Source organism: Abramis brama (genome assembly GCF_963993115.1).
Source record: "Abramis brama genome assembly, chromosome: 2".
NCBI lineage: Eukaryota > Metazoa > Chordata > Actinopteri > Cypriniformes > Leuciscidae > Abramis > Abramis brama.
Window position 1 is genome coordinate 7,734,458 of NC_139964.1, and position 144,179 is coordinate 7,878,636.

Here is a 144,179-nt window from a genome sequence, read left to right on the forward strand (position 1 = left end):
TTTAACAGTTGAAATGACAATACGGCCTTAATTTAATGCAGCAAAAATTATTTTACAGTGTAGGCTACTAAGATCTTTTCTTTTCTTTTTTTTTTCTTAGCCTTTTTCTTGGTTGCTTTTAGAAACAGACAACCATTTATTTAACAGTGCCTTTTATAAAAGAGACTATAACTAAAAATTACCATTATGTAGAATATTTTTGTACTTCACTTTTATTTGTTCCCATGTTCTAGTGTGATGACTCTGACATTACAATGCACAAAGTAATTATGCAATTATTAAAATACAAAAATATAGGCTAATAAGTGATAAAAACATCTAACATGGCCACTTCTAACAGATTTAAATTGTCTGCTACTTTTTGCCAGCCCTCTCTCCTGGCTTTTGCAGACTTTGAGGTGTTCCCTGGCGTTTTGATTAAACATTAAAATTCCGAATAAACTTCGACTATTAGTTCTTGCTCTGCTGAGGAGAAAAACTGAGCGCGCTCTTTGGCCACGCTGAGCAGCCAATAGCAGCGTTGCTGATCAATGTTTCTACTATCGATACATATCCCCTTTTAAACCAGCGCATGAATGCGCAATTATCTCAGATAACTCAATCCAGCGATACTAATCATATCCGGCAAGTGTGTTTGAAGAACCTAATTAGCCAGATCATGATTCGCACGATGATATCATCTTGGATGTCTCGTTTGATCTCGGATGTTTTAAGCAACGTACGAAGAACGGACCCCTGGTCATTGCAACTATCTACTGCCCCCACAAAACAAACCCTGCATTCCTCTCTGATCTATCCGAATTTCTATCCCAACTCTGTGCCATATCGCCATCCATTCTTCTGTTAGGTGACTTCAACATCCACATTGACTCCACAAACTCCAAAACAACCTCAGATTTCCTGAACATCTTACACTTTTTCAATATCAGCCAACATATTGATTTCCCCACTCACAAAAAAGGACACACACTTGACCTGGTTTGTTCATCTGGTACCACCATCAACAATATAACCCAAACTGACCTCACCATTTCCGATCACCTGGCTATTACCATTGACATCGACATCCCATCTCCACCCACCAAGCAAAAATGCACAATAACATTCAGGAACCTCAAATCCATCGACACCACATCTTTCTCCTTCATATTGACAACCACCACTGCAAAATCCATTGACCCCCAAAACACGTCCCCAGTTGTCCTCGTCAACGCCTACAATGATGTACTCTCATCCTGTCTCAATACCATCGCCCCCCTTAAAACCAAATCTGTGTCCTTCACACACTCCACCCCTTGGTACACTAACCAACTCCGCCTCCTCAAAGCCAAATGCCGACAACTGGAACGACTCACCAATAAAACTGGTCTTACTGTCCACCTGGAAGCCTACAAACTTCACAGACAACAATACAAAGACGCCCTCAACTCTACCCGCTCCTCTCACTACTCCTCTGTCATCCAATCCAGCTCCAACAGTCCCAAGATCCTCTTCTCAAAAATCAACAAACTTCTGAAACCCATGGACACAATCTCCAACTCATTCACCACCTCTAAGTGTGATTTGTTCCTTTCCTTCTTCAAAACCAAGATCGATAACATCCATAATCAACTAGCCCATAGCACCCCCTACCCAACCCCTGGACCTCCACCACCCTCCCCTCCATCCCACTCTCTCTCTTCATTCACTCCAATCACTGAAACAGAAGTATCTACCATAATCTCCAGCATGAAGCCCTCAACCTCTCCGCTTGATCCTATCCCCACATTTCTTACCAAGGTTTGCGTCCTCTCACTTTCCCCCCTCATCACCAACATAATCAACTCCTCTCTGGCCTCTGGTATTGTCCCCTCACCTCTCAAGCTTGCTGCCATCACCCCCATATTGAAAAAACCTGGTTTGGACCCAGAAATTCCCAACAGTTACCGTCCCATCTCAAACCTCCCATTTCTGTCCAAAATCCTGGAACGCGCTGTTGCTACTCAACTTCAAACACACCTCAACTCCAATAATCTATATGAACCATCCCAATCTGGCTTCCGCTCTAAACACAGCACCGAAACTGCCCTCCTCAAAGTCACCAATGACATTCTGCATGCTGCTGACTCTGGTCTCCTCACCATCCTCATCCTCCTAGACCTCAGTGCAGCCTTTGACACCATCAAACACTCCATCCTCCTTTCACGCCTTCAGCACCAAATTGGAATAACTGGCTCCATCCTAACCTGGTTCACCTCCTATCTTTCTGACAGACACCATTATATCTCTATAAACAACTGCATGTCTTCTACCACTCCAGTCACTCATGGTGTCCCCCACTCAAGCTGACACACTCAAGACCATCAGAACTAAGCGCCGGACCTGGGGAGACAGAGCCTTCTCAGCTGCTGCACCTACCCTCTGGGACGCCCTCCCCGACCACATCAAACAGTCAAGCACCTTAACTTCCTTCAAACAGGCCCTCAAAACTCACCTCTTTGAGCTTGCTTTTTCCTGTTAACAGACTTTCCCAGTTCTTCATCTTCATCCCTTTCATCGCCTCCTCTCTTGCTTTGCCTCTGCTTGTCCTTGTACCTATGTGTTTTTTTATTTCTTGTGCTATCTATGTAACCCTGTCTATATACCTTGTTTGTTTTTTGTTTTTTCAATGTAAACCAATTAACTGTAAAGTGTCTTTAAGTGTCTAGAAAAGCGCTATAAAAAATAAATTTATTATTATTATTATTATTATTATTATTATTATTATTGCAAAGCAAATCTAACATAGGAAGTGAAGGGTCAACAGCCCAACTAAAGCACATATTTTTACCAATAAAACATCAACATCTAAACCTGTTAATTCTCAATAAGAACTTCTGTAGACATCTGACAGAAATAAAGTCAGTCTGGTTAGTAATAAGTGAAGCTGGTAATGCTGTTTGTGGAGTTGTTTAATCCTCCTCTGCTGAGATCTTCACAGATTTAATGTCTTCTTTTCTCTTCAGTTGATTTCATCTAAGACTGTGACTAAAAGTCAGTTGTAGTTCTTGTGTTTCTCTTTCCTTAAGTGATTCTGCTTAACAGCAGGTGTTCATCACTAATGCTCAATCATCACTTAATTAATCACTTAATTATCTCAATAACTTTAACACTCTGTAGTGGAACCAAATGTTCTCTGAGCAGTGTTGATTTAACTCTGGGGATTTTGCTGTGTACAGTTTAAGAAGAGGTACTGCTATAACAGCAGACCAGGGGCCTGTTTCAGAAAGGAGGTTAAGTGAAAACTCTGAGTATGTTAACCCTGAAATGAGGGAAACTCTGAGTTTTCTGTTTCAGAATGGGAGGTATGTTAAACCTGAGAAAGCAGAGTAAGTCAAGCCCATTTCTGAAAGAGAGGTAACTTATACTCAGAGTCAGTTACCATGGTAACTTACTCTGTGAACCTAACCTGGTCAGGAGCAGGTTTTCTTCGGTAAACCCAGAGTTTCTTTCGGTCTCCTCCCATTTTTTAAAGAGGAAGCAGTGTTTAAACACCTCATTCATTCTTTCAGTACCTTTTTATTAATACAATTAATATTTTATTAATAAATAAAAGATTGCTATTTTTACTGCGGTTTTTTTTTTTTTTTTTTTTTAATAAGATGAAGTCTATATAACTCCTTAACTGGCAACTGAAAATACAGTAGTAGATTAGAGTTACATAATGTAGTTCTAAACAAATTCTACAGAATTAAACTGTGGCATTTACTGGAAATCACTGAACTGTGTTAATCTGTGCACCAGAAGTTGATGGACCGTCCTCCTGCTGTTCTTCCACACTCTAGGGGCGCAGGGAGAGATAAGAATACCCGTTTATACTTAGATTTAACCTTAGATTCCATAGGCTACTCCACATAAAAATGTGAAAAAATGTTAATGTGTAGATTGTTTGATGTCTATAGACACATTATATTAACATTACTTCTGTAGGCCTCTCTGTGGCAGCAGAAACTCTTTATCCCCATGTGATGAGCATTTGGTTGAGTACACTTATAACACTATTTGTCATAATTTCTAGTGTATTGAGTAGGCGACTTACAACTGCCTGGGGTTCTGTTGGGACAGGAGGCTCCAGAAGACAGATATTACCATCAGAATCTATTGGAACCAACAAAAATCCTAACCCAAAGTAAAATATATGGAAATATAAAAAATAGCCTATATAAAAAAATAACACATATGTAAACCTCTTACATTTTATGAGGCCCTTGTATCTTCAGGAGTGACTGGCTCTGAAGTCCCTGCAGGAATTCCCTCAGCCGTAAATGCTGATGCACTGCTAGACACTGGATGCTTTAGTTATTTAATATGTCAAATGTTTGTAAAGTCAGGTAGCCTACACCCATACTATGCTCAAGCCTTACTTGACTGAATTATGTGTTTATATTTAATTTTCAGCTACAAGGAGAGACAAGAAACTGCACTTTTAATGCTTTCAGATAAACAATATACAATTGCATGAATTATTCTTGAATTGACCAAAGTGTGTAGAGGGAGAAGGTGACATTAAAAATATACCTTTTAAAAATGAATGTTAAATAGCCTATACAGAATTGTTCTATAGTCTAATGCAATTACAACAGATTTAACTTTACATTACAGAAGAATTAAGAGTAATCCCTTTAATTAAATTACAGTATTTAGATTACTTGGTAATTAATTACACCCATCACTGTATAACAGTAATTAAAATGTAAACGTATAACTTAGAAACGAAATAATGTTGGTACTCTCCATATGCTTGCAGAAGCACATCCAGTTCTGCTGGTGAGAAATATGAAGACCTCTTTTTGTCTGGCGCTGTTGCCATGGTGACTCATAACATCTGCGCTCCATTGATAATGGCTTTTTATAGTTGTGGTGCACGCGCTAAACTCAGAGTCAGTCAACTCAGAGTTGATTGAACTAACTCATTTCAGCTGTTCTGAAACCAAAAACTCAGAGTTTCCCATCTCAGGGTAAGTCAACTCAGAGTTCAAGTTTTAACTCAGAGTTGGTTGAACCTCCTTATTGAAACAGGCCCCAGAGCACTATTATTTTGTCGAACAGACATGGGGAACGACTGATGACGTCACAGGCTCAGATTTGCGTGACCAATCGGGTGAAAGTTTTTGTTTTTGTTTTTTTTGTTTCAAACTGAAAAACAAACTATCAAAAAGTACATGGACCGGTAAAACATAGTATACGCAGAATAATTAACTTGGGTCCGTTGAATTGTTAAAAAATAATAATGCACACCCGCTTCTCGTTGTGGCCACATTACCACCTCAGGTGTGCACTATTTTTCTAATAATTCAACAGCCTGTTGTCAATTATTCCTTACATAAATGTTGATCAATACACATACATAGAGCACATAAAATAGGGTGAACACGAAAGCTTGAACTTGTTGCTTGACACAGCAAAACAAACCTCATTTGGTTCTCGTGCACTGGTTTTGGAGCAACATTAGGGTGTGTAAATGATGACAGAATTTTCATTTTTGGGTGAATTAACATTATGCACATTATGTTTCTCAGTGTCAGTATGTGTTCTAGTCCATGTCTTTTTATTTTTCTCTCAGGTGGCAGATAATATACATGGTATGTTTCACACTCGATACACTCTTCATCGTCAGGCCCTTCAGCACAAGATCGGCTACATCATTGACGTCAAGTGGGTTTTGTGTGCAAAAGCAGATTTATTTGTTCTTTTCATCTTTTTCTGAATGCATCCTGATATCTTTAGATTATACTGTTAAGCAGAGTTGTATAGTCCAGGGGTCAGAAAGTAAAAGTCCTGCCATATGTTTATTCCACCATTAAACTCAGTCAGCTGATTTCACTAATTAGTTCTCTCTCCTGTCTGAATTAGCAAATCCAGGTGATTGGAACAAAATACTGAGGAGGACTTTTACTTTCTGAACCTGGACTTTACAGCTCTGAAGAGAACAGAAAAAGAGACGAGCAGAAACACATGAACTACAACTGACTTCAGCCACAGCCTCAGATGAAATCAACTGAAGAGAAAAGAAGACATTAAATCTGTGAAGATCTCAGCAGAGGAGGATTAAACAACTCCACAAACAGCATTACCAGCTTCACTTATTACTAACCAGACTGACTTTATTTCTGTCAGACGTCTACAGAAGTTCTTATTGAGAATTAACAGCGGTTTAACTCTAATGTGTTTCATTTGAAGTCACCATAACAGTGATTAGTGTTTCCATTAGTTGGGCTCTTAACTCTTATTATATCTTTTGTCTTTTTTGGCTGCTGTGACAGTGTGTGTCAAACACATTTGCAGCAGCAAAGAAAGCTAAAGTGAAATGAGATCAGGTGATGATGGTTACCTGTTGATGGTTTAATAATCGTCATGAAATATCTTGATTCACTGATGTTGTTCCACTAATATATTCACATCACAAACCCTGTGTTACTGCAGCATGAGATCTAGCAATATTATAACAATCAGTTAGAAGACTTTCACAAACATGAGCACAAAAATATAATCTACGCAGACACACACAGATATCAACAATCAGCGTATGAATCGTAACAATGGTGACAATCAAAAGTACCTTGCTGCAATGCATGCTGGGAACCAGCATAGTACAAAACTCCCAGCATGCATTGCAACATGAATAAATTATGCAGCTGAATTGTCCTATTATTTTGTTTAATTCTAAATATTGGCTTTTATTTTTTGCTGTTGTTTTTGTAGTGAATTAATAGCTGTTCAGTGATGTTCAGAGTTGATCTGTTTATCTGAATATTTGTGATTGTCACCATTATTGGGATTCATACGCTGATTGTTGATATCTGTGTGTGTCAGCAAGTTAATTTCCAATCTCATGTTTGTTAAAAGGTTTAAACTGATTGTTATAATATTGCTAGATGTCATGCTGCAGTAACACAGGGTTTGTGATGTGAATATATTAGTGGAACAACATCAGTGAATCAGGATATTTCATGACAATTATTAAACCATCACCAGGAAACCATCATCATCTGATCTCATTTCACTTTAGCTTTCTTTGCTGCTGCCAATGTGTTTGACACACACTGTCACAGCGGCCAAAAAAAGACAAAAGATATAATAAGAGTTGAGAACCCAACTAATGGAAACACTAATCACTGTTATGGTGACTTCAAATGAAACACATTAGAGTTAAACCTCTGTTAATTCTCAATAAGAACTTCTGTAGACGTCTGCCAGAAATAAAGTCAGTCTGGTTAGTAATAAGTGAAGCTGGTAATGCTGTTTGTGGAGTTGTTTAATCCTCCTCTGCTGAGATCTTCACAGATTTAATGTCTTCTTTTCTCTTCAGTTGATTTCATCTGAGGCTGTGGCTGAAGTCAGTTGTAGTTCTTGTGTTTCTGCTCGTCTTTTTTTCTGTTCTCTTCAGAGGTGTAAAGTCCAGGTTCAGAAAGTAAAAGTCCTCCTCAGTATTTTGTTCCAATCACCTGGATTTGCTAATTCAGCAGGAGACAGAACTAATTAGTGAAATCAGCTGCTGAGTTCATGGGTGGAATAAACATATGGCAGGACTTTTACTTTCTGACCCCTGGACTATACACCTCTGCTGTTATTGCTGATGTGTGCTTATTTCTCTTTGTACATTAGGATTAAGGATGCTCTCGTTCTAGCTGATGACAAGCTCATGCGGGGTCGCAAAATCTCAGATGCCATACATGATATGTCAGAGTACACAAAACTCACAGGTCAGCTAAAACATGGGTAGAAATTAGAAGAAATGTTTCTTTAAATTAAATATTCATATATAAATATAGGTGATACTAATCCGAAGTTAAGTTCTTATGGAGCTTATAATATGTCAATATGATTTGAATTTGAATTGTGTAAATTTGAATTATTTACAAGTGTAATCTAACAAATTTGAATTTTATGTGGTATTTTAAATAGTTCTGAATTTGATTTCTTTAAACAAATATTGAACATTTGAAATTTAACGAATTGAAATGTTTTTATGGCTGAATTTTTTAGACATGTATTTTCAAACAGCTAGTTTTTTTGTTCTGAATTCGTATACTGCAAATATTCAGTTTAAAAAAATACAGATTCAAGTTTTCAAGATGAAGAAGAAATTCAGGACTTCAAATTCAGTTTTCTAAAATTCAAACCGTGGAAAATTCGAGAAGGGTCTGGCTGCAGACCTGCACTTGCACTCTCAGACCTGCACGCTCAGACACCAGCGCTTCCTCTGCAAGTGACGTCACTTGCAATCGACGCATAGTGTGGTTCGTGTCAGATTGAGAACAGCTCCCAATGTCATTCAAAAATCGTTTCTGTAAGTATATATAAATAAATGTATATCGTCGCTGTCGGGCGGAAACCTCGTATGTCCAAATTTTGTCAATTTAATATTTTTTCACAAATCGATGCTATATGGTCAGTCCCCACGTGGTTCTGTTATTTTTACAAATTATTAAAGGTATAGCAGAGGATTTTCTTTTTCAGGGTGGATCATCAAGACTATTGGTCCTCCTAGTTGTCAATCTTTCTGGTGATATGTTTACGTAAGGCCGTCGTACGTGCTCGTCCCTAGGTAGTTTTCGCTTTCTGCGCATGCGCACTTTCAGTTGTATATGTGTGGTTAGCAGAGCTACGGTTTCAGCCATTCATTGAAGCTCGCCGTTCTCACCGGGTTTTTTCAAAATGTCTGAGGGTCGCAAGAGAAAAAGTGTCTACGAATTGTATGACAAGAAGAGAAAGGCCTCTGAAGAAAGAAACAAGACCAGAGTGTTTTTGGGAGAATATTTCACACGCTGGCGTGCGCTAAAAGCACAGGTTGGGCTTCCCACTGATGCCTCAGTCGCGCAGTTTCTACTCGACAGGTAAAGTTTGGCATGCTATTTGGAGAAATCCATTTAAAATCACTGCTAGTAAAAGTTAATGTAAGCTATGATTAGCGATGCTAGCCCTGGCACAAGTCACGCAGCAACTTGTAAACAGAGCGTGCACGAGGAGAACTAGGCTCATGCATGCTCTCTCATGCACACGTTTAATAGGTGTTCCCTCTCGGGAGCAGGTAGAGTGTTGCGTATGTGCATTTTTTCAAAAAGTGGAGAGGGCGGTTCTTTTCTAAAATTCTGGAAAATCCTCCACTATCCACGACTTTCCCGAACTCTGACCTTTCCCGTGATCGCTATGGCAACGTAGAACAAGCCGGTAACGAACTTCCGGTTTTACGTTAGCCTGAAGATACCGCTATCAGAGAGCCTCAACAAGCCCAAACAATTTGCTTGGATAATGAGGAGTAGAGCTTAGATCGGGCCCAAAAAATCAAGCCCGACCCTACCTGAGCCCGTTGTGTCCGAGCCCGGCCCGACACATTAACTTTAATTATGAGCCCGAGCCCAATTTAGACCCAATCATTTTTAATACGTGGGCCGTTATAACCAGGGGCGGCGCCAGATAATTTTTTGTGCTGAGGGGGTGCTATATATATATATATATATATATATATATATATATATATATATATATATATATATATATATATATATAAATACTTTTAATAAATGAGCAAAAATTGGCCACTTAATATTTAATATTCAATTAATTTAATGATCACAATTAAAGTATTAATTTTATTAAATTGAACAAGCACAGCATTCGGCATTCAATCAAATTTTATTAAAGATTTATTATTATTATTATTATTAATAGTTATTTCAACACAATATCTCGTTATTTCGACATCATATGTGCCGAGTGTGCGTGCAATAAGCAAGATGTGCATTTGTAAATCCAGTGACACGCGTGCATTGATTTTTATTAATAAACTAGTGTTTTCTATCAGTGTCTGCTGCAAAGATGAAGATGATCATGGTGTTCACTTTTTTTTTATAATCAACATAGATGGAAAAAATTGCATTATAATATTTGAACAAATATGAAACTAAATGCTCTTATTTAATGGCTACAACAAATATAGTAGGCCAACATACTCTCTATTTGTACAAATTGCTGCACATTCAAGTTAATTCTCGAATTAATTTTCAAATTATTGAAAACAATAAACATACCACTTAAAAATATATATACAGTTGTACTGCAGTTTTTTCTAAGTAGCGTTACAAGAAACACTCTTTCTGCGTAGAGGGTCCGTTTATGTTGGAAACAGCTCCCATTCATAAAATCCTTCAGTTTTCGCGTGTTGTTTGTGCACCTGACAATGGTACACGTTGAGCCACAAGGAGCCATTGCTTATCTGTCAGCATTACTACTTGTCAGTAATCAGTTTCACCCGTTTGTACCGCGACGCGAGTATCCCTTGTGTGCAAGCTTCATTAAGCGTTACGCTAAACCGGAACTGAGATACCGGCAACAGGAAGTATCGAGTGTCATGGCGACGCCCATTAAGTCTCGCAGGAAAGTTGTGGATACCTTTAACCAATCTAAAGTGTTGAAAATAGCTAGAGAGCAAATCTCTTAACTCCATTGGACACTTCAACTCTCTGGGAATCCTCGTAAACTCCACCTCTTCTTCACTCGCGGCATTTTGTCTCCTCAGGATTGAAAGTCGCAGCGATTAAGAAATCCTCATCGAGCAACACGTAAAGCAAGCCTTAACTCTGATTTGATCTGTGTTAAACTATGATATCAGTTATTGATGCATTTTAAATGTCTACTTATTACTAGGCTTATTATTACTAGGCTTATATTAGCCTATACGTGTGCATTGAAGTTTTAAAATGTATCTAACATAATACTTTAATTGAATTAAATGTTTTGGATACCAGCGTTAAATTATTGTTTTTATTATTATTTTACTGACTCGAAGTTGGCACTGTGCATGTAAAATACCCCAAGTAGCAGGTTTTATTTATGGGAGAAAAAAGGGCTGTCTAAGTTACGTTACTGACGCCAAGTAAGCCTATCTTTGGATAACTCTGTAACGTTATTTTTTTTAGACAATAACGAGTGAAAATAGTTAGGTTAGATACATTTGAGTAGGCATGTGTTGTTAAAAATCGATAGCTGTAATGCTTCGGTGCAGAATGAAGCCCGTGAGCCACGAAGGTAAGATTAGGCTAATTTCCGCCTATTAGACAGCCTAGACACCTCATCGTTTTTTGTTCTGCTTCACTTATAGCTCTTAAACCTTTAAAATGGAGTTTAGGAAGATGTATGTAACCACAGTCAAATATGCCGTTTTTTTAATTTCCTGAAAAAATAAATAATATAACATTATATTTACTGCTGGAAACATATTTCCGGTTAATTTGTGTCGATTGCAAGTGACGTCACAGGCAAAGGAAGCGCTGGTGTCTTTTACCGTCTATGGTCTGAGCGTGCAGGTCTGAGAGTGCAAGTCTGAGAGTGCAAGTGCAAGTCTGCAGCCAGACTCTATTGGAAAACTCAGTTCTTACAGAAACTAGGTCACAGGTGATCCACAGGGAAGAGTAAAGGATCTCAGAAGTCGAACAGAGCATTTTGGCTACACTGCAGTAGTTTTCTGCCGCAAACGCGGTGATGGTTCAAGAGAATCCGTGTATCTTTCATTCAGTCGTTTTGTTTTATTGAATATTAAGAGTAGAAAAATGAGAAAACAACTTGAGTATTAGATTTCTAATATTCTAGTAATAATAGTCCTCCGCTGCTGCAGTTGCACGGATTCTTAACGCATTCATTGCAACTAGCCTACGTAGTAAAAATGTATAGGCTACATTTAATCAGAGGTGGAAAGTCCAGGGGTCAGAAAGTAAAAGTCCTGCCATATGTTTAATCCACCCATGAACTCACACAGCAAAAACACCAGTGTTAAATGAACTCTCCTGGGAGTTTATTTGGCTCCAGACTCAAGCGTGTTAAAGTTAATGAGATAATTTAGTGATTGATTGAGTGATGATTGAGCATTATTGAAGACACCTGATGTTAACAAGCAGAATCACCAAAGGAGAAAATCTATTTTTTTTAAGACACTGTTATGGTGATCAGTGTTTTCTTTAGTTGGGCTCTTGACCCTTAAACTAATAACGTTAGATTTTGTTTGGCTGTTGTATCTGAGTTATAACTCTCAGATGAACAAAGAGAAAAGTTGATCAGTTGGTGCTGGTTATGTTTTGACAATCATAATTTGACCTGAATCACAAAATTAATTTAGAGAGATAGGTTAACCTTGTTGATTACAGCAGACCTGTGATTCTACAGTATACTATTCTCAGCATTTTCAATATAATCAAAAAGACTTCTTAAAAGTTGTTCTTATCAAAATATTTTATTTGTACACACAGACATCAATAATCAGCCTGTGGTGACAATAATAAATCATGCTGCAGTGCATTCTGGGTGCCACCAATCAAAACTCATTCATGGCTCCCATCATGCATTGTGGTATGAATACATTATGATCTGAATTGTCTTAGTAATTTCCTTTCCCTAATTGAATATTCTTTTTGTCACCATTGTTGAGATTCATACACTGAATCCTGATGTCTGTGTGTGCCTTAAATAAAGATTATATATATATATATATATATATATATATATATATATATATATATATATATATATATATAATATTGAAAAATCTGGATCTTATTCTGTAGAGTCACAGTGATGCTGTAATGACCAATATACATTTAAGTCAGTGATTAAATGGGTTCAGTGAAATGATCAAATGATTACGTAAAAACTTAACCAACACCACCTGTTCACCTTTTCTCTTTGTTCATCTGAGAGTTATAACTAAATTACAACAGTCAAACAAAATCTAAAGTTAAACATTTAAAGGTCAACATCAGGTGTTTTCAATAATGGTCAATCATCACTCAATCAGTCACTTAATTATCTCATTAACTTTAACACTCTTGAGTCTGGAGCCATATAAACTCCCAGGAGAGTTCATTTAACACTGGAGTTTTTGCTGTGCAGCTGATTTCACTAATTAGTTCTCTCTCCTGGCTGAATTAGCAAATCCAGGTGATTGGAACAAAATACTGAGGAGGACTTTTACTTTCTGAACCTCACTGTAAAACCCAACAAATTAAGCTAACTCATTTCATTTGAGGAAACCGATTGCCTCAATTCAATTAAGTTTATAAAAACAATAGTTATGAGTACTCTGAACTTATTTTAATCGAGTCCACTAAAACAATAATATTTCTTAATACACAATTAAACTTTACACTGCATTTAAATACTTTATATAGCTGAAACTTCACTTTATTGAGTAAAAACAGTGAAATGACAAACTTTAAATGAACTCCGAGTACTTGCAGTTACTGTTAGCTCACAATGTCACACACAAAGTCAAATTTAATAAGTTAAGCTAACTTATTACATTTGAGGACACCGATTGCCTTAATTCACTATAAAACCCAAGTTAAGCTAACTCATTTCATTTGAGGAAACCAATTGCCTCAATTCAATTAAGTTTATAAAACCAATAGTTATGAGTACTCTGAACTTATTTCAGTTGAGTTTACTAAAAGTAGATATACACTGCAGTCAAGAAATTAAGTGATTAATTAAGTGATTATTGAGCATTAGTGATTAACACCTGCTGTCAACGAGCAGAATCGATGAAGGAAATAGAAACAACAGAACTACAACTGACTTCTAACCACAGCCTTAGATGAAATCAACTCAAGATAAAAGACGTTTAAATCTCTAAAGATCTCAGCAGAGGAGGATTAAACCACTACACAAACAGCATTACCAGCTTCACTTATTACTAAACAGTTTGACTTTTGTCATGCGTCTAGAGGGTTAGATGCTAATGATTTATTGAGTTTCATTTAAAGACACCATGATAGTGATCAGTGTTTGCTTTAGTTGGGCTCTTGACCCTTGATTTTATCAGTTTATTTGGCTGCTGTAACTGAGTGTTTATAAAACACATTTGTTATGGCACATACTCCAAAAGAAAATATGAGCATGTGGTTGTGTTTAGATGATAAAAATCATAATTTAGTGACTTGATTCTCTGATCTTTTCCAGAGCCTAATCTCTGATTAGACAGGTGATGTATTACTTGTATTATTCATTATAATAGTTTATTACATGGCTTGGTTGAATTCCAATGTAGAATGCGGTCTGTTATTTCTTGATAACAGACCGCTGCGAAGTATAACAGACCGTTGCCATGAAAAACAGAGCGTTGCTATGGACGCAACCGTAGAGACGGAACGGACTATTTTCTTTAGCGGAAGCAATACAATCATTTTTAAATCAATAAACTCCTTTTTAAATCAATATTTTGTGTCAAATTATTGATTTATTTGGTAGGTATCCATGTAATAAGCGGGATAATGTATAGGGAGGCGGTTGTTATAGCGAATAACAACCCCTTCAGGGGTCCCGTTCAGCCTGTCGGGGTTGTTATTCGCTATAACAACTGCCTCCCTATACATTATCCCTTACGTAGCAAATTAGCTCTTTGAAATATTAATAATCCATAATAACTGGTTATAATTGATTATGAATATTTGGATAAGTTAATATAATTAACTTACTGTTGTAAATTAATATTACAATCACTTAACCTGTTTGTCCCGTGAGCGCTCAGGATTAATTGTTTATTAACTCTAAGAAATGTACATTTCCGGGGCATGGGAAATGTCTTTCTTAATTTACAGTACTACTAAGAGCAGTAGCAAAAATCTAAATGATTAGTAACTCCAGTTATGAGCTCGAGACACAGACAACTTTACGTGTGACATGAACAAGATTTTATTAACTAGTCTAAACACTTAAACTACTCTAACATACACACACATACATGCATGCAGTTTACCAAGGGAAAGAGAGCTGAAGCAGAATACAGCAAAGCAAGAAGTTATAGCATTGTTTGAAATTCAGCAGATCAACAGCCTTGAGCAAACCATCAGTTTAGTTCTAACACGCCCTTCTTTAAAAGGGGTAAGGATACTTAATGTATCAAATAATGAGACTAAGTTTGATACTTGCATGTCTCGCCCATTTGAATTAAACTGTCCTGATGCAATCTGTTGAGGCTCCAGTTGATCTTTGCTGATGTGGTCTTGATGAGAGAGAACCAGTGGTTTCCAGAGTATCTTTGGTGAATGGAAAGACAAGGCTGCAGCCTGGCACAAACTTGGAGGGTCCTTAGAAACTTCTAGTTCATCTTCACGTCAGCATTCCAGTACGAGAGTAAGAGAGAGATAAGAGAGCTGATCTTGGGTTTTTAAAGTGTGAAGAAGCCACAACCTCTGGAGGTGTGTGAGCCAATGAGAAGATTTCCCTTTGGAGGGAAATTTTACGACCCATTGTGTTCTAGCAGGGCATTTGAATATGTAATTTCATTGGGTGTTTAAGAAAAGAATCTTTAAGATGCTTATAATACTAATGTGTCACAAAGTTAGCAAAATGTAATGCACATTAACAAATCGGGGACGAAGATTGGAGTTTATAGAGACCAAACATGCCACACATATGATTTTAGTTGACCATAGTATGCAAAGTCTGAAAGATTAACCCAATAGAGTTTACAAGAATACAAACGCCAAACCACCTAAAAGGAAAATCATGAGATGGGAAGATTAGATACATGTTTACACATTTCTCAGGTGGTTATATATAGAATATTAACAGGGTTTATTTCTCTTCCTCTGCAAGAATTAAAGTGAGAGTCGCAGCTCTCTGGAAATTCTTTTGGGTCATAAAACTCTTATCAGAGTTTCTCTCAGTGTGTCCTGTAACAAGACACCGCATTTTGCCAGTGTGTTAGTTTCATTTGTGATGTTAGTTTTTGGGGGAAGTTTCACAGGCATTTGTTGGGAGAGTGAGTTTGCTGGATTATTCATTAAATAAATTAATAATTTGTGTGTGTCTGATTGGTCCAGACGCTACATATAACTGATTCTGCTGCAAGGCCCATTGTTGTGACAATCAGATTTTAAAAAGCTCTATGGTATTATGCTGACTTACACAGTAATCAAGAATCAGCATATGAATCTCAAAAATGGTGACCATTAAAAAATGATTTATGCCGCAATGCATGCTGGGAGCCATGGATAAGTTTTGTATTATGCTAGTACCCAGCATGCATTGCAGCATGAATCATTTTTTAATGGTCACCATTGTTGAGATTCATATGCTGATTCTTGATGTCTGTGTGAGTCTTAGTAATGAAATACCTTCTCTGTGAAACTTTTTGTGCACAACTATTTGTAAAATCCTTCATATTATCTGATGGTCACAACATGGCTAGCTCTTATGCTGTAGAAACACAGTTTTGAGTAAAACTAATATGTTGCCCTTGTAATCAGAGATCAGACTCTGAATGAAATCAGTGAATCAAGTCACTAAATGATTGTCATCATCAGTCCTTCACCATCAACACCCGATCAGACTTTCCCTTGCCTTTTGTGCCATAACAAATGTTTTATAAACACTCAATTATAGCAGCCAAAGAAAATCTTAAGTGCAAAAGTCAAGGGCCAAGAGCCCAACTAATGAAACTTTAAATTAAATTAATTTAATTCATTTAAATTAAATTAAACTCAAATCATCAACTTCTAAACCTTTGTTAATTCTAATAAGAACTTATGTAGACGAATGGCAGTAATGAAGTCAAAGTGGTTAATAATAAGTGAAGCTGGTAATGCTGTTTGTGGAGTTGTTTAATCCTCCTCTGCTGAGATCTTCACAGATTTAATGTCTTCTTTTCTCTTCAGTGGATTTTGCTGTGGTTGGAAGTCAGTTGTAGTTCTTGTGTTTCTATTTCCTTCAGTGATTCTGCTTGTTAACAGCAGGTGCTCATCACCAATGCTCAATCATCACTTAATTAATCACTTAATTATACAATCATCATTCTGGGATCTAGAAATGTTCTATAATTCATTCAGTTTGAGTTCTGTTTCAGTCATTCAAGTTTCTGTAATATTTTAGTGCTGTGAACTCAATTGTATTTAGTACATATTACTGTTAGGTTTTACAGTGCTGGACTTTACAACTCTGTCATTTGTCCCCTTCATTCTCCCTCTTTTTCAACAGACCACATCTTTGATCAGATCCAGTCAGACTCAAACCCTGAACTGGCTGAAGCCCAAGATATTCTAGATAACATTCTCAACAGACGGCTGCCGAAGTTTGTGGGAGAGGCTCGACTGAAGGAAGATATATTAGAGGTACATTACTTTCTGTTCAACTGTCCAAATATAAAAAAAAATTGTATCATTGCGTTATTTAAATTCACCTCCATGTTTTTTTTTTATTTGAAAGAGTTAAGCTTCGTTCATACTACCAGTGACACACAGCGACAAAGCGACACGATCCCATTCATTTTGATAGAGAGCAGAGGTGTATAGTCCAGGGGTCAGAAAGTAAAAGTCCTGCCATATGTTTATTCCACCCATGAACTCAGTCAGCTGATTTCACTAATTAGTTCTCTCTCCTGTCTGAATTAGCAAATCCAGGTGATTGGAACAAAATACTGAGGAGGACTTTTACTTTCTGAACCTGAACTTTACACCTCTGATAGAGAGCTGTGATTTCCGGCAACATGAGCGACAATGACCGTTGGCAACACGATGTAGCGTCCAGCGACGTGACTAAGTTGAGATATTACTTTCGAAAGCGACAACCAATAACAGTGAAGTCAGTGGAGTGCACGTGATCTGTCGCTCTTCAGTGCTGAGACAAGATGAAGGAGAAGCTCATTTTAGCAGTCAGTAACTGTCCTATAATTTATAATATGTCTCTTGTGTGCACTGTTAACCCTTGCTGTAAAAAAAGGCCAAATTCTGACAATATCATACCATTTTCCATTAAAACAGTAACATACCGTAGAAAACAAAAATAGCCTACAGGAATATACTGTGAATTAGCAGCGCTCAAAATCGACACTTAGAGGCGTGTCTCCCAATCACACCCTATACACAGCAAAATCCCCAGTGTTAAATTAACACTCCTCAGTGTACATATGTGTCCACACTACAGGGTGTTAAAAGTTAATGAGATAATTAAGTGATTAATTAAGTGATGATTGGCCATTAGTGGTGACACCTGATGATAATTAAGTGATGATCACACAGAATTTCCCGGCGATTTGCCCGGATCATCGCGCTGTGTGAAAGGGGCTAAAGACACACCCACAAAATGTATTTTAACAGTAATAAACTATAAGTTATAAAACAGGTATATACTGGGAACACTGTTTAGTTTTAGTTTTAGTTTTTGTGGGTCACCATTGTGCTGAAGAGTAGAGCCTGTGCTTCAGTCCAGGAGAAGATCTACAAACATTGATGATATGCTGTCTTTCATCATTTTATGATGCTCACAAACGCTCTATCCTGAGATTCAGTGTTACTGTAATGTAAAAATATTAATATTACATTTTCTTAAATACTTTGTTTTTTTACATTAAAATATTACAATAATAATATTTCTGTTAAAATAATATAATAATAATAATAATAATATAGTTATATATTTTTTAATTTTATTTAGTTATAAAAACAATACAATAATAATAATAAAATAATGTATTATTATTATTGCTATTATTATTATTGTTATTGTTATTATTTAATAGCTATATGTATATAGAACCACAACATTTTGAACAAACATGTGGTCACAACATCAGCATTAACTTCATACAATTTATTATAGTAATGTTTCCACAGCATAACATCCAACCATGTTTAAATAAGAAAATCTGTATTATATATATATATATATATATATATATATAATACTGCTTTACTTAGACACACTCAAACCTCAAGAATCAGCGTGTGAATCTTGCTTCATGCTTCATGCCGCAATGCATTCTGGGTGCATCATACAAAACTCATCAGTGGCTCCCAGAACACATTGCGGAATGAAGCATGTCACCGTTATTGAGATTCACGCACTGATTCTTGAGGTTTGAGTGTGTCATTCAATCACGGCTTTCAGCATTATCATGTTTGTACAGTTTGACAAGTAACTATCATAAAGGACTATTATAAGTCGTACAGTGTGTACCTGACTTTAGATGTGCCCTTGACTGTTTAACGTTTGGTTCTCCCTGGCTGCTGCAACTCTGTGATTATAAATATCATATAATTTTGCAAAATAAGTCAAAATTAAGTATACTTAATGATGATAACATTATCATCATACATTTTATTGATTCAATTATCTCATCCAAAGTTTGCTTTCTGATTATAAGAGTCTTGTGTCATTAATGAATTATGTTGCATTATCAACATTGTGATTCTACAGCAGGATTTTAAAAACATGTAGATGTATTATTTCAATATCATCAAATACATATATTGTCAGTTTGAAGTCAGATCACACAACATATTTTATTGAAGTTAAATAACCTTAAAGATCATTCCTGTCTTTCTTGGTATTTGTTTATATGATGTAATCATTGCTTTTCCAAATTCTTTAGGAAGAGCTACACCTGGTATTCCAAAACACGACCAGAGCGCTCAAGGTTAAAAAGTATCAGGTATCCATTCCTTCTCTTACATTTGTCAAAGTACAAATTACAGCCGTATCACCCTGTAGCCCAAGACTGGTCACCCACTGAAGCTAAGCAGGGCTGAGTCTGGTCAGTAACTGGATGGGAGACCTACTGAGAAAAAACAGGTTTCTGCTGTTAGACGTGTTTGTGAGGCCAGCAGGGGCCGCTCACCCTGTGGTCTGTGTAGGTCCAAACACCCATAGGTGTATAATCCAAGGGTCAGAAAGTAAAAGTCCTGCCATATGTTTATTCCACCCATTAACTCAGTCAGCTGATTTCACTAATTAGTTCTCTCTCCTGCTGAATTAGCAAATCCAGGTGATTGGAACAAAATACTGAGGAGGACTTTTACTTTCTGAACCTGGACTTTACATCTCTGAAGAGAACAGAAAAAGAGACAAGCATTATTTTACCATTTATACACTAATGTGATTCATTTGAAGTCACCATAACAGTGATTAGAGTTAAACCTTCGTTAATTCTCAATAAGAGCTTCTGTAGACGTCTGACAGAAATAAAGTCAGTCTGGTTAGTAATAAGTGAAGCTGGTAATGCTGTTTGTGGAGTTGTTTAATCCTCCTCTGCTGAGATCTTCACAGATTTAATGTCTTCTTTTCTCTTCAGTTGATTTCATCTAAGGCTGTGTCTGAAGTCAGTTGTAGTTCTTGTGTTTCTGCTCGGCTCTTCTTCTGTTCTCTTCTTTCCTTCAGTGAGTCTGCTTGTTAACAGGCTTATTAAGGCTGAGATGACTCCATATTTAACTCCATATTTCATATATAACACAGATTTTGTGGCTCAGATAAGGTCCAGTTCTGGTTTATTTCTTTACTCTTGGCTGACATGTGGCATTGCTATGCAGAGGTGTAAAGAAGGTTCAGAAAGTAAAAGTCCTTCTTGGTACTTTGTTCCAATCACCTGGATTTGCTAATTCAGCAGGAGAGAGAACTAATTAGTGAAATCTAATTAGTGAGATCATGGTTGGAATAAACATATGGCAGGACTTTTACTTTCTGACCCCTGGACTATACACCTCTGCTAACGCCCCAGTAAAGTAATGGGGACACTAAACTGTCAAAATCACCGTCCTTCAGATGAGACTTAATATAGAGGTCCTGACTCTCTGTGGTCATTAAAAATCCCATGGCACTTCTCATAAAGTGTAGGGTAGTATTGCATTGACTTCACCTGTAGCTGGTGTGTGTGTGAGCGCACTGGTGACGTTATACTGTGGCTGCCGTCACATCATCCAAGTGGATGTTGCACCCTGGTGGTGGTTAAGGAGAGATCCCCTGATATGATTGTACAGTAGTACATATAAAAGCGCTATATAAATGCCTCATCCATTCATTCAAATCTCTGAACAATTTGGTTATAAGCCCCAAAAACACACTTTTTTTTCTGGTCTGGCAATAAGGAATCATTGGTATATGTTATCCTATCCATGTATTTGTAATTATTATGTTTAAATATATATTTTTTTTGTTAATATACATCTTTTTAATCTTATTCACAAGTGTCAGTTTTGTAAGATTCATGTTGTATTGTGCATGACATGTTTATGAAGATTGTTTTTTTAAAGTATCTCTTAAATACCTTTTGCTCTTTTTTTCATTTAGGGTAATATTTTACTGATTTACTCTTTCAAAACGTTTAGGAAAAACTGCAGGAAGAATGGAGGGAAAAAATGGTTGACGTGTACAACCAGTGGTACAACCAAGATCTTGAGGCAGAGGACTTTGACATTCATGTATGTTTAAACAATAAAGGGAATCAAGCTTTTTTTTTTTTTTCTATCTCTTATCCTATCTGAAATCTCTTCTCATTCAGGTTATTGAGATGGGATTTGGTGAAGTGGGTAATGAACCCATTGAAAATGTTCATTTCTACAGCAAGAATGACTTAAAGACAGCCTTCAAGATGGAGAAGTACCAGGTATGAAATCTCACTCATCTCAAACATTATCATGCAGAATTATTATTTTAAGTGTCACAGAGAAGGATTTTTTTGTTGTTACTTTTCATAAAACAAAGGGATGTGAACAAAAACCTTTTTAGATTGCTCTAGTATGTTATGTGGACTAAAATGCAAAACTGATATAAAAAGCAAAGCGTTAAACTAACCAACTAAAGCAAATACTTATCACCATAATGGTGACCAAACATTTTCAATAAAACATTGACACCTAAACCTCTGTTAATTCTCAAAAAGAACAGTAGACAGTCTGGTTTGTAATAAGAGAGATTTAATGCATTTTCAGTAAATTTCATCTAAGGCTGTGGCTGGAAGTCAGTTGTAGTTCTTGTGTTTCTTCAATGTTCTAACAATCATCACTCAATTAATTACGTAAGTATCGAATTAACTCTAAAACTGCTTCAGTGTTACTTTTAACAGCCTGCTGTTAGTTCCCATATGAACACCAAGCGGTGTTAAATTTAACACCATGGATTTTACTGTGCATGTTTCCTTGTTTGAGAATAGCTAATAAACAGGTTGTGTTTGGTTTATCTCATCCCTGCAGGTGTCCAGTCTCAAGCCAAAGAAGTTTCATGAATGGCTTGTGAGGGTGTACTACAAAAACACTGATGGTGATTTTCAGAACGTCCAGCAGATTTCTGTTGAATTTCCTGTGTGGTGCAGTAGATGTGCCTTCATTGATCATTCAGGTAATGCCAGTTACTTTATGCGTCTGCATTTATGTGCACTTGTAGCAGTGTATCATCTGTCTCATCTTCTTTGTGTTATTGATTTTTTTTTACATATATTATTATTATTATTATTATTTGTACATATTTAGCAGATGCTTTTGTTTTATCCCAAGTAATTTACATTGTGTCCTAACCAGGCATAGGCTTCAAGACAAATAAATAATTTCCCCTCCTGTTCTGATAATTATCCTTCAGATATTACAACTTTATTTTGTGGCACTAAAGCATCCCCAGTCAACACGTTGATCTCATAGTGATCTCTCCAAATGATCACAATGTGACACAAATGTTTTTAAAAAGTGTTATCCTACCTTTTAGGAGAACATTCTGGTAACATAAATAAAATAAGCTACAGAAAACATTACAAGAACATAACATCTCAAAACATTCATAGAGCAATAACATTTCTAGCTGGGATGAGCTTATATTGTGGTCATAGTTTGAGCACACAGTGAGAGCGCTGTGAGGTTACACTTTTAGATCACTGTGAACTCAGATTGCTTACGGTGTGACCACATGGTGACATCACTGTGAGATCAACGTGTTGACTGGATGGGCAGAGAGAGTGGAACAGAATATCAGAAGTGCTGCTAAATTGATCCAACATTTGTGGTACTTATTTGATGTGTTTGGCAGAGGTGGAAAGTCCAGGGGTCAGAAAGTAAAAGTCCTGCCATATGTTTATTCCACCCATGAACTCACACAGCAAAAACTCCAGTGTTAACCCTCTGAGGTCTGAGCTGTTTTCTGGGCCCTGGAGGTGTTCTGACATGCTCTGACATTTCTGGTTATATCTGTTACTTGTGACATTTTCATGGCTAAAGTCTAATTACACTGTATTAAGCACAAACTCTGATACAATAATATATCAGCAGCATGTATGTAAAAGTTTGTAGTTTTGAGATAATGACATTTATGCGTGGTTTTTGAAAATACAAAAAAAAAATCTCACTGAAATAAGGCCATGAAACCCATACTGATTATTTCTTCACAAGACTTTTGAAAATTGTATGACGTAGCCTAGAATATTTGCTGCAAAACTATGTGAAAATCACCCTGACTGCTCATTCAGATAAGACAATATATTGATTTAAAAATTTTACGACGTGTTTTGTGTGAAAAAGCCTTATGCGAGAGCTCATTAATATGTAAGCTTTTCTCACCTGAGAAAGACAAAGAACCTCCCCTAACGGCCCTATTAGGAGCTATCAGGCCCCTATCATTCTGAGCAACCTTGCACAATACTGTAAATGAGGAGATTTAAAAAAGAATGGCTTTTAAATTGTTTGGATTTATTTACAACACAACATAATCCAAAGATACACGACAAATGCCAAAAAAGCACTTCAAAGACAGAGACCTTTGTGCCATTCCTAAAAACACTGTACATACCTTTCATTTCCAAGATTTTCACTTTACCATGTTCACGTACTGAGACTCATGTGAATGTTGAAGTCCTCAGTGGCATCTGGGCCCTGAAAAAAAAAAGTGAACATACTGATATCAAGAGAAAGGCCTGCACGATTTTGGAAATAAATATTAGATTTTTCTGGTTAAAATTGCTTTTTAAAATTCCTTTTTAAAATTCACAGAATACACACACACACACACACACACACACACACACGTTTCCAACGATATATAATATAATGAACACCAGGTTTGTTGTGCCTTGTAGGCATAAGGTATATGCGCAGTGCGGATAAAATAATAATAACAATAAATAACCTATAGCAGCCTATAAATCTTCCAAAAGATTTCAGTAACAACTAAGCTAGAGAAAAATATATTGATTATCATGTTACTTCAAATGTTTCCATCCGTTAGGATGATATGAAATGAGATAATAATAAAAACATGAAGCCGTTTGGTGCGTTTTGCTTTCATCCAAAATATGATACATTCAAACGCGATCGCTTGCAAAATATGATACATTCAAACGCGATCACGCTCAAATATAAAACATTATGGTTACCATAAACATATCTATGTTTGAGCAGATATCCACAAACACAGTAAACACGGGTCTAAATATTATAATATTCCCCATATATCTAGCAACAGTTCAACTGCAATGTGACATTTATGCAACAATAACAAACTAGGCTATGTAAGAATTTCTTACCTTATCTTTCTTGTCTTCAGATCGCGTTCTTCTTCTTCTGAGGTAGCCTAAATCCAATGTAAGCTCAGGCACGTCTTTCAAACTCGACGAAAAGTGAAGTGAAGTGTTTTGTTGTTGAGGTAACGAGCGCGTTCGCGTTCCATGTGGAGATTTGCATGTGAATATCTTTTGCGCGAGTAGGCGTGGCCAAATTAACTGTAATGAGCAAGCGTTTGAGAAGCTGGACATCTTGTTGGTTTTATACAAATTACGTAAACAGAGAATATTTGTTTTCGTTTTGAATCCGATTATTTAAAAGTACACACTTAAATGTTTATAAAGGTATATGGCTCATAAATGTGTGACAAGTATTCGCTGAGTTTTGTTTCAGTTTATAGACGTGCTCAAGAAAAAAAAGTTCACCGCGACAGAGAGGCAGAACGCACACCCTGTTTATTTTCTTTATTTTACAAAAGCACAATGTTTTGATTTGATTGTAAGTGGACACATACAAAAGGAGAAATATCACCGATTCTTTTTTTATATTTCTTTTTTCTGTATGACCATAAATGATGGAGTAATTTAAGTTTATAGTGCTACAATGTGGAGAAAATCCGGCAAAACGCGCCCGCGCGTTTGCCGACCTCAGAGGGTTAAATGAACTCTCCTGGGAGTTTATTTGGCTCCAGACTCAAGAGTGTTAAAGTTAATGAGATAATTTAGTGATTGATTGAGTGATGATTGAGCATTATTGAAGACACCTGATGTTAACAAGCAGAATCATTGAAGGAGAAAATCTCTCTTTTAAAACAAAATGCCATTATGGTGATCAGTGTTAGCTTTAGTTGGGCTCTTGACCCTTAAACTAATAATGTTAGATTTTGTTTGGCTGTTGTATCTGAGTTATAACTCTCAGATGAACAAAAAGAAAAGTTGATCAGGTAGTATTGGTTATGTTTTGACATAATCATCATTTGACCTGAATCACTGAACTCATTTAGAGAGTTAGGTTTACCTTGTTGATTACAGCAGAATGTGATTCTACAGTATACCACTTTCAGCATTTTCAATATAATCAAAAAGATTTCTTAAAAGTTGTTCTGATCAGAAGACTTTGAAAAAGTATGTGAGGTTACACGTTTAGATCACTGTGAACTCAGATTGCTGACAGTGTGACCACATGGTGACATCACTTAGCCTAGAAATCTAGACGCACCCTAGCGGCAGCAAATGTAATTTGCAGCCAGGGTCATCTAGCAACTCACCGTTTGCTTGTGTAACCAAGGCCCAGTGTGGCCCAGGTAAATTTAGCAAATAGATTTGAGATGATCAAATTAAGGAATAATGCCTGACTACGCCACCTTGGGAATTTCACCCAAAGAATCTAACTGAAAGGCTTTACACAGGTTCCCTACACAGAGGCAAGCAAAACGTGGAGACACGCGTATCAGTCAAATACAAAAGTTTTATTATAATGGCATAAAAGCATAGATTAGACAACCTCACACATCAACTTTAATACAGACTTACATAAGTCATTTCAAATGTCACGGAGCTGCGGCCAAACTACAGGGAAGATGCTCCAATAATAAGGGATCTTCAATTAAAGAACCCCATTGCACGCCACAGACCACAGCACACAATGAAGAAACACCACCACCATCTATAGAGTAATGGTCGCCCTGGTCAATAAGGCCTGCAGCTACTAGACAAAAATAACACACACACACACACACACACACACACACACTCTCTCTCTCTCTCTATTGTACAAATTACACAACTGTAAAGAAAAGCTTAAACACAATACACTTTAACTCAAAATTAACTAAAACAAATTAAACTAAACTCCAAAACAAATGTACAAACAAATGTTTCACAATATTATCAACCAAAATAAATCAATTAAACAAAAACAATAAACTCAATTTAAATTGAGACAGAGAAGGAAAAATTAAATCAGCTTAAATAAATTAAAATAATTTCACATTAATAGGAAAACTAAATCACAATACACAAGAAACAGAATCAATACTAAAGATTTACAAAACAAAACAAAAATTCAAAATAACTGATACACAAAATACAAACTATAAATAAAAATAAAGAAATCCAACAAATTTAATAAAACTAAGTACAACACAAAATAAAGACATTCAAAGCCTTTTGTTGAAACAAAACATGTACACACAAAGACATGTTCGTTGGCACGGGTCAAACACCACCGCGACCCAAAACACACACAGACTCAATGCAAGTCGACCATAGGACGAGACAGCGGTGCTGCAACTGCAAGGATGTTATTCACCCTGCAATCTGCGCAAGAAACATACAATTAACATTCAATAATCTATGGAGAAAACAAGAAAAACTAAGACTTACCGAATGACAGATGTGGGAACCGGGATGTAGCTGTAAGTTTAATTACTCAGCCTATTTGCAACAGCCGTCACCCGTACACAAAACATCAACTGAAATAAAACACAAACTGCAACTCGCACCACTTCCATGGCTGACAAGCGGATATAATAAATTAAACGCATACCTGGAGGAGGACAGATGCAAACTCACAGCCATCAGCCGATTAGAGCAGCTGTGACAAAACGGCAAACGGGGAAGCGACCATAAACACAGCCGCTCTCCTTTACCGAACCGAACCAGAGTCACATTCAATCGCAACAGCGGAAACCACACCATATCCGGGAAATGGCGCTCTGACTCAGGTAAAGAGAGGGGCGGAGCTGTCAACTGATCACCACCTGGTGGTGAGTTGGATCCGATGGCGGGGGAGGAAGCTGGACAGACTCGGCAGACCCAAGCGTACTGTGAGGATCTGCTGGGAACGTTTGGCCAAGTCTTCTGTCAGAGAGATTTTCAACTCCCACCTCCGGCGGAGCTTCGACTGGATCCCGAGGGAGGCTGGAGATATTGAGTCCGAGTGGACCATGTTCTCCACCTCCATTGTCGAAGCGGCTGCTCGGAGCTGTGGCCGTAAGGTTGTAGCTACACCTCATAAGAGTTAGGTTATTTATATTGTGTCCTTATACCGTCATTGTAATGTCTTCATGGGATTTTGATTTTATGTGTATGGGTCTTTAACTCTGTGAGGAACTTCAATGAACAGTGTGAAAATTACTTAGAAATCCGTCCCCTCCCTAGTTTAGAGCTCATTGGGACCCTGAGCACAGTGTTGCGAGGACCTGCTCTGAGCTGGTGGAAAGCTGAGAAAAGGAAGGTCTCCGATTGGCAATCCTTCAAAAACGCGTTCAGGACAGCATTTCTACCTGAGGATTACCTCACTGAGGTGGAAGATAAGCTGAGATCGATGGTTCAACAACCTGGACAACGTTTGAGGGATTTTGCTTATGATTACCGGGCCCTTTGTCTGAAGTGGAAATCAGATATCTCAGAGGATGAAATAGTGAGTCGGGTTCTGAATAACATTAACCCCAGGGTGGCAGGATGTCTCAGAGGCACAGTGAAGACAATTGAACAGTTGGTAAAGGTGGGTTCTATGGTGGAAAAGGACTGCCTGGGGTCTAAAGACTATTGGAAAAAAGTTGACAGCTATAACAGTAAAGAAAAGATTGATAAGAAACAACCTGAATGTAGTACTACAAAACATCTGGATGGATTGAACATAGCACAACCTCATTCAGTGTCATCCCTCTTGTTGATCCCTGTAATGTTAAAGAATAAAGAGATAAAGGCAGTTGCTGACACAGGAAGTACATTTACTTTGATGCAAGAAAGTCTGTGGCGATCCTTAGGAGGAGATGTGTTGTGGTGCTTGGCGGGACATCCACAACGTTTCATATTGGCCGATGGACAAGTGCACCAAGCGATTGATCAAAAAAGCATCAGTTATACGTGGCATAATCAGGTATGTCAATTGAACACGTATATTATGAAAGATGTTCATTTGGCCTTCCCCTTGATAACAGGTCTGGACTTTTTAAGAGCTGCAGAAGCCATCTTGGAGGTTGGCCAAAACAGATATGGCCTGAAAACTGATGAAGGCTATGATTACTATACCTTCTTACCAGATCAGAGTGCTCCAGGGATTTCTAATATTGCTGCTGAGGAAACCTCCATCCAAACTGTCACTACAAACCTTTATTATGCCCTGCCTCCTTCCTGGGAACCTCTATTCAATCCACTGATATTTGAAGATTTACCATTATTGGAATTAAACCAGAGGAGCTGCAGAAGCTGATGGCCGTTTGGCCTCGTACAACCTCGAGTATCTTGGGAAGGACTGCAATGGAGAAACATAAAATCGTGTTATCTGACACAATGCCAGTTAAATCCAGAGCCTATCGGGTATCGCCTTTCAAGAAACATATAATTGAAGACCATGTAGACCAAATGCTCAAAGACAATATCATTGAGCCCTCCTTCTCACCTTGGGCCTCCCCTGTCGTCCTGGTCCCCAAAACTGATAGTTCGTACCGGTTCTGTGTGGATTACAGGAAAATAAACCGTAAAACAGTACCAGATGCTTATCCAATGCCAATCATTCACGACATCCTTGAGTCCTTGGAAGGTGCAACCGTGTTTACTACCTTAGATCTGCAGTCTGGCTATTGGCAGGTAGTGATGGAGGAAGAGAGTAAAGCTAAAACAGCTTTTATTACAACCAAAGGGCTATTTCAGTTCCGGGTTATGCCTTATGGGCTTAAAAATGCAGCTGCTACTTTCCAGAGACTCATGGAAAAGGTTTTGGCAGAGTTGAGAGAACAATTTTGTTTCGTGTACATCGACGATATAATAACTTACTCCAAATCAGTGGAAGAACATATCAATCATCTTAATATAATTCTCCAAAGATTCACGCAAGCCAACCTTACCCTCAACATGAAGAAATGCCATTTCTTCAAAAAACTACTTAAATTCCTGGGACATATCATCTCTGGAAAAGGAGTGGAGGTTGACCGAGAAAAGACAGAAGCCGTCGCTCGGTATTCTCCTCCCACCGACCTGAAGACGCTACAAAGATTTCTTGGACTGGCAGGTTGGTACCATAAATTCATTCCCCACTTTGCAGATATCACAGCTCAACTCAACAATCTAAAGAAAAAAGATGTGAAATGGGACTGGACCCCTGAATGCCAGGCCAGCTTCGATAATCTTAAGCAATCTCTCCAGAATCCACCCATACTAACACAACCTGATCTTACAAAGCCATTTCAAGTACACACTGACGCAAGCGACGTGGGCCTAGGAGCCATACTCAGTCAGATAACCTCTAATGGAGAAAAGGTGATTGCTTATGCGTCACGAACTTTGCGAGGAGCAGAGATCAACTACTCTACTTCTGAAAAGGAATGCTTGGCGGTTGTCTGGGCAGTGGAAAAGTGGAGGCACTACCTGGAAGGTAGGAGGTTTGATGTATACACAGACCATGCTGCACTAGCTTGGGCCTTTAACTGTCCCAAGACCAGCTCACGCCTGACCCGTTGGACCCTACGCCTGCAGCAGTTTGAGTTTCATGTTCATCATAGGAAAGGATGTCTTAACCTAGGCCCGGATGCATTGTCCAGATCGCTTGAACCGGTGAGTGGAGAGGAAGCACAGTGTTTAGCAATAATAACTCCAAAACATCCTTCTGACATACCACACACCATGGACGAAATAGCTCAAGCCCAACAACAAGATGAAACCATTTTGCGTCTGCAATCTGAAACAAAACTGAAAAAGGTAAAAGCCCCACAAATTACTTTCCAAGTCCTCCAAGGGGTTTTATACCGTAAAGTGCCGATGAAGAATAATGGGAAAAAGTTCCAGGTTGTAGTACCTAAAACATTAATTCCTGGATTTCTCCATTACTTTCACGATAACCCTCTGGGTGGACACATGGGTCAACTGAAAACGTTGCTGAGGTTGTTGGAAGTGTCATGGTGGCCAACGGTGCGTAAAGATGTATGGCAGTATGTGAAAGGATGTAATAACTGTCAACAATACAAACATGACAATACTAAACCCAGTGGTCTTCTTCAAACCACTGAAGTGACAGAGCCTGGGCAAATGTTGGGTGTGGACTTGATGGGACCTTTCCCAAGTAGCAAAAAACAAAACACTTACCTGCTTGTCATCGTGGATTATTACTCGAAATGGGTAGAATTATTTCCCCTTCGAGATAGTAAAACTCTTGAGGGATTTTTACTATTGAGGGATGAAATATTTACCCGCTGGGGGGTGCCAAAATACCTGGTGTCCGACCGGGGGGCCCAGTTTACATCCAGTCTGATGTCCGATCTCTGTAAGACATGGGGAAGTATCCAGAAGTTAACCACCAGTTATCATCCACAAACCAATCTTACTGAACGCATAAACTGAACTCTAAAGACCATGATAGCTGCCTATGTGGGACAGGACCATCAGTTATGGGATCAGTGGCTTGTTGAGTTCCGTTTTGCTATTAACTCTGCTTATCAGGAGACAACAGGCAAAACCCCAGCCGAATTGATGATTGGTAGACATCTCCAGGAACCACTAGAAAGACCGATTCATAGGTCCCCCTCACCTAACCAAACTGCTTATGATCTCTTTGAACGTCAGAAGATCATGGCGGAGGAAGTCAAGAGGGGAGTCGAAGTTCAAAAGAACAGACAAGCAAGGTACTACAATTCCCGGAGGAAAGACACGCAGTTTCAGCTGGGGGATTTTGTCTGGGTGAAGACTCATCCCCTTTCGTCTGCTACAAGCAAGTACTCTGCTAAGCTAGCGCCCAAATGGGAGGGTCCCGCTGAGATAATAAAGAAATTGGGGCCAATAAATTATACCATTCAGTGGGGCAATCCTTTAAAAACAGACAATATAAATGTTGTTAATCTTAAACGCTGGTACGGCCGCTCTATCCTGCTGCCGTCAGCTGGGGGTGGGGTCTATGTAGCTACACCTCATAAGGGTTAGGTTATTTATATTGTGTCCTTATACCGTCATTGTAATGTCTTCGTGGGATTTTGATTTTATGTGTATGGGTCTTTAACTCTGTGAGGAACTCTTGCGAGATTCGGAGGGTTACCTCGCTTAGCCCATCAACAAGTCATCCTATAGAAAGGCAGTGGGGGGAAGGTGCAGGGACAGACCGGCATGGTTGCATTTTTTTGTACAAAAGAACCCGGGATTTTTTGAGTGAGCGAGGGGTTGGGGCTGTAATATGTTGTTGATTTGCCTTTGAGGATTTAAAAACGGACTTTACCTGCTTTTACGAGGCTACTCATGGACATTATCTGTTTTCACGAAGTAGTTTGCGGACATTATAAGCCTTATTGAAGTTGCTCACGGATATTATCAGCATTCACGAAGTGTTCGCGGACATTATCTGCCGTCTCAAAGTTGCTCACGGATATTATCAGCATTCAAAAAGTGTTCGCGGACATTATCTGCCGTCTCAAAGTTGCTCACGGATATTATCAGCATTCACAAAGTGTTCACGGACATTATCTGCCGTCTCAAGGCTGCTCACGGACATTCTCTGCAGTCACAAAGTGTTCACAGACATTATCGGCCGTCTCGAAGTTGCTCACGGACATTATCTCCCTTCACGTAACTGCTTGCGGACATTATCTGCTTTCACGGTGAGACTGATTCAACTTTTTATACATTATATGAACTAAGAACTATTATCTTCCCATACATCTGCACTCATATGAAAACATCCATATCCTGTGTTTATTTTGTCTTGGTACGGTGTGTAAATACACTGTGGTATTTGAACAAATGGTGTGTGGGTGTGTAACAATTTTTTACCTCCTTTGATTACTTCCTTAAAAAGATCTATTATTTATCTTGATGTGAAATTCTCAGTATACTACGGGAGTTGTTACAAGGTCTCCGGTGCCTGTCGAGGCAGCAATCCCCGAACCCGGTGGTGGACACCGGAAGTAAGGGATGCTGTCAAGCTGAAGAAGGAGTCCTATCGGGCCTGGTTGGCTTGCGGGACTCCTGAGGCAGCTGACAGGTACCGGCAGGCCAAGCGAACTGCAGCCCGGGTGGTTGTGGAGGCAAAAACTCAGGCCTGGGAGGAGTTCGGTGAGGCCATGGAGAAGGACTATCGGCTGGCCTCGAAGAGATTCTGGCAAACCGTCCAGCGCCTCAGGAGAGGGAAGCAGTGCCCTACCAACGCTGTTTACAGTGGAGGTGGGCAGCTGTTGACCTCAACTGGGGTTGTCATCGGACGGTGGAAGGAATACTTCGAGGATCTCCTCAATCCCGCCGTCACGTCTTCCATTGAGGAAGCAGAGGCTGAGGGCTCAGAGGTGGACTCGTCCATCACCCAAGCTGAAGTCACTGAGGTAGTCAAGAAACTCCTCGGTGGCAAGGCACCGGGGGTGGATGAGATCCGCCCTGAGTACCTCAAGTCTCTGGATGTTGTGGGGCTGTCTTGGCTGACATGCCTCTGCAGCATCACGTGGCGGTCGGGGACAGTGCCTCTGGGATGGCAGACCGGGGTGGTGGTCCCTCTTTTTAAGAAGGGGGGCCGGAGGGTGTGTTCCAACTACAGGGGGATCACACTTCTCAGCCTCCCTGGGAAAGTCTATGCCAGGGTACTGGAGAGGATAATACGGCCGATAGTAAAACCTCGGATTCAGAAGGAACAGTGCGGTTTTCGTCCAGGCCGTGGAACACTGGACCAGCTCTACACCCTCTACAGGGTGCTGGAGGGTTCATGGGAGTTTGCCCAAACAGTCCACATGTGCTTTGTGGATTTGGAGAAGGCATTCGACTGTGTCCCTCGCGGTGGCCTGTGGAGGGTGCTCCAGGAGTATGGGGTCCGGGGTCCTTTGCTAAGGGCTGTCCGGTCCCTGTACGACCGGAGCAGGAGCTTGGTTCGCATTGCCGGCAGTGAGTCAGATTTCTTCCCGGTGCATGTTGGAGGGTGTCAGGTTTTGGGACAACATGGTTTTGTTTCTGCTCTTTGCGGATGATTTTGTCATGTTGGCCCCTTTAGACTAGGACCTTCAGCATGCACTGGGACGGTTTGCAGCCGAGTGTGAAGCGGCTGGGATGAGAATCAGGGCCTCCAAATCCGAGGCCATGGTCCTCAGTCGGAAAAGGGTGGCTTGCCCACTTCAGGTTGGTGGAGAGTTCCTGCCTCAGGTGGAGGAGTTTAAGTATCTTGGGGTTTTGTTCACGAGTGAGGGAAGGATGGAACGGGAGATTGACATACGGATCGGTGCTGCTTCTGCAGTAATGCGGTCGATGTACCGGTCTGTCGTGGTGAAGAAAGAACTGAGCCGCAAGGCGAAGCTCTCGATTTACCGGTCAATCTACGTTCCTACTCTCACCTATGGTCATGAGCTTTGGGTCATGACCGAAAGGACAAGATCCCGGATACAGGCGGCCGAAATGAGCTTTCTCCGCAGGGTGGCTGGGCGATCCCTTAGAGATAGGGTGAGAAGCTCGGTCACTCGGGAGGAGCTCAGAGTAGAGCCGCTGCTCCTCCACATCGAGAGGGGTCAGCTGAGGTGGCTTGGGCATCTGTTCCGGATGCCTCCTGGACGCCTTCCTGGGAAGGTGTTTCGGGCGCGTCCTACTGGGAGGAGACCCCGGGGAAGACCTAGGACACGCTGGAGAGACTATGTCTCCCGGCTGGCCTGGGAATGCCTCGGTGTCCCCACGGAAGAGCTAGAGGAAATGTCTAAGGAGAGGGAGAGGGCATCTCTGCTTAGACTGCTACCCCCGCGACCCGGCCCCGGATAAGCGGAAGATGATGATGACATAATGATTCTTTCACTCACTAAACTACATTTACATGTCCATCACCTACATAACAAGCGAGTTTGACCTGAATGTGGCCTCATACTGGCACTGCTGGCCTCCTTTCAGCAATGGTATGTCTCCTGTCAGCCAGAGCTGGGCCGTGTGTGGCAATGATGGTACAGCATGGATCATGGCAAACAATGAATGGGCTGATTTTTGGTGGGAGGAATATGGCCCAGATCAATCCAGTGATCATCTGGTTCAAATCAGAATTGTGACCTTGAGACAATTGAGTGCACTTTAATGCAGTTGTCTTGACTGATTTACAATTTACTTCATTTGAAATTATAACGTTTCATCTGTTATGACTTGGCATTTCAAAGATGAATGTTAAACAATACTACAGATTAGAATATTTTATTGATTTAAATTTCAGTGATAATTTAACCATAATCATGCAATATTTCAATAATCTTGTTTTCATGGGGCATAATTGTATTAATGTGCTGTCATAAAATACAACATATTTTATTCCTGTGCTGTTATCCAAATCTTTGGGACGCAATGTTTAGATATGAATACAACTGGAAAAACTTGTGAAAAGATGTCTTTCAGTTAATCAAAAAGCAAATAGCAAATAGTGGTGCTCTGCAGCCATCTACTGGTTAAAGTGATTTTTTTTTTACTTTTAAAACTGCATTTTCCAAAATTTGGGCAAAAATCTTACACTAAACCATGTCAAATTATCCATGTTATCCCCATGAATGAAAGTTAGAAATGTGGGTATGTTATAAGGCAATTTTTTTTTTTTTTTTTTTTTTGAGAATGTTTATTTTCTTTCTTTTTTTTGGAACATTTTGTGGAGTAAAAATGTCCAAATGTGGAGTAAAAACATTAATAAACTGAGTAAAATTACATTTGTTTAAAATATATATGTGGTTACAAAATTACATTTTGTTGCCTGGGGTCTCTCAGACCCCAAACAGCCTGACTGTAAACTGCAAACGAACAGTGCACAACAAAGTGCAGCCATAACAGGGCAAAAAGTTAAATGAAAATAAATAAATACAAATAAATAGAATGAAGAAAAAAATATATCTATGTAGAGATGTCATTTAAAGGGTTAAGTTATGTTTATGCACTAAACAAGACCAATAAACTTGATTTATTAATCTATTAACACAGTATACCCCATTTTCCCATGATATATGTACTTACAAGGCATTTGCCCACCGGCAACTATAGTTGCCACTTGGACTTTTGACTAAGTATACAAAAAACTATAGATCTCTTTGTAAGATTTGTTTTGTTTGGATGATTCTAGAGACCTTCACGATTATGTAGATATATATATGTCAACAAAAATACTTATTAGTAACATGAAAATTACCTTTCTTTGGGAGGGTTTGCCTTCGGCATGCTTCCTGGAAGTAGGGGTAGGAAGTTGACAGCCTCATGTGACAGGGAGGAAGTGAATACCTTTTTTTTTTTCTTGAAATCCTTTATTTGGTTGTTTGCTTGCATGTCATTGAGAAATAAAACATGGACAACATCTAGGAAAATACTTACAAAAGGAAAATGACAACTATGCACTGCGGCAACTATAGTGGCCGGTGGGCTTAAATGGGTTGTATGAATTAAGGTACTCATACATTTTAATTGTTCTTAACTTGAAATGTTTAAGTACAAAATAAAAATCTGCTAGTTCTGCTTACTTAAACTTTGAATTTCAGAACTTAAAAAATTTGAGGCAATTGATTGCCTTAAATGTTTTGAGTTCTGCCAACTTATTCGGGTTTACAGTGTACTTCATAGATTTGAGTTATATTAATTGAATGGACTTAGTACTATTAACTTTATTTACCCAAGTTATCTTAACAATAAGTTATTGAGTTACTCAGACACAAATCAAATATTTTTTATGCTTAAAGGACAAGTTCGGTATTTTACACTTAAAGTCCTGTTTACAGATTGTTTCTGATGAAATAGAACGGTTAAGATTAAAATTTGGACACATGCTGCTGTCCCGAGAATGGTTGCATAGGTGCACTGTAAAAATCCTTCCTAAAACGCATTAGACTTTCGTTTACAAAGACATGAATCTCACCGAGTGGTCAGGGGTGTTCACTGATATGCTCACACAAAAATCGCTGCAAAAGATGCTTTCCAACAGGTGTTTTACCATTTGTTGTAAAACTGTGGACCTATTTTTCCAAACGCCTCACACCCATGCATTCTTCCGTTGAGAGCTTGAATAATAGACACTCCAGCCCAGTTGGTGGCAATAATGCACCTTTGCCAATTGCAAGTAAACCACTGGCATTACGATACCGCGACTGCACTACAGAAAGAATACAAACAACCCCATTTCAGTTTCCGGCGGCGGAGTAATACCGTACCTCACAGCACATCCAACACAAGTCAATGGAGTTGGACAAAAACTACGATAAAACCTGTTGGAAAGCATCTTTTTCAGCGATTTTTGTGTGAGCATATCAGTGAACACCCCTGACCACTCGGTGAGTTTCACGTCTTTGTAAACGAAAGTTTAATGCGTTTTAGGAAGGATTTTTACAGTGCACCTATGCAGCCATTGTGGAGGTGGGGGGGGAAAGCGAAAGAAACCTAAAATTCTCGGGACAGCAGCATGTGTCCAAATTTTAATCTTAACCGTTCTATTTCATCAGAAACGATCTGTAAACAGGGCTTTAAGTGTAAAATACTGAACTTGTCCTTTAAATTGTTTGAGTTAATAAACTAAAATGATTTAAGGCAATCGGTTTCCTCAAATGGTTTGAGTTGAACTAACTCATCAGGTTTTACAGTGTAGCTTATTTAATGTATAAATTAATGTATATGTCCAAAAAACGGGTAATGTCATACTTTGTAGTAGTGATCATGGTGTAATAATCTGTTTGGTTGTAAAATGAATTACCTGAATGAAATGAAATCGAATGTATCGTCCTGTGGAATCAATCATTCACAGACAGCTTACAAAGATGTTCAAACTTCTACTAATAAAGATCTTCATCGCTGGCAAAAATACAGTATGATGCATTTGCAGATTTGCTTTCACTTTAAAGTAGGTCCACGGCCACTTCATCTAACGCTCTTGATGTTCTTAAATCTTCCTGTTACGACTCCGAGTCAAGTGTGAATTGAAAGCACTTCAGACGATTCAGTGCGTGCAGGAAACTGAACAGATCATTCAAACTGATTCGCGAACCGATTTAGACAGATCTGCCAACTTTGTTTGATGAAGTCTTTGAACAGAATCGACTCAAAAGAGTGATTCATTTGTGAATTGAGCATCGCTCAAGCCCAGAAAAAAGATACAGCGCGCTTGGTATAAACTATGCATTTAACAACGTGTTGCATTAAAATAAAGTAACGAGAGGAACGTCGCCCAACGTAACAAAGTAAAAGTACATTTTTTCATTAGAAATGTACTCGAGTTAAAGTAAAAGTACCCACATTTAAATCTACTTTTAAAAGTACAATTTTACCAACAAAAAAAAATACTCAAGTAAATGTAACTAAGTAAATGTACTTCATTACTACCCACCTGACAATATATTCACACTATAAAATGTCATTAGATGAGTGTACTTATGGAGGGCTGAACTGCAGAGCTGCTGCAAACATATCAACATTGCTATGATCAGAATCTTTCTGAACTGCTGTTTTCTCATTTATGTTGTTTATTATTGAGAGGAAAGCACATTTTACATATTCACATCGCAAACAGTATATCGCTGCAAATGTATTTCAAATGTATTTTTACCCCTAAGATAGAAAAAAAAAAAAAAAACTTTGTGAGTTTATTGTGGCCTAGAAGAAGAAGAAGGAGATGGAGAAGCAGGAGATGGAGGAGAAGGAGATGGAGAAGGGGGAGATAGAGGTGGAGGAGATGGAGGAGAAGGAGATGGAGAAGGAGGAGAAGGAGATGGAGAAGGAGGAGATGGAGGCAGAGGAGATGGAGTAGAAGGAGATGGAGGAGGAGGAGAAGAAGATGGAGGAGGAGGAGAAGAAGATGGAGGAGGAGGAGGAGGAGGAGGAGGAGGAGGAGGAGGAGAAGAAGAAGGAGGAGATGGAGGAGATGGAGGCAGAGGAGATGGAGGAGAAGATGGAGGTGGAGGAGATAATCAATCTAAAGACAAGGTAAAATATAAATTATATAAAGCTATATAATTGTCATAAGGTTGACTTCAAACAAAATGTATATTCCATTAAAAGTCATCATGAATTAGCGTTAAACCTCTGTTAATTCTCAATAAGAACTTCTATAGATGTGTGACAGAAATAAAGTCAGTCTGGTTAGTAATAAGTGAAGCTGCACAGTAAATTCCCCGGTGTTAAATTAACACCACTCAGTGTTCATACGGGAACCACCAGCAGGGTTTAAAAGTAACACTGATGCAGTGTTAGAGTTAATTAGATAATTAAATAATTAATTGAGAGATGATTGTTCGATTATTGAAGACACCTGATGATAACAAGCAGAATCGCTGAAGAAAAGAGAAACAAAATAACTACAACTGACTTCCGGACACAGCTTTAGATGAAATCAACTGAAAAGACATGGAATCGCTCTTATTACAAACCAGTTTGACCTTATTTCTGTCATTCCTCTACAGAAGATCTTTTTGAGAATGAACACATTTTTAGATGAAAAGGTTTGGTCACCACTATGGTTGGGTGGTTTGACAATTTATATATATTTTTGTGTTAGTTGTTGTCTTTGTAACAGTGTTCACTGAAACATAATTTGTTGCAAAGGAAACCATAAACTAAGATATGATATATATTTCATCATCATCATAAAAAAAAAGTTTGACAAATGTCATAACTGACCAAAAGATGTAACTTGTTATTAACAGCTTTTTACCATCAGTATGTTTTTTTTTTTTTTTTTTCAAAGATCAAACATTGTGAGTTTTAACTTCTAAATACATTGCGAGAAAATAAACCGAAGACACACAGACAGACAGACAGACAGTAGGGCTGGGCGATATATTGCACGATATTGTTATGCGCATCTCGTCAGTAAAGCTGGTTCCTTGATTAGTAGTAAATCACCATCACCTGCTTTCAGATGGAGCGGCATTTACTACAAAGAGCCGTAGTTAACTGACAAGCTGAGCCATATCGCATCAATATCGCGGACGTATCACCAGCGATAATTAATGCGATATGGCTCAGCTTGTCAGTTAACTACGGCTCTTTGTACACAGCAAAAACTCCAGTGTTAAATTAACACTCCTGGGAGTGTATATGAACACTCAAGAGTGTTGAAGTTAATGAGATAATTAAGTGATTAATTTAGTGATGATTGAACATTATTGAAGACACCTGATGTTAACAAGCAGAATCACTGAAGGAGAAAATCACAAATTGTAAGCCACCGTTATGGCGGTCAATGTTTGCTTTAGTTGGGCTCTTGACCCTTATCTTATTAATTTTAGATTTTGTTTGGCTGCTGTATCTGAGTTATAACTGCCAGATGAATGAAGAAAAAAAGTGATCTGATGGTGTTGGTTATATTATGACATTCATCATTTGAACTTGATCACTGAACTCATTAAAATCCTTCTTTCTGACTTCGATTTACGTTGTTGGTTACAGCATAACTGTGAATCTGCATAAATGCCCAGAATTTTTGATATAATATAAAGGATTTCTTAAAAGTTGTTTAAAAAAAAAATCATACTTTTAGGCACACACAGATGTCAAGATTCAGTCTATGCATCTCAACAATGGTGACGAGCAGAATATTAAATTAGGAAAAGTAAATTACATAGACAATTCAGATCATAATTTATTCATACCGCAATGCATGATGGGAGACATTAATGAGTTGTGATTGGTGGCAGCCACTGCAACATGCTTTATTATTGTCACCATTGTTGAGATTCACAGGCTGATTATTGATGTCTGTGTTTTAAATGAATTTAGTTGAAAGTCTTTTGATCAGAACAATGTTTATTAAATATTTTGGATTATAAGTAAAGTACTGATAATCATAGGCTGAAGAATCACAAATCTACTGCTAACAAGTTAAACCAAACTATCTCAATAAGTTTCATTTTTTAGATCACAGCATGATTATGTCAAAACATAACCAACACTATCAGATCACATTTTACTTTGTTCATTTAACTGTTATAAATCAATAACAGCAGACGAACAACAGTAAACATTGAAATAAACATATAAGGTTCAAGAGCCCAACTAAAGCAAATAATGGTAACTTACAATTTGTGATTTTCTCCTTCAGTGATTCTGCTTGTTAACATCAAGTGTCTTCAATAATGCTCAATAATCACTAAATTAATCACTTGATTATCTCATTAACTTTAACACTCTTGAGTGTTAATTTAACGCTCATATTTTAACACTTTACACTCTTGAGTGTGGACTCATATACACTCCCAGCCCCAGGAGTGTTAATTTAACACCGCTCCATCTGAAAGCAGGTGATGGTGATTTACTACTAATCAAGGAACCGGCTTTACTGACGAGATGCGCATAACAATATCGTGCGATATATTGCACAGACAGACAGACAGACAGACAGACAGACAGAGCACGCACGCATGCACAAGAATGTATGGCGTTCCGATCGGCTCTTTAATATGACTTTGCTACATGCACTCGTCTCAATGAACGTGACGTCTGCGTCTGCCGAACGTCTCGTCTGCGTCTGCCACATCACTCGTTCGTGTGCCGTACGTGACGTCTGCGTCTGCCATAGTCTGCTGCAAGGGCGGTTTCCAGCACATTCCACACACTCATTCTTTATTATTTTTTCCCACTGATCTTCAGTTGTATTTTATTAGCAATTAAGTGATTTTACCTTGCTTATGTATAGCTTTTATTCCAAATAGTAAATATGAATTTACACAAATGTTCATGTTAAAATATTTGTTTGCCATTGTTTCTTGTCAACATATCCTGATATTCATTCATGTGCTGTAACTAAAAGAGATAATCGATCAGTTCATGTCCTGCTTGGACAGTATAGAGTCATAAAACGGTGTGTATATTTATTATTTGAATTTCTTAAACATTTCCAAAACTGTAAAAGGTTAGGTTATATTAAAATAAAACATTCATAAATTATTTCATGATAAAAATTAGCCTACTGAACTCATTTATAGTTAGGTATAAACGCAAATAATAATAATTCATTATTAATATCAGGCTAGTCTAGGCTACATATTTAGAAGACGCTTTTATCCTAAATGGGAACAAAGCAATTCGTCAAATGTCAGTCATAATATAAGATTATCACATATAAACACAAGATTTTGACGCATATCCAAGTGTTTGTGCGAAGTGTGGAGCGCGCTTGCTGCATGCCACAGAGGCACGGGCGCGAACACTTTCCTATCAACAGTGGGAACAACTTAAAATAGCCTGTAATAGCTGTAAACTCACAATAACAAGAAAACATTGTGCCTTTGTAAAATAAAAGAAAACAATCAGCCGCATGATCTCCGTGAACTGGAGCGCGTCTCAAAAATGAACTGAAACAGTGTAGGCCCTACTGTCTCACAGTCAGACTTGAGGAATATACATAGCTTGAATGGCTACTTTTAAATGAACAAGTTCAAATCGAAAGTGTCTGATTATGTAATCCATAAAGGTTAATTTCTCTCTAAGGCGCATCCGCAGCGGAGATGGAGATATGTTTGCAGACACGGATTTTAAAAAAACACTTTAAACAATTAAAATGCCTCTTTATTTTTTCAGACACATTTATTATAATTAGCCTACTTTTGCTGGTGCTTTGCAGCAAGATTTATGCGTGCGCTTGAGCTATAGCCTACCATGCATGCACCCAGTATTTAATTAATATAAACGTGCGATTAGTCGACTAATTGCTTAAATAAATTACTACTAGTTGACTACAAAAATCTTTAGTCTATGGCAACTCTAATCAATACATTTATTTGACATTTTTTACTTATTATTTATTGGATAGTAATTATCCAGTTATTTACATTACATTAGTTGAGTTAACATATATAGCCTAATTAGTAAATGAACGATAAAAAGAGATTAAATTAATATGCTAACCATGTATTTCTGCATTGCTTGTTCCTACACGAAAAGGACTGTTTTAAAGGTGGCAATCCTTTATACGTGAAGATTATACTGTATCTTGAAGATTGTTGTATTGTATCTTCTGTTATAAAGATGAAGATTGACATTTCGTTAATTAAAAATAATAAGCACATAATATTGAAAAAAAAAAAAGTTATGTTCTGTTATGTGTTTTGACTACTTTTTGTATTTTGTATAATTTTATCTCTAGATAACGAAGTATGAGTATGAATATGAATATGAATATATATATATATATATATATATATATATATATATATATAAATATAACTTTTTTAAAGGGCCTAATTTTTCCTGGACCTGCTACAATTGAGAATCACTTTAAGCATGCACGCTAAGACAATTTGAAGTATTCCACTTAATACACAATAAAACATATACAATAATGAACAACGTACCGCTTGCTGTTCTAGTGAGGACGGGCCGAAAAAAAATATTCCTTCAATTTATACCCACCCCACCACATACACCACAATTCTCTCTCTACACAACTTTAATAGTTGTGAATGCATTGCTGTACTATTTACTACATCTCACAATCCATAGTATATTGTTTATACAATTGTTATTTCCCTGTCGACTGGTAATATAACGGATTGCACTTTATGGACTTTTTATTGCACTTATATTGTAGGATTCTCTGATGTTATTTCGTTGTTATTTATAACAATGACAAAAAATAAAGAAAAAATAAAGAACAAACAATATTTACAAGACGCTTTTATCGAAAAAAGGAACAAAGCAATTCGTCATATGTCAGTCATAATACAGGTTAGACAATAATAATACAGGGTTTTATTTGATTATCACAAATAAACACAAGATTTTGACGCATATCCAATGGTTTGTGCGGAGTGGAGCGCGCACTGCGTGGCGCGGAGGCGCAGGCGCGAACACTTGTATTTTCCTATCAACAGTGGAAACAACTTAAAATGCTCATAATATATGGTCATATAGAAAATAATAATACATAATTCGCAACTACTTTTATTTGAGTAATCTCACAATAACAAGAAAACTTTTGATTTCGTAAAATAAAAGAAAACAATCAGGCGCGCTTTCATGATCTCCGTGAACTGGAGCGCGTCTCAAAAATGAACTGAAACAAAATAAAGCTTGAAATGTCCAATTTTAAACGAACAAATTCGAATCGAAAGCAAATACTGTCTGATAATCCGCATGAACGGTGCATATCTATCTAAAGGCGCATCCGCTTTACAGCGGAGATGGAGATGTTTGCAGCCGCGACACTGATTTAGAAAATACTAGTTTATTAGTAAAAACAATTAAAATGCCTCGTTATTTTTTCAGACACATTTATTATCATTAGCCTATAAACCACCTATAAATCAGCTCTCTGTATGGTTCCAGAGATGGCTCTTCTCATTCAGCACTGCGGGAAAATAATTTGGCCTTAGAAAACCAGTAAAATCTAAAAAAAAAATCCATATTAATTTGTGAATATTTTAAATGTTTAATAAAGGGGCAAAACGTCATAAACAAAAAGTCAAATAATAGTTTACAAACTATTTTTAAAAAAAAGTTTACAGTCGTTTTTTTTTCACCACAGGTGACTTATATATAAAAAATAGTAGCCTATTTTTCAATTCTATTCTTCTATTTAAAGGATCTAAACAGTGGTTGCGCGTTTTCTAGTTTACCAAAGTGCTGTAGCCTAGGCCTTTTAAAACTATAAAAAATTAAAAACACAATAACAACCCCAACAATAAGCTATAAAAATGCAATAGCCTATATCAAGTTTGTTTCTTCATATTTCTATCTTTGTGGGGGCATTTTGCCCTCAAAATGTGGGTTAAACAACACACACACAAACACACACATAATATCCTATATCACAGACGCAGACGTCACGTTATAAGACAGACGCAAGTGTCACGTTCATTGAGACGAGTGCATGTTGCACAGTCATATTAAAGAACCGATCGCAACCGCTGGCACACTGCACTGAGCTGTGTTGAGTAGAGTGTTAAATACGTGTTAAATACGTGTTAGAGAAAAAAAATAATTAATAACTTCACTGCCACACGTGCATGACGCGTGACGTCTGACTCGACACTTCACTGCCACGCGTGATTTACGTGACGTCTGCGTGACGTCTGCGTCTTAAAATGAATGGAATAAATAGCAGAAAAAAAAAAAAAATAAGACGTTGAGTGAGACGTTCATTGAGACGAGTGCATGTAGCAAAGTCATATTAAAGAGCCGATCGGAACGCCATAAGAATGAGCTTATGAATCACAACAATGGTGACATGCTACATGCTGCAATGCATGCTGGGAGCCATTAGTTTTATAATATGGTGGCTCCCAGCATGCATTGCTGCAGGAAGCATGTCACCATTGTTGAGATTCATATGCTAATTATTGATGTCTGTGTGTGTCTTAAATAATTTGCTCCACAATGTTCACAAAAAATCATAATTCAGAATGTCTGTTCTATGGCAAGAAATTATCATCTTTTAATAACAAATAACCATTTTTGGTAATTTATGAGATTAGTGCATTTTTCTACTTCATGATGGTTAAAACAACATCACTTGATCATCTTTGTTTCTGGCATACTTTGTAACAAATTATGTGTTTTGGTAAATACTGTTACAAAGACCACAAACTTGCATAGCAAAGCCAAGAGTCAAACTGCCCAACTAAAGCAAACACTGATCACCATAATGGTGAATTTACTAAAACATATTATTTCCAATAAAACATCAACATCTACCCCTCTATTAATTCTCAATAACTAGTTGGTAATAAGTGAAGCTGGTAATGCTGTTTGTGGAGTTGTTTAATCCTCCTCTGCTGAGATCTTCACAGATTTAATGTTGTCTTTTATCTTCAGTTGATGTCATCTCCGGAAGTCAGCTGTAGTTCTTGTGTTTCTCTTTTCTCAGTGATTCTGCTTTTTATCATCAGGTGTCTTCAATGCTCAATCATCGCTCAATTAATCACTTAATTGTTTCTGCTCGCCTCTTTTTCTGTTCTCACTGAAGCAGTGTTAAAGTTAATGAGATAATTAAGTGATTAATTGAGTGATTATTGAGCATTAATGAAGACACCTGATGTTAACAAGCAGAATCACTAGAACTACAACTGACTTCAGCCACAGTCTTAGAAGAAATCAACTGAAGAGAAAAGAAGACATTAAATCTGTGAAGATCTCAGCAGAGGAGGATTAAACAACTCCACAAACAGCATTACCAGCTTCACTTATTACTAACCAGACTGACTTTATTTCTGGCAGACATCTACAACATTTTTTGAGATTTAACAGAGGTTTAGATGTTGATGTTTTATTCAGGGGCCCTCCTTTCGATTTACAATCCCTCTCACTAAAGATTGCCCTCCGGTTAGCCCTAGCATCGATCAAGCCCTTACTGCCTTGAGTTCGGGTCTAACAACTGCAAGCTCATCCTCAAGCTAAGGCACGGATACATGCCCAAAATACCCTCAATTCAGAGCACTGGTTATTTCTCTCTCTGCTGTTTCCCCAACTTCCCCAAGTCTCATTTACTCTGCCCCGTTCGGGCGTTGAGAATATATATTGAGCGCTCGGCCCCATTCAGGAAGTCGAAGCAGCTTTTCGTGTGGCCGCACCAAAGGTCTTCTGGTCACGAAGCAGAGGCTATCCCAGATGTGATTGCCTTGGCTTACTCTTCCATGGGGCCCTAGAACGACTGTTGTTCCGCAGTTCTGAGCATGGCGTGATTAGACTGTGTTCCCATTGCGTCTAGCGACACAGTACGAAGTGAACCGTATCGATAGGGAACATCCTCGGTTACTAACGAAACCTCAGTTACTGTACAACTTGGGGTATCGTCGCTTCAGTCGAATTAACCTGATTTCTCATTTTCATTGTGGTACATAATTCAAATGAATGTTTTTTTGCGTGGTGGAGAGCAGGTTTTTTTTTTTGTTACTCCTTGTGTTTTTCGTTATTTCTGCACTTTTTTAGGCTAAGGTAAGCTAAGTTAGACTTACTTTGCATTCTTGTTGTCTCCGAGACGATGGGGAATATTTGCTGCTTCGGTTCTTGGAGCAGCTGAGGGGAGTTTGTGAGTTTTTTTTTTTTAAATGTTTTTTTGTTGCACCAGATAATGTTTACTCTTTGTACGATTATTACTATTTTTGTGTTTGCTATGTTTTTAAGATGTTGTATGAGTGGCACTGTTACTAATAGTAATAGCGATGCCAGAGTGAATATTACATTTATCAGTTGGAATGTAAGAGGAATGGGGCACCCGATTAAAAGGGGAAAAGTGTTTGCAAATTTAAAGACATTGTCGGCTGACATAATTTTTCTTCTGGAAACCCATATTAGACCCAGCGAACAGATGTGGCTTAGAGCAAGTTGGATCTCACAAGTTTATCAAGCCACTTTTTTCTCTAAAGCCAGAGGGGTGGCTATACTTTTTAGGAAATCTATTCCTTTCCGAATGCACTCTGAGGTGTCTGACCCTGCGGGAAGATATTATTGTATCCGGATTCATTAATAATTTCTTGATTACAGGTGTTAATGTGTATGGACCAAGTATAGATTAGGAAATTATTTGGGCTTATTCCAGATACTAACTCAACTAATTTGATAATTGCTGGAGACTTTAACTGCAATTTGATCCTCATCTTGATTGTCATTCTTCTCAAGTTCCTCATCCTATTCAATCTGTAGGTTTTTTAAATAATTTGATCAAATACATGAATCTTGCGGATATATGGAGCTTACACAGCAAAATCCCCAGTGTTAAATTTGCACTGTAGTTTCACTGTGTGATTTTATTATAACTTCAGTAAATTAGAGAAATATTAGTTTGAACGCAGCACTCATTCCCGTTATTTCAGGGAACAGAGCTTACATTAGTAAACGAGTACTTTTTTATTATTATAAGTTAGAATGTTTCACTAGTCTCATTATTGACCAAAAGTCACCAAGGGTTTTGCTGTGTATTAGCTGATTTGACACTTTTCATGCAGTGAAAGTGTTCTTAACAAAGGAATAAGACTTTGTTGAGATGACCTTTCATTCTTTAATTCTTTCATTTAAAACTGGCTCTGTCAATTTATGAACTAATATTTGCTGTTTTTCTGTCCTGTAGATTTTTAACGACCCCATTCATGGTCAGATTGCGCTGCACCCCCTGCTGGTGAAAATCATTGACACTCCTCAGTTTCAGAGACTCCGTCACATCAAACAACTCGGAGGAACATATCTGGTGTATCCGGGCGCCACTCACACCCGCTTCGAACACTCACTTGGGTAATTTCCCCTTTTTTCAGCTTCCATTTTATTTGACATGTAAATTTTTTGAATGTTTTAAATATAGCAGTTCACTTGAGTAAGGTGTAAGTGCAAGTAAAAAGTTTTCATTTTTAATTTAATTTATAAATGCAATTTTAAAACTGAATTAAAACTGAAAACTTTAAATGTGTATTGTATTTTTTTGTTGGACCCTTTGAAAACCCTTTAAATATGTTCAATAATACAAACATTAAAAAAAGTTTAATTCAATAAAATGAGCTAAAATAAAAATTTTGAACATTTTGTCACAACTTAATTTAACTGTGTACATCCTATCTAATAGATTTAAAACTGAAGGTTTCTTGATTTGTGTAGTTTCAACAAGAATGGATTGTTTTAGTTGATGTAACTAATTGGGCAGTGGATTTCCCTATGGATTAAATAACTGTATGTGTTTTTCAGTAAAGGGAAGTTGTCCTTCCATAACTGAACATTAAACACTAACGTGTCGTTAGTGTTTAATGTTCAGTTATGTTGCTTTTTGTTAAAAAAAAGTTCCTGTAATGTTGTTCTAATTTGTGGTTACCATTGTGCCGAAGACTGGTGCTTGTGCTTAGGCTGTGTGCAGCTACATGTCAAAGGTGCTGTGTGATTAGTTATTTCAGTCAGTGAGCAATATAATTAAATATATATTTTTTCTTAATTTAAATGTAAGATCACTGAATAAACCTCAAAAAAATAAAAAATAAGTTGCTCTAATAAAAAAAGATAGTTTGATGAATGTAATAGTTAAACATATTATCAGTAAATGATTTTGACCTTATCTAACTAAATTGTGTTGACCTAACTAAACGGAAGTTAAATTAATCTGTGTAAAACCTTTCTTCAGTTAATTAAGTAAGGGTAATGAATTAATTGTTTGAGTGCTCACATTTCCCCAAACCTTTTTTTGAGAAAATTAAAATCTTAAAGATACACAGCAAAATCCCCAGTGTTAAATTAACACTCCTCAGAGCACATATGTGTCCACACTACAGAGTGTTAAAATTAACACTGAAGCAGTGTTGAAGTTAATGAGATAATTAAGTTAACACTGAAGCAGTGTTGAAGTTAATGAGATAATTAAGTGATTAATTAAGTGATGATTGGCCATTAGTGGTGACACCTGATGATAACAAGCAGATTCACTGAAGGAAAGAGAAACAAGAACAGAAAAAAGAGAAACACAAGAACTACTGACTTTGAACCATTATTGCACTTATTATTTTACCAGTTTGACTTTATTTCTGTCATACATCTACACACGGTCTTATTTAGATTTAACAGAAGTTTAGATGGTAATGTTTTATGGAATGTTTCGTTTCATGTCACCATTATGGTGGTCAGTGGTTGCTTTAGTTGGGCTCTTGACCCTTTACTCTTTAACATTAGTTTTTCTCTGGTTGCTCCAAGTCTGTGCTTATAGAGCATATGTGTTGTGGCAAGAGAAACTATGATTTGGGCTGTGTTTCCCGAAAACATTGCAAGCCTAATTTGATCATATAAACCATTTGTTGCAGTAGGTCTGAGATCAAGTTAGGCTTAAGATGCTTTTGGGAAACGCAGCCCTGGTTATGTTTCGATGAAGAAATTACTAGTGACCTGATTCAATGATGTCACCCATCATTATAAACTGATTATCCAAATGCTTTATTAATTTTTCACTACAGTAGTTACTTCCAGGAATGTTTTAGGAATCTGAAGGTTTTAAAATCACACACAGACATCAAGAATCTACATATGAATCTCAACAATGGTGACAGTCAAACAAATGCTTAATGTTGCAGTGCATGATGGGAGCCACCAATCAGAACGCATCAATGGCTCACATCATGCATTGCAGCATGAATAAATTATGCAGCTGAATTGTCCTGTAATTTTCATTGTTTGCTTTTATTTTGCTATTGTTTTGTTCTGACTTGAGTAGCTTGTTTTGTGATGTTCAGAGTTGATCTGTTCGTCACTAGTTTGTTTATTGTCACCATTGTTGAGATTCATATGCTGATTCTTAATGTCTGTGTGTTTAAACACAATAACTTCTGTGCACAAAGTATTTTCAAATATTGCTGTTGGATCTCAAACTGTAGAATCTCAGAGCTACAATCACCAATAATAAAACAAGACATCAAACATATAGTCAAAGATTCATGCTGATAATGTCATTGTCATCAAAACATATTGTGAGCAGGTCATGTTTTCTCTTGCAGTAACAAATGTGCTTTATAAACACAATGTTGGAACAGTCAGAGAAAAACTAATATTAAAAAATGAAAAGGGTCAAGAGCCCAACTAAAGCAACACTGACCACCATAATGGTAACTTGAAAAGAAGAATTCCATAAAACATTACCGTCTAAACTTCTGTTGAATCTCAAGAACTTTTGTCGATGTATGACAGAAATAAAGTCAAACTGGTAATAATAAGTGCAACAATGTGTAATGACTCAAAGTCAGTTGTAGATCTTGTGTTTCTCTTTTTTCTGTTATTGTTTTTTCTCTTTCCATCAATGATTCTGCTGATTAACATCAGGTATCTTCAATAATGCTCAATCATCACTTAATTAATCACTTAATTATCTCATTAACTTCAACACTGCTTCAGTGTTAATTTTAACACCCTGTAGTGTGGACACATATGTACACTGAGGAGTATTAATTTAACACTGGGGATTTTGCTGTGTACTTCTTGCACAAGTATCATAATCCCCATATTAGAAATTATTCAAGGCACTTAGGGCCCTATCTTGCACCCAGCGCAATTGACTTTGTACACCGATGCATGTATCATTCCTATTTTGCACCCGCGCACAGCGGACTTTTCCCTCCACAGACGCACGTCGGTTAACTAAGAAATACATTTGCGCTCCCCGGGGCGGTTCAGCGCAAAGAGGAGGCGTGTTCCGGCGCAAACGTTCCCTCTTGCTATTTTACAGGTTTAGAAAACAATTCCGCCACTGACCGAAAAAAAAAAAAACAGTTTAAAGTCAGTGGCGCGTTGTGCATGTTATTCATATGCTATTTTAAGGGCGCATGCTTGGCCATAATCAATGTAGTGTGTGCACAACGCGCATACACTTTGATTCTCTCATCTACACACAGACGCAGCAGTTATCATTTTTGCAAATCATACATTATTACGATAGATAGATGATGATAGATAGATGATGATAGATAGATAGATAGATAGATAGATAGATAGATAGATAGATAGATAGACAGTTTATTATAAAAGCATATATCTAGCTTACACATTTACCCAAATTATCATACGCCTGTTTAACCGAAGTTAATTTGGGTGTGTTTCTCCATCCCCAACGGCCCTGACGAGAACGTCGGTCTCCTCGGCTGTGAACCGCTCCTGGCGTGCGCCTGGCAAATCTGCCGTTATAATAGCAATCCGCCATGGAAGAAGCGCGCCTGCTCTTAAAGGGAATGTGAGATGACGCTCTGATTGGTTTATTTCACGTTACGCCCAAACCACACCTATGAGTAATGAAGCTACTTCAGACCAACCCATTTTAGATTTGCGAGATCCGCCCACAAAGTTACTTGCGTTTTGCGCTTGATACTTGCGTTTCAGATCGTTAAAATAGGGCCCATAGTGTTTGGAGTCTTTGTGGTCAGTACGTTTTGCACAGTGGCTCAGAGAGAATTTTGCAGTATTGTAAAATACAGTTAACACTAAAACAAATAATTAAAATAATTTAATATGATGCACAAAAATAAATGTCAGGTTGCTTGTTTTTGTATTAAATTTTAAATTTATTCAACTGTGCTTATATAATAACTCCTATTCGGTGACCCTGGCTCCTAAATGTCAAGTCAAATCACCTTTATTTATTAAGTGAGTGATGACGTGAAGGTCAAGTATTTTAACCCATACTTGAAATTGGTCCTCTGCATTAAAACCCAACCCAGTTAGTGCACACACATCAGGAGTAGTGAGTAGTGAACTTTTAGTTTTAGTGAGTAGTGAGTAGTTTTTTTTATTAAAACACAGTGTGTATCCAGAGTTAATATTTATTAATCACACAGTGATTTGCTAATTAACACAGTTTTTCAGCCAGGAGAGAGAACTAATTAGTGAAATCAGCTGGCTGAGTTCATTGGTGGAATAAACATATGGCAGGACTTTTACTTTCTGACCCCTGGACTATACTCCTCTGCTCCTTCACAGCAAACTCTTCCCAGAGTTAAATCAACACTACTCAGAGCATATATGGTGTTAAAGTAACACTGACACAGTGTTAAAGTTAATGAGATAATTAAGTAATTAATTAAGGGATGTTTAAAAGTTAGTGGTGACACCTGATGATAATGAGCAGAATCACTGATGGAAAGAGAAACACAAGAACTACAACTGACTTCCAGCTACAGTCTTAAGGCTGGCATACACTGTGTGATGTCTGTGCGATTTTAGCAAGGTACCTACTCACACTGAACGAGTAGATCGCATGAGATGTAAAGCCAAAGCTCAGGATTTATATGCTCACACTATATTGTCCAAACGTCGAGCTGCGACTTCACTGCTCACACTATACGTGTGAAATATGCGCAAAACAGCGCGATAAACCCTCGTGCCGGGTTGCGCCTATAGACGATACATGTATCCAGAGATATTTTCAAAACAAGCATCAGCTATCAATATCATGATGATTTAGCATTTCCAATGTATGTATTAAATTATTATTAGTATTATTGTATTATTATTATTATTATTATTAGGGAAGGCCTAGGCTACTTTTATTATTAAATTGCTAGGCTATTATAATTAAATTGCCACGCAATAATTTTATAGCGCATAACCGCATAACCAACGCTCTGTGACGAGGATAATAAAATATTACATAGAAGCTACTCCTCCTCATTGAAAATTGTCTAAAACATTTAGGTTGACTACAATAAATTATAGGCATATAATTAATTATTAACAGTCTATAATATGTCCGAACACTGCAATAATTCATCAATGAAAATTTAAAAACCGCTTTATTTCAAAAACATTGTTTAACAAATTAATAAAAGAGGCACGGTGATACATCGCAGGTGGCTTGGAAGAAGTGGGTAATGGTTAATCCATTTTGCAACACGAACTGGAGTTAAGCAACAGTAATTTGTAACTAGTTTGAGCTACAGAACTTAAAGATCTCCCTCTTTTCATTTTTTATTTTTTATTTTTTTTTGCTGCAGATGAAGCTTCTGTTTTCGCGCAGGCGCAGTGAGGGGAAAAAACACTGAGTTTAGGGCAATATGTTTGTAGCTCTGCTTCAACTGTGCGATATAGTCACACAGTAAATTCCCCGGTGTTAAATTTAACACCGCTCGGTGTTTATATGGGAACCACCAGCAGGGTGTTAAAAGTAACACTGAAGCAGTGTTAGAGTTAATGAGATAATTAAGTGATTAATTGGGCGATGATTGAGCATTGAAGACACCTGATGATAACAAGCAGAATCACTGAAGAAAAGAGAAACACAAGAACTACAGCTGACTTCCGGAGATGAAATCAGATGAAGATAAAAGACAACATTAAATCTGTGAAGATCTCAGCAGAGGAGGATTAAACAACTCCACAAACAGCATTACCAGCTTCACTTATTACCAACTAGTTATTGAGAATTAATAGAGGTGTAGATGTTGATGTTTTATTGGAAATAATATGTTTTAGTAAATTCACCATTATGGTGATCAGTGTTTGCTTTAGTTGGGCAGTTTGACTCTTGGCTTTGCTATGCAAGTTTGTGGTCTTTGTAACAGTGTTTACCAAAATTACACATAATTTGTTACAAAGTATGCCAGAAACAAAGATGATCAAGTGATGTTGTTTTAACCATCATGATGTAGAATAATTCACTAATCTCATAAATTACCAAAAATGGTTATTTGTTATTAAAAGATGATAATTTCTTGCCATAGAACAGACATTCTGAATTATGATTTTTTTTGTGAACATTGTGGAGCAAATTATTTAAGACACACACAGACATCAAGAATTAGCATATGAATCTCAACAATGGTGACATGCCAATATTCTCATTTTCAAGTCAATATTCTGATTTCTGAGTTCTGAATTTAGATTCATAATTGTGATCACAAAGATCTGTGAAAATGCTCACAGTAAGGATGGATTTTGTTTATGTTGCTGTGTAAGAGTTTCAAACAAGGCCCTTTCCACCTCTCCACACATCTCAAACATTAAACCACTTGTCTTAGAAATGTTCTGTCAATATGCAACATAGAAGCACAAAATTATTAAATCATTAATAAATGATCAAATCAATAATCTTTTTTTTTTAAATGATGTAACGTAATGTAGTGATTCTGACAGGTCAATTTAGCTCAAAAGGAATTATTAATTAATTTTTAGGGAATTCGAAAGAATCACTTATTACGGCCATGCAAATGACTCGTCCAGCGTTCATTTGAACCGGCCGTAACTATCAGCTCTGCAGCGGATATAAATATCCAAACTATAGTGAAAAACTATTTATTAGCAAGGTAACTTAGATCAGCAGTTTAAGACATTAAATTCGTAAGCAAATAACACAAGTAACACTTCTCTTTAAAATATAAACAAGACTTTATTGATTATTCTAACACATAAAACTAATATCTAACACAAACACATGCACACTCATTCATACGAGTTGCAGAAAGAAAGAGTGAGGAAAGAATGAGTTTTAAGAGATGATGAAATCCCAAGTTTCTATATGCACTTATAAGACATGACCTGAAGAACCATCAATCATTAATTTAACCCTTCTATCATTTCTTAGGTGGGTTATTAAATCTATATCAATGCACCAGTTCAGTTTAAGAGTCTGGAGGCTACTTGCTTGTTTTTGCGTTCCTTTTGGGATTCCCTTCGTTGCATAAAAGGTGTTTCCCGGGTTCGTTGCCGTCTCCTCGTGCCTGGATATAGATGTCTTGGGCGGCCAATCACGTTGTGAGCTGGCGGATGGATGGAAAGTCTTTGAAGCTGGAAACGGGCTTTGCAGTCGAATCGTGGACCGAAACTTTGCCACAAAACTTAACTTACCTGAACCGAGACTCACAACGGAAAAGAAAAGAAAATTAAGAAAAGAAAGAAAATTTAGACGAGAGTTGTTAGATGGCTTGAATGAAGCTGTTTAACCCATGTTCTTCTGATCTTGGTTTGGGTTCTTTTGTCCGCTCGTCTACATGGTTACTAGTCTGCCTGGTTACTCCGTCATGGCTTCTCCATGATCGAATCTACTTTTCTCTTTTTCTCTCCCCCAAAGCTTTGTTCGGGTCCTAAGATTTTAAACTCAAATGTTTGTCCAGCCTCCTGGATGAGTTCTGACCAATTAGACACTGTCTTTATTTGAGAGGTGGCATTTTCTTCACTTCTCATCGTAAATCATGCGTTATCTCCTTACTCTCCAGCTCTAGCAGAGAGTACAGAGGCCACAGTTTAGACATCATTACTATTATAAGAATACAAAACATTTTACACAGATTTCAATCAAGCCATCTTTTGAATCAAGAACATACGATCGTACTGATAGGAAACGAGACACACTTTCATTCAAACATCTAATAGTTATAACAATTACATGACTTATATGGGATCTAAGCATATTAGACACACAAATAGGTTGTAGACACAATATAGAATTATGTAGTTGCACGATGTTCGATTATAAGTCCATCAACTAGATGTACCGCATGGTGGTACAAAATATGACCGCCGCTCAGGCCTGCACTGGCTTTCCACAAAAAGAAATGACGTGGAGCAATTTGGCTGTATTGCGTGTTTATGTATATACCTAAAAAAAGTAGTAGTATGTGCATGTCTGTCTGTGTGTGTGTGTATGTGTGTGTGTTTGTGTATGTGTGTGTCTGTGTGTGTGTGTGTGTGTCTGTGCGTGTATGTATGCGTGCGTACATGTGTGTGCGCGTGTGTGTTTGTGTGTGTGTCTGTGCATGTGGATTTGTATGTGTGTGTGTATGGGTGTGTGTCTGTGCGTGTGGATGTCAGTGTGTGTGCATGCTTGCGTTTGTTTGTATTCCTGCATGTGTGTGTGTGACAGTTAGGGTTGCCAACTTCAGAAAAGGAAAATGCGGGACAATCGTGGTTATTTATAGGAAAATGAGGGACACTCAAAATATTTGTACTGTATCACACAGTGTACGTCATTTCAGTGTCTGCAGTTAAGTTTGTGTTTAAAAGGTTATCAGACATTTGTATTGCTTAACCTATTTATGTATTTAATTCTAAAAATAATTTTAATGTCATACATGAAAAAAGTCACATTACAAACAAACCATAGTTCAAAATAACAGCATTTATCTAAAATAGAAAGCTTTTTTAACATTATACACTAGGCTTACAGTTCAAAAGTTTGGGGTTAGTAAGATTATTTTTTGGGGAAAAAAATAAAGAAAGTAATTGCCTACTTTTATTCAGCAAGGATGCATTACATTAATCAAAAGTGACAGTTAAGATAATGTTACAAAAGCTTTCTATGTACTTTCTAAAAGCTTTAAAACATTAATAATAATCAGAAATGTTTTTTGAGCATATTATTCCCTCAGGTAGATTACATGTTTTCTTACGTGGCTGGATGTTAGACTCATGAACAATAATCACGTTGTTTGCATTCGCCAAAATTGATTAGCCGAAATCAAAACGTGGACAGTGAAAAGAAATTACCGTTAGCGCAAGACGAGTCCGGCTTGAAGCGGAAGCGACCAGACGGCAGAGGATGTTCGCAAATCAAACAATGATTTGTCTCAAAACAGTGATTAAAAAAAGCTGTGATTGGATGATGACAGGTGTCGGTGATCATTCTCAAGTGTCGTGGTCAGCACTGCTGCTGTTGCTGTTGTATCAGTCAGTGGTTTATCAGCTTGTCAAAAAACGGGACACGGGAGGTCACGCAAGGGACAAATAAATTAGGCCCAAAATGCGGGACGTCCCGCCTAATTCGGGACAGTTGGCAACCTTAGTGACAGTATCATCCTAAACCAGCAACCCTTCGCTCAACACCACCATCTACAGGCCGATGAGTGTACAGTCACTAAATGTGCACATAAATGAATTTATTTTATACCCCCCCATGGATGAAATTCTACGAAACTTAGCATACCCCCAGAGGATGTCAAGTTAATCATACACATGAAATATGGTGCAGTTCTGAACATCTCAACTGAAGATAGGGGTGATTAAAGCAGAATAATATTGCATTTTCATTTTTTTATGGGAGGGGCGCAAATCACAAATGAGTGATTATGGGCTAGGTTGATGTGGGCCCTTAAGAGCAACATACCATAAAAATTGCTTCATCCTCGGTGCCACGGTTCAGGTAGTTATTTAGGAAAAACTGCATTTTTTGGGTTTGGGGGCGCCCAGCGCGGGGGGGGAGTGGCCCCCGGGGACCAAACGAAATTTTTCCGTAAAAGTCTAGTGGGGCTACATGCCCACCAAATTTCATGTTCCCCGGTGTTTCGGTGTCCCTGGTATCGTTGACGAAAAAATTCAGTAGATGACGAAAAAAAAAAAGAAAAAAAACTTTGACAATCGATTATGGGCTAGGTTGATGTGGGCCCTTAAGACCAACATACCATAAAAATGTCTTCATCCTCGGTGCCACGGTTCAGGTAGTTATTTAGGAAAAACTGCATTTTTTGGGTTTGGGGGGGCCCAGCGCGGGGGGGGGGAGTGGCCCCCGGGGACCAAACAAAATTTTTCCGTAAAAGTCTAGTGGGGCTACATGCCCACCAAATTTCATGTTCCCCGGTGTTTCGGTGTCCCTGGTATCGTTGACGAAAAAATTCAGTAGATGACAAAAAAAAAAAAAAAAAAAACTTTGACAATCGATTATGGGCTAGGTTGATGTGGGCCCTTAAGACCAACATACCATAAAAATGTCTTCATCCTCGGTGCCACGGTTCAGGTAGTTATTTAGGAAAAACTGCATTTTTTGGGTTTGGGGGGGCCCAGCGCGGGGGGGGGGAGTGGCCCCCGGGGACCAAACGAAATTTTTCCGTAAAAGTCTAGTGGGGCTACATGCCCACCAAATTTCATGTTCCCCGGTGTTTCGGTGTCCCTGGTATCGTTGACGAAAAATTCAGTAGATGACGAAAAAAAAAAAAAAAAAAAAAACTTTGACAATCCCTATATGACCGCTTTCGCTAGCTACGCTAGCGGCGGTCATAATAATTGTTTTGGGATGATATTTGGGATGTATTTTTATAGGTAAAGTCTCAGTCTCTGTGGTTTTAAGAGATTTCACACCCTGGGGTCATTCAGAGGTCCTTAAGAAGAAGGAGGTCTATTTTGTATATCTGTCGTGGGATCAAGCAACCTCTGCCGTTATCTTGGTCGGGCCTTGAGCTTTGCCATCTCTGAACCAATCAGTCTTTTCCAAACCATCTAACATTGACAGCGTTCTTACTTTAGTTGCTTGCATGGCCATAAAGTTCTTAGCGTAGACTGGCTGGAGCCTGGATTTTATGGTTCTGGATTGGTGATTTGGGGTCTGGAATGTTGAGTTCGGTGTGGAATTATGTTTGAACAAATCACCTAGAACAGGGGTGGGCAAACTACGGCCCGCGGGCCACATAGTTAGGCTGTTTAATCCGGCCCGTCGAGTATTTAAAAAATCGTCTTAAGATCGCATTCATTTTGCCTTTTTCTTGCAATACTTTTTGCTATATATTGCGTTGCATATATTTGACAATCGGAATATCAGATATTTCATGCCATCGCTAACAAATGTAAAAAAGGAAAAATGACATAAAAGCAGATCATCATTCATTCAGCGCTGTTGTGGCTGCGGTGTGTGTGTCACGTAACAAGCAATGGCGCGTCACCATGGAAACCAAACAGACAGCGACTTAAGCGCATAGACTTGTTGCACGTTAATGTTTTTTCCTTTTTTGGAAACTCACAGAGAAAAAAATGTTTGATAACCGCTTGCACACCTGTTTAGTTTTTCCTTTGATTTGTCTGCTATTTAGTTTCTTTGCTCCTCTGGATTTGTGAATGTATCCTTCCTGACTGATTCCTTTACCGACCTTTATCGCCCGGCTTTCGACTACGCTCCCCTGTCTGCCATGTACAGAACCCGGTTTTGTTCATTAAATGTTCTGATCTGCCTTTGCTTTTTATGTTTTATTTTATTATACTTAAAATAAATTTGTATATTCGTTTATTCTGTTTTTTTTTCCACAAATGTATGACTTTTGGAAGTGCAAATTGATTGCAGTTTTAATAAAGTTGAATTAACGTAACCTTCTGTCATTTTTACTCTTCTAAGTGTACACTTGCAGGTGTTTTGTTTCTAATTTACTTTAATAAGGATAAACCATATTTAAAAAGTATAGGCTAATTATCTAACATCTGACTAATTAAAAATTAACCTCAAAACATAACATGCTAAATGGGGGATATCTAGCATAAAAAATGTATTGTCAGAATGTCGTCTCTCAGTTGTTGAATTTCGCGCAGACGTTGCCACAACGTAAATGTGTTTGCTCAGCCCGATCTCATGAAAGTGCGAATACCACGAATTGTATTTGTAGTGCTTATGATACGCAGTTTTCGCGTGCATATGATACGCACTTTATGGCGTGTAATAGGCACGCACTCCGCACCCCTAATCCTAACCAAGGGGTTTACAGTGCATATATGCACGCAAAAACATTTTTGGCGTATAAATGGCACGAGAAATTTGTGGTATAGATACGCACTTTCATGAGATCGTGTTTCATAATCTGCTACTGGGCCGGCCCTCTGTCAAATTTTAAAACCCAGTGTGGCCCTTGAGCCAAAAAGTTTGCCCACCCCTGACCTAGAAGATTCATTTGTGTTTGGTTCGCCCTCAAACCTTACAATGATGTCTTGTGTATATGTTGTTAGTGCGGCATATTTAGCTGGATATCTGGGCAAACTTCTACAAAGACAGCAGAATATCAACATTAGTGATGATGAAGTCCTGTGTGTCCAAATTGCTGCACTGTGCTATAATTTAGGTGAGTAGAAAAAAACAACAACAACATATAAATTATTCTATATTATATATGTATACATATGATTTATACTAGTTTAAGGGGCAATTTCCTTTAATATATTTTATAAATGTGAATCATGCAGAATGATTTAGTCTGTTATGTTTTTCTTTAAGGCCATGGGCCATTATCGTACGTGTTTAAGGACAGGTTCATCCCTAAAGTCCTAGAGCCTGGTAAGCTTCTCACACATTTATCTAAATTAGGTTGTGCTAAAATGCTAAATATCCTTTTAAATAAAACATACAAATAAAAAAATCATGTAGTAACATCTATATAATTATATACTGTAGTATAGCTGATCATTATGTTTTTAATATTACCCATTTACTTTTACATATTTATATGTATCTTTAATGAGGAAAGTATGATTGAGGAATCTGAAATGAATTCTCACATTTTGTGTAATGTTGTTGCTTCTGTCATTTTGTAAGAGAGGACTGACACAAATTTTGACTATGGTTCTGTGAAATCATAACATCAAAATAAGAGGTGCACTGTTTGACTGACAGAAACAAACACTTTGTAAACCCTTTTTGTTAAGAAAACAGTGTTAGAGTATTTTCTCTTCTACATTTACTCTAGTACACAAACAGCAAAAACTCCAGTGTTAAATTAACTCTCCTGGGAGTTTATTTGGCTCCAGACTCAAGAGTGTTAGGCCTGGTCCACACGGACACGGGTATTTTTATAACCGGAGTTTTTCCTCCTGCGTTTAAAAAAAAAAATCCCGTCCACACATGCTCGGTTTACGTCTACATGAAAATGCAAAAACACGCTATCAAGCGCTGTCAAGAGCATGCCACACCAGCAGGCGGCGATATAACCCTAATCGTAAAGCCACGTTGGCCAATCAGAAGCCTGAATCAGAAGCAAAAACCCCGGTTTTATTGTCTACACGACAACACTGCAACCGGCATTTCTGAAAATCCTCACCCTGGTAGGGGTTTTCAAAAATGTTCGGTTTCAGTGACCTGATACTGCGTTTCCGTGTGGACGAACGGCCGAACCGCGTAAAAAAAGTCACGGTTATAAAAATACCCGTGTCCGTGTGGACAAGGCCTTAAAGTGTTAAAATATGAGTGTTAAATTAACACTCAATAGTGTTCAAGTTAATGAGCTAATTAAGTGATTGATTGAGTGATGATTGACCATTATTGAAGACACCTGATGTTAACAAGCAGAATCACCAAAGGAGAAAATATTTTTTAAGACACCTTTATGGTGATCAGTGTTGTCTTTAGTTGGGCTCTTGACCCTTAAAATCATTAACTTTAGATTGTGTTTGGCTGCTGTATCTGAGTTATAACTCTCAGATGAACAAAGATAAAAGTTGAGCAGGTGGTGTTGGTTATGTTTTGACATAATCATCATTTGACCTGAATCACAAAACTCATTTAGAGAGTTAGGTTTACCTTGTTGATTACAGCAGCCTGTGATTCTACAGTATACTATTGTCAGCATTTTCAATATAACCAAAAATATTTCTTAAAAGTTGTTCTGATCAAAAGACTTTGAAAATTACTTTATTTAGAAACACAGACATCAAGAATCAGCCTGTGATACTCAACAATGGTCACAATAATAAAGCATGTTGCAGTGGCTGCCACCAATCAAAACTCATTCATGGCTCCCATCATGCATTGCGATATGAATAAATTATGATCTGAATTGTCATAGTAATTTCCTTTTCCTAATTGAATATTCTTTTTGTCACCATTGTTGAGATTCATACACTGATTCTTGATGTCTGTGTGTGCCTTAAAGAAAGATTTTGTTCTATCAGAACAACTTTTAAGAAATCCTTTAGATTATTTAGAAAATTCTGGATCTTATTCTGTAAAATCACAGTGATGCTGTAATCAACAATATATATTTAAGTCAGAGATTAGACTCTTAATGAGTTCAGTGATTCAGGTCAAATGATGATTATGTCAAAACATAACCAACACCACCTGATCAACTTTTCTCTTTGTTCATCTGAGAGTTATAACTCAGATACAACAGCCAAACACAATCTAAAGATAATGACTTAAGGGTCAAGAGCCCAACTAAAGCAAACACTGATCACCATAACAGTGTCTTAAAACCTTAGATTTTCTCTTTCGGTGATTCTGCTTGTTAACATCAGGTGTCTTCAATAATGCTCAATCATCACTCAATCAATCACTTAATTATCTCATTAACTTTAACACTCTTGAGTATTAGATATAGATATAGAATAGATATCTATTCAGTTATTTATTTATGTTTAAATAAATTGAAGCATATATCAGGACATTAAAACATAAGTGAAAAAAACCAAAGCTTAATAATTTTGCCTAAAACAACGTTTGTTGTTGAGTGGCATACACAGCAAAATCCCCAGTGTTAAATTAACACTCCTCAGTGTACATATGTGTCCACACTACAGGGTGTTAAAATTAACACTGTTTAACACTAATTAAGTGATTAATTAAGTGATGATTGGCCATTAGTGGTGACACCTGATGTTAACAAGCAGACTCACTGACGGAAAGAGAAACAAGAACAGAAAAAAGAGAAACACAAGAACTACTGACTTTGAACCATTATTGCACTTATTATTTTACCAGTTTGACTTTATTTCTGTCATACATCTACACACGGTCTTATTTAGATTTAACAGAAGTTTAGATGGTAATGTTTTATGGAATGTTTCGTTTCATGTCACCATTATGGTGGTCAGTGTTTGCTTTAGTTGGGCTCTTGACCCTTTACTTTTTAACATTAGTTTTTCTCTGGTTGATACAACTCTGTGTTTATAAAGCACATTTATAAACGCATCAATGGCTCACATCATGCATTGCAGCATGAATAAATTATGCAGCTGAATTGTCCTTTAATTTTCATTGTTTGCTTTTATTTTGCTATAGTTTTGTTCTGACTTTAGTAGCTTGTTTTGTGATGTTCAGAGTTGATCTGTTTGTCACTAGTTTGTTTATTGTCACCATTGTTGAGATTCATATGCTGATTCTTGATGTCTGTGTGTTTAAACAATAACTTCTGTGCACAAAGTATCTTCAACATTTTTTCATATTGCTGTTGGGTCTCAAACTGTAGAATCTCAGAGCTACAATCACCAATACTAAAACAAGACATCAAACATATAGTCAAAGATTCATGCTGATAATGTCATTGTCATCAAAACATATTGTGAGCAGGTCATGTTTTCTCTTGCAGTAACAAACGTGCTTTATATACACAATGTTGGAACAGTCAGAGAAAAACTAATATTAAAAAATTAAAAGGGTCAAGAGCCCAACTAAAGCAAACACTGACCACCATAATGGTAACTTGAAAAGTTCCATAAAACATTGCCGTCTAAACTTCTGTTGAATCTCAAGAACTTTTGTCGATGTATGACAGAAATAAAGTCAAACTGGTAATAATAAGTGCAACAATGTGTAATGACTCGAAGTCAGTTGTAGATCTTGTGTTTCTCTTTTTTCTGTTATTGTTTTTTTCTCTTTCCATCAATGATTCTGCTTATTAACATCAGGTGTCTTAAATAAGGCTCAATCATCACTTAATTAATCACTTAATTATCTCATTAACTTCAACACTGCTTCAGTGTTAATTTTAACACCCTGTAGTGTGGACACATATGTACACTGAGGAGTGTTAATTTAACACTGGGGATTTTGCTGTGTATGTGGAGTATAATGTTTTAAAGGGGAAATGAAGCAGTCAATCAAGTTTACATGATTTACAAGATGGATTTCCACTATAATCAACAATTATATAAGAAACATGACAAATGTAAACATATAAAAGAAAAAAGAAAAAACGTTATATTTTTCACGGCCAGGGATTGTGCAGTATTCTAACATCTGACGTCACGGGGTTGGTTGGCTTTAATAAACCTGGCTGAATGTAGGAATATCCCGACATCAAACTGTCTACACCACGGTGTTTTGACCGCGAACAACTAATGACGTCTAACGTTATATTTTATATACAGCAGATGGACTCTGACACGGTGGGCATCACAGTACAACAGCCACACTGACACCAGGTAGCGTTGCCAACCCGCTCTTCGCCCCAAACCACCACCAGCTGTTCAACATAACGTACCACTGCTCGTTTCCCACGCCGTATCGGCTCAAATGCATATATTAATACATGCTAACTTACATGGTGTTGACAAGAGACAGGAATATGATGGCAGACATCACGAACAATGTTTCCATGTGCAGTTTGTTAACATATAACGTTAGACGTCGTCTTTTTGTCTGGTACTAATAAACTTCACTAAGTTAGCTAAACACTAAGTTAGCGTTAGCTAGTTCATGCTTACAGCTGTTAGCTAATAATGACTGTACCTAACGTTAGTTGTTCGCGGTCAAAACAGCGTGGTGTAGACAGTTTGATGTCGGGATATTCCTACATTCAGCCAGGTTTATTAAAGCCAACCAACCCCGTGACGTCAGATGTTAGAATACTGCACAATCCCTGGCTGCGAAAGAAATAAAGTTTTTTCTTTTTTCTTTTATATGTTTACATTTGTCAAGTTTCTTATATAATTGTTGATTATAGTGGAAATCCATCTTGTAAATCATGTGAACTTGATTGACTGCTTCATTTCCCCTTTAATTTACCTACAATTAATTGCATTCAGTGAGAAGAGTGCTTGAATTTTTACTGAAAAATAGAAGTAAGTGTATTGTCCAAAGTCATTGAAAAAGATCTGAAAATGTTAAAAAGTACCTCAGCTCTCATCCTGGTACTTAAAACAAAAGGGATGATTATATTTTGTGGGTCCTAAATTGTATGTGTATGAGAAAGAGAGAGTGAGACTATTTCAGTAATGTGTGATTGTGACTTCAGCTTCACAGATACATAAATGAGTCAGTTGTTGTAAGTGCATTGATATAACATGTAATAAATAATAACCCCTGGTTGTTCTTTTTGTTAGGTAATAAATGGCAGGTAAGGATAAACACTCTCATCTACAAATATACAATTATTATACAATTGTAATGTAAATTCACACAGCAAACTCCCCAGTGTTAAATGAACACTCCTCTGTGTACATATAGGTCCAACTACAGGGTGTTAAAATGAACAATGAAGCAGTGTTGAAGTTAATGAACTTCAGTGATTCTGCTTATTAACATTAGGTGTCACCACTAATGGGCAATCATCACTTAATTAATCACTTAATTATCTCATTAACTTCAACACTGCTTCAGTGTTAATTTTAACACCCTGTAGTGTGGACACATATGTACACCGAGAAGTGTTAATTTAACACTGGGGATTTTGCTGTGCAGTGTTCATAATTTTCTTAAAGTTCTTAAAAGTATACACTCTTTACTTTTACCTTTGCAAATTACTCAACAAAAATACATTACAGTAAAACCGTATATATATATATTTTTTTTTTAAACTGCCAAACAGAAAATGTAAAATTAAAGTAAAATATCCTTATTTAAATCAAGTGCAAACTTGTACAACTTTTACAGATGTTTCTATTAAATGTTTGACAGAAAAACACTTTTATTTTACAGGTATTTCCTCAATTATGATAAAACACCTTCACTGTAAAAAAAAAACAACAACAATAAAAACATCCAAATTTGAGTAAAATGTAAAAAAAAAAAAAAAAAAAAACATTCACTGTGAATAAACATTGTTGCTTGTTCTTCACCTGGACTGAAGCACAGGCTCTATTCTTCAACACAATAGTAACCCGCAAAACTCAGACAACAGAAACACTTTATATCCCAACAGAACATTAAACACTAACAGATCTGTGAAGATCTCAGCAGAGGAGGATTAAACAACACCACAAACAGCAGCTTCACTATTACTAACCAGACTGAATTTATTTCTGTCAGACGTCTACAGAAGGTCTTATTAGAATTAACAGAGGTTAAGATGTTGATGGTTTAGGGAAAATAATAAACGTCTGATGTCACCATTATGTTGATCAGTGTTTGCTTTAGCTGGGCTCTTTACCCTTGACTTTAAAACATTATAATTTCACTGAAGTCAAACTGCATGTACTGATTGAAGTGTTTCAGATATTTGGGGGTTCTGTTAAAGTGCAATAATCGGTTGCTATCAGTCATTTATATTATTATACACATATTTTTTTTTTTTCACAGTTGTGAAAATTATTGTTAATTATTGAAAGTAATAATTGAGGAAATACCTATAAAATAGAAGTGGTTTCTGTAAAACAAAGTTATTTGCACTTTAGTTAAATTTTATTTTCATTTTACATTTTTGTTTGACAGTCGTAGCTGGCAGTCATTGACTTTTTAAAAAAAAAATTGTTTAAGCATTTGCTTAATTCATGATCCAAAGCCCATGACATGAAGTGTGATGTCCAACATGCAGTTGCTGATTTGTTACAAATCGTTGCAAGCATTTCTTTAGAGTTGTAATATGTCAGATACCGTGATGCTATTTATCAATAATTGTGCTTATATTTTATTCTTTTAGCATGAACTGGCTTCGGTTTGGATGTTTCTGGACATAGTAGAGAACAATGGAGAACTGAAAGACAAGCTGAGAGATTATCTAATCTTTATTAAAGAGTTAATTGTTGGGGTCAACACTTCAGAACATCCTGTAAATTTCAGTCAATCTTTAACAAGTTATACAGAGTTTATGTTAAGTATTGAAAGTGTTTTCTTTCTTCCAGTGGCCTGCAAAGGGCAGGAACGAGGACAAGGCTTTCCTGTACGAGATTGTGGTAAATAAATGGAATGGCATTGATGTGCGCAAATGGGACTATTTCGCACGGTAAATTTATCATTTTAAAAGTATACTGATTTACACTTCAAAATTCTTTAAAATGTTTTCAACATTAAAATGCTTAAATAGTCATTAGTTTAAATAGTTAAAATATCATTATTGATGTCATTGTTATTGATGTCATGATAAATTGTCTCCAAACAATAGGTTAATGTTAAAGTTATTAATTTTTTTGTACAGCATAAAATGATATATATATATATATATATATATATATATATGTGTGTATATGTGTATATGTGTGTGTGTGCAGAGTTGTATAGTCCGGGGGTCAGAAAGTAGAAGTCCTGCCATATGTTTATTCCACCCATGAACTCAGTCAGCTGATTTCACTAATTAGTTCTCTCTCCTGCTGAATTAGTAAATCCAGGTGATTGGAACAAAATACTGAGGAGGACTTTTACTTTATGAACCTGGACTTTACACCTCTGACTACATGTCAGCCAAGAGCAAAGAAATAAACCAGAACTGGACCTTATCTGAGCCACAAAATCTGTGTATATTAAATATGGAGTAATTTCAGCCTTAATAAGCCTGTTAACAAGCAGAATCACTGAAGAAAGAAGAGAACAGAAAAAGAGACGAGCAGAAACACAAGAACTACAACTGACTTCAGCCACAGTCTTAGATGAAATCAACTGAAGAGAAAAGAAGACATTAAATCTGTGAAGATCTCAGCAGAGGAGGATTAAACAACTCCACAAACAGCATTACCAGCTTCACTTATTACTAACCAGACTGACTTTATTTCTGTCAGACGTCTACAGAAGTTTTATTGAGAATTAACAGAGGTTTAACTCTGTTTCAATTGAAGTCACCATAACAGTGATAAATGTTTCCATTAGTTGGGCTCTTAACTCTTATTGTATCTTTTGTCTTCTTTGGCTGCTGGGACAGTGTGTTTTTGAAGAATTTTATAAACTTAAGCACTAAATGTTAATCTACTATGACAAACATCAATAATCAGCGTATTAATCTCAACAATGGTGACAATCAAAAGTACCTTGCTGCAATGCATGCTGGGTACCAGCATAGTACAAAACTCCCAGCATGCATTGCAACATGAATAAATTATGCAGCTGAATTGTCTTATTATTTTGTTTAATTTTAAATATTTGCTTTTATTTTTGCTGTTGTTTTTGTAGTGACATTTAGTAGCTTTTTTGTAATGTTCAGAGTTGATCAGTTTATCTGAATATTTTTGATTGTCACCATTGTTGAGATTCATACGCTGATTGTTGATAACTGTGTGTCACACTAAAGGCAAAATTTTTGTTCTCATGTTTGTTAAAATATTTTAACTGATCTTTATAATACTGCTTGATCTCATGCTGCAGTAACACAGAGTTTTTATATTATAAAAATTATATTATAGGATATTAATATATCAATGGAACAAAACAAATTTGTTATACAAATTACATCAGTGATTCAGGCAATAGCATTATGATTACATAACCATCAACACCTGATCTCATTTCACTTTAGCTTTCTTTGCTGCTGCAAATGTGCTTGACACACACACTGTCACAGCAGACAAAAAAAAAAAACACACAAAAACACAATAAGAGTTAAGAGCCCAACTAATGGAAACACTAATCACTGTTATGGTGACTTCAAATTAAACACATCTCAATAAGGAGTTCTAACAGAAATAAAGTCAGTCTGGTTAGTAATAAGTGAAGCTGGTAATGCTGTTTGTGGAGTTGTTTAATCCTCCTCTGCTGAGATCTTCACAGATTTAATGTCTTCTTTTCTCTTCAGTTGATTTCATCTGAGGCTGTGGCTGAAGTCAGTTGTAGTTCTTGTGTTTCTGCTCATCTTTTTTTCTGTTCTCTTCAGAGCTGTAAAGTCCAGGTTCAGAAAGTAAAAGTCCTCCTCAGAATTGTGTTCCAATCACCTGGATTTGCTAATTAGCAGTTTTTCAGCCAGGAGATAGAAATCAGCTGACTGAGTTAATGGGTGGAATAAACATATGGCAGGACTTCTACTTTCTGACCCCTGGACTATACAACTCTGTGTGTGTGTGTGTTTTGCACATAAAGAAACAAGCAGTAATTGTGCCATGCCTGTCAGGAGTGCAGAATGTGCCTTTAAAACTGATCATATTTCTCAGAGACTGTCATCACCTCGGCTTTCCTAAAAGTTTTGACCATCAGCGCCTACTGAATTCCGCTCGTGTGTTTTTGGTGCAAGGGAGAAATCACATCTGCTTCAGAGACAAGGTACATAATACATAAGATCAGTTGGCACTTTTTTCTCTTCTAATGATCACTGAATACTTTAATACTTTTAGCCTGTTTGAAACACTGCAGTGTCACATCCAAACAAATCCTATGATACTGCACAGTAAATTCCCCGGTGTTAAATTTAACACCGCTCGGTGTTTATATGGGAACCACCAGCAGGGTGTTAAAAGTAACACTGAAGCAGTGTTAGAGTTAATGAGATAATTAAGTGATTAATTAAGTGATGATTGAGCATTGAAGACACCTGATGATAACAAGCAGAATCACTGAAGAAAAGAGAAACACAAGAATTACAACTGACTTCCGGAGATGAAATCAGATGAGGATAAAAGACGACATTAAATCTGTGAAGATCTCAGCAGAGGAGGATTAAACAACTCCACAAACAGCATTACCAGCTCCACTTATTACTAACCAGGGGTGCGTTTCCCGTACAACAACGTAACTCGCTGCTTAACTACCATAGTACGATACATCGTTGAAGAAATCAACTAGATAGTCACGACTGTTTCCTAAAACCGTATTGTCACAAAGTGGTCGTTCAACCACGTTGATTTATGACATCACGCACATGGTGGTGTAATAACTACTGTTAATGAAACTGTTTGAGATCGAATTAAATGCTATGTTTTGATATAAATTACGGACATGACATCTGAACTATTTCTTACAGACTATTTCTCATTTTTCTCAGTTGTTTTGCTTTATTTCCAGATTCAATCATAGACTCGTTCTTACATTGTAGAGCACGTTCACACATGCGCACTCTTTAAAATCCGAGCTTTAAATCTCTTGACAAACTAAAGACGTAAATGACATTTGCTTGTATTATAAATAAAAGACACAGGTTATACTGAATGTCAGCTTGCTTATTTTGCTCAAGATAAGGATTTATTATGTCCACATGTCATGCAAGAAACTATGCTTTTGTAGCGCCGAAGGGGTGGGTTTTGTTATTTTGGACTCAATTATAATTACAACACCGACTACGCCACCATGGAAATTTCACCCAGGGAAATAATGGTCCAAAAAGGACACACAGGTTCGTTCCCACAAAGATACAGCAGAGACGTGAAAATAAAGAAAATAACAATAATACTTTATTTATAAATAGAATAAAAGATCCACACACAGTTCAACACACAAGGGATGAATATGGCTTCAAAATCAAAACAAAACTAAAGGAAAATAAACAAAACCAATCAGACAATCAAAGGTAACATGTCAGATGGCAGGGTGAAATAACAAACCTACCCAATTCCACTTCACTACGCATTTCAAATGTACACTAATGTACTCACTTCACCACAAGCACACGTACATTCAGGTGACAGAAAATTTAGAAGAATCAAATCACTCAGTGAACAAGGGTACCCATTAACTTGGACCTAGAGTGGTCAGCACTCCTTCCTAGCCAGTCCAACAAAATTAACAAATTAAACATCAAATTATCACAAATCAAATCAATAAACCAAAGAAAAAAAAGAAAAAAAAAATACAAAGTTGATCAAAATACAAAAGCAACAAAATAACAGATGCAATCACATTACATATGATCCATTACCAATATACACACACAAAAGATACACTCCATAAGGTCACACAGACACACACACACACACAAAACAGTAAACTAACACACTCAGACAACTCGCATCAACTTATGAGTTCACACACATACACACACATCCAACAGTTAACAAACACACTTAGACAACTCGCATCAACTTATGAGTTCATTCACACAACGATAAATATACCATACAAACCCCACAAACACAATCTTACAGTTGAAACAGTGCAGAGGTGGCCAAACGGCCACACGGATTAATACTCGGGTCTCACAATCTCCCGATGTCAAGTTCACTTGATGAGGGCTGGTCTAGCAGGCGCAAATGAGGCGAGGCAAGACGGAATGTTGCGGCAATGCGCAACAAAGAAGGTGCTCAAAACAACAAAGGGAAAGACAAAAAAGGAAGGGGAAACCAGGTCACGGTCCCAATCAGCTGTCTGTGATCACACGGACTTATTACCAGCTCTTGGCCTGTTGTTAGCAAATCAGCCCTTCCAACATCAGACCAAGATGGATAAACACAGCCCGGGATGCATACTAAAACAAACAGAGCGCATACAGCCAACAGCTCGCCCCGAATTAAATATTTATTTTTCCATGGTAATATACCCAAATTCTGTACGGCTCAGCTCAAAGATCCCAATGCAGGAACAGCTCAGAAAGACGGTGTCCAAGTTTGCAGCAGTCAACACGCTTCCCAACAAATTAGTGATGAGTCGTTCATGAACGATCCGTTCATTGCGTTTGTCACGTGATAAATGAACGAAAGACTCGGAAAGTAAAGTAATTATTTATGTTCCCTGTAAATTATTTTTGACTGCATTATAATGATTTCTTAATTCAGAGTATGATCAAGATTGCGTAGGTGAATGTGTTCAGGGAATTTGCCTGTTAAAAGTATAATATTTAAAGCCCCTTAAATGAACGAAATGACTCGAAAAAAGATTCATTCATTTTGATGAACGAGATCGAACATGAGAGCCAGTAAAATGATCCGAACTTCCCATCACTACAACAAATGCAGGAACATTCCTTGTACATATGCAGCACACCTGGATCTAATTAGGTGATTACCATTCAGTTAGTACTCAGGTTGTTACCAAATTAACTAGGCAGCTATGCCTGCTACACTTCTAACCACAGCTTGAGAGCTGTCGTTCCAACCACACAACTTTGCGATTCTGTTTGCGAATGTTCGTTATAACGATGGTTATAATGAAAGAGAGTGGACTAGATCAGGGTTGGAGCTAAACTCTGCAGAGCTGTGGCCCTCCAGGACCGAGTTTGCCCATCCCTGATCTAGCCCACTCTCTTTGTTTCTTTCACAGGTGGCAGATAACATTTATGACATGTTTCACACCCGATACAATCTGTATTGCCAAGCCTACCAGCACAAGATTGTTCATATCATTGAAGAAAGGTGTGTTTAGTCTTTCAGAGAGTGGATATTAAATTTTCTGTTTTTTTTTTTTTGTTGTTGTCATTTTCATCATTCATTTTTTATCTCCTTGTTTACCTTATTCAGGCACAGCTTAAGTTATTTACAGGTGCATACTTTTGCTTTGTACTTTAGAATTTCAGACACTCTTATAGAAGCTAACGACCACCTTGAGATCTCGAGCATTGCAGGCCTCCTTTCACAAAATGATGTCGAGCAGCAGATCAATAGGATTACAGCAAACATTGCAGCAAATGAAGAAGAGAATGAGAAGTCAGCAGACATAAATCATAGATTCTCTGAACTAACAGGTCAGTTGAAAACATGGGTAGAAAAAAACAATGATTGTAAAGTTCTTAGTAATATGATATATTTATTATTATACCATGGTCTGTCGGAAGACTTGATTCTGATTGGCTGGAAGGTGTGCAATAAAACATTTTAATGCATTTTAATCACCGTTTTATAATGTGCTGTTGTCATTGAAGTGTTTACACACATATGCCATTCGCAAACAGAGATTAACTGTTTTGAAGTAATTAAACTCACAGCATCATTGTTAATAGAGAGAGACGCTGAACAGACACAGGTGCAGATTGTCAATGCTGGCAAATGACCATGGTATAAACAGAATAATCCACGGCTAGCTGTGCATTAAATGATTTTTATTTACTTTGTGGATGCAACCACTTTACCTCTATGTCGTACATTAGGGCTGGGCGATATATCGCACGATATTGTTATGCGCATCTCGTTAGTAAAGCCGGTTCCTTGATTAGTAGTAAATCACCATCACCTGCTTTCAGATGGAGCGGCATTTACTACAAAGAGCCGTAGTTAACTGACAAGCTGAGCCATATCGCATTAATATCGAGGACGTATCGCCAGCGATATTTAATGTGATATGGCTCAGCTTGTCAGTTAACTACGGCTCTTTGTACACAGCAAAAACTCCAGTGTTAAATTAACACTCCTGGGAGTGTATGAGTCCACACTCAAGAGTGTTTAAGTTAATGAGATAATTAAGTGATTAATTTGGTGATGATTGAACATTATTGAAGACACCTGATGTTAACAAGCAGAATCACTGAAGGAGAAAATCTCAAATTGTAAGCCACCGTTATGACGATCAATGGTTGCTTTAGTTGGACTCTTGACCCATATATTATTAACTTTAGATTTTGTTTGGCTGTTGTATCTGAGTTATAACTGCCAGATGAACAAAGAAAAAAAAGTGATCTGATGGTGTTGGTTATATTATGACAATCATCATTTGATCTTGATCACTGAACTCATTAAAATCCTTCTTTCTGACTTTGATTTATGTTGTTGGTTACAGCATAACTGTGAATCTGCATAAATGCCCAGATTTTTTGATATAATAAAGGATTTCTTAAAAGTTGTTTAAAAAAAAATCATACTTTTAGGCACACACAGACGTCAAGATTCAGTCTATGCATCTCAACAATGGTGAGGAGCAGAATATTAAATTAGGAAAAGTAAATTACATAGACAATTCAGATCATAATTTATTCATACCGCAATGCATGATGGGAGCCATTATTGAGTTGTGATTGGTGGCAGCCACTGCAACATGCTTTATTATTGTCACCATTGTTGAGATTCACAGGCTGATTATTGATGTCTGTGTTTTAAATGAATTTATCCGAATGTCTTTTGATCAGAACAATGTTTATTAAATATTTTGAATTATACGTAAAGTACTGATAATCGTAGGCTGAAAAATCACAAAACTGCTGCTAACAAGTTAAACCAAACTATCTCAATAAGTTTCCTTTTTCAGATCACAGCATGATTATGTCAAAACATAACCAACACTATAAAACAAAATTTTACTTTGTTCATTTAACTGTTATAAATCAATAACAGCAGACAAACAACAGTAAATATTAAATTAAACATATAATGGTCTAGAGCCCAACTAAAGCAAACACCCATCACCTTAATGGTAACTTACAATTTGTGATTTTCTCCTTCAGTGATTCTGCTTGTTATCATCAGGTGTCTTCAATAATGCTCAATCATCACTAAATTAATCACTTAATTATCTCATCAGCCCTAAATGCCGCTTCATCTGAAAGCAGGTGATGGTGATTTACTACTAATCAAGGAACCGGCTTTACTGACAAGATGCGCATAACAATATCGCGATTTAAATCGCCCAGCCCTATCGTACATTAAAATCGTTTAATGCACAGCTAGCCGTGGATTATCCTTTACACTGTAAAATCCAACAGTATGTAAATATCACTAAAAAGCAGAGGTGGAAAGTCCAGGGGTCAGAAAGTAAAAGTCCTGCCATATGTTTATTCCACCCATGAACTCACACAGCAAAAACACCACTGTTAAATGAACTCTCCTGGGAGTTTATTTGGCTCCAGACTCAAGAGTGTTAAAGTTAATGAGATAATTTAGTGATTGATTGAGTGATGATTGAGCATTATTGAAGACACCTGATGTTAACAAGCAGAATCACCAAAGGAGAAAATCTCTTTTTTTAAGACACCGTTATGGTGATCAGTGTTGGCTTTAGTTGGGCTCTTGACCCTTAAACAAATAATGTTAGATTTAGTTTGGCTGTTGTAGAGTTGTTACTGATGAACAAAGAGAAAAGTTGATCAGGTGGTGTTGGTTATGTTTTGACATAATCATCATTTGACCTGAATCACAAAATTCATTTAGAGAGTTAGGTTTACCTTGTTGATTACAGCAGCCTGTGAATCTACAGTATACTATTCTCAGCATTTTCAATATAATCCAAAAGATTTTGTAAAAGTTGTTCTGATCAGAAGACTTTGAGAAAGTATTTTATTTGGACACACAGACATCAAGAATCAGCCTGTGATACTCAACAATGGTGACAATAATAAAGCATGTTGTAGTGCATTCTGGGTGCCACCAATCAAAACTCATTCATGGCTCCCATCATGCATTGCGGTATGAATGAATTATGATCTGAATTGTCATAGTAAGTTCCTTTTCCTAATTGAATATTCTTTTTGTCACCATTGTTGAGATTCATACACTGATTATTGATGTCTGTGTGTGGCTGAAATAAATATTTTTTGTTTTGTTTGTTATATATCAGAACAACTTTTAAGAAATCATTTTGATTATATTGCAAAATCTGGATCTTATTCTGCAGTATCACAGTGATGCTGTAATGAGCAATATACATTTAAGTCAGAGATTAGACTCTAAATGAGATCAGTGATTCATGTCAAATGATGATAATGTTAAAATATAACCAACACCACCTGATCAGCTTTTCTCTTTGCTCATCTGGCTGTCATAACTCAGATACAGCAGCCAAACAAGATCTAAAGTTAAACATTTAAAGGTCAACTGCCCAACTAAATCAAACACTAAAAAACAACTAAAATTGTGATTTGTTAACATCAGGTGTCTTCAATAATGCTCAATCATCACTCAATCAATCACTTAATTAGCTCATTAACTTTAACTGAGTCTGGAGCCAAATAAACTCCCAGGAGAGTTCATTTAACACTGGAGTTTTTTGCTGTGCAGCTGATTTCACTAATTAGTTCTCTCTCCTGCTGAATTAGCAAATCCAGGTGATTGGAACAAAATACTGAGAAGGACTTTTACTTTCTGAACCTGGACTTTACATCTCTGCTAAAAAGTGTTAGAATCAATGTCTTAACTTAATTGTAAAATGTCTAGTAATCTGTACCATTCTAATACTATGCCTTGTTTACTCATAAACCCAAGTTCAGATTAATTGATTGGTTTGAATGACATTTTGTCAAGAAAAAAAAAAAAGCTGGGGCAATTCTTAAGACTTTTCACTAATTTCCTCCACATCTTCACTTATTACATTCACTCATTTATGTGAAAAAAGCCAAAGTCATCTTGAATGTTGAATTGTCAATACAACAGAAAACATTTGAGAGAACGTTATGGTGATCAGTGTTCCCTTTGGTTGGGCTCTTGGAACTTCATAGGGCTGGGCAATATATCGCACGATATTGTTATGCGCATCTCGTCAGTAAAGCCGGTTCCTTGATTAGTAGTAAATCGCCATCACCTGCTTTCAGATGGAGCGGTGTTAAATTAACACTCCTGGGAGTGTATATGAGTCCACACTCAAGAGTGTAAAGTGTTAAAATATGAGTGTTAAATTAACACTCAAGAGTGTTAAAGTTAATGAGATAATTAAGAGATTAATTAAGTGATTATTGAGCATTATTGAAGACACCTGATGTTAACAAGCAGAATCACTGAAGGAGAAAATCACAAATTGTAAGTTACCATTGTGGTGATGGGTGTTTGCTTTAGTTGGGCTCTAGACCATTATATGTTTACTTTAATTTTTACTGTTGTTTGTCTGCTGTTATTGATTTATAACAGTTAAATGAACAAAGTAAAGTGTGATCTGATAGTGTTGGTTATGTTTTGACATAATCATGCTGTGATCTGAAAAATGAAACTTATTGAAATAGTTTGGTTTAACTTGTTAGCAGCAGTTTTGTGATTCTTCAGCCTACGATTATCAGTATTTTACTTATGATTCAAAATATTTAATAAACATTGTTCTGATCAAAAGAATTTCAAATAAATTCATTTAAACACAGACATCAATAATCAGCCTGTGAATCTCAACAATGGTGACAATAATAAAGCATGTTGCAGTGGCTGCCACCAATCACAACTCATTAATGGCTCCCATCATGCATTGCGGTATGAATAAATTATGATCTGAATTGTCTATGTAATTTACTTTTCCTAATTGAATATTCTGCTCGTCACCATTGTTGAGATGCATAGACTGAATCTTGACATCTGTGTGTGCCTAAAAGAAAGTTTTTTTTTTTTTTTTTTAATGCCGCTCCATCTGAAAGCAGGTGATGGTGATTTACTACTAATCAAGGAACCGGCTTTACTGACGAGATGCGCATAACAATATCGTGCGATATATCGCCCAGCCCTAGAACTTCATTTATATTATTGTAATTCTCTTCATATTGATGCAGCAATAGATCACAGTTATTTGATTTCAAAGAAAGGGAAGTTATGTTATATATATATATATATATATGTGTGTGTGTGTGTGTGTGTGTAAATATTATATATCATTTCCCTTTCTTTGAAATTAAATAACTGTGATCTATTGCCGCTATTACTATTGCCCTTTTCATTGGGTTGATACAATCCTCCTATATTTGTGACAATATCTTGCAATTGATCATGCTTGAGTCACACACAGACTCTTTTATACTTTCTAGAACTATACTAACTAAGCATTTGTCATTACAACATACTATACATATTTTACTGGGTTTAAGGCAATCAGTTTGCTTGCATTTTTAAAGTAAGTCTAACTAATTACATTTTACAGTGTACAGTGTTTCTACTCGGTTGTTTTCACACCATATGGCATTTAAAGCAAGTTTAATTGTTCAGAGACCATGAATAAAGTAAAATAAAAACTGTTCTCATTCCATCAGATCACATCTTTGAAAGGATCTTGTACTCCATTGAAGACGAGCTGGCAGCCGCCCGAAATAAACTTGAGGATGTTGTCAAGAGATGCCTGCCAAAGTGTGTGGGAGAAGCCAGACTAGAAACTGAAGGGAGCCACCAGGTCTTAACGGTAGGAGAGAACTGAGAAAACATATGTCATTTAATGTCATTTAATATGACATTGTGCAAAAGATTTCACACTTACTACAAATCAATGCCATTGATGTAATACATTTATACAACAGATTCTCTCGAAAGCAATTAATGAAAATCAAAATGATGAGTTCAAATTAAAATCAAAATATATCTTTTTACTTTGAATTCTGCTTGCTTTAGATAAGTGTTATTGTGAGGAGCTTAAAATACTATTATTATAATTAAATGTCATCTTCTTGTGTTGCTGGGTGCAAGAATCGACAGAGTACAGGCTCCAATTTGAAATGTTTTCTAAACTATTGTGATTATTTGTGAATCATCTATGATTGTATAGCTTACATTGTTGTGTTTGATTGTGACTAGACTTTTTGAAGAACCTGGTAAGAAAGGAATAATCAAATACATAGATAAAAATGAATTTGCTGTATCTGGAATTTTTATTTCTAGAAAATATTCACACATGGTCGTCTTCTGGCCTTGGCGCTGGCTAGGCGGAGCTTTGGATCATACCACACAACACAAGACTTGTTGTACATGACCATTCAGCACATAGTTATAGGCATCTAAAGATTTATATGCCCTCAATTTATCTTTACGCCCAGTTTCTCTATCGGGTAGGTGTAGAAGTCAGGCCACTCAACTGAGTTAGTGTTTACGTTAATCCTGTCAGATCAATCCATCCATTGAGTGAGCGTGTACGGGTCAGCCAATCTGGTTCCGTCCGTTAAAATTAACTTTTGCAAATAACAATCGCAGTCCTGGACAGTGAGTGACCTTATAAATTAAGATAAAATTGGATTTTCTCCAGTCATTGTTAAAAAACAAGCTAACAAAACTTGCAAATTAGCGTTAGTGAAGCGGCCAGAGGGATCATTCTGCCTCCACCTAAGCTCCGCCCACATAAAAACGTCACCATGTTTACTAACTTAAAAGGAGTCTATAAATTGACACACTAATGAACACCTGATAAGCAGAATCACTGAAGGAAAAAAGAAAAAGGAGAAACACAAGAACTACAACTGACTTCCAGCCACACTGAGTTACAAACAAGCAGAGTTGTAAAGTCCAGGGGTAAGAAAGTAGAAGTCCTGCCATATGTTTATTCCACCCATGAACTCAGTCAGCTGATTTCACTAATTAGTTCTCTCTCCTGCTGAATTAGAAAATCCAGGTGATTGGAACAAAATACTGAGGAGGACTTTTACTTTATGAACCTGGACTTTACACCTCTGACTACATGTCAGCCAAGAGCAAAGAAATAAACCAGAACTGGACCTTATCTGAGCCACAAAATCTGTGTATATTAAATATGGAGTAATTTCAGCCTTAATAAGCCTGTTAACAAGCAGAATCACTGAAGAAAGAAGAGAACAGAAAAAGAGACGAGCAGAAACACAAGAACTACAACTGACTTCAGCCACAGCCTCAGATGAAATCAACTGAAGAGAAAAGAAGACATTAAATCTGTGAAGATCTCAGCAGAGGAGGATTAAACAACTCCACAAACAGCATTACCAGCTTCACTTATTACTAACCAGACTGACTTTATTTCTGTCAGACGTCTACAAAAGTTTTTATTGAGAATTAACAGAGGTTTAACTGGTTCATTTGAAGTCACCATAATAGTGAATAGTGTTTCCATTAGTTGGGTTCTTAACTCTGATTATATATTATGTCTTCTTTGGCCGCTGTGACAGTGTGTTTGTCAAACACATTTGCAGCAGCAAAGAAAGCTAAAGTGAAATGATATCAGGTGATGATGGTTTCCTGTTGATGGTTTTATAATCATCACGAAGTATCCTGCTCCACTGATACTTTTGAAATCTAACAATTGTGTTGTTCCATTAAAATTTTCACATCACAAATCGTGTGTTACTGCAGTATGAGATACAGCAATACTAGAAGAATCAGTTAGAAGAATTTCATAAACTTAAGCACTAAATGTTAATCTACTATGACAAACATCAATAATCAGCGTATTAATCTCAACAATGGTGACAATCACAAGTACCTTGCTGCAATGCATGCTGGGTACCAGCATAGTACAAAACTCCCAGCATGCATTGCAACATGAATAAATTATGCAGCTGAATTGTCTTATTATTTTGTTTAATTTTAAATATTTGCTTTTATTTTTTGCTGTTGTTTTTGTAGTGACATTAAGTAGCTTTTTTGTAATGTTCAGAGTTGATCAGTTTATCTGAATATTTTTGATTGTCACCATTGTTGAGATTCATACGCTGATTGGTGATAACTGTGTGTCACACTAAAGGCAAAAATTTTGTTCTCATGTTTGTTAAAATATTTTAACATCTTTATAATACTGCTTGATCTCATGCTGCAGTAACACAGAGTTTTTATATTATAAAAATTATATTATAGGATATTAATATACCAATTGAACAAAACAAATTTGTTATACAAATTACATCAGTGATTCAGGCAATAGCATTATGATTACATAACCATCATCACCTGATCTCATTTCACTTTAGCTTTCTTTGCTGCTGCAAATGTGTTTGTCACACACACTGTCACAGCAGACAAAAAAAACACAAAACACACAATAAGAGTTAAGAGCCCAACTAATGGAAACACTAATTTTGCTTTTCCTTTACAGCTTTACGAAGCGAAAGAATTACTTCCTGTTGACGAATGCGCATGCGTCGCGTCTGAACGTGTTGTTGTCTTTGGAGCTCTATCGATTTGATTTATAATTCTTGATTTTCTCTTTAAACTCACTTAAAACGAACATTTTCTACTTTTCCTCACTGAGAAGCACTACTTCTCACACCTCATAGTTACAACGCGGACTGTTGAGCAGACGCGTCTCAAGCCTTTTTGTGATCCAACGCTGGATACTCTTATAGGTTACGTCCGTGGATCACGGCTGAACACGCGTTTCCCGGCGATTCCATCGGCGATTCCACGCGTTTCCTGGTGCACTTTCCTGGTGCTCGTGTTTCTGAAATCGCTGCTCGCGTTCCCGAGATTCTGAACGATGACGAGCGCGTCGGAACTGTGGTCCTGCACGCGGGAGTGAACGACATCAGGCTGCGTCAGACGGAGATTCTGAAAAAAGACTTCAGGAATCTGATCGATACGGTACGCAGCACATCGCCCGAAACAACGATTATTGTGTCAGGACCGCTTCCCACGTACCGACTAGGACATGAAAAGTTTAGTAGATTGTTCGCGCTAAATGAATGGTTAATGTCATGGTGCAGTGAGCAGAAATTGCTCTTTCTAAATAATTGGAATCTGTTTTGGGAGCGTCCTAGGCTTTTCCGTGCTGATGGCTTACACCCAAGCAGATTCGGAGCAGATCTTTTGTCGGATAACATCTCCAAAATGTTAAATACCTTTTGACTAGTAACCAAAAGTCCAAATCATAGTCTCTGCTGCACCAATTTAACTGATATAAATACTAGTGTTGAACATTGCATAGAAACTGTGTCTATTCCTCGTTTAGTGAGACCAAATAATAAATCTACTGCAGGATCTAGGAACAATCTAATTGTTATTAAACCAGAAAATGTTGCTATTAGTAAACAAAAACAATTTTTAAAGCTAGGTCTTCTAAACATTAGTTCACTCGCATCTAAGGCAGTTATTGTAAATGAAATAGTCACAGATAATAGCTTCGATGTACTTTGCCTTACTGAAACCTGGCTTAAACCAAATGATTATTTCGGTCTAAATGAGTCTACTCCATCTGGATACTCCTATAAGCACAAGCCCCGTCTGATTGGTCGTGGCGGCGGTGTTGCAACAATCTATAGAGATATTCTCAATGTTACTCAGAAAACGGGTTATAAGTTTATTTCGTTTGAAGTACTTGTACTAAATGTTACGCTCTTAGATGTTAGAAAAACATCCCTATTATCTCTAGCCTTGGCTACCGTATATAGACCGCCTGGGCCTTACGCTGATTTCCTAAAAGAGTTTGCAGATTTTCTCTCAGACCTATTAGTCAATGTCGATAAAGCATTAATTGTTGGAGATTTTAACATACATGTAGACAATCCAAATGATGCGTTAGGGGCTGCGTTTACAGATTTATTAAACTCCTTTGGGGTCAAGCAAAACGTCACCGGACCAACTCATCGTCTTAATCACACACTCGATTTAATTATATCATATGGAACCGATCCAACTGATATAGATATCATTCCACAAAGTGATGATGTCACTGACCATTACATGTTAACTTGCATATTACGTACTGCTGTAATATGTCATGCGGCGCCGCGTTATCAACCAGGCAGGACAATCGTTCCATCCACCATAGATAATTTCTCAAATTGCTTATCTAATCTGTCTCATCTGCTGCCTGAACCCAAACAAACAGATGAACTAGAAGAACTAACTAGCACTATGAGCACCATTCTCTCTAGAACATTGGATGTTGTTGCACCTATTAAATTAAAAAAGGTCAGAGAGAAAATTAAAGCACCATGGTACAATAATACTACGCATGTTCTAAAGAGAGAAACCCGTAATTTAGAGCGTAAATGGAAAAAAACTAATTTAGAGGTCTTTAGAATCGCGTGGAAAGACAGTATGTCACGTTATAAAAAGGCCCTAAAAGCGGCCAGGGCTGAGCACCTCCGCAAACTAATAGAAAATAATCAAAATAATCCTAGGTTTTTATTTAACACCGTGGCTAGACTAACAAATAAACAGACGTCACCCGAACAAAATATCCCGTTACAGTTTAGTAGTAATGATTTCATGAACTTCTTCACTGAGAAAATAGAAAACATCAGAACCACAATTGTAAACGTTCAATCTTCAATCGCGCCTTATAATTCAGCCTCAATTATCACCCCTCAAGAACAATTACAATGCTTTACAACTATAGAACAAAAAGAGTTAAATAAACTTATCACTTCATCTAAAACAACAACATGTTTATTAGATCCTATACCAACTAAATTACTGAAAGAAGTGTTACCTGTAGTGGAAGAGCCTCTCCTCAATATTATTAACTCATCTTTATCTTTAGGTCATGTTCCTAGAACATTTAAACTGGCAGTTATAAAACCTCTCATTAAGAAACCACAATTAGATCTTAATAATCTAGCAAATTATAGACCCATTTCAAATCTTCCATTTATGTCTAAAATATTAGAAAAAGTGGTGTCCGCTCAACTGGGCTCTTTCTTACAAGAAAATGATTTTCTATGAAAAGTTTCAGTCTGGATTCAGACCGCATCACAGCACTGAAACTGCGCTCGTTAAAATCACAAATGATTTACTTTTAGCTTCTGACCAACACTGTTAGACCTTACCGGGGTTTTTTACAGTAAAATACTGGCAACACTGTTGCCAGTAAAATACTGTTAATTGTACAGTTCTTTACTGTAATCTAGTTTGTTTCTGTAAAAATGTACTAAATTTATAGTTAACTAATTACACTTGCAGAAACCGACTGCCTTAAATTGACCAACTGTCATTTAAATGTATTAACTTAAATTTATAATGCATTAATAATGTGAGCAAAGTATTACTGTGAACTTCTTTCATTTGAGACCACTAAAAAACTATTGCACATAAAGAGATTTCCACTGGATCAGCAACTACACAGTCACCGCCTGTTAAATAAAGCAACATGCAACATATCATCAATGTTTGTAGATCTTCTCCTGGACTGAAGCACAGGCTCTACTCTTCTGCACAATGGTGACCCAAAAAATTAATTTTACAGTAAACTACTGGCAACAGTGTTGCCAGTATAAACCTGTTTTATAACTTACAGTTTATTACTGTTAAAATACATTTTGTGGGTGTGTCTTTTTTATCTTACACAGTTAACCCTTTCAACCCCACAGGAAAATCCACACTACGAGTAAAAAGTAACGATGCAGTGAGATAATTAAGGGAATATGTAAGTGATTGTAAGCAGAATCACTGAAGAAAAGAGAAACACAAGAACAAAAAATAGAGAAACACAATAACTACGACTGACTTCCAGCCATTACACATTATAACACTTATTATTAACCAGTATGACTTTATTTCTGTCATACAGAAGTTGTTATTGAGATGTTTAATTGAAAATGTTTGGCTTGAAGTTACCGTTATAGAGATCAGTGCTTGCTTTAGTTGGGATGCTGATGCTAAAACATTAGTTTTTCTTTTGCTGCTTGAGCTGTGTTTTTGCAAGTCACACTTGTGCACACACAGTTTATGAATGACCGCAGTTATAATGATTATGATGACAAAATCATCATATTGCCTGTTCATTCACTAAGGAATTCATTCTCACTTATTCAGAGTTTAATCCTCAAGTAAAGTGTTACATTAGCACCACTGTGAAAACGCAGCAATAAGATACAATGACTCTTTTTTTTTAAACACATGATGCATAACCAGAGAAAAAGAGCTACACTGTGTTTTAGAAACACAGAGATATCACAATTTAGCACATGAATCTCAACAATGGTGGCAATATTTCTTTTTTATTATTATTCATGCAGCAGTGCATGCTGGGAGTTTTATATTATCCTGGAACCCAGCATGCATTGCGACATGAAACTTTTCACCATTGTTGAGATTCATATGCTGACTGTTGATATCTGTGTGTGTCTGAGCCAAGCAGGAGTAAAATAAAATTGAATGCACTATATGATTACAATATTCTTCGGAAGACCTGATTACAGAAATATTGATTTCATTTAGTAGAATCACAGATATATGCTAAATATGAGATAACTATAATTTCAATGATTATATACAGGAAAAATCTGAAAATCAGGCATGTCCAGGATGATTGTGACATCATCGCAAAAAAATAAAAATCATCTTCCTCTTGACTTTTTCTTGCCATAACAAATGTGTTTTATAAACTCACTGTTACAGCAGCCAGAGAGAGATGAATGGTAATAAGTCAAGGGACAAGAGACCAACTAAAGCAAATACTGATCTCCATCATGGTGACAACAAACTTTATTAATAACTAAATCTCTGTTAATTCTCAACAAGAACTTTTGTACATGTATGAAAGAAATAATCGTAAACTGGTTTGTAAACTGGTTTCACACTCAGTGTGGCTGGAATTCAGTTGTAGTTTTTGTGTTTCTCTTTTTTCTGTTCTTGTTTCTCTGTCCTTCAGTGATTCTGCTTATCAGGTGTTCATCAGTGTCTCAATTCACTCACTTCTTTTCATTCAAGTGGACTATATTAGTGAACTAATGTAGGGAATAGTGAATGAGGGTATAGGGTGTGATTGGGAAAACAGCCTCTGAGTGTCGACTTTGAGCACTGTTAATTCACAGTATATTCCTGTAGGCTACTTTTATTTTCTACGGTATATTACTGTTTTAATGGAAAATGGTATAATATTGTCAGAATTTTACAGCAAGGGTTAACAGTGAAGGCTGTTTCTCAATACTAGTTTTACTTGATCTAAGTGCTGCGTTCAATACTATAGATCACACAATACTCTTAGATCGACTACAAAATTATACTGGTGTTCAAGGACAAGCATTAAGCTGGTTCAAATCATACCTATCTGACCGCTACCATTTTGTCTCTTTAAATGGAGAAAAATCGATCATAACTCCAGTAAACTATGGAGTGCCGCAGGGATCTGTGTTAGGCCCTCTGTTATTCTCAATATATATGCTGCCACTTGGAAATATTATAAGGAAACATGGAATTAGTTTCCATTGTTATGCTGATGACACTCAAATATATATTTCATCACGGCCGGATGAAAACGCTAAATTATCCAAATTGACAGAATGTGTTAAAGATATCAAAGATTGGATGACGTGTAATTTTCTTTTATTAAATCCAGACAAGACAGAGGTAATACTTATCGGTTCAAAAAACCGCCCACAAAACCTCTCACAATACAATTTTAACATCGTAGGATGTCCTGTTACTTTATCCACTACAGTAAAAGACCTGGGTGTTATACTCGATTGCAACCTGTCTTTTGAAAATCATATTTCATATGTTACAAGAACAGCCTTTTTCCACCTTAGAAACATTGCTAAGCTACGTAATATGCTATCAGTTTCCGATGCAGAAAAGTTAGTTCATGCATTCATGACCTCGAGACTAGATTACTGTAATGCTTTATTAGCTGGTTGTCCTGCATCCTCAATAAACAAGCTACAGTTAGTCCAAAATGCAGCCGCTAGAGTTCTTACTAGATCAAGAAAATATGATCATATAACACAGATTTTATCATCACTGCATTGGTTACCTATAAAGTTCCATATCAATTACAAGGTATTGCTACTGACTTATAAAGCCCTAAACGGCTTAGCTCCAGTCTATTTAACGGATCTTCTATCGCCCTATAATCCATCGCGCTCTTTAAGATCACTAAATTCGAGGCTTTTGGTCATACCTAGGATATCCAGATCCACCAAAGGAGGGAGAGCATTTTCACATTTAGCTCCGAAACTCTGGAATAGCCTTCCTGATACTGTTCGTTGCTCAGACTCGCTCTCCCAGTTTAAAACTAGATTAAAGACGCATCTCTTCAGCCAGGCATTCATATAACATTTTAAATCTTACTGTTCAAACTACAATCTGGCCTCTAGTTCATAAATGCCAGAGGAGAACTGGCCCCCGACTGAGCCTGGGTTCTCCCAAGGTTTTTTTTCTCCATTGGGTCACCTGATGGAGTTTTAGGACACCATTAGGTCACTTGATGGAGTTTTCGGTTCCTTGCCACTGTTGCCTTTGGCTTGCTCAGTTGGGGATATTTTGGGGATATTAATTTAATTTTATCAATCAATAAATTTACACTAGAAACAACCTTGTTGTGTTATTTTGGTTTAATGCTGTGAAGCTGCTTTGATGCAATCTGTATTGTGAAAAGCGCTATATAAATACACTTGACTTGACTTGACTAATCACTGTTATGGTGACTTCAAATTAAACACATCTCAATAAGGAGTTCTAACAGAAATAAAGTCAGTCTGGTTAGTAATAAGTGAAGCTGGTAATGCTGTTTGTGGAGTTGTTTAATCCTCCTCTGCTGAGATCTTCACATATTTAATGTCTTCTTTTATCTTCAGTTGATTTCATCTGAGGCTGTGGCTGAAGTCAGTTGTAGTTCTTGTGTTTCTGCTCGTCTCTTTTTCTGTTCTCTTCAGAGCTGTAAAGTCCAGGTTCAGAAAGTAAAAGTCCTCCTCAGAATTTTGTTCCAATCACCTGGATTTGCTAATTAGCAGTTTTTCAGCCAGGAGATAGAAATCAGCTGCACAGCAAAATCCCCAGTGTTAAATTAACACTCCTCAGTGTACATATGTGTCCACACTACAGGGTGTTAAAATTAACACTGAAGCAGTGTCATTACACATTGTTGCACTTATTATTACCAGTTTGACTTTATTTCTGTCATACATCGACAAAAGTTCTTGAGATTTAACAGAAGTTTAGACGGTAATATTTTATGGAAATTTTCTTTTCAAGTTACCATTATGGTGGTCAGTGTTTGCTTTAGTTGGGCTCTTGACCCTTTTCATTTTTTTATATTTTTTAACAGTTTTTATAAAGCACATTTGTTACTGCAAGAGAAAACTTGACCAGCTGACAGTATGTTTTGATGATAAAAACATTATCATCATGTAGTGACCTGATTCACTGATATCATTCAGAGTCTACATTTTTTACTATATGCTTGATGTCTTGCTTTATTATTGATGATTGTAGCTCTGAGATTCTACAGTTTGAGATCCAACAGCAATATGATTTTTTTTTTTAATACTTTGTGCAAAGAAGTTATTGTGTTTAAACACACAGACATCAATAATCAGCATATGAATCTCAACAATGGTGACAAAAAACAAACTAGTGACAAACAGATCAACTCTGAACATCACAAAACAAGCTACTCAAGTCAGAACAAAACAATAGCAAAATAAAAGCCAACAAAAAAAAAAAACAATGAAAATTACAGGACAATTCAGCTGCATAATTTATTCATGCTGCAATGCATGATGTCAGCCATTGATGCGTTCTGATTGGTGGCTCCCATCATGCACTGCAACATTAAGCATTTGTTTGATTGTCACCATTGTTGAGATTCATATGTAGATTATTGATGTCTGTGTGTGATTTTAAATCCTTCAGATCTTTAAAACATTGCTGGAAGTAACTACTGTAGTGAAAAATTAATACAACATTTAGATAATTAGTTTATAATAATGGGTGCCATCAGAAAATCAGGTCACTAATAATTTCATCATCAAAACATAACCAGGGCTGTGTTTCCAATAACATCTTAAGCCTAACTTGATCACAGACCAACTGCAACAAATGGTCTGTACGATCAAATTAGGCTTGTGATGCTCTCAGAAAACACAGCCCAAATCATAGTTTCTCTTGCCACAACACATATGCTCTATAAGCACAGAGTTGGAGCAACCAGAGAAAAACTAATGTTAAAAGGTAAAGGGTCAAGAGCCCAACTAAAACAAACACTGATCACCATAATGGTGACATGAAACAAAACACTCCATAAAAAATTACCATCTAAACTTCTGTTAAATCTAAATAAGACTGTGTGTAGATGTATGACAGAAATAAAGTCAAACTGGTAAAATAATAAGTACAATAATGGCTCGAAGTCAGTAGTTCTTGTGTTTCTCTTTTTTCTGTTCTTGTTTCTCTTTCCTTCAGTGAGCCTGCTTGTTATCATCAGGTGTCACCACTAATGGCCAATCATCACTTAATTAATCACTTAATTATCTCATTAACTTCAACACTGCTTCAGTGTTCATTTTTAACACCCTGTAGTGTGGACACATATGTACACTGAGGAGTGTTAATTTAACACTGGGGATTTTGCTGTGTGACTGAGTTCATGGGTGGAATAAACATATGGCAGGACTTCTACTTTCTGACCCCTGGACTATACAACTCTGCAAACAAGTTTAACATAATTTATTTCATACATGTACAAAAGTTCTTGTTGGGAATTAACAGATATTGAGTTGTTGATGTTTTATTCATTATAACAAAGTCAATATCACCTCACTGCAGTACACGAGATCCAGGGGGCGGAGTTGGATCCAGATCTAAGGGGTGGAGATTGGTAGGATTAGGGGTATTTATAAGGTGATTCAGGTTAAATGATTTTGAAATAATGATTATGTTAAGACACAACCAACACCATCAGATCACCTTTTCTCGTTGTTCATCTGGCTGTTATAACTCAGGTACAGCAGCCAAACAAAATCTAAAGTAAATGATTTAAGGTCAAGAGCCCAACTAAAACAAGTACTGATTACCATAATGGTGACTTAAAATTACGGTTTTCTCCTTCAGTGATTCTGCTTGTTAACATCAGGTGTCTTCAATGTTGGCACTAAAAAAAAATTAGTTAAATTTTTTTTTTTTTAGTAAATTCTACTCCTTTTAAATGGTTAACTTTTAAGGAATTAATTTGATTAATTATTACTCAATTCTAATTTGTTAAATTTAATTAATAATATTGCTTGTAATCTGTTGCCACAATTTTATTGATTAGATATAGCGTATTCATTTTTACAGTGTAGAATTTGAAATACACATTAATGGAACAGATTATTCTCATTTGTTTAACTCCCATCCCCAATTCTATAGAATGACTGGAATGGAGCAGTGAAAGAATGGAACAAATATCACCAAACTGCGTTCTTGAATAAGAATGATTTCGACATTAAAGTATGTTATATTCAAAACTCAGTTTCCACTTGGATTTTTAAAAAAAAAAAAACTTTTTTATTTGGATAATTTAAGTGACTGTAAGATTAATTGTAAATCTCCTCTCACACAGACAATTCAACTGGATTATAACAACAGTGATATAAACCCCCTTGAAAATGTGTACTTCTACAGGAAGAGTAGAACAGTCCGGAAGATTGAGAAATATGAGGTAATCATACTTTGCCGCTCAAGTATTTTATCATTTGAGAATTACAAATATAATGTATGTTGATTAGCTCAGGTCAAATGTACAGTGCAATGCATAAGTGAATACACCCATGCTAAAGTTGACTAAAAAGAGGAATAAAAAATCATATTTTGGAAATTGAACTTAATGCCTTAATTTAAAAAATTAGGAAAAATCCAACCTTTAAGGACACCAATTTTCTTTGTGAATGAATAATGTATCGTAAATAAATAAATGTTCTTCCTTAAAATACATGGTGCATAAGTGAGTACACCCCTATGTTAAATTCCCATAGAGGCAGGCAGATTTTTATTTTTAAGTATTTTTTTTAATTCATTAAAATAAAATAGCCCCACATCATCACATAGCCTTCACCATACCTAGAGATCGGCATGATTTTATTTCAGTTAGCCTAAAAGCTAGTTTGATTTGCATTGAGAGATGATCTTATGGAAAGTACCCCATGCCAATCTCTAGGTATGGTGAAGGCTATGTGATGATGTGGGGCTATTTTAATTCCAAAGGCCAAGGGAACTTTATCAGGATGCATAGTATCCTAAATTTTTTTTAAAAAAAATACTTAAAAATAAAAATCTGCCTGCCTCTATGGGAATTTAACATAGGGGTGTACTCACTTATGCACCATGTATTTTAAGGAAGAACATTTATTTATTTACGATACATTATTCATTCACAAAGAAAATTGGTGTCCTTAAAGGTTGGATTTTTCCTAATTTTTTAAATTAAGGCATTAAGTTCAATTTCCAAAAGATGATTTTTTTATTCCTCTTTTTAGTCAACTTTAGCATGGGTGTATTCACTTATGCATTGCACTGTATACCAAAGCTATATCATGATATCAATATATCATTAACACTTAAATAACAAGTAACAGAAAAGTGTTTAGCTTTATTATAACTAAACAAGATTATATTGTGACCCTCATATTATATATTGAACTGAATCAATAGATAATCATGTCCCACTTCTACTAAATGTACATCATTGCCTGTTTGATTTCACTTGTTTTGGCAGGTTTCCAGCCTACTGCCGGAGAAATTTAAAGAAGACATTGTTAGGGTGTACTCCAGAAAAAACTCTGATGAGGAGAAGAAGGATGCTGTGAAGTGCTTTAAATGGTGGCGCAGTGGCAAGGTGGGTCACTGTTAGACATGACCAGGCTTTTTTACAGTAAAATACTGGCAACAATGATGCCAGTAATTTACTGTTAATTGTACAGTTCTTTACTGTAATTTACAGTATGATACTGTAAAAATGCACACAGTAAATTCCTCGGTGTTAAATTGAACACCGCTCTGTGTTTATATGGGAACCACCAGCAGGGTGTTAAAAGTAACACTGAAGCAGTGTTAGAGTTAATGAGATAATTAAGTGATTAATTGAGCGATGATTGAGCATTGAAGACACCTGATGATAAAAAGCAGAATCACTGAAGAAAAGAGAAACACAAGAACTACAACTGACTTCCGGAGATGAAATCAACTGAAGATAAAAGACAACATTAAATCTCTGAAGATCTCAGCAGAGGAGGATTAAACAACTCCACAAACAGCATTACCAGCTTCACTTATTACTAACTAGTTATTGAGAATTAATAGAGGGGTAGATGTTGATGTTTTATTGGAAATAATATGTTTTAGTAAATTCACCATTATGGTGATCAGTGTTTGCTTTAGTTGGGCAGTTTGACTCTTGGCTTTGCTATGCAAGTTTGTGGTCTTTGTAACAGTGTTTACCAAAACACATAATTTGTTACAAAGTATGCCAGAAACAAAGATGATCAGGTGATGTAGTTTTAACCATCATGAAGTAGAAAAATTCACTAATCGCATAAATTACCAAAAATGGTTATTTGTTATTAAAAGATGATAATTTCTTGCCATAGAACAGACATTCTGAATTATGATTTATTTTTGTGAACATTGTGGAGCGAATTATTTAAGAAACACACAGACATCAAGAATTAGCATATGAATCTCAACAATGGTGACATGCTTCCTGCAGCAATGCATGCTGGGAGCCACCATATTATAAAGTTAAAAATTGTGCAGTAAAATAATAGTAATCTACTGGCAGCTGTGGTTGCCAGCAATGTACTGTTAATTTACAGCCCTTTACCGTTAATTTACAGCTCTCCTTTTTTACAGTATGTTACTGTAAAAATATCATGGAAGGTAACTCGTATCATTTGGGAAACCGATTGCTGTAAACAGTTTGAATTCAAAAACTAGTATTTATACTTAAAGTACTGTGAATTGACTTAATTTAAGTCCACTGAAAATTAATATCTCTTAATATAAAACTGCAAACACCTAATGTGTAATAGTGAATTCATTGTCAATCATGACTAACTTAAATCTTTTCAGTTCGTATTTAGCAAACAATAGCACACATGTATATGTGCTAATGTACTTAGCAAGAAGATTGTCACCACATCAGAAACTACACAGTTACTGCTTTTAAATAAAGCAACAGGCAGCAGAACATCAGTGTTTCTCTGCTCATCTTTGACTGAAGCACAGGCTCTACTCTCCAGCACAATGGTGACACACAAAACTAATGAATTAAACTAACAGATATCTCCTGTCTGTCTGTCTGTCTGTCTGTCTGTGTCTGTCTGTCTGTGTGTGTGTGTCTGTCTGTCTGTGTGTCTGTGTCTGTGTCTGTCTGTCTGTGTCTGTGTGTCTGTGTGTGTCTGTGTGTGTGTCTGTGTCTGTGTTTTTGTGTGTGTTTTTGTGTGTGTGTGTGTGTGTGTGTGTGTTTGTTTTTGTTTGTTTGTGTGTGTGTGTGCGTGTGTGTGTGTGTGTGTGTGTGTGTGTGTGTTTTTGTGTGTTTGTTTTTGTTTTTGTGTGTGTGTGTTTGGTCTATTTTCTCCCAATGTATTTAGAAGGTAAAATTCAGAATGTTTGATCTTTGGAAAAAAAAATATTGATGGTAAAAATCTGTTAATAACAAGTTACATCTTTTGGTCAGTTATGATATTTGTCAAACATTCTTTTTTATGATGATGATGAAATATATATCATATCTTAGTTTATGGTTTTCTTTGCAACAAATTATGTTTCAGTGAACACTGTTACAAAGACAACAACTAACATAAAAATTGTATAAATTGTCAAACCACCCAACTAGAGGGAACACTGATCACCATAATGGCGACCAAACATTTTCATCTAAAAATGTGTTCATTCTCAAAAATAACTTCTGTAGAGGAATGACAGAAATAAGGTCAAACTGGTTTGTAATAAGAGCGATTTCATGTCTTTTCAGTTGATTTCATCTAAAGCTGTGTCCGGAAGTCCATTGTGGTTCTTTTGTTTCTCTTTTCTTCAGCAACTCTGCTTGTTATCATCAGGTGTCTTCAATAATCAAACAATCATTACTCAATTACTTATTTAATTATCTAATTAACTTTAACACTGCTTCAGTGTTACTTTTAACACCCTGCTGGTAGTTCCCATATGAACACCGAGCGGTGTTAATTTAACACCGGGGAATTTATTGTGCACTAAACTAAAACTCGTGTTAACTAATTTCACTTGCAGAAACCGACTGCCTTAAATTGATCAACTGTCATTTAAATGTATTAACTAAAATGTATAATGCATAAATAATGTGAGCAAAGTATTACTGTGAACTTATTTCATTTGAGACCACTAAAAAAATTATTGTACATAAAGAGATTTCCACTGGACCAGCAACTACACAGTCACCGCCTGTTAAATAAAGCAACATGCAGCAAATCATCAATGTTTGTAGATCTTCTCCTGGACTGAAGCACAGGCTCTACTCTTCAGCACGATGGTGACCCAAAACAATACATTTTACAGTAAACTACTGGCAACAGTGTTGCCAGTAAACTGTAAAAAATTGTGCAGTAAAATAATAGTAATCTACTGGCAGCTGTGGTTGCCAGCAATGTACTGTTAATTTACAGCCCTTTACCGTTAATTTACAGCTCTCCTTTTTTACAGTATGTTACTGTAAAAATATCATGGAAGGTAACTCGTATCATTTGGGAAACCGATTGCTGTAAACAGTTTGAATTCAAAAACTAGTATTTATACTTAAAGTACTGTGAATTGACTTAATTTAAGTCCACTGAAAATTAATATCTCTTAATATAAAACTGCAAACACCTAATGTGTAATAGTGAATTCATTGTCAATCATGACTAACTTAAATCTTTTCAGTTCGTATTTAGCAAACAATAGCACACATGTATATGTGCTAATGTACTTAGCAAGAAGATTGTCACCACATCAGAAACTACACAGTTACTGCTTTTAAATAAAGCAACAGGCAGCAGAACATCAGTGTTTCTCTGCTCATCTTTGACTGAAGCACAGGCTCTACTCTCCAGCACAATGGTGACACACAAAACTAATGAATTAAACTAACAGATATCTCCTATGCAGAGGTGTATAGTCCAGGGTTCAGAAAGTAAAAGTCCTGCCATATTTCTATTCCACCCATTTACACCTCTGAAGAGAACAGAAAAAGAGACTGAAGAAAAAAGAAGACATTAAATCTGTGCAGATCTCAGCAGAGGAGGATTAAACAACTCCACAAACAGCATTACCAGCTTCACTTATTACTAACCAGACTGACTTTATTTCTGTCAGACGTCTACAAAAGGTTTATTGAGAATTAACAGAGGTTTAACTCTAATGTGTTTCATTTAAAGTCACCATAACAGTGATTAGTGTTTCCATTAGTTGGGCTCTTAACTCTTATTATTTATTTTTTTGTCTTTTTTTGACTGCTGTGACAGTGTGTTTGTCAAACACATTTGCAGCAGCAAAGAAAGCTAAAGTGAAATGAGATCAGGTGATGATGGTTACCTGTTGATAGTTTTATAATCATCATGGCCTTAAAATTTGTAATACAGAATTTGTATCGCTTCCACTTAGCCACGCGAACCGGAATTATCCCAACAACGCTTTATCTGTAGATGGGTAAAGGGAGGGGATGGAGGCCTTCACAGGGAAGAGCCTAGTTGACATTTCAGGACTGTGCTGTCGTCGCATCCAGGCGCAGGTCCTTCATCAGATCTGGATACGGCCTGGATCCGACGGACTGCGGTAAAACTGGGTATAAACAGAGACACTAATATTAGCGTAGACGCCATTCTTCTTATGATGTGACGAGTACATCAGGATTTATGGAAAGTGTTCCCGGTTCCGGCTGACCTGATCTATGCAGCCTAACATTGAATTATAGAAGTCTATAATGTGTTATGTGTATGCTAGGTCAAAGAGATGTGTTTTTAGTCTAGCTTTGAACTGACAGAGTGTGTCTGCTTCCCGGACAATGTTAGGAAGACTGTTCCAAAGTTTTGGTGCTAAATGGGAAAAGGATATACCGCCAGCAGTCGATTTTGATATTATCAACTGGCCGGAATTTTGAGATCGTAATAGACGTGAAGGACTATAATGCGTTAAGAGCTCACTCAAGTACTGCGGAGCTACCATTTAGTACTTTGTAAGTAATCAGCAATATTTTTAAATGTATACGATGTTTGATAGGGAGCCAGTGCAGTGTTGACAGAACTGGGCTAATATGGTCATACTTCCTGGTTCTGGTAAGAACTCGAGCTGCTGCGTTTTGAACTAGCTGTAGTTTGTTTATTAAGCGTGCAGGGCAACCACCCAGTAGAGCATTACAATAATCTAGCCTTGAGGTCATGAACGCATGGACTAATTGTTCTGCATTTGTCAATGAGAGCATATGATGTCATTTAGATATATTTTTAAGATGGAAAAATGCGGTTTTACAGATACTAGACACGTGACTTTCAAATTAAAGATTGGTATCAAAGAGCACACCCAGGTTCCTAACCGACGACGAAGACTTGACAGAGCAGCCATCAAGTGTTAGACAGTATTCTAGATTATTACGTGAGGAAGTTTTTTGTCCAATAATTAGAATCTTTGTTTTTTCAGAATTAAGTAGTAGGAAATTACTAGTCATCAAATTTTTTATATCACCTATACATTCCGTTAATTTTGTGAATTGGTAAGTTTCGTCAGGGCGTGAAGCAGTGTTAATTTCGTCATTTTTTCGAACGACAAAACAACATTTTTTCACAGAAGAAAACGAGACGATAACTAAATAAAAACTATGACGAAAATCTATTGACATTTTCGTCAACGAATAAAAACTAGACAAAAATGTTAGATAGTGACGATATGGAAAGCGATCCAGTCAGAACTGATGTCCTGCATTTGTGGTAGATGCGCACATTTGTACTATGACGTGCTGATCTACCCAGCGGCACACGAGTTGGCATGCGCTGCATGTCTCATAAAACGTTAAAACATGTAAACGTCTGGGAGAATGAGTAGAGCAGACATGTAGATCTGAATAAGAGTGACAACGCAAATAAGAGCTATATTCGGTACGGTTTTCTGTGCGCACACACCCGACCCGAAGCGTGCAGCCATTCACATAGACACCTATACAGCGCGCGAGTACGGAATTGAGCTCTCTTTCGTGTCTGAATGGACAAATACACACAACATTATGTCTAAATGTCAGTTTTGGAGAGTATTCACGTAAATTATGTCGGTTATGTCTTAAACAGTTGTGAGTGTATCGCATGTGCATCAGTGCAATTGGATCCGCATGTCATTGGACATGATTCGATGTCTTAAAGTGACAGTGGGTAATAAACCTGATGTGTCCTGTGTCCTTAATATTGATCAAGCAACAAAAGAAAAAGAGAAAAGCATTCATTGCTCATTAATAGCTTTAATAAGGATTAATTATATTTAATTCATACAAATAAATATGTCTGCTTGAAAGAATAGAGAATGATGTATGCAAGTAGTTATAAAGAATGCATATATCATTCATTGAAAAGAAGACTGTGTTCTACTTTAGGAAAAGTGGTTTTATTTAATTTTAAGATTTTTTTAAGTTACAGTAGTTAAATCTGTATCTGTATTGCATGTTCAAACTTTAAAATCATTCATATTAGCAGGTTAATATATGTTTTCTCCGGGAGTATATGGGTTTGGGGAATTTTAGAGAAATTCTAAATTAATGCATTTCAATTTAAACCCATTATATTTTAGTCGACTAAATCTACAGTAGATTTAGTCGACTAAAATCTTATTGTATTTCGTCGACTAAAACTAGACTAAAACTAAAACAATTCAGATGACTAAAATATGACTAAAACTAAATGGCATTTTAGTCAAAAGACTATGACTAAAACTAAATCAAAATTTGCTGTCAAAATTAACACTGGCGTTAAGAAATATAGAGCTGAGTATCATCGGCTTAACAGTGAAAACTAATTCCATGCTTCCTAATGATATCTCCCAAGGGTACACAGCAAAATCCCCAGTGTTAGATTAACACTCTCAGTGTTTATATGAGTCCACACTCAATAGTGTTATAAATAACACTGAAGCAGTGTTAAAGTTAATGAGATAATTAAGTGATTAACTGAGTGATGATTGAGCATTATTGAAGACACCTGATATTAACAAGCAGAATCGCCAAAGGAGTTGGCAATCACGTAATTGGTAAGTTACCATTATGGTGATCAGTGTTTGCTTTAGTTGGGCTCTTGACCCTTAAATCGTTAACTTTAGATTTTGTTTGGCTGCTGTAATTGAGTTATAACAGCCAGATGAACAAATAGAAAAGGTGATTTGATGGTATTGGTTGTGTTTTAAAATAATCATTATTTCACAATCATTTGACCTGAATCACTGAACTCATATAGAGCCCAATTTCTGAGTTAGATTTACTTTATTGACTATAGCAGCACTGTCCTTGAAAAGCATAATATTTTTAACAATGCAACTTTTCAATGTAATCCAAATAATATCTTAAAAGTTGTTCACATACAAAACTGTTTAGTTTTTTGAAACACAGACATTAAGAATCAGCCTGTGAATCTCAACAATGGTGACAATTATAAAACATGTTGCAGTGCATTCTGGGTGCCACCAATCAAAACTCATTCATGACTCCCATCATGCATTGCTGCATGAATAAATAATGAGCTTATGTTCAGAGTTGATCTGTTTGTCACCATTGTTGAGATTCATACGCTAATTATTGATGTCTGTGTGTGTCTACATAAAATACTTCTTTTTTTTTTTTTTTTGTAATTGATTTGATCATTTGGATTTTCTTGAAAAAAGTTAAAAATGGCATGCTCTTCAAGGACAGTGTGCTATAATCCATAAGGTAAACTTAACTCAGAAATTATGCTCTCAATGAGTTCAGTGATTCAGGCCAACTAATGATTATGTTAAAACACAACCAACACCATCAGATCACCATAATGGTGACAATTTTACATGATTTTTCTCCTTCAGTGATTCTGCTTGTTAACATCAGATGTCTTCAATAATGCTCAATCATCACTCAATTAATCACTTAATTATCTCATTAACTTTAACACTGCTTCAGTGTTACTTATAACACTCTGTGTGAACTCATATAAACACTGAGAGTGTTAATTTAACACTGGGGATTTTGCTGTGTAGCATGTACAGAGTGAAAAGCAACGGTCCTAGTACTGAGCCTTGTGGTACGCCATACTGAACTTTTGATCGATGAGACATCTCTTCATTTACTGCTACAAACTGATAACGGTCAGATAAGTATGATTTAAACCATGTTAATGTAATTCCACTAATGCCAACATAATTTTTGAGTCTATTTAAAAGAATGTTGTGGTCAATAGTACACTGAAAAAAATGATACTTTGGATTAACTTAAAAAAATTGATGTCATTTGTTACAGCTTTTTTTTTAGATTTTCTCAAATTGTATTTATGATTTAGTTAAAACCCTAAATTTTGATTTAATGTCAAACCAAAATTTTATTTTTTTCCAACTCAACGGTTTACCTTAACCCAAAGTACACAGCAAAAATTAAAACTCCTGGGAGTGTATCAATCTTATAAGTGAAGAAGTTCATAAAGTCATTACTGCTGTGCTGCTTGGAAACTTCTGGGCTTGAAGCTTTATTTTTCGTTAGTTTAGTCACTGTTTCAAATAAATAACTAGGGTTTTGTTTATTTTCTTCTAATAGGGTTGAAAAATAAGCAGATCTAGCAGCTTTTAATACCTTTCTGTATGCAATCGAGCTCTCTTTCCATGAAATGCGAAATACCTCTAGTTTTGTTTTCTTCCAGTTGCGCTCCATTTTTCTGGCTGCTCTCTTAAGGGCCCGAGTGTGCTCGTTGTACCACGGCGTTGGACTATTTTCTTTAATCTTCTTTAAGCGCAACGGAGCAACTGTGTCTATAGTGCTGGAAAAGAGAGAGTTAAAAGTTTCTGTCTCAATATCGAGTTCTTCTAAGCTATCTGGGATGCTTAGATGATGAAACTGATTAGGAAGATTATTAATAAAGCAATCTTTAGTGGGCTTTGAGTCGGCTTTGCAGCCTTGGCTAAATTAAGTTTACACAAGACTAGATAATGATCTGAGATGTCATCGCTCTGCTGCAGAATTTCAGCGGCATCAACATTGATTCCGTGTGATAATATTAGATCTAGGGTATGATTACGACAATGAGTAGGTCCTGACACATGTTGTCTAACTCAAATTGAGTTAAAAATGTCTTTAAATGCCAGTCCCAATGCATCTTTTTCGTTACCTACATGTATATTAAAATCACCAACAATTACGATTTTATCTGCAACCAGTACTAACTCTGATAGAAAGTCAGCAAAGTCTTTGATAAAGTCTGTATGGTGCCCTGGTGGCCTGTAGACAGTAGCCAGCACAAATCTCAAACGTGATTTATCATTTACACTATATATTTATTTATATTTTTCTATTATTAAGCACCAACACTTCAAAATAATTATATTTGAAACTAGACTTCTTAGTAATTCTAAAATTATTACTATTAGGGGTGTTACGAGATCTCGCGAGATTAAAACGCGACGAGATTTCTCGTCGAGGTGAAACTTTGTCTCGTGAGTAAAAAAAAAAAAAACTTTGTCTCGTGAGTTGTTGTGATGTCAGCGTGATGGAGCGTGAGGGTGAAACTTGTATTAAAGATGCCCCTGCCACTTTTAAATCATTTGTGTGCCGTGCCAATCACACACACACTCCGCACACACACACACTCACTGTCCCTCGCTCACTCACTCACTCGCGCGCACACACACACACACACGCACACTCACTGTAACCGCACTCTCACTCACTCTCGCTCACACTCAACCCGTCGTGGAGGACCGTTAAAATTAAACATGCTAGTCTTTCTGTCGTGAAGCATCACAGACGCGTTGTCGCCCACTATGACACACTATACGAAATGAAACGATCGAATCTTGCGTCCCGACGCCCGTTGTACTTTACGAGTCTCCACGAAACGGATCGTGCCAAAATCGCGCTAAAATAGTGTAATCTGAACCAGGCAGGTAATAAACATTTGACCTATCACGCAAAGAACCTATTAAAGCACTAAGACATGGGAACAGTATAGCTAACATTCACATATCACAAGTCATATCGACATCGCAATATTAAACAATGTTATCGCACATCGCAGCTTTTCCTCATATCGTGCAGCCCTGCCCAAAGGTCTCAACTGCTGCCAGAAATCGTCGACATGCTTATATTCTTGAAAAAGAACATGACCATATCTTAGGCTTATCTTAGTTAATTTATCTCTTTTTCATGCTTGAAGAAAAAAAATGTTTCTGTTTGAACTTGTAGTTTTGAGAGAGCAGTAGGCTACTTTGATTATGGATACACACTTACTGTTTGCATTTAAAGTGTTATTTCAGTTATTTATATTTATTTTATTTATACTGTTTTATTTTTTTATGTTCGATTTGTGGAAAGGAGTTAGATTTCTCATGTGAAATCGTACAGGGAGAAGTAGAGTTTATAGCAAATCATTTTGCAGTGTTTGCATGTCCTTTACTGCATAGAATTCATTAAAATAGAAGTAAAATAACATTCATTACAAGTTGATTTCAAAATGCACATAAATTGTTTTGCATTTTGTGATTTTCAGTTGAATAAAAGACTATTTTCCATTCATATATTTCATCATTGAGGATTTCTTAAAAATTGTGTAAAAATCTCGTCTTGTCTCGTTCTCGTGAACCCAATCTCGTGTTTCGTCTCGTCTCGTGGAGTAAGCGTCTCGTCACACCCCTAATTACTATAAATTACAGCAATAAATTACCCCTTTGCCTTTCAGACGAGGATCATGTTTATAACAGTAATCTTGCGGGGTGGTCTCATATAAAGTAATGTAATCGTTTGGTTTTAGCCAGGTTTCTGTCAAACACAGCACATCTAGATTATAGTCTGTAATCATATCATTAACAATAAGTGCTTTTGAATAAGGGATCTAATATTCAGCAACCCAAGCTTTATCATTTGCTCATTTGTATTATATCTGTTTTTTATTTGTTGAACATCAATTACATTTTTACCCATAGATGGGTTTGAAAGTTTTTTGTATGTCCTAATTCGGGGAGCAGACACAGTCTCTATATGATGATATCTAGGTGAAAGAGGCTCTATGTGATGGGATTTATCTGACCTTGGTGACGCGAGGCCGCTAGCAGACGGTCGGTTTAGCCAGTCTGTCTGCTTCCTGACCTGAGCCCCAGATTGTCATGTTTGAGCTCTAAGACTATGAGCCATATTACTAGAGAGAAGAGCAGCACCATCCCAGGAGGGATGAATACCATCTCTTTCCAACAGGTCAGGTCTGCCCCAAAAACTTTTCCAATTGTCTATGAATTCTATATTATTTTGCGGACACCACCGCAACAGCCAGAATTGAGTGAGGACAATCTACTAAGTATCTTGCGTATCTAAGTATTCCTGCGAATAGGAATGGGGCCAGAGCAAATTACAGTGTCTGACATTGTACTTGCGAGTTCACACACCTCTTTAACATTAATTTTGGTGATCTCCGACTGGCGGAGTCGAACATCATTTGTGCCGACGTGAATAATAATCTTAGAGAATTTACGATTAGCATTAGCCAGCACTTTTAAATTTGCTTTGATGTCAGACGCTCTGGCTCCCAGCAAACATGTGACTATGGTGGCTGGTGTCTCTATTTTCACGTTCCGTGTGATAGAATCGCCAATAACTAGGGCACATTCAACAGGATTCACAGTGGGTGTTTCACTGATAGGGGAGAATCTATTTGAAGTTGTAATCGGAACGGAAGAGCAGTGTTTTGTCTCGCGACTACAGCGTCTCACCGTCACCCAGTTGCCCTGCTGCATGGGCTCTACTACAGCCGGAATTATCATTAACTTTAACACTGCTTCAGTGTTACTTATAACACTCTGTGTGAACTCATATAAACACTGAGAGTGTTAATTTAACACTGGGGATTTTGCTGTGTAGCATGTACAGAGTGAAAAGCAACGGTCCTACTACTGAGCCTTGAGGTACGCCATACTGAACTTGGCATACTTACTACAGCCGGAACTATACAATGTACAGAGTTCACTAAGCTAGTCGCATCCAAAGCAGTATTTAAAACCCTTGCACTCTTACAATTAACCTTGATTAAAGCTTGGATGCGTGTCTCTAGTTCTGAAATCTTCCCCGTCAGCTTTACTGTCTCCCTGCATTTATCACATGCAAATCCTGTGCTGACAGAGAAGGATGCTAAACATGTTGCATGAGGTGCAAGTAACAATAAGAGGAGAAGATGACATGACTCACCGTGTTTGTTGACTGATCCTACTCACCTAAGTTGTTTGATGGACTCGTAAAAGGTGCGAGCATGTGCGAAATAAATAAATAAATAAATAAATAAAGAGCGCACAGATGACACACTAACAGGCTAGCAAATTACTAGCGTGTTGTGCTAGTAATAGTATTCACACTAGTATTACTAGTGTGAAACCAGACCGACGCTGCAGGGGGCGCAGAGAACAATCACGCTCAGGTGCAGACCTCAGCAAACGAACCCAGTGTGAAAGCAGCATAAGAGTTAAGAGCCCAACTAATGGAAACACTAATCACTGTTATGGTGACTTCAAATGAAACAAATTAGAGTTAAACCTCTGTTAATTCTCAATAAAAACGAAATAACCTGGACTTTTACTTTCTGAACCTGGACTTTACACATCTGAAGAGAACAGAAAAAGAGACGAGCAGAAACACAAGAACTACAACTGACTTCAGCCACAGTCTTAGATGGAATTCAGACAGGAGAGAGAACTAATTAGTGAAATCAGCTGTGTGAGTTCATGGGTGGAATAAACATATGGCAGGACTTCTACTTTCTGACCCCTGGACTATACACCTCTGCACATAAAACACTTCAGTTTAATATTTACTCTACTTATCAGTTATTGACTTCACATAACTTTTTTCTATGAACTTTTACTAATATTTCAGTGAAATTAACTTTGTTTAATAAATCAATACAATAACTAACTAACTAAATAAATAATATATTTTTTTACATTTTACAGTATATTACTGTTTTTCCTTGATTTTACGGTAATCTATTGGCAGCTGTGGTTGCCAGTAAATTGCTGTTTTTCTACAGTTTTATGTCGTAAATTAATTTACAGTTGATTACTGTTAAATTACACTTCACTGTTTTAATTTTTTTATTTGACACATTTAACCCTTTTAACCCCACTGTAAAATCTTCATTTTAAATGAACACTTGTGTGTCCACACTACAGAGTGTAGGAGTAACACTGAAGCAATGTTAAAGTTAATGATATAATTAAGTGATTAATTAACTGATGATTGAGCATGGGTGATGAACACCTGATGTTAACAAGCAGAATCACTGAAGGAAAGAGGAACAACAAAAAGATAAAAAAGCGAAACACAAGACTTACAACTGACTTCAGCCACAGAAGACATTAAATCTGTGAAGATCTCAGCAGAGGAGGATTAAACAACTCCACAAACAGTATTACCAGCTTCACTTATTACTAACCAGACTGACTTTATTTATTTTTCCATACATCTACAGAAATTCCAATTGAGAATTAACAGAGGTTTAGATGTTGTTTTGTTTCATTTGAAGTTATCATTATGGTGATCAGTGTTTGCTTTAGTTGGGCTCTTGACTCTTGATTTTAACATTAGTTTTTCTTTGGCTGATGTAACTTTGTGTTTTTAAGACAAGGCAAAAACAAAGTCAACAAAAATGAGATCAGGTGTAGCTGATTATGATGATCACATACTGTTTGGATCACCGATCTCATCTAATCCCTTATCAAAAATGTGTTGTTTTAATACATCTTAATTTTAAAGTACAACACTGTGAAACTATAGCAAAAGATCAAGCAGTGCTGCGCAATCAGTAATGAAGGATTATTTAAACTCATGTTTAAAATGACAAAATGATCTGAGTATAAACTTTTCAATATCCTTCAAATCCCCTCAATAGATCTCGGTCTTTAAAATCACAATGACACCAAAATCAAAAATATCACCCATAACCGTCAGACAATAAATGTGATCAGTAAATTGGGCCACTAGATGATGATTGCGATTATTAACAAACAGCCACTGTCATCTAATCCTGTTTTTTTTTTTTTTTTTTTTTTAGCATTTTTGCCATATCAAATGTATTTTAAAGACACAGCTATCACAACTAAAGAAAAACTAATGTTCTAAAGAAAAAGGTCCAAGAACCCAACTAAAGCAAACACTGACCACCATCATGGTGACATCCAATGAAAATAAAATGACATCTAAACCTCTGTCACCTTTTAATAAGAACTTTTGTACAAGTCAGACAGAAATAAAGTCAGTCTGGTTAGTAATAAGTGAAGCTGGTAATGTTGTTTGTGGAGTTGTTTAATCCTCCTCTGCTAAAGGCGGGCATACACTGTGCGATTTTCGTCCGATTTTGAGCCGAATTCTGACTTGTGCGACTCTTTTTCAGGTCGGGCCGATTTTCAGCTTTGTCGTGCAGTGTTCGTGCAGTGTACAGGGGGAAACGAGAGGCGATTAACCTCTCCCGACCGGCAATCGGATGGTCGGATGAATTTCTGGCATGTTAGAAATTTTGGTCGCTCCTTGTGACTATATCGCACAGTTGAAGCAGAGCTACAAACCGACTGCCCTAAACTCTGTGTTTTTCCCCTCACTGCGCCTGCGCGAAAACAGAAGTTTCATCTGCAGCAAAAAAAAAAGAAAAAAAAAAAAGAAAAATGTGAGATCTTTAAGTTCTGTAGCTCAAACTAGCTACAAATTACTGTTGCTTAACTCCAGTTCGTGTTGCAAAATGGATTAACCATTACCCACTTCTTCCAAGCCACCTGCGATGTATCACCGTGCCTCTTTTATTAATTTGTTAAACAATGTTTTTGAAATAAAGCTGTTTTTAAATTTTCATTGATGAATTATTGCAGTGTTCGGACATATAATAGACTGTTAATAATTAATTATATGCCTATAATTTATTGTAGTCAACCTAAATGTTTTAGACAATTTTCAATGAGGAGGAGTAGCTTCTATGTAATATTTTATTATCCTCGTCACAGAGCTTTGGTTATGCGGTTATGCGCTATAAAATTATTGCGTGGCAGTTTAATTAACAGTCTATATCTTATATAATACTATTTAATAATAAAAGTAGCCTAGGCCTTCCCTAATAATGATAATAATAATAATACAATAATACTAATAATAATTTAATGCATACATTGGAAATGCTAAATCATCTTGATATTGATAGCTGATGCTTGTTTTGAAAATATCTCTGGATACATGTATCGTCTATAGGCGCAACCCGGCACGAGGGTTTATCGCGCTGATTTGCGCATATTTCACACGTATAGTGTGAGCAGTGAAGTCGCAGCTCGACGTTTGGACAATATAGTGTGAGCACATAAATCCTGAGCTTTGGCTTTACATCGCATGCGATCTACTCGTTCAGTGTGAGTAGGTACCTTGCTGAAATCGCACAGACATCACACAGTGTATGCCAGCCTTAAGATCTTCACAGATTTAATGTATTTTATCTTGATTTCATCTTTTTTTCTGTTCTTCTTGTTCCTCTTTCCTTCGGTGATTCTGATTGTTAACAGCAGGTGTTCATCAGTGTCTGAAATAACTATGAAATTATTCACTCAGTCAAATGGACATTTCGTGGGTGTGTCTTTTTATCTTACACTGTTAACCCTTTCAACCCCACAGGAAAATCCACACTATAAGAGTAGTGTTGAGTAGCATTGAGACAGTGTTGCAGTGAGATAATTAAGGGAATATGTATGTGATTGTTGAGCATTAGTGATGAACACCTGCTGTTAACAAGCAGAATCACTGAAGGATATATATTACTATATATTATATACAGGGTTCGAATTATGATTTCATCTTTGTGGGGGTCTCTTTAAAAAAAGAAAAAAAAAGTAGCCTATGAGCAGGTGTGGTAGCTTAATAATGTAATATAAAAATATAAAAATTTGTAAATATAATACAAATTTAATAAAAAAGCGTTGGTAACACAATTCAATTTAAATAGTACATTTGGTTTAATTTGTCGTTAATATAGAGTAAATAGATAGATCCAACAGATTCGTGTACTTAAGTGGTCCAGTGGTAGAACATTTGTCAAACGCGTCAGAGGTTCTGGGTTCGAATCCGCACTCATATAAGTTTTGTTTTTTTTCATCAAATCCGATTATGTTTATAAGTGGTTCTATATCAGGCAGAGACACGTTTGTGTGCATTTTGTTTTGTAATTTTACTGGAACGAATAGAGAGTCTCCACAACGGATTGAAGCGCGCCCGAGTGAAGACTGTGCGCGAGCCACAAACAAACACAGTATCCGCGCCAATGATCGCAGCGGCACTTTTATCACTTGATTTAAGCATAAGGATGTACCGTAGTGTGATGGCGATCCGAGATCCCGCGAGATCCATGTGTTTGGCATCTTGTCCTATCTTTTAAGTCATGCTACAGTAGTCTGAAGGAAAAAGTGCTTTATTTGTAATTTAAAATAATGGTGCTGATGATTTTTAGAGACCCCCACAGGTGTATGATTTTACTGCTTTCATGGGAGCTCATCCTCTCTCTATGGGAGCTCAGCTCCCACTGGCTCCCACGTAATTCAAACCATGATTATATATTAGGATATATTACTGTTTTAATGGAAAATGGTATGATACTGTCAGAATTTGACCTTTTTTACAGCAAGGGTTAACAGTGTGTGCACACTGTAAAACGCTGCTGGAAATAAACTGAAAAGTTCTGACAATAACACACCATTTTCCACTAAAACAATAATTGCAGTTGTAGTTATTATGTTTCTCTTTTTTCTGGTCTAGTGTTTCTTTCCTTCAGTGATTCTGCTTGTTAACATCAGGTGTCTTCAATAATGCTCAATTGTCACTTAATTATTCACTTAATTATCTCATTAACTTCAACACTGCTTCAGTGTTACTTATAACACTCTGAGTGTGGATTCATATAAGCACTGAGCAGTGTTAATTTAACACTGGAAATTTTGCTGTGTATAATGAGCAAGAACATGGTCAAGGTTTTTTGATGTCTGAAAGACTGCATTATTTGCTTTCCTCTTAAAATCAATTTCCTTCCTCTTTCTTTTTCTTCAAGTGTTTGATTCGAGTGTATGATCAGGAAGACCATGGAGGTAACATGCGTTTGATCACAGAGGACTGTCCTTCTTTGCATGCCCAGTTTGGCATAAGTGAGGGCCGCTCCTTTAGGGTGCACCGCGGTGTCTGGAAGCTCTTTGAGTATCCTAACTACAGGGGGAACCAATGCAGAATAAGAAGGGGGAGATCCCGTGCCATCGATTTTCCTGTTCGAAGTCTTAAATTTGTGAATTAGAATCTAAGTTCACACCAGAATCTAAGAGTTGTGTTCACCTCTATTTTAATGCTTTGAATTGACAGTCATAGTTTAATGTTTAATTATAAGTTAAATAAATATCAAACCACTAATTTGCTTGTTTGCCACAATAATGTGATGTTCTGTGTTCATCTTTTCTCAGTAAATATTGATATATGCAATTAATTGTGATTCATTTAATTGATTAAATGGATTGAAATCTCTCTAAACCATTCATTAGGTCTGAGTGCTGTTTAAGGCTCATTTCTGTGTATGAGCTTAAAGTGTGTTTATGTGTGTGAATAAACCTTATGACAGAGAGGCTGATATCAAACAGTGAAATTAAAAATAAATGATGATAAATCACATCTATAGTAAGATGGTCATAAAAAATAAAGTGAAAGGAACCTAAAATGCTGCCTGATAAGATGTTATATTTCACAAATACAGTTGAATATAATTCGGATTTTTTGCTGGTTGGATATAATGAGTGACGGGTTATTGCTTGTGTAGATTGATGAGCATATTATTAGCATATTATGCTGTGACTGGTTGGTTTGGGGATTTATCAATATGGATAACTGATAGATTAATATATATTTGGAGTGTGTAGAGATTTAGTTACTCTTATTGTGTGTAATAGTACATGTAACACATTTTTTGAGTTATTAATCCTGTGATTTCTGGGAAAACGAGAGTGATAGATGGTGAAGGGTTAAATTATACTATGACGAGTTTGCTATTCAGAAATTGTATTGCATCAACAGCAGTGCTGAAGGATTTATGTGTCTCTTATCTAATAAATATGAAGGTATTTCAATTTTGTTTGTTTGTTTTTTTGTGATGTATTGGTTCCTCTCCCTCTGTCTTGTGATTAATGAATCACTGCAGTTAACCTGTGATCACCCTGTTTCTACACTAATGAGAGTAACATTGTAAAAAACTATTTAAAAATATGAATCAGCATTTCATAAAAAGGAACATAATATGCTAAACAGTCCAAAATGCACTGAGCTAAGCAATCATTTAAACTAAATATTATGTTAAAAATAATACTAAAAATATTTTTCAGAATTGAAAGAGCTCTCAGAATTTTTTGTTGTTGTTCTGACCACTAAGATTTTCTTTACTGATGCCATTGTTGAAACATTCTATACTCACAGCACTGTAAAAACAAAAACAAAAAGTGCTGTAAAATAACGGTAATCTACTGGCAGCTGTGGTTGCCAGCAATGCACTTTTAATTTACAGCCCTCCTTTTTTATAGTCTGTTACCGTAAAAAATATCATGGAAGGTAACTCATATCATTTGGGAAACCGATTGCTTCAAACAGTTTAAAAAATTGAGCGTCAGCGTCAGTTCTGGCAGGCCAGAGGGTTGTTCCATAAAACAAGATTAGAATACAAGCCAGGCTTATTTTGGTAAGTCAGACTTATTGTCGGTGGATTCTGTTTCATAAAGCAAACTTAAAATAGTTCAAACGCAGTTACCCTGGCAACTTATGCTGGGAAACTAGCCTGGTCCAGGGCAAGCTAACTGTCAGGCTAAGCCTCAGCTGTTACACAGATCCTCTAACACTGACCAATAGGAACACAATGATATTACCACTGACACTCTCTAATACCATTATTGGACTTTATTAACCACTATTAGTCCAAAAATAAATACACAGTATACAGAAAATAAACTTAAATAAGGCTACAATGATAAATTAGACAATATATATATATATATATACACACACACACACACACAATCTAAAAGAAGTTAAAATTAAAAATAAATAATAAATAAATAAACCACAGTATAAATTTTAACTGGTAAGATGAATCTGAGCTTAGTAATTGACAGTATATTAGCCTACTGATTTACCCCATTACAATAGTCCCTTTACAGTTATTGCTACAGTTATTACAGTTAATGTCCAAATAACAAATATTTTAGCATATATATATATATATATATATATATATATATATATATATATATATATATATATATATATATATATATATATATATATATATATATATATATATACAGTGAGGAAAATAAGTATTTGAACACCCTGCTATTTTGCAAGTTCTCCCACTTGGAAATCATGGAGGGGTCTGAAATTGTCATCGTAGGTGCATGTCCACTGTGAGAGACATAATCTAAAAAAAAAAAATCCAGAAATAACAATGTATGATTTTTTAACTATTTATTTGTATGATACAGCTGCAAATAAGTATTTGAACACCTGTCTATCAGCTAGAATTCTGACCCTCAAAGACCTGTTAGTCTGCCTTTAAAATGTCCACCTCCACTCCATTTATTATCCTAAATTAGATGCACCTGTTTGAGGTCGTTAGCTGCATAAAGACACCTGTCCACCCCATACAATCAGTAAGAATCCAACTACTAACATGGCCAAGACCAAAGAGCTGTCCCTAGAGACAAAATTGTACACCTCCACAAGGCTGGAAAGGGCTACGGGGAAATTGCCAAGCAGCTTGGTGAAAAAAGGTCCACTGTTGGAGCAATCATTAGAAAATGGAAGAAGCTAAACATGACTGTCAATCTCCCTCGGACTGGGGCTCCATGCAAGATCTCACCTCGTGGGGTCTCAATGATCCTAAGAAAGGTGAGAAATCAGCCCAGAACTACACGGGAGGAGCTGGTCAATGACCTGAAAAGAGCTGGGACCACCGTTTCCAAGGTTACAGTTGGTAATACACTAAGACGTCATGGTTTGAAATCATGCATGGCACGGAAGGTTCCCCTGCTTAAACCAGCACATGTCAAGGCCCGTCTTAAGTGTGCCAATGACCATTTGGATGATCCAGAGGAGTCATGGGAGAAAGTCATGTGGTCAGATGTGGTCATAATTCCACTAAACGTGTTTGGAGGAAGAAGAATGAGGAGTACCATCCCAAGAACACCATCCCTACTGTGAAGCATGGGGGTGGTAGCATCATGCTTTGGGGGTGTTTTTCTGCACATGGGACAGGGCGACTGCACTGTATTAAGGAGAGGATGACTGGGGCCCAGGGATGGGCAGTATTTCAGATACATGTATTTAAAATACGTATTTGAAATACAAAATACTATTTTGTATTTTGTATTTTAACGCCTTTTTCTGCCACAAAATAAAACATCTTAAAAGATCATTTTGACTTTATTTCTCAGAATTGCGAGATATAGCCTAAAGTCAGAATTGCGTGAATTAAAAGTCGCAATTGCGTTTTATAAAGTCAGAATTGTGAGATATAAAGTCAGAATTGTGTGAAATAAAGTCGCAATTGCGTGTTATAAAGTCAGAATTGACTTTTTTTCTCGCAATTGCGACTTTATATCACGCAATTCTGACTTTATAACACATAATTGCGAGTTTATATCTCGCAATTCTGACATCTTTTCTCAGAATTGTGAGATAAACTCACAATTGTGAGATTTAAAGTCCAATTCTAAGGGGGAAAAAAGACAGATTTTTTATTTATTTTTTTTACCTCAGAATAGTTTATATCTCACAATTCTGACTTTATAACACGCAATTGCGACTTTATATCATGCAATTCTGACTTTATTTCTCAGAATTGCGACTTTATATCTCGCAATTGCGACTTTATTTCTCAGAATTTCGACTTTATTTCTCACAATTCTGACTTCATATCTCGCAATTCTGAGGAAAAAAAAGTCACAATTCTGACTTGATATATCGCAATTGTGAGAAAAAAAAGTCAGAATTATGAGATAAAAAGTCGCAATTATTATTATTTATTTATTATTCAGTGGCGGAAACAAGCTTCCATAGGTTGTTGATTTTTATCAACTAGCTTGTCAAATGTGTTTAAAGCATTACTGCATGTTAGGGGCTGGGTGATATGACACTACATATCATAGTGATATAAAGTGTGAATTGATGGAACTTCTAAATCGTTAGACAGGCCTATTTGTGGGGTAAGCAAATTTATCCGTGCAGCTTTTAGTGGGCAGGAATAATTGGAACGTTGGAGTGGAAAAAGAAGCACTGAATCATAAGACACCAAAGACTGGAGTACTTGCTGATGAAAATTCAGCTTTGCATCACAAAAATAAATTACATTTTGAAGTATATTAAAAAAGAGAACCATTATTTTAAATTGTAATAATATTTCATAATATTACTGTTTTTTTTTGTTTTTGTTTTTTTGTTTTTAACTGCAGGCTTGATGAGCATAAGAGACTTCTTTCAAAAGCATTAAAAATAGTAGTGTTTCCAAACTTTTGACTGGTACTGTATGTATATATATATATATATATATATATAGGCTATATATAATGTACTTTATTGTGGCTTTCAATTCAAACACATTTAACACAATTATACAAATGGACAGTTCCTTTAAAGACATCATATTTTCCCCCAATAAATATTCATTTATTATTTATTTTTCCTTCTACTTTTTTTTTCTTTTGTGATAATACCCACCAACACATAGCCTAAAAAACACATGATTAGAACAATAACCAAAAAGTACATAGTTAGACACTTTTACATATGATTTAAGGGGGAAAAGACAAAAAAACAATAAATAAATATTAATAAAAATGTAACATTCACATATTTATATCAAACTCTTATAATGACACAATTCCTAATAGTTATTCAAGTAATATTATTTGAATATCAAATATTCAATATTAAATAAGTCAATAAATAAAATAACAAATAACTAGAAATAAAAGGGAGGGAGGGTTATATAAAAATGTAGTTAATGTAGGCTAATATATATTCCTTTATTTTATGGAATATTCTTTGATTTTAGAGTTGCACATATCTTTTCAAAATGTATACATTTGCTCTTAATTTCATGTTATCCTCTCCATAGTGTACTTTAGAAATTACATCTACTCATTTAAAACTGGGGATTCTTGCTTTCTCCAAAAAAAATGTGCATTAAAAGCTGTAATTCTCCGCATTCTAAATAAGTATACATCATCTTTATTAAGTAGCATAGGTCATATACCCAAAACTATATTTTGTATCTTTATATTTAGTTTCTTAAAATAAACTTCCCTGAATTAGGCTACTTCTGTTCACTGAAGTACTTCTGTTCGCTAGAAGTTCACTGCAACTTATCCAACATCCTAAAGATAAATTATTATAATTAGAAGATATTTCTAGTGTTATAAAATATCGCGTTATAAAATATCGCATTTTCCAAGCAAAATGTATATTTTAGTCTGAATTTTGCGCTCCTATTTGGCGCGCATGCGCGCAGCAGCGCTCGTTCAATATGAAGATTAGCAGCAAAATGGATACATTTGCATGACTTTCTAACATTTACAGATGGAGAATATAACTGTAAAATGTAAGTTTTGCACTGAGGGGAAAAAAACACATATCACAAACGCATAAAACAGCACAAAATATACGCTGTTTGATGGTGGATCGATTTGATCCACGATCGACGTCTAGGGCTGCTTCAAAAACGCGTGCACACGCAATTATCTAGACTTGATAAACCTGGATCAAATTAGTGAGATTGCGTGACCTTCAATTACCTTTTATGGAACCACTTTAGCCCCAACTTATTTGTTAGGCTCATTCAAGTCCGGTTTTGGAGTTTAATCCCCGCTTTTCTAAGCGTCTTTTATGGAACAACCCTCAGGTAGTCAAGACGCTGCTAATGCTGTTTGCTAACAACACTGTCCCTTCAGCTGATCTGCTCCAGCTGAGCTGCATTAGCTCGTTAACTCCCCTCGCTGCTCAATGGCCAAAGCTCAAACAAGGCGCCCTATTTAAAGCACATTCAGTTGCTCATACATACTTGCTGCTCGCTTCTGCTGCCCGCCACCTCCCCAGCTCCTCCTTATGCATAACATGGTATTTGCTTTATGTCATGTTGCCTGCTCTGTTCACAGGGGGGATATTTTAGCTCTCACAGTCCTAAACTGTGTGAGCGTTCCCTAATGCTGCTGCTGCTGCTGTCCTCTGACTCTCTGCTATTTCATGGTGCTCATGAAAGGTCAGAGGACTCCCTGAACAGAGCCATACCGCCAAATTCAATTCAGGAACATCAACCTGTTTGCAATCTATTCAATATAAATTCTTTAATTATTTTTATTGTCTGTGTTCTTGACTTAATGGACCTGACAGAACTTATATTTACTGTGAACTTACTTCATTTGAGTCCTGAAAAGGAATATTTCCTAATATAAAACTGCAAACACCAAATGTGTAATAGTGAATTAAATTAAAAACATTACTTTAACTAAAATTCAGTTAATATATTACACTTACTGGCAATTTTGGTTGCCATCATCAACTACAATTAAACTATAAAAATACAGCACACCTGTAAAAGCAGCAAAACAAGAGCAGCTGTGAATTTACAGTTCTTTACTGTAATCTTTACAGTATGAATTAAAACCTGTGTAAACTCATTTCATTTGAGGAAACCGATTATGAAAAATTGGTCAATTGCCATTTCTTAATTTATACTGTGATTTTATTTCATTTGAGTCCACCAAAAAATAATGTTTCTTAAAATAAAATGAATTTAAATTAGTTAACTAAACATCAATTTAACTCACTCCTCTTGCAGATAATTGTTAGCTAAAAACAGCACACATGTATGAGACGAAGAACTTAACAAAAAGATCATCAATGCAACATGTTAAAAGATAAAGCAACATGTTTGTTTTATTAGCCGGTTTATTAGTCATTTTAAATAAATTAGCTTTGATTGCATGAATTGTCATGTTCCCTAAATTCCTACACGTCGCATTTGGGAAGTCTTTGATTAGCCAATTTCAGCTAAAGTTAATACACGTGCAATTGATTTTGTTTCAGATTTTTCAGATCAATAGTGTCGCTACTGTAAATAATATCCTTTTTTAAGGTTTTCAGCAAGGATTAATTGCATTTTACAACAGTATATTGTGTAATTCAGGCACTGATAAGGACAGGACCCTGGCTTCCTACACATTGGTACACTAATAACCATTTTGGTAAAAAAGAGGAGAACCTGATAAAGGAATACAAGGTAAAATAATATACATGAAGACCTCCAATGCAAAAGCCTCTGAAAGCCACCTCTGTCAAAAATGAGATAATAATATTGAGTGAATTCTCTCCGCAAACAGTATATGCTCATCAAATACTTTCACTTCAAACTCACTAAATCCCCTCAGCCCATTCAGAAATGCCGGTACTTGGGTAGAAACCTAGAACCTGATAAAAATGTTAATATTAAACAAAAACTGTAGACGGACTTAGAGGCTTTTGCATCTGAAATCTTCACGCTTTATTTTTTCAAGTCTCACTGTTTACCTTTCACTTGAGATTTTTTTCCTGTTTTCTCAAGGTTCATATTTTTCAAAGGACATAACATTGCAGTTTACATTGACTGACAATTGTGATCTTAAAATAAGATCTTTAAGGGTTCACTCAAAAATAAAATTCTCTTGATTTACTTTAACGTGCATCGTAACCGCGATCAAATTGCTGTAATTAAAACTCGTTGAACCACATTGGCTCTTTGTTCATATACACAGCAAAATCCCCAGTGTTAAATCAACACTGCTCAGAGCAAATATGGTCCCACTCTACAGAGTGTTAAAGTAACACTAAAGCAGTGTTAAAGTTAATGAGATAATTAAGTGATTAATTGAGTGATGATTGAGCATTAGTGATGAACACCTGGGCCCGGTTTTTCAAAAGTAATCCACTAGGATTTTGGATAACGGATTGGATCAAATCTTGAAAATGGGTTTTTCAAAAGAAAAAACGGATTACATAATCGGATTAGATCACGTAATCCAATCTTGGTTTTGATCCGGATCAAACCTTTAGTTTGGGTTTTTCAGAACTTTTTTGGAGGATTTGGATCACTTTGATCCAAAAAATCTGGATTAAACTGATCCCATCAGAAGGGTGGATTCAGCGTGGATTTCATGCCCAAAATGTAATGAAAACTTTAAAAATGTATCAAATAATACTATATTTGGATCATGCAGTATCTTACAAGATATCCTATTTATTCATAAGGTTTTAATTTTATTTGTTCATCCGTCAAGCTACAGTGATTAGGTAGGCTTTAACGTATTCAGCCTTTCAGTATAGGCCTACAGCAAAGTAGAAAGAGTTTGGCCTCATAAAATAATCCCGAGAGAAAGATAAAGTCTCCCGATAAAGACTCCCTTGGGTCTTTATCCCAGCGATTGGAATTTCTGAAGAAGAAGGAAATCCGCAATTCGCTGCATGGCTCAACCCTTTCACAATACTGGAGGAATAAACGTATTCCAAGGGGACTTAGAATCAACAAGGAACCCAACATAGGACGACTCAATGAGAGATTTTGTAAAAAGTGGTGTGATATCTTAAACAAATGCTCACTGGACCTTATGCTTTTGGTCATTGAACACACGAATGAAGAAATCTCAAAGATGCGGGTGGAAATCACAGACGTCCAAAATGAAATGAAAAGTAAGTTTGACACTCAACAACTAAAAGATATTGATGAACGTTGCACCGCCCTTTTGGATAGCTATAGAAAGGAAATATCTGAAGTGAAACTACGGAAATACCGCCGAGACACCTTGGACTACAAAAACAATCGGGTCTATCAGTGGCTGTCTAACCCTGTACCTGTGCGGACAATGCGTACTTCACGCCTAACTACTGACTCCCTCTCCAGTGGTCTTTCAACCGATGAATCTGGAAGCGATAATGCATCAACAGCTACTGCAAATCGTTTTTTATCTCAAGGGGGGAGACAAGGACTTCGGTCGCAAAACAGAAGAAAAGACCGACACGGAGGGGCGGTAAGAAACACAGAGCCTGCAGCTATAAGTGGGCGGGCACAGAGGTATACAATATAGTAAACCTGTCTAAAAGACCACTTAGTGTCGAAGAGACTGCCGTTCTGTCAAAGGGTGTCTCTTTTATTCCATCTAAATATACTGATCCCTTTTTGACAAAAATTGAACTTTTTAAATTTTTTAGGTCAATTAAATTGAAGTCATTTTTTTCTTGTGGAACTAGCCCTTTGCTCTCAGTCCAGCCCACTGTCAGAACTTATCCTAATGAACATTTGGAGAAGAGCCGTTTTCGGCCAAAAAGTACATTTATGCCCCCTGTATTAAACCCTTCGGTTCAGACTTTTTGCCGGCTGGTTGATCAGGATGTCTTTCACCTATTCACAAGAGATAAACATTTTTACCCGACCCTTTCAATCAGAGAACGTGAAGCTTTGAGGGCTCTTAGTGAAGATGTTTCGATTGTGATTAAGCCTGCCGACAAAGGTGGTGCAGTTGTAATACAAGACAAAGATTCATACCGTAACGAAATTTTGAATCAACTCGGAGATCAGGAATTCTATTCCTCCCTTACTTGCGATCCTACGAGTCGCTTTTTTAATATGATAAAAAGAACTTTGATTGGTGGCGAATCAGACAATCACATCACTAAGGAGGAATTTGATTTTTTATTACAAACTCATCCAGTACGACCGTTTTTTTACACCTTGCCGAAAATCCACAAAAAATGTGAAGGAACTATTCCAGGCCGTCCAATCGTGGCCGGTTGCCAATCCATAACTGAACCTATTTCTCAGTATGTAGACTGGTACATTAAGCCAATTGTCTGGACATTACCCTCATATTTAAGGGACACTACTGATTTTTTGAGTAAACTGATGAATGTTCATACATCAGATGATGATTTGTTGTGCACTATGGATGTAACTAGCCTGTATACGAACATTCCACACGATTTAGGTTTATGTGCTTTGGAACATTATTTAAAATCTAGAGATGTTGATAAGCCTCCATCAAAGTTTTTGTGGGATCTGGCACACACAGTACTGACCATGAACTATTTCAAATTTGAGAACGGTTTTTATCATCAAGTGAAAGGTACGGCTATGGGATCTCCATTTGCCCCTAATTATGCAAACTTGTTCATGGGCAAATTTGAAGCAGACTTTGTGTATTCTCCTAGTAATATTTTCCATCACTGTTTGAAATGTTGGTTTTGATATATTGATGATGTGTTTTTCATTTTTAGTGGAACAGTTGAAGAACTTAATTTCACGAATTCTTAAATTCTAGACTTGACTCTATACGATTTTCCTTGGAATACAGTATGTCTTCTATATCGTTTCTTGACGTTAAGGTTTTTAGATCTACTGGACAGACTCTACAGACGACAGTATTTCGAAAATCCACAGATAAAAATAATTTTTTACATTCTAAAAGCTATCATCCTCCATTTATGAAAAAAAGCCTCCTGTAATAGTCAGTTTTTGCGTATAAGGCGGATTTGTAGTACTGATGAAGAATTTGAAAACCAGGTGAAAGTAGTATATGACCGTTTCCTTTCTAAAGGTTACGAAAATACGAATCTCGACGCAAGTTTAGATAGGGTACGTGACATTGAACAAGAATCACTTTTTAAGAAAAAAACAGCTATTTCAGATAATCGAGTTGTCTTATCTACAACATTTTCTCCTCTTTCGGGTAAGATTAAATCAATAGTGAATAAACATTGGCATATTTTATCTAGTGACATACAGATCAGCCAGTCTTTTCAAAACCTTCCGCTTTTTGCTTATAAGAGGTTGCGTAATTTGAGAGATATGTTAGTTAGAGCTGATTCCTATATTCCGCCTACCAATTGGCTTACAGCCCTTGATCCGGGCAATTTTCCTTGTACGAGCTGCGTGAATTGTAATGCGATGATTATGGGTAATTCTTTTTCACATCCACGGACTGGCAAGGCATTCTCTGTGAGAGGGAGAATTACTTGCCGTACGTCCTTTGTTGTTTACTTACTCAAATGCCCATGTGGGCTTTGTTATGTTGGTAAAACAAAAAGAGAGTTAAGAATAAGATTACACGAACACAAAAGTAACATACGCAATCACGATATTAAGTCACCCGTGGCTAAGCATTTTAATGAATTTGGGCATGATATTTGTACTTTGAAATTTCAGGGCATCGAGTTAGTTAAACCTCTTCAACGGGGTGGAGATAGGGAGCACTACCTTCTTCAACGTGAGGTCTTTTGGATTTATACACTTCAAACAGTATATCCTAATGGTTTAAATGAAGAGTTGTCTTTAAATTGTTTTTTGTGAAACCATGTATTTTAAAATTAATTAGATTAATTTAATTTGCTTAAATTTATTTGATTTGTTAAATATGTATACAATACAATGTGTGTGTTTTTTTTGGGGTTTTTTTGGTAATTGTTCATAAGGGTCACATGTGAACATTATCTATGGCCTGTTGGGTTGTGTTATTCCTTGTGTTTCCACAATGTTGGTAACTTGATGCACCTGATGGTGCTGATGATTTGATGAATGAGGTTCACCTGTGATGTTTTTTTTTTTTTTTTTTTTTTTTTTTTTTAAACAATCTTTTCGGTGTTTCACAGTACACACTGATGATGGCTTAGGCCGAAACGCGTCTGTGTGGACATGGTTATAATAAATTTATGAAACTATACTTTGAGAGTGCGGTTTTTCATCTTTATTTCTCATAAAATAATCCCCCAAACAGCTGTCAAAATTGACCAAAAACAATACATTTTATTTTGTCACTAATTGATATATATATTCATCACAATCGAAAATATTTTTGTTTTTAGAATATTTATTAGTGATGCATGCAATGATTACAGAATAACCAAAAAAATGCAAAGAATGGCAATCACTGATTTTTGAAATCCAAAACAAATCCAAATCAGAAATAGTGTCTAACTATTGCGTCCCTTGTTGCACGTCCTGTTTGCTCGTTCTGGCAGAATGCAGGAGGTTGGTTAGGGTCTCCAAGGGGCTCAGGTGCATCATTGTCAGCACAGAGAGGGACATTGCGCTTAGTAGCGATGTTGTGCAGGACAATACAGGCAAGGGTTATGTTGCATGCTTTCTGTGGTTCCGCTCTCAGGTAGTTAAGGCATGCAAAGCGCCTCTTAAGAACTCCATTTAAACGCTCAATTGCACATCTTGCTCTGCAATGAGCAGTGTTGAAGCGTGCCTGCGCCGGTGTATTTGCTGTTAGAAAAGGAGTCATCAGCCATGGTAGGAGTGGGTAGGCACTGTCTCCTAATATTATGCCATCCGGTCGGTTGGTTTGGAGGTCTCTATATAGAGTGCTCTCCCTCAGGAATCGTGCATCATGGACAGACCCAGGCCACTTGACAACGCAGTTGGTGATGATGAGGTCAGTATCACACACAAGTTGGACATTGATGCTGTGCCTCCCCTTTCGGTTTATAAACTCCCATTCATTCTCACGAGGTGCACGAGATTGCTCCAATAGTATTGGGCATATTCCCCAAAAGAAAAAAGCTGCGCTTGGCCTGGGCAATCTGGTTGTCCTTTGGAAAAGAAACAAATTCATTGACCAGGCTGGCCAGTGCGATTGACACATCTCTCACCACATCACACACAGCTGATTTCACCACTCCCATATAGTCACCAACAACTTGATAGAAAGTCCCACATGCATAAAATTGGAGAGCAATGAGGATCTGGTCTTCCACAGACAGACCGTGACTCCTTTGGGTTCTGTGTTGAAGTTTTGGCCTGAGAAGGTTCACAAGGTACTCTATATCAGCCTTCCCAAAGCCAAACCGGACATACAGCTCCTCAGTGGTGTATTGCTCCAGTGGCTTGGTACGTTCAACATACACCCTTTGACGGTATCCTCTCCTGGCAAAGTGGTGGTGGCGGTGGACAACACCTGCCATTTCACTGTCTCTCTGTGAATCCTCTGAGAAAGGCTGATTTATATGGCTGTGTAGTTGGTCTTTTCAAACACACCTATTACAACTGATTAGTTTTGGCTTGTGTTCAATTGAGGCAATTGGACCCAAGGCCTATAATTGATGAACAATGTTCACTATAGTAAAGCAACGGAACCATGGACTCAAGAAGCTGTAACTTCACTGCTGCTGAAACCAATGCACTACTAGAGGGTGTTCGGTGCCATTATGGAACAATAGTGGGAAGTTTTAATTCTGCTAAGGATACCAACAAAAAGAAAAATGATGTTTGGATTTTAATCACAGAAAATGTGAATGCCATAGGGTCTGGCCAGAGGAGGACCACAGACCAAATCAAATTGCGGTGGAAGAATCTTAAGGCCAGGGCAACAAAGGACCATGCTGAAGCCAAAAACCCACAAACAGGCAACAAGCCATTTAAGAGGGGAGATTACACAGATGTGGTCCTCGACATCATTGGAGGTGAGAAGTCGCAAGCTCTCCATGGTATTCAAGGTGGTTTTTTCTCAGTGGTTTGGAGTTGGAGCTAAAAAACAGTACAAATATATATAAGTTTAAAATATTGTATAGAAATATGCTTATAAAAGGATACAGGGATGAAGACAGGTAATGTTGGGCGGGGATATTATACAGACTGTAAAGGTACAGGTGATTATAATGTGCTGGGCTTCACAGTAAATTATTATGTTTGGCTGTTGTGTTTCTGTTTTCATTGTTTTTTGGGGTGTTTGGTTTAGGTTTGTAAAGAAATGGTGTAAATAAGTGTTTAAGTAATTATGAGCATTGAAATTAGGGGTGGGAAGTAATAAGCTTTGGCTTCCTCCTGCTCCTTTTCGAACACATTAGTTATTTATTCAAATATTGTGGATAAATACTTTGTTTGTTTTGTTTTGTTTTGTTGCTTTGTTTACAACTTATATATGTTATATTGTATTTTCTTTGTCTATTTGTAATATGTTCGAAACAAAATATAAATGAAATGAAATGAAATGAAAGGTGTTGTAGGGGATGGCGAGCCTTGGATTGAGGAGGAGGAGGAGAATCTGCCAGTTCCTCCTGAGGCTGATCCAGAGAGTGTATTTATATTGAATCTCAGCTCTGTTCCTGAGGAAGAAGCTGGATCCTCATTGGTTGAGCCAGTGGTAGTTGCCACAGGATCTCAGAGGAAAGGCTTGAAGCGCCCTTCATCAAACAAAGATGATGATTACAAGGCACTTCTGCAAAAAGAGACTGAAAGGGCAGAAGCACAGCTTCGTCTGGCAGAGGAACAACTGACTCTGACCAAACTGCAGCAAACCAAGGCCAGACTTGAGATCCGCCTCCTAAAGGCTACGCTCAGACAAGCTGGTCTCTCCACATCAGATGAAGAAGTCTGAAATTATTGTGGAGTATTTGACATTAAGTCTTTTTTTTTAATTCAATACATCTATATTTGAAACTTGTTATAAATATCCTCAATGTACAGTGTTTGTGTTGTAGGTCTCAGATGAGCGGACTGCTGGAAGAGGATGGGGTGGGGTTTTTCTTGTTTTTAGTTTTTTTTTTAAATGTGTGTGTTTTCATTTCAAATAAAAATAAACTTATATTGACCCCACACTGGCTATTCTACTTGTTGCTCTTTACATATCTATAGTTCTACATTGTGATTTCCTATCCTGTTTGAGCACTGGTTATCCAGATTTGGTGATCCTGAAAAGTTCCTATCCGGATCAGATTGATCCAATCCGATGTTGCTTTGAAAAACTGTCTCAAATGTAAGCTGGATTACGTGATCACGGATCGCAAAAAAAAAAGGATTACTAAATCCGGATCAATTTTATCCGGATTAAACCTTTTGAAAAACCAGGCCCTGCAGTTAACAAGCAGAATCACTGAAGGAAAGAGAAACACAAGAACTACAACAGACTTTTAGTCACAGCCTTAGATTAAATCAACTAAAGATAAAACGAAGAGATTCAATCTGTGAAGATCTCAGCAGAGGAGGATTAAACAACTCCACAAACAGCATTACCAGCTTCACTTATTACTAACCAGACTGACTTTATTTCTGTCAGACGTCTACAGTTCTTATTGAGAATTAACAGAGGTTTAGATGTTGATGTTTTAAAATCACCATTAAAAAATTACCATTATTGTGAACAGTGTTGCCTTTAGTTGTGCAATTTGACTCTTGACTTCTTATGGGAGTTTGTGGTCTTTGTAACAGTGTTTAATAAAACACATAATTTGTTGCAAGGAAAGCCAGAATCAAAGACAGTCAGGTGATAGACCTATAGTTTTCAACATCTTAAAGTTTACAAATTTTATCATTGACTGAAAGTGGTTATTTGTTATTAATATATATTTTTATTAACATTGACTTCTTTCTTCAGATCAGGCATCAAGCTGTTTTTGTTTTTTTTTTTATTATTGGGAAAGTAATCTTTGGACAAACACACAGACATCAAGAATCCACATATGAATTTCAACAATGGTGACATGCTTTTTATGCCGCAATGCATTCTGGGAGGCATCATAGTATAAAACGCTTGGCTCCCAGCATGCATTGCAGCATGAAGCATGTCACCATTGTTGAGATTCGTATGCTGCTTCTTGATGTCTGTTTGTTCCTAAAAAAAATCAAAATAAAAGAAAATAATAATTTTCCAAAAAATTCAGCAATGTATATAAAAATAAAAATGTCTGCTCTGTATCAAGAAAGGTGTAAGCTATTTTTTAATAACAAATGACAACTTATGATTAGGGTAATTATTATAAACTCAATAATTATTATAAACTCATTATTATAAACTCACTCTACTTTATAATAATGAAAACTACACCACCTGAACACCTTTGTTTTTGGCACTCTTTGTAACAAATAATGTTCTTTGATAAATACTGTTACAAAGACCAAAATTGTACTTAAAATGCCAAGATTCAAACTGCCCAACTAAAGCAAACACTGATCACCATAATGGTGGCCAACTATTTTAAAACATCAACATCTAAACCTCTGTTCATAGACATATGACAGAAATTAAGTCAGTCTGGTTAGTAATAAGTGAAGCTGGTAATGCTGTTTGTGGAGTTGTTTAATCCTCCTCTGCTGAGATCTTCACAGATTTAATGTCTTATTTTCTCTTCATCTGATTTAATGTGACTGTGACTGGAAGTCAGTTGTAGTTCTTGTGTTTCTCTTTCCTTCAGTGATTCTGCTTGTTAACTGCAGGTGTTCATCACTAATGTTCAATCATCACTCAATTAATCACTTAATTATCTCATTAACTTTAACACTGCTTCAGTGTTATTTTAACACTCTGTAGAGTGGGACCATATTTGCTCTGAGCAGTGTTGATTTAACACTGGGGATTTTGCTGTGTATGATCTATACATTTATAGGGGGGAGTACTCTGGGGTCGGGCTGAATTACGAGCTCGGAGCCCTCCCCCCGGACAGCAAGCCAAATATGCATTATAATATTACATCAGTTTTCATTAACATGTGAACTCGTGAAAGCTCTGATTGCTAATTGTAAAACTGTGTGACGGGTGTTTGCCCATGTGAGTCAGTGTGCATATTTGTAAGTTCCTTGTGAAAACAAGAGATTTTCTGCATGAAAATTGTGCCAAAAGCAGAGAATTGTGTGTAGTGTTTTGAAAAAGGTGTGTTTTAGAACTGCAGAATTTGAGAATTTGAGTGTAAAGCAGGAATTGTGCTTGTAGTTTAGCAGAATTGGTTCAGGGGGTTGGTGAATGAGTTACATGTTGTGGTCATTGTGTCTCAAGTACCAGTATTTGTGTGTAAACAATTGAGAAAAACTGTAAACTGTCAGGGATTGGTTGAACGAAGACAGGAGAAGTTCAGTGTCCAAATGGTTTGTTTACGAGATGAAAACAAAGCAATGGAGCACCAGATAGCATATTAAAACCACACTGTAAAAAAATAACTGTGAAATTTATGGTAAAAAACTGGCAGCTTGGTTGCCAGTTTTTTACTGTAAAAAAATACAGTTGCAAACTTACTTGGGACTTACATTAACAGCAAAAAAATATATATATAGTAGTAACCTTTTAGTTTTTAAGGGACAACCATTATATTTCATTAACTGATAAATGTTATCTTTTCATTTCACTAAAATATTAAAATCTGTTTTATACCATTGCAATATACTGATAACTGCCATAATAAAACAGGAGGTATAAAAAGTAAACCACATGATGATTCAAAGTTCACCACCATTAGTTTTTCCACAAGCTGATATATATAACAATATAATGAAGGTGCACAGTGTCATACACACACATACAAAACACCATCATGGTGACACACACATGACTCCAAAATAATGCCATAAACATTCATTAAACTATATGATGTAACATAAACCCCGAATGTACGTAACTGATTACAAAAACTGAGAAGAAACATTATTTAAATGAAATAACATAACAAATAACGCAGGGAATTCTTGCAATGTCAATTGATAAACAACAAGAACAGAAAAAAGAGAAGCGACGAGCAGAAACACAAGAACTACAACTGACTTCAGACACAGCCTTATATGAAATCAACTGAAGAGAAAAGAAGACATTAAATCTGTGAAGATCTCAGCAGAGGAGGATTAAACAACTTCACAAACAGCATTACCAGCTCCACTTATTACTAACCAGACTGACTTTATTTCTGTCAGACGTCTACAGAAGTTCTTATTGAGAATTACCAAAGTTTTAGAGGTTGATGATTTATTGTTTCATTTGAGGTCACCATGATGGTGATCAGTGTTTGCTTTAGTTGGGCTCTTGACTCTTGATTTTTTAACATTAGTTTTTTCTCTGACTGTTGTAAATCTGTGTTTATAAGACACATTGATTATGGACAGAGAGAAAACAAGTCTGGTGATGTTGGTTATGTATTGGTAATGATCATCTAGTGGCCAGATTCACTGATCCCATTTAGAGTCTTATTTATGATTACATGGTTCATTAATTTTATATTAATTTACAGAATGTGATCCATCAGTGTTGTGATAATCTGAAGAATTTTGAAAACATTGTGCACAATAAAGGCTTGAACTACTGTATCTTCAGACACACACAGACATCAAGAATCAGCATATGAATCTCAACAACGGTGATGATAAAAGTGTATTGTATGATGGGAGCCATCAATCAAAACTTATCAATATCATTGCACCAGGAATAAATTATGATGAATTGCCGTAATATTTTCTTTTATTATTACTATCTGCTTTTATTTTTTGCTGTTGTTTTTGCTGAGATTCATACGCTGAATCTTGATGTCTGTGTTGGTCTAAAGCATACAAAAGTTCAAAATTATTTTTGCACACTATGTGTTTTTCAGGTTCTTCATATTTTCTGTTTGTCACTGCTGGCTTGCATACTGGATCGCAGAGCTATTATACTCATAAACATGATATGTGACATTCCTCAGACAATGAAAGATAAGACTCTTTATGAGATCAGTGATTCAGGTCACTTCATGATGATTATGTCAACATCAATAAATTGAAAACATCACTTGACTACATATTCTCTCTGACTTTCGTGCCATAATGAATGTGTATTATAACACACAGTTGAAGCAGTCAGAGAAAATCTAAAGTTTGAAAGTCAAGGGTCAAGAGCCCAACCAAATATTGAAAACCTCAAATATTTCTACTGGATTTTTTACGGTAAAGCACTTGAAACCAGCTGCCAGTTTTTTAACGTAAACTTTAGTTCAATGCCATAAAACATAAATATTTCTACCGTATTTTTTACGGTAAAGTACTGGCAACCACAGTTACCAGGTTTTTTTTACTGTAAATTTAAATTCAATGCCGTAAAACATAAAAAATGCTACTGTGTTTTTTTTACGGTAAGGTATGGAAGATGCAAAGGTATGTTTTTTTTTTTACAGTGTACTTCCAAAATCCTTACATTTAACAGTATTTTACTGTAAAATTACTTTAAATGTCCCATGAGAGCTATTACAGTTTTTCATTGTATATAGTAAGGGTACATACTGTTAAGCAATTAACATGTCTTTTCCGTTGCTTTTTTTACAGTTTTTTACCGGTAAAATTACAAACATTTTTTACAGTGACCCAATTATGGAACTGAATTAGGATATTTATTATTTAAATATCCATAAGACATTGTTTTGGTCACTATTGATTATATACTATTATATTTAGGCACTAATTAAAGTTCATCATAATCATATTTACTAATTAACTATATATATATATATATATATATATATATATATATATATATATATATATATATATATATATGAAGAGTTCAGATGCAAAAGCCTCTAAGTGCCATCTGAAATTTTCTTCTAGAATGATCATTTTTATCAAGCTCGTATATTTAGGTTCAATAATTTCACTTAAATGGCAAAGCAAATTACCTATTAATTGTCATTTAAGTGAAATTACTGAACTTATATATACAAGCTTGATAAAAATGATCATTCTAGAAGAAAATTTCAGATGGCACTTAGAGGCTTTTGCATCTGAACTCTTCATATATATATATATATATATATATATATATATATATATATATATTTGTTTTATTTTTTTATGCCGTTTTCATAAGCCCAATAACAAACTTGAACGTATGTGTTTTTTTTAAAGCCAAAATGTTTGTGAATGTAGCCTTTGCCTTTAAAACGGGAATGAAGATGTAATTTGCAAAGATTGTTGTTTTTTTAACATATGTACCCCTTAAAACTGCATGAACATCTTTTCTTTAGAATATTTCTCATCTAATGGTTGACATATTTGCTTAGATTAAAAATAGATGAAAAAGTGAGTTCTCTAGGGATCTTATAATATCAACAGCCCAGCTTTGGTGGAATGTGGACAAAATAAATAATTCAGAGCAGAAGTGTAAAGTCCAGGTTCAGAAAGTAAAAGTCCTCCTCAGTATTTTGTTCCAATCACCAGGGGCACGTTCAAGTTCAAAACGGTGCGCAACGTTTTGCTACGGTTTCCGGGTTGAACGTCATGTTTCTTGGAAACGGCGTGCACCGGTGTGCAACAGGGTTTGAGATATGTTTTCTCTTGTTTGGTGGGTGTGTCAGAACTGCAGTCTAATCAGCAGCAACATGTATATAAAGCACGCGGTATTAAAGTGAACTCGCACAGTGGGTTCAAGGAAAGTAATTTACAAATGTGTTCGATGCAGCTCGGTATATGCAACAACTGAGGATATTAGAAGACATGTTTGTCGTAAGTTTTATTGTAAAAATATAGGATATCAACATAATGATGTAGTTGTTTATATTTTTAGCTTCATTGCAAGTGTATGACATTTGGTATAGAAATAAACAATGGTAATTAAGTGCTTTTCCTAAAAATGAGAAAGAAAATACAGGGTATTAAAACAGTATGAACTACAAATAAAGTCAGTATGTGAGGCTAAATGGATGTGTTTTAGTCTGAATTAGGTAAGATGTGTGCTTCCATTTCAGTTTCAGCAATCCCTTCACTCGATTGGGATGTTCTCTTTTGTTCTGGGAGGCAAGTGCAGTAACTGTAACATCGGGCATATTTTGTAGTATTAAACACATATTTATACCGACTTCATCAGGCTCCGAAAATTCTTCACAAAGAACACAAAGAATGGCCTTCTCAGCTGCCATAGTTGCAACTCTTTCGTCATCAGAACAGTGTGTTCAACGCATCACCGTTTCTGTTTAAAAAACGTTGTGCAACGTTTTGTCGGGGCTGAACGCAGTCCTGGATTTGCTAATTCAGCAGGAGAGAGAACTAATTAGTGAAATCAGCTGACTGAGTTCATGGATGGAATAAACATATGGCAGGACTTTTACTTTCTGACCCCTGGACTATACACCTCTAAGTATCAGAAAATGAGTTGATAATGACAAACTAATCGAGGAGGAAGAGATTAAATGATCATTTCGCATAACCTATGATCAACTTGTTGCCCAGTTAACTCATAAAAAAACTTATATGATTGTCCTGGTACTTTTATAAGTCCAAAGTCTCTGATCTAAAAATACAAACACATTTTACATATGGCAAGAGACAACACATAATTATGTTTTAGACCTCTGTGGACAAAACGTACTAATTTGAGCAAATTAGCTCATATATATATATATATATATATATATATATAAACAGAATTAATAGTACAATTATTTAATCAGTTCATCCAATGAACAGAAAGCATAATCAATTATTAATTCTAGGAAATATATTATCTTCCTGGCCAAAAAAGAATAACCTTTTCCAACTAAAGTAAATAAAGTACTAGCAGGGTAATAGCATAGGTATCGCTAGATGTTTAAGTGACTTCGATATGTGGCAAACACAGAGACAATAAAGCATGGATTTACTGGTTTAATAAACAAAACTATGGTAGGCTACACACACAACTAAACTAAGCAAAGATTGTATACAGAATACAGAAAGTGAAGAAAGAGAGAGAGAGAAGAAAGGAGAATGGCAAGATTACAATCAGTTAACCACAACCTACGAGAAACATCAGAGAATCAGGGTCACCTTAAAGGGGCACAATAACTTAGGAACGGATCTAAAGGCTGCAAACGGGTACTTGCATTGACTTTGGCTGCTGAAAAATCCAAATGCAGGAGATTCTTGAGATTCTTGATGATTTTGCCAGGAGTGCACTGAAGCATTCGTTTGGGTTCTTGGGGTGGTCGACTTTGAATCCAAAGAAGTTAACTTGAAGATGAAGTTGCCGGAAGAAGACAGGAGGATGTTGTCTCAAAGAGATTGAGCTCAGATCTGAACTAATCAGACACGCTTAAAGGTCCTGTCAGTTCACACCCATTTGTTGAGGTGACCAATCTAAGATGACCGGGAGAAAGTCTTTGTTCCATCTAAGCTCGATTTGCATGTTCAATTTGTGCAGTCTTTACACAAAAGTATGGTACAAATATCATGATGCACTTTATCCTAACATATTGTAAACCATTGATTATGAAATCAAAAGAGGATTCTTTTGATACCAAGAAAGGGGATTTGAAGACATTAAAGCAGTGATGCATCATCTTTGGATATCAACATTTGAAGTTACTCTAACATAACTAAAGAATCATAACTAGGCTAATAAAACATAGAAACATGCATAAAACACAGGAGAAATACTATAAACATTTGGGAAAGTTTGTGGTAAGAATGGAGTAAATGTCCTTTGTGTATGGAGTTTATCTCTATAGTCTTTAACCAAATGGCTAGTGCCGCCTGGACTCTTGTGCTGTCTTTGAGGGTGGCAGACACAGTCTCTTGCTCAGATCGTTCAGGAGAGCAGAGGTGATAACGGCCTTTGAAGAGAACTGGTTTGAGGGCCGATGACAACAGGGGAGAGGGGGAAGGTTTTATGAGGCCTAGAGCATTTTGGATTAAGTCCATTCGTTACAGATGTGTGTCCCTGTTATATCTGTAACTATAACCTAGTCTAGTGTTGTATCTGTAACTATGACTGCAGGCAGAATCAGCATGAGGATTGGGCTATTATTAATTATCATTAATAAATGTGATGTCATTCTCAGACAGGGATATTATAATGTGAATTATAATATGGGGGGGGGGGGGGGGGGGGGGGGGGTAGGATATTTCTTTAATACCCATTTCCTATCCTTAGTTAAGATATGATTATGCACTTAAGAAATCCTAGGTCCTTACTGAAATTGTTATGGTTACGAAAACAGATAAAATAGGAATCTAAAGTTAGGATCTTTCTGTAATGCGTTCCCTGGAGAATAACTAGGAGATATAACCAACAATGAACTGACTGAAACTGGAGTCTTAAATACATGGGGCAAACAAAGGAACTGATGAGTTGATTAACGAGGAGACTAATATAATGAATATAATGACTAATTAACTAGACAGATGTGAAACGGGGTTAAAGAATCAAACACATGGGAAAATGTGAGTCAAAGGAAAACCAGCAATTGAACAATAATTCAGACAAAACATAACATAACTCTGAAAAACCTGTGAACATGAACATATCTAAACCTCAGAATCAGAATCAGAATCAGAAAGAGCTTTATTGCCAAGTGTGCTTGCACCCACAAGGAATTTTTCTTGGTACTGAAGCTTCCAGTGCACATATACAAATACAAATACAACAAGAAACATAGTAATACAAATTCTAAGAATAAAAATATATAAAAAATAAATAAAAATTGTATAAAAGTAAAAAAGTAGGGTCACAGTTGGGTTTAGTCCGAATAAACATTTACAGATTATGAACATATTTACAGTATTTTGAGTAGTATGAATAATATAAATATAAATATCACCTGAGTTAGAGAATATTGCACCAGACAGTGGGAGTCTAGCGCATGTTACAGATTATAAACATATTTACAGTATTTTGAGTAGTATGAATAATATAGATATAAATATCACCTGAGTTAGAGAATATTGCACTAGACAGTGGGAGTATTGCACTTACAGGCATATGCCTTGGGGGCATGTTAAGTGTTCAGAAGGGAAATGGCCTGTGGAAAGAAACTGTTCCTGTGCCTGGATGTTCTTGTGGCCAGTGATCTGTGTCGCCGTCCTGACGGTAACAGTTCAAACAGGTGGTGTCCAGGGTGAGTGGAGTCTGTGATGATTTTACCTGCTCTCTTCCTCACTCTGGAAGAGTACAGGTCCTGGAGGGTTGGCAGGGGGGCACCAATAATCCTCTCTGCAGTCCGGACTGTCCGCTGCAGTCTCCTGATGTCCAATTTGGAAGCTGAACCAAACCAGACAGTGATGGAAGTGCTTAAAACAGACTCAATGATGGCTGAGTAGAACTGGATCAGCAGCTCCTGTGGCAGATTGAACTTCTTCAGCTGGCGAAGGAAGTACAGTCTCTGCTGGGCCTTTTTCACAATGGAGTCAATGTGATTTGCCCACTTCAGGTCCTGAGAGATGGTAGAGCCCAGGAACCTGAATGACTCCACTGCTTCCACAGTGCTGTTCATGATGGTGAGAGGGGGGAGTGCTGGGGTGTTTCTCCTGAAGTCCACAATCATCTCCACTGTTTTGAGTGTGTTCAGCTCAAGGTTGTTATAACTGCACCAGACAGCCAGCTGTTCAACCCCCAGTCTGTAAGCAGACTCGTCACCATTTTGGATGAGACCGATGACAGTGGTGTCGTCTGCAAATTTCAGGAGCTTGACAGAGGGGTCTTTAGAAGTGCAGTCATTAGTGTAAAGGGAGAAGAGCAGTGGGGAGAGAACGCACCCTTGGGGGGCGCCAGTGCTGATGGTGAGGGTCCTGGATGTGAGTTTCCCCAGTCTCACTAGCTGCTGCCGGTCCGTCAGGAAGCTGGAGATCCACTGACAGATTGAGGATGGCATGGAGAGCTGAGTCAGTTTGGCTGTGAGAAGATCAGGGATGATGGTATTGAAGGCCGAACTGAAGTCCACGAATAAGATCCGTGCATAAGTCCCAGGTCTGTCAAGATGTTGCAGGATATAGTGCAGTCCCATGTTGACTGCATCATCCACAGACCTGTTTGCTCTGTAAGCAAACTGAAAGGGATCCAGCAGGGGTCCAGTGATGTCCTTCAGATAGGCCAACACCAGTCTTTCAAACGACTTCATGACCACAGACGTGAGAGCGACAGGTCTGTAGTCATTAAGTCCAGTGATTTTAGTTTTTTTGGGAACCGGGATGATAGTGGAGCGTTTGAAGCAGCAGGGAACTTCACACTGCTCCAATGATCTGTTGAAGATCTGCGTGAAGACTGGGGCCAGTTGGTCAGCACAGGCTTTTAGACAAGCAGATGAGATGCCGTCTGGGCCTGAAGCTTTCCTAGTCTTCTGTTTTTTGAAGACTCTGCTCACGTCCTCCACGCAGACCTTAAGCTCAGGTTGGATGGCAGAAGGGGGGAGGAGAGGGGTTGCAGGAGGTGATGGTGGATGTGTGAAGTGCACATCAGAGCGGGTGTGAGGTGTGAGTCTGGGCTTCTCAAACCTGCAGTAGAATGCATTGAGAGTGTCAGCCAGTTGTTGATTCTCCACAGATGGGGGGGATGGTGATTTGTAGTTGGTGATGTTCCTCAGGCCTCTCCAGACTGATGCGGGGTCGTTGGCTGAAAACTGGTTTTTCAGCTTTTCAGAGTAGCTTTTTTTAGCAACTCTGATCTCCTTTGTCAGTCTGTTTCTGGCCTGGTTATACAAGATTTTATCCCCACTTCTGTAAGCATCTTCTTTGGCATGACGAAGCTGTTTGAGTTTCCCAGTAAACCATGGTTTATCATTAGTGAATGATAAGAATGTCCTGGTAGGAATGCATGTATCCTCACAGAAACTGATATATGATGTTACAGTATCTGTGAGCTCATCCAGATCGGTGGCTGCAGCTTCAAAAACAGTCCAATCAGTGCAATCGAAGCAGGCCTGTAGATCCTGCTCTGCTTCATTGGTCCATCTTTTTACAGTCCTTATTACAGGTTTAGCTGATTTCAGTTTCTGCCTGTAGGTCGGTATAAGATGAACCAAACAGTGATCAGAGAGCCCCAAAGCTGCCCGTGGGACGGAGTGATACGCATTCTTTATCGTGGTGTAACAGTGGTCCAATATATTACTGTCTCTGGTAGGACATGTAACATGCTGTCTGTATTTTGGCAGTTCACGGGAGAGATTTGCTTTGTTAAAATCCCCAAGAATGATTAAAAGAGAGTCTGGGTACCTTTGTTCCATTTCAGCTATATGTTCAGCCAGCTGTTGTAGCGCTGCGCTCACACACGCGTCTGGAGGAATGTAAACATTCGCGAGAATGAATGAGGAAAACTCCCGCGGCGAGTAGAAAGGTTTACAGTTTATGAAATGCGCCTCTAAATTAGGAGAGCACATCTTCTTCAGTGTTGTTACATCTGAACACCAACTTTCGTTAATGAAGAAACACAATCCACCACCTCTCGTTTTCCCCGTTAGTTCCGCGATGCGATCCGCTCGGAACAGCTGGAAGCCCGGCAGATGTAGTGCGTTGTCCGGTATGGCTTCACTCAGCCAGGTTTCAGTGAAGCACAGAGCAGCGGAGTTTAAAAAATCCTTGATAGTGCGGGTGAGGAGAAGAAGTTCGTCCATTTTGTTAGGAAGAGATCGGAGATTCGCAAGATGAATACTGGGTAGTGCAGTGCGGAGGCCGCGCTCGCGGAGTTTAACCAGCGCGCCCGCGCGCTTCCCGCGTTTGCGTCTGACCGCGCGTTTGAACAACACCGCTGCCCCTCCAATGAGAATGTCCAGTAAAACGTCTGAGTTATCAAAATCTGTAAAAAACTTGTCTGGTGTGTGTTTCCTAATGTCCAGAAGTTCGTCTTTGGTGAAACTGATAGGAAAAGAATGACTAAACGCAGAACAAACGAACAAAAACAACACAATGACTGGAGAGCTCCACACCGAGGCAGCCATCCGCGGCGCCATCTTGGTTTTAAACCTGTACCTATTCTTCTTGTAGAAAATAAACGTCTAAACAGTAATGTGAATATTGTTTGTGAATGTTTGTCATATTTACTGAAAGTAAAAGTATTTACAATAATTTTGTGCAAATACCAGACCCTTGCAGCGCTAGGAAATCTACAGCAGCAAATAAGATAACTGTGGTTGATCCTATTAAAAAATCCACTTTTTGCATGTTAAAACCCCAAGCTTGTTAATGTTTCTTTCTTGCCCTTTATATTTTTCATAGCACTAATCAGGTCGCAGTTCTCTGCAGTGTTATACGCTGATGTTTTTTTGCTGTACATTGTGGGATTTTTATTAGGGATTGAGCATTTGAGATTTAGCTCTGAAAATGATTTCCTCATCAATGCCCTGAATACTGAACAAGGGAGTTTCCAAACAGCAAGTCTTTTTTTAATTGAAAACAAAGGTGAGCCCCATGCTTAATTACATTGCCCAGTGTGTCAAAGACGGGTTCTTCACCTTTACTCAAGTATCTAAAGCACATGATCAAATCTTTATGACACACCCTCAAATTTCACTGACAAGAAGCTTCCTGATAGCATGCTGTAATGTAGTGGGTTGAGTCTGTGAATCTATAAAATCTCTACGCAGTTCTACAGATACTCATTATCATCATCCTCTTTTTCTTCGACAAAGAAATCAACAGATCATCGAGAGAACGTGAGAATGTCTGAAAATACAACAGATGTTGAGGACATTCTTTGTGACATAAAAAGGATTTACAAGAAACATGAAGGTAATGTTTTTACCCAATGAAATTTACACTTTTTTTTATTTATTTGCAAATTACATTTTAGCAAACCATAAGAATTTTTAGGTAAAAAATTACCTATTAAATTATAAATATGTATTGTAAGTTTTCAATTCAATTTGAACCCAATTTGAAGACCGGGGCTAGTAACCTTTTTTGCCCCATTATCCTCTGGTTAAAGTGATATTTCACCCAATAATGAAAACTCTGTCATCAATTATTCACCCTCAAGTTGTTCCAAACCTCTATAAATGTCTTTGTTCTGCTCAACACAAAGAAAGATATTTTAAAGAATGTTTGTAACCAAATAGTTTTGAAAGTAAGCACCATTGACTTCCATAGTCTTTTTTCTCCTACTATGGAGGTCAGTGGTTCCCCAAACATGTGCACATTCTTCAAAATATTTAATATCCCCACTAAATAACTTCTAAATAACAAATCAGAAGGTGAATAGTCCTCCTCTGTGTACACTCTAAAAAGAGATGTGTTAAAAATGACACATGTTGTGTCAGTTTTAACACATGTAGTGAGTGTGCTCAGGGACAACACATGTTGTGTCAAATTTAACACAATAAATGTGTAAGTCATTTTAACACACAAATTGTGTAATTTTAAAAAATAAAGCGAAAGGGCCAGATGCAAAAATATTAACCGTTTAATCAATAGTCGAGTACAGAATGCATGTGCACACAAAGTACAACACAATGTTTCAAGCTCAATGACTGGACAGACTCACTGTACTGGACATTATTCAGTTATTCACGCTTCAGCCCCTAACTGATAATGCTGCTTTTGACAAAAGTTCACGAAGAGATAACAGTTAACAGAGTTTGCACTTTGAATTTAATTAAAATGAAGCAACTGACAAAATATTGCATATAAATAACTTGTATTTACACTGGCCTGATTGTCTGAGAACACAGCAAACACTGCATACCATTCACAGTGATGGTGAGTGTCGGCACGCTCTTATAAAATGATGAGTTGAAAACAACACAACCTGTAAAAAGAGATGTTAAAAATGAAACATTTTAGATTTTAACACATGTAGTGTGTGTGCTCAGGGACAACACATGTTGTGTAGATTTTAACACATGTGGTGTGTGTGCTCAGGGACAACACATGTTGTGTAGATTTTAACACATATTGTGTAGATTTTAACACATGTAGTGTGTGTGCTCAGGGACAACACATGTTGTGTAGATTTTAACACATGTGGTGTGTGTGCTCAGGGACAACACATGTTGTGTAGATTTTAACACATATTGTGTAGATTTTAACACATGTAGTGTGTGTGCTCAGGGACAACACATGTTGTGTAGATTTTAACACATGTGGTGTGTGTGCTCAGGGACAACACATGTTGTGTAGATTTTAACACATGTGGTGTGTGTGCTCAGGGACAACACATGTTGTGTAGATTTTAACACATATTGTGTAGATTTTAACACATGTAGTGTGTGTGCTCAGGGACAACACATGTTGTGTAGATTTTAACACATGTGGTGTGTGTGCTCAGGGACAACACATGTTGTGTAGATTTTAACACATGTGGTGTGTGTGCTCAGGGACAACACATGTTGTGTAGATTTTAACACATGTTGTGTAGATTTTAACACATGTAGTGTGTGTGCTCAGGGACAACACATGTTGTGTAGATTTTAACACATGTTGTGTAGATTTTAACACATGTTGTGTAGATTTTAACACATGTAGTGTGTGTGCTCAGGGACAACACATGTTGTGTAGATTTTAACACATGTTGTGTAGATTTTAACACATGTAGTGAGTGTGCTCAGGGACAACACATGTTGTGTCAAATTTAACACACAACCTGTGTCGATTCTTAACACATCTCTGTGTTTATAAGGACTACACATTTTGTGTTACCTTTAACACAACTAATGTGTTATTCCTCTTACACAGAAGTGTGTTGAAACCTTTTACACAATAATGTGGTATAGTTACACAACTGAAACACTGAAACGTATTGTTAACTTGTGTTTATGGAGTCCAGTGACGTTTAATAAATAGTTTGTTTGAACATTTGGATGTTTTAGACTACAATCTACATAGACAAGCTCTTATTGAGAATTAACAGAGGTTGAGATGTTGATGTTTCACTGAATGTTTTATTTGAAGTCACCAGAATCGTGATTAATGGCTCCTTTATTTGAGCTCTTGACCCTTTACTCTTCTTTTAGTTTTTCTCTGGCTGCTTTAACTGCTTTAACATTTGTTATGGCGAGTGAAAAGATGATCAGATATTTCTTGATGATGTTGTAATCAGCAAGTGCTGATCTGATCAAGTTTATGAGTAAATGGATGGTGCACATTTATTTTATTTATGTGCTGTTAGTTATAATGATCTTGTGACACAACATCATGCTATCCTAGCCTGGTAATACCAGACTCTGCTACTTCACTTTGCTTCGTAGACAGAGTCTGGAATGGCATAATAGAGAAGTGTTTTCTCTCTTGCTAGGGGGCGCTTGTCTGAAGTTTAAAATCATTGGTTACCCGTAAGCCAATCACATGACGTTTGGTTATGGCGTGTGTTATGCGCATGCTCAGCCGCATCTAACTTCCACTGTAAACACATGTATGATGCGAAAACAAAACCATCGAGCGAAATGCCAGAGTAAACATGGCTGTGAACGACTTTTGCAGATTATGTGAAGTAAATCTACGCATCCACGGTACAATCAGCGTCTACGTCACAGCTCTCAGCCCGCCCTCTGTTCGTTGATTGGCCCGGCCGTCAGAAGGCCGATGGAAAACTGAAAGATAAGCTGCTATCTCAGACTGACTACAGAAGCGAAATGAAATTGAGCGGAAGTAGGAAGTCTGACGTAGTCAGACTAATGCTATCCAGCAGAGCAGAATAATAAAATAAATGTTTTCTGAAAATTTTAATCTGCAGCAGAAATTAGTCAAACACAGACATCAAGAATCAGCACATGAATCTCAACAATGGTGACAAACGAAAAGCTTCATGCTGCAATGCATGCTGGGAGTCATGGATGAGATTTGCACTATGGTGGCACCCAGCATGCATTGCGGCATGAAGCATTTCGTTTGTCACCATTGTTGAGATTCATGTGCTGATTCTTGATATCTGTTTGATACATTAGACTGTAAGATTCTGTGCGAACTGTGTATTTAAAAATTAATTTTAAGCTAATTGCATTATGCTAATATTTTATGTATTACACTCATCTTTCAAATATTAAACTTTTCCTGAGCTTCTGCTGAACAATCTTACATGTTCATGATGATAATATTATCATCTGAGCATGTTTTTCTCATGATTTTTTCTGCTGTTTCAAATGCACAGATTAAATACACATTTACAGCAATCAGAGAAAACTAATGTTAAAGAGTCAAGGGTCAAGAGCTCAAATAAAGCTAATCACGATTCTGGTGACTTTAAATGAAACATTCAATGAATCGTCAACACCAAAACCTGTTAATTCTCAATAAGAGCTTCTGTAGAGTCTGACAGAAATAACGTTAATCTGGTTATTAATAACAAGTGAAAGCAGCATTTGAAAAAGACATTGAAAAAGAGGCATGATGTGATTGGCTGAAAAAAAACACCCTTTAAGTTTTCATGAATTAAGATTTAATTTATTTATTTGAATATATTGCTTTATTTATTTTAGAGCATTTTATGGGATACCATATAAAATATACCTATATTTTTTTTTCATAAAAACAAACTCTCCTCCACCCAGTGCTATTCTATCCAGAGTTACATTTTAACACACATTGTGTGTTAAAAATATACACAACATGTGTCAAAATGCCATCAACACATCTTGTGTGTTGTTTTTTAACACATCTCTTTTTAGAGTGCATCACGATACATTTTTTATGCAAAGTTTCAATTCTGTATCACTTATGCACATCAAAATAGATGGGGTTTAGATGGAATAGATGGAAGAGTGGATGATCCACCTATTTCTATGTGCATTTTCACATATCACAGAAAAAACGCTGGATGGGCCAAGATGCGCATACATTTTAAAAATGCTCATAAAAAGAGTATGCACTCAATTGAGCCAGATTTTTTAATGCGCAATTGTGCTTAAATTACGATAGAAAAACATTACCGAATTAATCCCTTGACGTGCAACGACAAATTCATGTGGCTTCGCCTCAGTTTCAACTGTGATTGGATAACTGGAGTAACCAGCAGACCAATGGCATCACAGCATCTCAAATGTTGGTTTGGTGTTTCTGAAACGCTGGAGTCAAAGTCTGTGATCAGAATGATTTAGTTTAATTCCCTCCAGAAGCGTCTCACACGATTGTGTTCCCAAACACCAGCATCCGAACGCTAGGGAACATGACAGCGTTTATTGTGTTTCGTCTGGCACTCTGAGACAAACTCATTTATGATGGAGGGAAAAGAGTCACAGTAATATTTTATACATTTTAATAAATTATCCCAGGATTTACTATACTTAAGAAAATGTATTTGCATAAAATTCTTTCTCAGTTTATTGAAATGAACATATGCAAACCTTTCTCTGCCATTGTAAGATTTTTGAAAACTATCACTTGTGAACCCTCACTAATATTTTCTTATTGTTAAGGCTACTGCTTTTTTAAGCCGACTCTAAATATTTCTATGAAAGTATTTCTAAATGACAAAATGTCTCTCCGCAGAGAAAAGAAAGACAAAAATCGCTGAGGATTTGCTAAACATCATACAGAAATACTCCCTAGACTTTTCAAAGGACATCATGAAGGTAAGAGATGCATCTATAGGAGAGGAGAACGTTTCCTGGATATACTGTAGTAAATTTAGCCTAAATGTCATTAGTCACATGAATATGTGGTGTTTAACTGCAGGGCTGCCTGGCTGGAGTGATATTGATATGGGCTGAATCAATCACACATGCACATATTTGATGCCTATAGTATTTTTTTTTTTTAACACTATAGCATATAATATGACCAATGCAAATAATGATAATTTGTGCTAAATGTCACATTTAGCATTTTTATTCCAAGAGGATATGTGTTTGCTCTCTTCTTATGACCAATGACCATTTTCTTTAGATCAGTTTTTTTTTTTTTTTATATAAATAAATCAATAAATAAATAAACAAACTAACAAATAAATAATAATATTTCCTATCCTGTAGATCTTCAATGACCCCATTCATGGTCAGATTGAGCTGCACCCCCTGCTGGTGAAGATCATCGACACTCCTCAGTTTCAGAGACTCCGACACATCAAACAACTGGGAACAAAATATCTGGTGTTCCCTGGAGCAACTCACACTCGCTTCGAACACTCCATTGGGTAATCTTGTTTTGTTTAACTCTTTTTCGAGTCTGAACCTTTGCATTGTTCTTCCTCGAAAGAGAGTGACTTTAGTGTGTGTGTGTGTGTGTGTGTGTGTGTGTGTGTTAGTGTGGCGTATTTAGCAGGACGTCTTCTCAGAAGTCTTGATGAGAATCAGCCAGAGCTCAACATTACCAAACAAGATTTCCTGTGTGTTCAGATCGCGGCTCTGTGTCATGACATGGGTGAGTCGCACAAACATTTGCATATTTACTCTGAAAATCTTTGAAGAAATCAAGCACACACAGGTGTGTATTTCATTGATATTGCTTTATATGTCGTTTTAAACAGAAAAAAATATATGTATTATGCATGAAGATTATGAAGCAAATTTAGGACATTTAAATGAGAAACTGTTTTCATGCCATAAAGTGCTATGGACACCCTGGAGTTATAGCTAGAAAGTGGTTTAAAAAATACCATTATGTCTTTTCAGTTTGTTCTCTTATTTGTTTGAGAGTTTACAACATTAAAGTTTTTCATACACCGCAAACACACACTAAAACTAAGCATAATTTCTCATAGTCTCTTGGTCAATATATGAAAAAAATATATATTATTAAATTATTAAGGTAAAATTGAAAAGTAATTTAGAACTCATTACCTTTTTGTCATTTCAGGTCATGGTCCGTTCTCTCATTTGTTTGATGGCATGTTCATTCCTGAAGTCCAGCCTGGTGAGTATCTGAGGTTTTTCACATCAGTCATTTCAGCTGTGTATGTAAGCAATAAATTCTTCTTCTTCTTCTTCTTCTTCTTCTTCTTCTTCTTCTTCTTCTTCTTTGGGTTTTAACGGCAGCCTGCATCCTTGACGTTGCTTTACTGCATTACAATTATAATAATACTTGTTAAAGCCAATGAATGTTTACAGTAAATAAAAGCCTTTACAGCTAAACCACATGCAAGGCAAATACAGAATCATGACACTATATGCTAAAATAACTTTTTTATTATACATATAAAACATTAGCATCATTAAAAATTCAAAATCGCATCACATTATGTCATAATAACATAATCCATTATTTACAAATCACAATTATTTTGTCAAGAATTAAAAAATAAGTTAAACATTGTAGCAGTTTGTTTGTGTGTGTGTGTATGTGTGTGTGTGTGTGTGACTGAGACAGTCAAACCATCTTCACTAAATGAGTTGGTGTACGTAAGTACTTTATTCAACCTTACGTAATACCTAAAATCTCTTTTCATTTCTCAGATTCCCCTTGGGAGGTAAGCATCATAACTCTCCTGTACAGCTATAAATATATGCTGATACACACAGTCTGTGAGCTACATAGCATGTTTACTGTAAAATCAAATTATTCCCTCATGAATAAATCTCTTAACGAGTAAAACTGGTTGTGTCTATATTATGATTGACTATACACAACATTATTATATTATTTGCAAATTTGTTTTTAAATAATTATTAAGCTGTTATTGTCCCTGCTTGGTTCATTAAGATACTCTTGTAAGAAAAATAACATTAGAATAAAGACTTCTAAGGTTATGCAGTTTATGTACACTTTAATTGTACTTTGATGTGCATTTATGTTCATCTTTTAAAGCACGAGAATGCCTCTGTCGACATGTTTCACTGCATGAGAAAGAAGAATGGACTGGACAAAGAGATGAAACACTATGGACTAAATCTAGATGAAGACATCAAATTTATCGAGGAATCAATTAAGGGATGCAAAAATTCAACTCCGGTAAAATGTGTTTATTGTGCTTTTTCAGCCAGTTTTAATCAGAATACAGTATTTAAGTCGATCAATGTATTTTCCATCTTGCAGTGGCCAATGAAAGGGAGGACTGAAGACAAGTCGTTCCTGTATGAGATTGTGGCGAATAAACTCAACGGCGTTGACGTGGATAAATGGGACTATCTGGCTCGGTAAGCTGTATTTTGTTTAAATTGTTTGAACAGCTATTAAACAGCTAGAGACAAAGTACACTCCAACAAAATAAATCCAACAGTTGTTCCAACTAACCCCTTTTAATTAACTTTTCTTAATGCATTAACTTATTTGTAAAAATCTAGTAATCTGTAATATTCACATGCCTTGGTTACTCAGAAATAGCCTGACTACGTCAGACTTTGTACTGCCGCTCAATTTCAGTTCGCTTCTGTACTCAGTCTGAGACAGCGTCATAGCTTTCCGTTTTCCTCCGGCCTGAAAACAGCCGGCCAGTCAACGAACAGAGGGCGGGCTGAGAGCCGTGACGTAGACGCTGATTGTACCGTGGATGCGTAGATTTACTTCACATAATCTGCAAAAGTTGTTCACAGCCATGTTCACTCCGGTATTTCGCTCGATGGTTTTGTTTTCACATCATACATGTGTTTACAGTGGAAGCTAGATGCGGCTGAGCATGCGCATAACACACGTCATAACCAAACGTTATGTGATTGGCTTACGGGTAACCAATGATTTTAAACTTCAGACAAGATCATTTTAAAAAAGTGACATATAATACGTAATATACATATATATTGCCACCATTATTGACAGACGTGCTGATTTTTGATATCTCTGTGCTCCTGCAATACAGTGTAGTTTTGTTTAATTGATTTTGCATGAGGTGTTAAAAAAAATTGTCATTGTAAATCATTGCTATATTTTCACAGTAGTGGTAATACAACAGTTTTGATACAGAATTAAACTCTGAATGAGATTAATAAATGAACAGGCTATATGATGATTTTGTCATCATACTCAATTTAACAAACTGCATTCACAAACCTTTTGTGTGTGTGTGCACAAGTGTGGCTTGCAAAAACAAAGTTCATGCAAGCGAAAAATGTATGTTAAAAATGTCAAGGGTCAGGAGCCCAACTAAAGCAAACACTGATCTCTATAATGGTAATTTCAAACCAAACATTTTCAATGAAACATCTCAATAACAACTTCTGTAGATGTATGACAGAAATAAAGTCATACTGGTTAATAATAAGTGTAATAATGTGTAATGGCTGGAAGTCAGTTGTAGTTCTTGTGTTTCTCTATTTTCTGTTCTTGTGTTTCTCTTTTCTTCAGTGATTCTGCTTGTTAACAGCAGGTGTTCATCACTAATGCTCAACAATAACTTATTTCACTTATTCACTTATTATTCAACATATTCACTTAATTATCTCACTGCAACACTGCGTCAATGTTACTTTTTACTCTTTGTATTGTGGATTTTCCTGTGAGGCTGAAAGGGTTAACAGAGTAAGATAAAAAGACACACCCACTAAATGTATTTTAACAGTAATAAACTGTAAGTTATAAAACAGGTTTATATCTGTTGCCAGTATAAACATTAATTCATTCAAATGAATGAATGAATGAATGAATGAATGAATAATTCAAGACAAGAACATTCTGATTTCATGATCATGATATTCAGAACAGAACAAGAATAAAAAAATAACTATAAACAAGCCAAAGCTAAATAATTTAAAGCGAAAGTGAAAGTAAACGGCGTTGGGCTCACGTAACTCTCTCATTCGAATCAAAATGTTTCAACATTCGCGATGTATTTGGATAGTAAACTATTCTTTATTATAGGCTTTGTACTTCACTCACGTTCCAATATTGACGGAAAAAATCATCCTCTTCACACGCAAAAATGTGCTTGGAAACATCACAGTGGAGCTCTGCTTACTGTGAATGGTACAAATTGTACTACTGACTATTTAAACAGAGCAGTGTAATTTTTATATGTTAGGTTGACTATTTTATTATTATATATTTATTACGGCTATAATGAACAGGCTGTGATGTCAAGATTGCAATGCTGGAATATGTGTGTGTGTGTGTGTGTGTGTGTGAGGCACGGGCGCGATCGAACAGTGGAAACATAAAAACATACTACGTCATGTTCATACAAGACATCATTCAAACTGCAAAGTGTTGCAAAACTGGATATTTTGCAAATAATTTAATATGTTTTGTGATATGTTTTACGGTTTGTTTTCAGAAGTTAAAAAAAGTTAAAGTTTTAACTTTTTCAGAAGAAAAAGTTAAAACTTTAAGTATCTATTTTTAATTAAGTATTTATTTTGTATTAATACATAACCTCATTGTATTAATTTATAATGTAACACTATAGCGTGACATTTGTGTCAATAATCGTCAAGACCCCCAAAAGGCTCGGGTCGGCACTGGCTGAACTTATAATATTCTTCTTGCATGGTCTTCAAATGTTTTCATAAAGATCTTTCTGTGGAAGAAAAAGAAAGTAAGAAACGTAAAAAATACATTTTCGATTATAGATTTAATTAAAGGGGTCATATAATGCCATTTTTGTACAAGCTAATATGATTATTTAGGGTCTAAATTAAAAGTTTGTAATATACTTTAATTAAAAATTCTCGGTAACCCTTCCTTTTACAGTCCCCTAATTACTAGGTATTTACCTGGTAAATATATGGTAAGTTATAGTTGGTTATTGGTAATTACCACAGGTAACAAGAATGTAAATGCAGAGAAACTACAAACTAATTACCAGGTATTTACCGGGTAAATATATGGTAAGTTATAGTTGGTTATTGGTGATTACCACAGGTAACAAGAATGTAAATGCAGAGAAACTACAAACTAATTACTAGGTATTTACCGGGTAAATATATGGTAAGTTATAGTTGGTTATTGGTAATTACCACAGGTAACAAGTATGTAAATGCAGAGAAACTACAAACTAATTACTAAGTATTTACCTGGTAAGCATATGGTAAATTATAGTATTTTAGTGTGTAATTACTTAAGGTGATTAGTATGTAATTACAGAGAAACTACCAGGGGAAAAACACACCACTGTTAAATATCAACTCAACAAAGTACTGTGTACTTGTTACCTGTTTAGGTTGGTAATAACTCAGATTGAATTGTGTACTTCCTCAGAATGTAGGCAGCCAATTTTTAGAAACACCTCCAGTATTACCCATCAATTCAAGTTAGGTGTGTAGTTATCCTAGGGTTATGTTGGTAACAGTCCATGTTTA

The 144,179-nt window shown here is 36.7% G+C and overlaps 2 protein-coding genes and 1 pseudogene across 3 annotated transcripts; 2 read left to right on the forward strand and 1 right to left on the reverse strand.

Annotated features, from left to right (window-relative positions):
* Nucleotides 1-38,060: 38,060 nt before the first annotated feature.
* On the forward strand, nt 38,061-107,678 carry LOC311069842 (deoxynucleoside triphosphate triphosphohydrolase SAMHD1-like; the record flags this gene model as incomplete). The annotated part of the gene is made up of 15 exons (XM_084093326.1): nt 38,061-38,131; nt 38,892-38,901; nt 47,211-47,371; nt 59,279-59,391; nt 59,544-59,603; nt 64,364-64,377; nt 65,899-66,027; nt 66,101-66,201; nt 68,330-68,438; nt 71,466-71,784; nt 76,963-77,108; nt 88,727-88,807; nt 88,920-89,018; nt 90,072-90,191; nt 106,624-107,678. The coding sequence occupies 15 exons, from the start codon at nt 38,061-38,063 to the stop codon at nt 106,858-106,860; spliced, it is 1,770 nt and encodes a 589-aa protein (XP_083949452.1). The 3' UTR covers nt 106,861-107,678.
* A 10,866-nt stretch (nt 107,679-118,544) lies between these two features.
* Nucleotides 118,545-119,600, reverse strand: LOC311074858 (putative nuclease HARBI1; annotated as a pseudogene). Its single transcript has one exon. The product of its transcript is annotated as a putative nuclease HARBI1 (transcript).
* Nucleotides 119,601-119,758: 158 nt separating this feature from the next.
* On the forward strand, nt 119,759-121,462 carry LOC311074869 (uncharacterized protein; the record flags this gene model as incomplete). Its single annotated transcript, XM_084101795.1, has 2 exons — nt 119,759-120,116; nt 120,618-121,462. The coding sequence occupies 2 exons, from the start codon at nt 119,759-119,761 to the stop codon at nt 120,995-120,997; spliced, it is 738 nt and encodes a 245-aa protein (XP_083957921.1). The 3' UTR covers nt 120,998-121,462.
* Between the last annotated feature and the right edge of the window lie 22,717 nt (nt 121,463-144,179).